At 40.1% G+C, this 118140-nt stretch overlaps 2 protein-coding genes across 10 annotated transcripts in view; both read left to right on the forward strand.

The window, feature by feature from the left end:
• Positions 1-9313, forward strand: part of LOC144526868 (transferrin receptor protein 1-like) — a 17192-nt gene extending 7879 nt beyond the window's left edge. For 2 of the 3 annotated variants that reach the window (XM_078264569.1, XM_078264571.1), the window contains exons 2-18: positions 98-142; positions 1202-1439; positions 1785-1968; positions 2056-2281; positions 2371-2493; positions 2619-2711; positions 3101-3240; positions 3379-3530; positions 3628-3747; positions 3976-4061; positions 4202-4265; positions 4357-4424; positions 4577-4644; positions 4864-4957; positions 5113-5334; positions 5644-5802; positions 6460-7605. In XM_078264569.1, coding sequence (XP_078120695.1) covers positions 110-142; positions 1202-1439; positions 1785-1968; positions 2056-2281; positions 2371-2493; positions 2619-2711; positions 3101-3240; positions 3379-3530; positions 3628-3747; positions 3976-4061; positions 4202-4265; positions 4357-4424; positions 4577-4644; positions 4864-4957; positions 5113-5334; positions 5644-5802; positions 6460-6702 — 2313 coding nt within the window. In that variant the 5' untranslated portion in view covers positions 98-109 and the 3' untranslated portion in view covers positions 6703-7605. Of the gene's footprint in view, positions 1-97; positions 143-1201; positions 1440-1784; positions 1969-2055; positions 2282-2370; positions 2494-2618; positions 2712-3100; positions 3241-3378; positions 3531-3627; positions 3748-3975; positions 4062-4201; positions 4266-4356; positions 4425-4576; positions 4645-4863; positions 4958-5112; positions 5335-5643; positions 5803-6459; positions 7606-8014 lie in introns of those variants that run through there. The other variant, XM_078264570.1, reaches the window with a different exon arrangement.
• A 2542-nt stretch (positions 9314-11855) lies between these two features.
• Positions 11856-73754, forward strand: LOC144526869 (activated CDC42 kinase 1-like). Of its 7 annotated transcripts, none has more exons than XM_078264573.1 (21): positions 11857-12126; positions 12771-12955; positions 13080-13224; positions 24320-24573; positions 36840-37052; positions 49828-50005; positions 51198-51268; positions 57412-57681; positions 57989-58141; positions 58647-58810; positions 59719-59838; positions 60235-60361; positions 60512-60658; positions 60950-61044; positions 61288-61482; positions 62295-62386; positions 63433-63866; positions 64004-65218; positions 65810-65905; positions 69702-69832; positions 71075-73754. In XM_078264573.1, the coding sequence occupies exons 5-21, from the start codon at positions 36972-36974 to the stop codon at positions 71079-71081; spliced, it is 3576 nt and encodes a 1191-aa protein (XP_078120699.1). In that variant the 5' UTR covers positions 11857-12126; positions 12771-12955; positions 13080-13224; positions 24320-24573; positions 36840-36971; the 3' UTR covers positions 71082-73754. The 7 variants fall into 7 exon arrangements, with proteins under 7 accessions (XP_078120703.1, XP_078120699.1, XP_078120701.1 ...); XM_078264575.1 differs by having other exon boundaries at positions 13123-13224; XM_078264572.1 differs by lacking the exons at positions 12771-12955; positions 13080-13224.
• The last annotated feature ends 44386 nt before the right edge of the window (positions 73755-118140 follow it).

The raw sequence follows: 118140 nt of genomic DNA on the forward strand, positions 1-118140 counted from the left end.
TATATATATATATATATATATATATATAAACGGTGAGAGACGACAATCCTCCTTTTGGCCTGATGCTTCACGAATACTTTTTATTTCCCATTTTTAGGTTGAAGCCGCAATGGACCAGGCAAGGTCAACGATATCCAAAATTGTGAGTATTATAACTAGTCTTACAACCTAAATCCTAAAATAAGAAGCTTTGCTCTAAGGAATTATCCTGCCCATTATTACCATTTGAAATGAGTGTTATCATAAATGTCCATGTTGCATAATTGAATGCATTTTCATCTTGGAACAAATAATTTATTACTTGACATTTTATCAACCGCATGCTGAATGATTATTGGGCAGAGTGGCTTGAGACTATTTTCAGTGCAGATAATGTTATATTATTTACGGTTAAGTGCTGTAAATTTATCTTGGCTAAGATGAGTGATGGGATTGTTTTCTATTCATTGCTAGGACCAAAAACTGTACCAGGGTTCATAAGTTATAACTTGTTGTTGTTAAATCAGTTATTGCTTTTTCTAGCTCTCGAGAAACGGCACAAACTCAGTCAAAAATATCCCTGCAATAAGTGAAGTAACATGCATCAATAAAGAATGTGAATGAAGTGGACAACAAAATGAACTTGCAGCCATTGCTTACTGACAGCAATTGCAGAAAGTTTAAGGAGCTTGAAAATGAACACCATGCTGCCAGACTTTAACAGCAAACTCAACATTACTTAACACTTTAAAGTTTTTATATTTTAACCAGCACAACTCCCCTTTTTTCCCCTCCTCTCCAGTTAGTAAGTTGTCGAATGTGCCATTGGAGGGTCCTCCTGATTAATTTAAAGTGCTAGCGGAAAGAACAGAGCAACTCTTGCTGGAGTAGGAAATGGGGTTATTACTGACTGAAGCATTTATAAAGGATTTTACTAGCATTAATAAAGTCATTAGCTACAACCTGAAACAAACTCATTGCTCATTAGAAAGTGGTACCAAAAACTGTATTGTGGCTGTTGGAACATTTAACGATGAATCTTTATACACTCCCATCTATTATATACATCATCAGGTCATAATTGTACAAACCCCTGTTGGTCAAAGATTCCAGCTAATTTCCTGTAATCATAGGTTACTATAAATCTACAAAAAAAAAGGTGTTCTCAGCTAAATAATAAACCATGTTTTCTTCTCATACCTGCATCATTCTTTCATTACAGTTTAATGGAGAGCCACACTCCTACACGCGTTTCAACCTGACCCAGAACATGGAAGGCGATAACAGCCAGGTGGAGATGAAGCTGTCGTCCGACATGGATGAGGAGGTCGGGGAAAACGGTGTGGGAGACAACCACAATCACAACTCCAACCGTAAGCCCTACGTGGCTCAAAAGCTTGGACGCACACCGAAGAACCTCTGCTTCATGGCCGCCGCTACCCTCCTCATCTTTATTATCGGTAAGAGTGGGGCAAGACACTGAACCCCGAATTGCTCCCTCTCTGAGCAACACAGACTAAGGCAACCTTTTATATCTAGAAGTCAGGCTTTGGCATGTAGTAGTTGATACAATGAAATATAATTTACTGGATGTGTCGAAGTTTCTCGGGCAGTGAAAGGTATACGTAATGTACAGTACTGTCATAGTCACTTAGTGGTATAGCATTTCAAAATGCTGACTGTGTGGTTTAGGCTGTAACTTGATGCCTTTAGTTTGTCCTTGGATGTGTACTGCACTTTCCTCTGTCAGTACAGTTGTTTCTCTCTATCCCTTGTTCCTCATTTGAAGCCACTGCTACTTTCAGGGTACTTGATTGGCTACCTGGTTCATCGGAAGAAGGACTTGGCTCCCACCTGTGCAGCCTCCGTGGTTCGTTTTGATGAAGCTGTTGCCCATGAGACGGGTGCTGCATCCCTCATGGACTGGGACGATGTCAAAAAGCTCCTCGCTCAAAAAGTCACTGCTGCAAATTTTGAACCCGTCTTTCGGTAAATATAAAACCCACATTGTAGTGAGGCAAAATTTCTTTTTCTATTACAATTTTAAAAGCGAGTCATTGTTTCCTCCTATCCTAGTGAGTTTTCCAGTGCCAACCACCGGGCTGGTTCTCCAGATGATGATGCTCTGGCGAACAAGGTGATCAATAAGTTTAAAGAGTATGGCATGAAAAGCTGGACCGATGAGCACTTTGTTAAGGTTCAGGACCCCCCAGCTTCTGGCTCCAACAGAGTTGTTTTCAAGAACGGGAGTGCTATGCATCCAGAGGGATTCCTGTCCTACAGTGCCACTGGAGAAGTAACGGTAATCTGAGTTTAATTAAGTAAATCAATTTTTGTTGTTGAATTAAGTAGAAACAAAATGCTGTAAATGTATGTATTTTTTTGTTCCAGGGTGCTGCCTTGTATGCATATTACGGGCAGGAAAGCGACTTGAAGTTGCTGCGGGACAAGAGCATCAACCTGACTGGCAGGGTCTTGCTGGTCAAAGCTGGTAGGATCAGCTTAGCTGAGAAGGTGGGTGGCTTTTAGAAAGAAATTCAATAGGACTAATATTACTGTAAATGTTCTCTTTTTTTTCTTCACACCAAGGAATTTTGCATTTAGGGATTTCCATGACCTTGTTTCCTTTTTGCTTACAGGTAGCAAATGCTGCCAACATGGGGGCCGCTGCTGTGTTGATCTACCCAGAAACTGATTACTTGATTTTAGACACAACTCAGCTCTTTGGACATGTAAGTGTGGACAGTTTTTAGAAGCAGAATATTGGAAGATGAAACCCACTGGATAGACATATGGTACATATTTTGTTTAGTGTATTGATGCTATTAAATGCATCAAGCAACTTGTAAGACACCTATTGGTTCCCTGCTTAGTTTGTATTTTGTGCTCCAAGCCTTTTTATAAGAGCATGTAGGGTGATTCCCCCCTTGATAATCTTGGTTGTTAGAGTTTAGAAATCAATAAGTTTTTTTTTCATATTTTTTTTTTAATTTAGAAGCTGGAGGGTAAGGCTCCAGGCTGCTGAAAAGACTACTCGGGAACACAAAAGCATTCAAAATGTCACTATCAACTCTGTAAAACATCTCTTTCCATCTAACCATCTCCTGGCCGCTTCCCACAGGTCCACATGGGTTCAGGGGATCCCTACACCCCAGGCTTCCCCTCCTTCAACCACACCCAGTTTCCACCTGTCCAGTCTTCAGGCCTCCCAAAAATCTTGGCTCAGACCATCACAGCAAGCATGGCTAACGGCATTCTGAGGTAAGGCTCCCACATGCTGTAAACCACCTGAAACAATGCACTTGTATATTAAATATTTCTCTTGCACAGTGATTGTCTACTACAGTTGACTCAGTGGTAGCTTGCATAGCGTTAATATTTATTGTCTGCATCCGACAGGCAGCTCGGAGGTCAGGATGTGCCGGCAGGGTGGGGAGGCCTCCTCAAACTGGGAGAAGAGAGCGATTTTATTACTGTGGAGGTCAACAACATTCTTACTGAGAAAAAGATAAATAATGTCTTTGGGGTGATCAAAGGCTTTGTGGATGCAGGTACAATGAGACGTTTCTTTAACATCAGAAATGGACTGTGATCTGTGTTCTGAAAAAAGATAATGAGGGATGTCCTTTTTTTTTTTTTAAACTGTAGATCGATATGTGGTTATCGGCGCCCAGAGGGATGCATGGGGTCCAGGTTTTGCTGCGTCTACCGTCGGCACCAGCGTCCTTGTTGAGCTTGCACGTTCCATTTCAGACATGGTGAAGAATGGTAAGTCTCAGTGGCAGCTGATGTTTAGTTTTTAATGTAAAATTGTGACTTAAATAACATTGATGGAATGGATATCAGAATGGACTTAATATTAGATCCTACCTGATGATAGTCATGGAGCAGCTGAAGAAAGTGGTCAAAGGATATGCAAAGTCAAAATCTGAGAATTATCAATTAAGCGAGGGCACTGCTCTTTTTGTAAATGTGCATTTGTTATCTGCTTGACAGATGGATTCAAACCAAGGAGAAGCATTGTGTTTGCTAGCTGGAGTGCCGGAGAATATGGGAGTGTTGGCGCCACCGAGTGGTTGGAGGTGAGAATTGCACAATGAATTTTGTACTAATGGGTTTTCCCTACTGCATTTTTCTTGATCAGCTTTTATGCTGTAACAATACGGATTGGTGTTAGTACTCTTCCTTCATTTTGTTGTATTTTTTATTTTTCTATATCCAGGGTTATGTTTCCTCTCTGAGCATGAAAGCATTCTCCTACATCAACCTGGATGGAGTTGTAACAGGTATTTACTTGGGTGTCTAGGCTATTAAATATTTAACAGCTTCCCATACCTACAATCGCGCATGTGAATGACTATAATTCTTCTTTTCCAGGTCAGAAAGGATTTAAAGTGGCAGCCAGTCCCTTGATGCACAGCCTGATTGCGAGCACTCTGAACGAGGTAAAATCCACAGCTGTAGGGCTTCTCATAGACTCAGAATCAGACTTTTAATACAAGCCTGCAGTGTTGTCATTAGTTAAGTACTTTTTATCAATTTTTTTGTGAATGTTAAGATGTACTGTAACGTACGTATGCAATTGTCCTCTCCTCAGGTGAACTTCCCAAACAATGCTGGGACTCTCTCTTCTCGATTTGTGAAGGGCAACTTTGAATCAAATGTGTAAGTGTGACCAGGCTGTTGGTCCAGTCACATCCAGTGTCTAGTCAGTGTTTATACATCACCATGGCATCCAAGCTGTTCTCGCTAGTATCACATCCGCAGCTGGAATGTATAGGATAGCTGTCATTCTCATGTTTACTACTATTCTTTTTCCAAATATTCACCTACATCAGGATAAAGCACAGCTAAAGCTCCATTTTACATGTGTTTATTATCCAGGTTGGTGCCTATGAAGTTGGATAATGCTGCATATCCTTTCCTTGCCTTTTCTGGCATTCCCTCAGTCTCATTTGGATTCACCTCTGATAACCAAGTAAGTCATCCTGTCGTACTACATTAATCTTTTGGAGCCAGTGGCCATAGCCCAGGGGAACCTTGTACATTGAGCCATTACGTTAAAGTTTGGTTCATCCTGGGATGCATCTTTCCTAACTGTAATTCTCAAAAGATCTTGCTTTTCTCTCTCAGTACTACAAGTTATTTGGCACAAAGCTGGACACCCAGGAGAAACTGAACTTGGCCACAGACAACCAGGTGTCTCAGCTGGCTGAAATGGCGACCCGGTTCGCTGGTCATATGGCGCTGAGGCTGGTGCATGACCATCTGCTGCGGATGGACGTGATGAAGTACGACAAGATTATACGTCTTCGCGTGGCTCAGATCAACATGAAAGTCAATGCTGTTCAGAGAGTGAGTGTCCCGTTGTTTTTTTGCTGACTTGGATTGAACTTTCCAAACCGTTACCTTTTTAAAGAGTCTGCATTTCCATGCCATGTCTGTCTGCATAGTGAAAAATAATCAACCATTGAAATTCAAGCTTTAAGTAGCCAATGTACCTGTTTTCAATGCCTTTTAATCGACTTTTGTTGCTGTTTTTGTCCAATTGCTGCTTTGATTATGTAGCCTAACCCATATGTGCCTAGAAGAAGCACACCCCTTTTTTAGTTTTGTTTATTCAGAACACCAGATTATCCCTGTGGATGCTATGTGTGATTCCAGATGCAGCCCAAGCTGTTGCCCAAGGACCTGACCATGCAGTGGTTGTTTTCGGCCTCTGGCTCCTACAGTCGCGCCTCTCGCAACCTGGTGGCAGACATCCAGAACAGTGACCTGGAGGACATCGAGATGTGCCGTATCATTAATGACCGCATAATGGCGGTAAGACCTAGACTAAAGAAGTGCCCAAAAAAACGATATTATTGCTGCATGTTTGTGGGTATGCACTTCTGTTCAAATCTTAACATGCCTTAACTGTGGGGTGTCTTGAGAAAGGAATAATTAGTTTTATGTGCTTTACTGTTTTAGGCACTGAAACCCTGTTTTCTTAATCAGTGGCAGATGATTTGTTTATGTAGGACGCCCATTGCTAATAGTAAGAAAAGTTGGAACAGTTTTGGGTAATTCACATGATAATGTATTTTTGTCCTCTTTTCTCACTGATTTGAAATGGGCGGGGGAGGTGATGTCACGTACTTTGCACCAATCAGTATTTGGGAACATTTGAATCAAAATGGAATAACATTTGAGGTTGGTTGCTTATTTTGCCATGTCACTGTCAATCAAATCTGCATAAACCAAACCTACACAGTCCTGATGAAGCAGATGAGCAGAGTTTGAGTGTTTAACTGAAACTAAGCTGTTTTTTTTATAAAACTAACTTCTTTTAGTGTTGCATATTTAATGGTACAGAGAAATACTTAATTCTTAATCCTTGAGAGTTTTCAGGGGTATAAAAAACTAAATTCTTTAAAGAAAGCTTAGCAAATTTCCTTCTTTCCATCATCTCATTTTTTCCTTCTTGTTTCTGTACTGTAGGTGGAAAGGAACCTCCTGTCGCCCTTTGTGTCTCCCAGAGAGAATCCTTTCCGCCACATCCTGGTGGGCTCCGGATCTCACTCTCTCAAGGCTCTGTCCGACCACCTGGAAGCCCTCAGGATCGACAACCCCGAGGCAGACACCGACCTGTTCCGCAACCAGTTTGCCCTGGCAACCTGGACCATTCAGGGCTGTGCCAACTCACTAGCAGGGGACGTCTGGTCTTTGGATAATGAAATCTAAAAAGTAATTTCCCCCTCCTCCCTTGTTCATAATTTCGCCCTCTTATCACAACTGGCAGTGTGAAAACCAGTAGGCAGTGATCATTATCAAACGGTCACAGAGGCACAGCTTTTTAAGTTAATTTAAGCGGATTGAAGAAATGGCACTGAAGCTAATATCGCAGTCAATCACATCGCTTCCATAATTTTCAACATTTGAGTGATGAGCTCATCTTCCTTCTTTCTGCAATTCTCCATAAAGCAAAACATTAATGATAAAAATGTACTAAAGCAAAGGGTTGACAAAAAGTTTAGAGGGTCATCTTTTCTTTTCTTTTTGTCCACTTTGGAAAGACAAAACTTCAATAATTTTAACATGTGGTATTTACATACTGCTTTCTGATTACTTTGGTGCTAGTAACAACTACCTTGAAATTGCCATGTTATGTGGCAGTACTACTTAAATTAGTGTTACCCTAGTTGAATGCAGTGAAATTGAGGCCTTTTCAGCACAGTATCAGGTCATAATCGCAGGAAAGGCTGTGTTTGCAACCTCAGAGATGAATAAAATATGAAAGGCCGATAATGTACGATATTATAAGCTGATGACTTTCCATCTGTTTACCATAATTATTACAAATCAAAACTGCTGGTATTTCCACTGCTGCTCTAGCCTCGTGTTCAAACCTGAGCCGGTTTGTACTGGTAGCTATAATTCAAACCGTGCTGAAATCTGCTACTCAATTCATTGTCAGAGATCCAGACGTTGCAAAAAAAAGGACCGAAGATTAACAAAAAACATAGTTGTGTTGCACAGAACGCACCTAGAAATAGATTTTGGACAATCAGCGGTTACCTGGCATCGTTTAACACTTTTGCTGCATTAATCCTTTAAGAATGGTCCTGATTAAATACAACAATAAAATTAAAAAAATAAATTAAAAAAAAAAAAAGAAATCAGAATTTGAATCATCTGCCTCCTGACATGAGGGCGAATCTCTGTAGGCCTTTTCAAAAACCAAGGGAGGTCTCCAACCATGTCGCACTGAAACAGAAACCGTATGTCTATTTATTGTGTTATTTATTTATCAGTGGCAGGGTTCACTATAAATAGTTTTTTTTTTTTTTTTATTGCCTTTTTATAAAAATATTGTATAATTATCGGGAGCAGTGTCTTCCATAATTATGACAGTTATACTGTCTAAATGACAAAAGCAGTATCTGCTAAACAGAAGTGTACATGTTGACCGACGGCCAGTACTGAACAATCACAGAACCCTGCACAACTCAGAGGTTTTTTTTTTTTTTTTAACTGACTGGATTGGTTTTTTCAGGAAAGGCTATCTCACATATCACACCTTGGGAAATATTTACACCTCTGGCTGTCAGTACTGGTCCCTTGGTACATGTGCACCTCTTGTCCTGACAACATTATCGGGAGCAGTGTCTTCCATAATGTGGAAAAAAGAAGGTAGTTTTTGCCTACCACTGTGTGTCCGTATCGGAGGCAGTGCCCTCCATATTTCACTGTAGGAGTGGATGTTTTTATTATCGGGAACAGTGTTTCTCATAATGTGTGTGAATATATATACAGTGAATTGCTACACAGCGCACATGTTGTCTGCATCTTTAGATCCTTCTATGATGTTTCTGTGCTAATGTAATTTCCTCCTAAGGAAAAGTTTTAACATCAGCTCTTCTGAAAACCTTTCCCATCTGTCTCATTAGTAAGGTAAAGAAGCTGTCTTTAAATTGTTCTGGGTTTCTTTAGCAAGCTGTTTGTCTCGTTTTAATCAAACGCTGATAATGTGGTGTCTTTTCTTTGGGCTTCATGATCTGGAACTGATATGAAATGTTACAAACCTGTTTTGGGAGCACTGGTTGCAGTGGTGTGGACCATACTATTTCCAGAAAAGATCAGAACTCACATAATGGGTTTTGTTTTTGATGATTCAGTCAGTGTGAAAGTACATTCTACCTTCTATTTTGATGTGTTCATTCATTGTTGTTGAGAGATTTTCTTTGTGCCTTCTTGTTTCATGACTGCATTGTAGAGCTGAGTTTCTACATACAGTACTTTAGAGGTTTTGGAGGATGTGTATTTGGCTTGTTTAGTTTTGACATTTCTGGGTTTCATTTTTCCCCTGTTTGCTAGAATAAAACGTTACATCTTTTTAGTTGCATGTATGAAAGTCCAAAATCAATGTAAATGGGTCTTTAAGAGTTAAACACTGAATGTTACAGTAATTAATGGGTCCTTCTTTAGCTGATCTAAGTCTGGTCACTAAACATTTTTATTATTTTTTTTATTTTTTTTTATGAAAACCATCCTGCCTCAGCAGAATTTAAGATTTGTTTCAGATCAAAAGCCATTTTAAAATGATCTATTAACCATTCATAGTTTGAATGCTGAAAGTGATCTGCTGGGCTGTAATGAGGCATGGGTTGGAAGTTACATCGCTAATATTGGCATCTTGCTGAGATGCAAAAAATTTTCTTTGGCCTTTTTAAAGATTCTAACAATGTGGATAAATGTTTGGAAATTGTTAAAATAACTGCTTCTCCCCCCCCCTGAACTGTACACATTTGCCTTGCTTCACTTTTTTGTTGCCGCAATAAACAATCACATCACATCTGTTGTCGAGGTATTTTATTTTTGTTTAGTCCAAATCCTCTATCTGCCTAGTTCACTTTTAAACGTATTATAAAGCTATAATAACGTTTAAATGCATCCCTGTGAGGTCTTTGTTTTATATTAAACTATTTAAATTAAATGTTAACTTGGGAATTGATTTCAGAATTTAGTTGTGCATAGAGTCTCTTGGCATGAGCCACGTCCACAGTGAAATTAATGCAGTTCTACTTTTATTTGCATTGAATAGAGATTATCAATGCAAAAAACAATTCTGAACAGTACTTCCACAACATCCATTATTTTTAGGCAAACATCTGCATTACGTGGGAGCCTTACTGCTGCATAAGGTTTTAAATTTATATAAGCAGCTGGAAGTGTACATAATGTCAATTAAAACCCACCCCCATAGGTTTTGCTTACTATTAATACGTGGAGGTTTAAACTTCACTGTGCAGGATTTGACTCTAGAACAGAGGTCTTCAATGTGTTTAAAAAAAATAAAAAAAAAAAGGACCCCTTAACAGAAGAGACGGAGCAGGGACCTCCTACTACATGTATTAAATTAATTTAAGTTAAGCATATTAAACTGGGTGTACAAAAGGCTGCCTAAAGGCTTTATACATACCTTTTTAGTGCATAGCATACTAAGCTATTGAAATAGCCTAATAATTGTTGGCATGATTTTATCAATTGTTTTAATGTTAAACATACACATGGCACAGTGAATCCTTAGGATGAACTGTATCTGTGGGGGACTACTCTCTACCACCACCAATGTGTAGCACCCACCTGGCAGCTTACGGTCACCACACATCAGCTTGGTAGAGGGAGGGGAACATGTTTTAAGTGGTGGGGGAAACCGGAGTACCCAGAGAAAACCCCATGCAGACACGGGGAGAACATATAAACTCCACACAGAGAGGCCCGGGACAACAAGGGTTTGAACCCGGTACCTTACACATTTTTATATATTATATATCCAAGATACTGGTGGATATGTCAATACAGTGTATATGAGGAAACATGAAGCCTCCAGTGCACATACTGTACACTGAGAATGAACTTTTCAGTAAAGTAGGACACATCTGATTGTGTTGGAAATGAATATTTTGATATCTGGATTTTTCAGTGAGGAAGATGGAGTAGATGTCATTAAGAATTCTTAAGTATGTAAACATATCAGCTAGAATTTTTTTTTTTTGTTCAAAGCAGAGCATTTCTTTGCGTTTTAAAACAAGTCTGGAGGGGATCTTTAATATTCCTTACTGTTTTTCATCAGTGATCTCCATCCAACTAGTGAAGACCCAAATATTGAAGGACCTGACATGCACAATCCACACCGTCCAGAAAAAAAATGGCTGTTGTGACAATGTTTGACCAAAAGATGGAGACAAAGTAAACCATATGTTTTTATTCAGTCTGTCGCTAAAGTACAGTTATTCATGATGTGAATGTTTGCGTTTTTAATAGGAATCGGACTCTAGGGCCAAAACCTTTTCCTGTCAAAACTAAAAAGGTTTTTGTGAGGGGATTTTTTTTTAAACGATAGAATCCCATCACTTGTTGTAGTACTAGCTGAAGAGCTTACCATTAATACTAATATTGTCTATTTTAAACTCAAGTTCTTACTGCGTGTGGGTGAAACAGCAACCCTAATTTGAAGTGATGTGTCTGAATCCATCTTACAAACTGAAGCACTAAACTTGTTTGTTGAAGTTGCAACCACAAACTGGAGCAATATTGGAAAAACTGTGGCATGTTCCTTTAAGAGTGGGCTGCCAGCCTGAATATGTACCAGAGATGTGAGAGAAATAAAGAGCTCTCACTTCGCTACTGATACCTGCTGCAGCAAACATCATTATGGGAGAGTGGTGGAGGAAATGCAGACCACAGTCCTAGATCAAATGAAATGAGAAGAAACATACAACCAGGAAATGAAAACAGAACAATGGGATAAGACATAGTCAATAAGATATTATAATATAATAATGATAAACAAAGCCTCTCACTGAGCAGGACCCAGACCAGTGAGGAAATGTAGGCTACATAAACGCAAGAGCAGCTTGCAAAATCCACAAAGAAATCTTCTTGTGTGGCAAGTAGAGATATGACAATGTTCCACAAAGCTGCATTAGCTTTACTTCAAACTAAAGTTGACTTACAGGCTAATAAATGAGTAAATAGACACAATGAAACTTGCCCAGTTTTAACCTTAATTGTGAAAATACATGTAGGTTATATGAGGAAGAATGCAAAAAATAAACAATTGGAAATTTTTACCTGGCAATAACGTTTATTTATTACACTAGATATGTCCCACTGTTTCCATTGGAAAAACAAAACTAATTAAAAAAGTTCATTTTAATAAACAGAACTGCGTTAAAACTAAGGACTCAAGCCATTACTAACTAACTAACTAACTAACTAACTAAAGAACGAACGAACAAACAAACTAACTATGCAGTAAGAAACAAGTGCACACACATGATCCAGTCTGTTCCTTTACTTGAGTGATCCCTCTTTAGATACACAGGCGATCTTTGTTTTTGTACAAAGACCACGAAGAACCGACTCCAGCAGCCAGCCACAGCGCTCAAACCCCGACTGTGTTATCGGTCACGGCTGGTGTATGCAAGTGAAACCATTCAACACGGACTGGTGCAAACTTTATTTAGTCTCCTTCACGCCATGGCCGAGGCCCTTTGAAACGTGACAGATGTCAGGACTTGTGAACGTGTAGCCGGTTTGTTGGAGTGCCAAAACACACCGGAACACGAGGTGACAGCAAGTGACAGGAGCTTTGATTGACAGGTAGGCGCACTCACTGGAAAGCCGTTTGTAGCACACAACAAACACAGTTTAATTAACAATTTCCGTTTTAAAGTGTTAGCTTTGCAATTAAAATCTAGTACAAAAGATGCAGATTTGTGGTAAAGCTACTTGTCCGAGTCGTCTAATGTCATGTCACCCAGCGGGCCGGTTGCTGACTTTGTTTGGCGTGCCTGGTTCACTATCTGCGCCGGGTAAAGTTTGCCTCACGAGCAAAACTCTCCTTTTTTTGACAGAATGTCAAATAAGATTAAATACAAAATGAAAGATTTGATTGAAATATGATGATGATGAAATGACCTGTATGAAACGTAAAGAAAAGGTAGTTTTAGTGGTCCTCTGTCAGGCTGTATTGTGTCTAAACGTAAAACTGCTTAGGTGACTTTTTAGACTTAAAACAAATGTTTTTCTCTAAACGTTTCAGTCACAGCTTCGAGTGCAGTTAGACCCTGCACAGTGCTGTCCTGAACTATTTATAACAGTGAATAACTAAGTTATTCACCCCTACATTGAAACACAGAGGGGAGGGGATAATAATCCTTTCTACCTAGGTGTAAAGAAAAAGTGGAAAATATATTTGTCCTATCACGTTCATTGTGAGTGTCACTATTTAATTGTCCTACCAGGTTCCATGTTTTCTTTGGGTTGCACAAAAAACAAGAAACAGAACAAAAAACTGACTTGACAATTTACAAGTCAGGCGGCGTTTTCAGAAATCCCAGTTGCAACTTGGCTGGGATTTTTGTCTTGATTTCCAAAAGATTCTTAAGTCTCAGCAGCATTCATCAAAGGACACATCTGAAACGTTATGGTAAGTTGCAGATTCTTTTTTCCTTTTAAAAAGGAATCATTTCTCAAAACGTAGCCTTACCATTTTAACTTAATTTACACTTTTTATAGTTGTTTGATAGTCAGATTTCATCTGATGTTTGTAGGTGAATGATTTTGAACGGACTTGGATCTGTGTGATGCTGTTAGATGGATGCAGTGAAGGTTCATGACCAGAAGCTGGTTTTAGAGCTAAAATGAGCTGGGATTGGAAGGGAAGTTGCCTTTGAACGTCCGCAGCTGAAAAACACAGTAAGTACTTATATATTTCAGACAAAAAACACACACCGCATCTCTTTATTTCCGATAGTTGGATAATTATTAATAATAATAATAATGGTTCTTTAATTGTCTTTGAAAGAGCAAAAAAAGGGAAAACTTAAGATTGAATATGATGACTCCTGGAACTTCTTGGGAGGCTGAGATTGTGACTCATCCTTTGGAGTTCTGCTTGTGTTGATGTTAATGTATGTCACCTCACTATTTCACCACAGAACACCTCCATTTTCTTCTGGCTTCAACCTCCCCTCATTCATGCCAGCATGAAGTCATGACAGCATAAGAGAAGCATCACTTTAATTTGATATCATTTTGCTACAAATGGGGTACAGAATTTGTTAAATGTAAGACCACATACATTGCTTTCCATAATCAGATTTGTATTTTCTTACTAAGTGTGTGAACAGAGCCTCTGTACTGTATGGTGTACTAGTGTATTGACTTGCTTGCCTGGATGTAAGCCATATCGATTTTCCAATATTTGTACTGACTTGTATGATGTGCATCTGTATTGTGTAGAGTTACTGTATGGACGAATTCATAGATTTTAAGTTAAAATAAAAAATATCGATCCATGTGCCTGTTTTTTTAAAGCCATGTAACAAACCTGTTAAATTCACACTTCTTCAAAAAATTAGACCATTACAACAATTCTGAGAAATGTGAGTTGCCTAATTATTTATTTCAAACTAATTTATTCAAGTAATGAAGAGCACGGTGTGGGAGGCGTTTTGTGGAGGTGGGTGTGAATCACAGTATTGGCATAACAGAGCAGATGGATCATGGATGTATTTTAAGACATATTATTATATTATAAGCAGGCGGCATGCCTACATGGGACCGGTAACGACCTGACGTACTGTCTAGTCAGGGCCCAATTTGATGTAAAGTCAGCTCGTATTTAAAACTATTGGCAAAGCCGGAGTTGGGCTTCGGCGGGTGTCTAATGCTAACAGGACTGGAGACGGCCTGACATTTTTTGCTAGCTGGTTAGCTAGTTTATGAGGCTGCATGGCGGAAAGGGGCCAACAGGTGAGAGCTGCTGTCACTGCCTGTTGTGATAGATTTTCTCAACTTATAACGTTACAACCTAGTCTCCAGTGGTACTTACATTTACTTAACAAACCTAATGTAGCCCTACATGTATGGTGAAGTAGCTAACGTTAGCTTTAAAGCGGTAGGGTAACGTTAACTGGAAATGGACAGGGAGACACCAAGTTTTTATAGCTGCATCCTCTGGTCAGAACAGTGCAAACATTAATAATACAAACACCTATACTTTTCCTACTATCTATCCTACTTCTACTACTGTCAAAATAGAGAATGAATAAAAGTAGAATTTAAAAGTTAAATCACTTGCTCTACAGAACTTGAGTTATATGTTTTAAGTTATATAACGTATGGGTGTAATTCAAAATAGGCTTACACAGTGATTATAAACCTTGTTATCCAGGCTACGACTTACTTTATTATTTATTTTTTACAAATAGCAAATATATAGCACACCTGACCACTAAAGACTTAATTAAGATACATTTGTCTATAAAAACAAATAAGGAATAAATATGAATGCAAAGACTACAGTAATGTCCTACAGTAATGTCTTATAATTGGTTCCTTATGGTTCTCATCACGAGGAAACTTGTCTGTGGAATTCCTTCAGTAATTGAAATTAGTTAAATAAGATTAGCCAGCATCTTCTTACTCTTGAGTTTGAACCTCGGTGTATGTTACATGATAACACTCTGTAAAGCTGCGGTGTATAAAGGTTCTCAACCATACAAATCTGATCACCCAGGATGAATAAAATACTCAATATGCAAGGACACAATATGCAGTTGAACTCCATGAGGACTTTTCTGTTTTCCACTTGCTGTGTGTTATCTCTCTCTATCTTCCTCTTCTTCCTCTTCTTGTTTTCTCTTGCTCGTCTTCTTCTCCTTTCTCGCTCCCTCACAAACACCTGACACACCTGGTGTCAGATACTTGGCCTGAGGGCAGCGGAACAAAGCTTTCTACCTCCTACTCTTCAGATTAACTGCCTTAGCTGGGCCCCACCTTCTCTGAATCCCACAAAACACACACACACACACACATGCATGTCACGTCATACACACTACCAGCTTGCAGCAATAACTGTCATTATCTGTAGATCTATAAGTAATGCTCATAGTTTTATTCTTAGCATTATCTAAGCCATTTGTACATAGGTGTTTTTTAATGGCACAAGTAATCTTAATGGTTGCCAGTGTTTGACTATAAAATCAGATTGAGCCACTGTTGTCCGAAAGGGTAAAGTCCAGGGCACTTTCATACAGTAGACTGTTGATAAATCAGGTAGTTTTTTTTTTCATCTTTTAATGTTTACATTAATGTGTAAGATGAATGTCTAGCTTGCTTCTCAATTCAGCTTGGGGCAGTCAGTTAATACACATTTGAGTGTCTGTCTTTCAGAACCTTGTCTTGTGATGATAATAATTATTGGCTTTCAGTTTGACACAATCCGTATGTCACTGCAGTTGAGGTTGTAAAATGGAAATTGAAGGCAATGGGAATTTAAATGGAAATGTTATCTACCTAATTTGTTGATTTAATGCAGGATATTCAGGACATATTTACATCTAAACATCCTTCCATTGTTTATATATTTGTATTTTACCATGAAACACTACTCGTCGATAAGTCGATATATTGGAGAATAGACAAAATCAGATTATTTGACAGTAGATGATGCCAGAAAATGTGAAGGATGTGATGTCCCTGCCACTGTGTTGAAGCTTTGATGTTTTGGAAGTGTTACATTTTGTTGTGAATTCAATCAGACTTCCTGTAGTTGAGCCGTCTTCTACAGTAATCCGTATAATGGTTTCATGCAAAGGCTGTTATTATAAAACAAGCTTTGGGTCTGATCTTGTAATAGGCAGTTGTATGATTTTATTAGGTGTGAAAGCTCTTGATTTACATACTTAACTGTTGGTGCACTGATCTTGTTCTCTGTGGAAATACACTCAATACCACTGGAGACTGGAGAGAGTAACTTTTAAAGCTTACAATATTGTTTAGAAATCTACTAACCTGTGTCGAAGGGATACTTTTGGCTAGTTTGTATAAGAGACTTTGTATAATTGTGGAAAGGCATAACAGATTACATATACAGTACATTATGTATATTTAATTGGATTTGGATTGGAAGTGTTATATTTACATAAAGATTCTCCAAATTCTCTACAAGGCACAAAAGTGAAAGGGGTATTCTTTTCTTTTTTTTAAATCTCTCTTTCCTCAAGTGCTTTTGGCATTGTCTCAGCTGATCCAATATGTCCAGGGTGCTTAATCTGCTGGTCTCACAATGATGTCTGGTCTTGGTTTTGAATATGTGTGGTTGCATGCTGTAATTTGAATCAATAGAGTATGATTTCCTTATCTCCTGCCCCTACCTTGCCGCCTTAACATCGTCACAGACTTGAATTTGGCGATAACTAATTCCACTTTTAACATGCTGGAGCTTGTAAATGTCTGAGTAGGATCACACTTAGAGCTGTAACAATTCCAAATTTTTCTATACAATTAATTCCACTACAGCGCCACCATTTACGGTAACATTACTAATTTAACAAAGCACAATAGTAGATTAAACACAACGACAGACTTACAACTAACTAACGTTACATTACTAAAACACACAAAGATGCTTCAGTGGATTTTTATTGTCGAAAGCCGACTTGATTTGCAACTGCGGGTGGCGCGTCCTCTGGTAGGAATCCATATAGGATCATAGGATAGCTACTGTTCTGTGATGCTGCGGTTATTGGAAACGTGTTTCATGGATGCAAACAAAAGTGTGACCCATCTTATTAAAAAAAGAATTGAGGTTATACAATTATGTAATAATTGTTACAGGCCTAATCACCCTGTGTTTGAAGGGTATACGACCCAGTTTTCAACCTCTTGCTTCAACTGAATATGACAGTGTTGGTCTGTGGTGATAGTGGGAGTGTTCACATAAATACACAGAATTGCAGTGATGGATTGTAGAGAGTTTTGTGGAATAAGCCGTTTTTTGAGAAAACCAAATGTTTCTAGTTGAGGTTCTCCCTACTTCCTTATTTTGGACAGAAAGGCTTTATATTGTGCAGCCCACATGTCCCATACTGTTAAAGTGTATTTACGTAAAATGTTGCACTTCCAACTGTAAAATACTTTTTAGAAATTATTCTGGATAAGAGTGTCACCGTAAGCCTTGTATTGTCCTTCGTGTCATGGGGACACCCGTGCCAGTTCACGTGAAATGACATCACATAGTACGCGAGGGACACCGGGGGACCCGAAGCTCAACGCCAGGCCAATGCAAAAACGTCAAATAAACCGAACGGGTCCCAGGGACCTGAAGAATAACAGGGAAATGATCAGCATCAGCTTTTATTACCGTTAGCTGTGGTGTTTTAAGTCAATATTAAAGTATGCCACAATTGTAGAAATGAAGAATGAGTTGAATTCTATATAGCCACCACTCCTGTGTAATTGTAAAGCTTTATGTATCTACTGTATCAAAGTGGATGCCAAGGGGCTTTCTCCTCATGACATCACATGGTGTGTGTATGTGTGTGTGTGTGTGTGTGTGTGGGGGTGTGATGATTAAAAAGGGTCTTTGAAAATGAAAGGAACCAGACTCTTCTGCCCGACATGTTTAAACACAGACCTCTAAAGATGTTAACATTAAAACTGTTGTTACTGCTCTGAGACAGAAGAGAAAACTGTCAAAACTGGCATGACGCCAAGAGAGCAGTTAGAAATACAGGCATACTATCAAATGTGGGCAGCGCCAACTCCCCAACAGGATGTAACAGTTTGCGATCTTGCACCACCTTCCTGCATGAGTAAAATGTAATGACTCAGAGCAATTCAAGCTTTAGTTTATACTGCAAGTCCAAATCAGTAATTAAAAATGACAGCCGGCGATTGGATGTCAGCATGCCAGTTTGCAGGACATTTTCCAGCACTGCTTTATGAGCGGAATGTGAACAATAATATGATGTGAAGACTTGAAGCTGATAGACTCATTTGAGACTATGTACAAAAAACATGGTCTCAAATGATGTACAAAAATCATTAATCTCATTCAAAGAGATGAGATGTATTGTTCCAGATTTAGCTACAAGCTAATTTTATATGATATAATATTGCTTATTCTACTGTGCCAAAAACCATTAAAGAAACACCATGAGCCACACTGTTGACATGTTCCTTCATTATGATAATCACAATAAATGTAGTTTATTTTGAATGTCCTGGGGCTGTAAATACTCACTAGACCGTCAACCCTATATTAATCCACAGCTGAAAATAGTCCCCAACAAATGCACTTATTATTCCTGTTTACGTAACATTATTTAGGAACTTCCAGCTTCCAGCTGTTTAAAAAAATAATCTTTTATTATTTTTTTTTATATATATATAAAATAATAATAAGAAAAAAGAGTCTTGCCACAGAGAGGGGGTGGGATGTAGAGATGATGGTTCTTGAGGAGGGTCTTTTTTGTCTTGCAATGAGGTTTGTTGGTGGTAAGAAAAACACCAGCCTTTAAGCTGTCACTTCTGGAAAAGGTACATTACTAACCGATTAAGTAATTAGGTAATGTCTAAACAAAAATATTATAAATGGAACACTGTAATGGAGACTTGTGTGGCTAAAAGTATATTAATAATGTTACATTGTGATTTATTCTCCTTCTCTGTCCACTATGTTACACTTATGTACTATAGATGTGTTTGTGTGAGACACAGCAATAATGGTTTCCCCCCACTGTCTCCTCTGTTGGTGAGAGAAGATTGTGTTTCACTCCCCTCACCTCTTCATAGTGTCTCGTCTTCCTCGTTGCAGCTTTGCTTTGTCCTCAGGAGAGAATAAAGTTGGCCTAGCCTCTTAGTTCGTCTCTTATTACCATAGTAGCCTGATTATGGGAGTATTATCATTTAGTGTCCATAGAAACCACATCAAAACAAGAGTTCTGTTACTAAACTGATTTAGAGTTAAATATATTACACATATACTGTATATTAAGTTTTAATGCTGTGGTGAAGTTAGTGTTATGAGTACCTGATGTGTTGTTGGTATAAAAATGATTTATGGTATAAATGGTTAGCAGATGAGTTTAAAATACAGCCCAGTCTAAGACAAAGACCATTGTCAGTGTTCAAGAGGTCCTGGTAAACTGAGAATGATGCAATTCAAAACACTTTTTTTGGTGAGTGGTGCCATGTTGACTTCATCAGTGGGGGGAGGCAGCATGAATGAAAGGCTTTTCTGTTGACAGTGGAGTGCATGAATCAGCAGTGACTCTGCAGTGGAAAAGACAGGAGAGGCAGACTTTCTATTCAGTCTGATGAATCCTGCTAATTATAAGCTTATTTAAAAAGACAAAGAGCTGAAACAATCTTGAGGCACACCCAGTCATTAAATGGTTTGTTGATTTTCCTGTGAGAGGATTAGTGTCCAAGATCTATGCTAAACTCATGCAAGTATCCATAGGAGAACTCCCAATAGTAAAGAAATGGGAGCAAGAGCTGAGCAGTGAGGGGAACACAATTAATTGGGAGACATTTTGGGCCAACATTTTCCACTGTTCCAAGAACCCAAATGACCAGCAGATCCACTTCAACATATGTCATAGGACGTATTGGACTCCTCAGAAGAGATACGTCTCTAAAGCCATTCCCACTCCCTATTGCACGTTCTGTCAACCTGAACAAACTGGAACTTTCCATATGGTCTGGGAGTGTGAACTAGAGCTGAAGATCTCTGCCCGAACCCGATGGGTTCGGTTGGGTTCGGTCTTAATTTCTATCATTTTACACAGGCTCCGGCCAGGCTCGGGGTTGCGCGGTAAATGAGTGGTCAGGTGATGCGTTTCGATTAGCGTGTAAATGGATGCTGAGGAGGTGAAACAGAGGCTGGCCTCTGGAGGACTTATTTTATTTCTTTGCTCCAACCTCCAAGTGGCCTATAGCCTACGTTAGTCATGAATAAATTATGTTAAAAAATGTATAAATGACTCATTCTTGACGAAAGACAAAAGAGCTGTGTGCGTGCGGCACAGTCTCTTTTTTTCTTTCTCTCCTCTTTCCGCCGAGTGGTGCGTGTGTCCGCTCGCTGTGTGAAGCGCGTGTCCGCGCTATTCTCTGACATGTACTCTAATCACTGCTGATAGACGGCCTTTTGTACAGTCGGCTACACACCGAGCTCAGGCCGAATTCTGTCGGGCTCGGTCCTATTCAGGCCGAACTTTTATGGCCCGATTACAGCTCTAGTGTGAACAGGTTCTGGAATAAAACAACATCAGTAATATCTGATGTGATAGGAGGTCGAATTCCTACTGACCCGATTGTTTTGTTACTTAATGACGACTCTAAATTACACCTGCTTGGGAGACGGAGGAAAGTTTGGCTAGCCGGCTCAACTGCAACTAAGAAAATGATAGCTCAACGCTGGCTCCCCCCTCACTCGCTTTGTATAAAACAGTGGTTGGCGTACTTTCTAGACCCAGTTATGCTTGAGCTCTCTACAGCAAGGATTAACAAGGCCAAACCATCAACTATCAACCTATGGAAAAGTACAGCAGCACAAATATCAGACTTAATGACCTCAACACCTAGAACTAGAGGAGAGTGATTAGGCAAAGTGTGATTTCTGTTTATTTGTTTTTGTTTTCCTCGAGACTGTGGGGGGTGGGAGAGGGTTTTTTGTTCTTGTTCAATTGTGTTTCTCTGTTCTGTATGTTTAAAATATGAAAGAAAAAAAAAAAGACAAAGAGCTAGGAGAACGGATGAAGAGCTTTATGAACTAATGTTTTCATAATGATGTAATATGTACAGATGATCTTGTACATTTTGCGGTAAACTGGTATCACCAACCTAAGTTTCATACAGTTGGACTGTGGGAATAAATGTTCCATTGTTTCAGACTTCAATTTGCATTATGTAAGCTTGATAAGCAAATGTAGAGTGCAAGGTCACCATTTTAAGTCGAATACTCTCACCATGTCAGTTGCTGACTACTAACAAGGTAGCAACAAGCATGACACTTGAATACCAATCTCCAGTAGAGCTGCTCAGTGACCAACATTAAATAAATGGTGCTTTATTAAAAACGCAACCTAAAAACAATAGCTACCGCAACCAATGTTAAATCTTATGTTCAACCAACCCTTTACTCAGACAGAAATGTCATGAAGTGAAGCCAACACAAAAAAAAGAAATACATGCATCAATCAAACATTATTATGGGCCTGAACTTCATTACAGCAAACTTATCAAGGAGTCAGCGGTCGTTAGTGGCTCAGTTGAGAACAGGAATCCTTCCCCTTGATCTTGAAGTTGGTAGATTTAAAAACATCCAAGAAGATATAAGGTTGTGCGAAACATGAATTAGGAGAAGTTTGAGAGTGAATCCCATTTACTTTTGTATTGTTGTTGTAATGATGAGTTAAGAACATTAATCTTCCAAAAATCCCAAAATGTTTTGGTGTACTGATGACGACAAAATGGAGTGGTTGTTTAAATGTAATGTGTATAAGCTGGCGACCTTTGTCTCTAAAGCATATGTAATTTATTTTGCTACTCTGGTATTTGGTCCTTTGCTGTAAATAATGGTGTTTTGTAAGCCTGTTTGGGCTGGGCTTATTATTTATGCATGACACAATAATAAAAATTATTCATTGATTCATTCATACATATACTGATGTATAAACGAAGTCTACAGCAATGCTAGCGGCTCTGTGAGGCTGTACTTGGGGGCACAGTGGTGCTTTGAGCCAAATGCTAACATCAGCATGCTAACATGCTCACAGTAACAATGCTAATATGCTGATGGTTAGCAGGTAATGTTTACCAACTAAACACAAATTGGAATAGGAATGTCATACATTTTTTCAGCTATATGATCATAAACCAAAGTAATGGCAAATTCAAATGTGAGCCTAGTGATGCTGTAAGATGAGAGGTTAAGGGAACACCAAGGTTGTTCGAATTCATCCTGTCTCTACCGAATTTCATGACAGACATTTCACTTGAAACCACAAATATAAACCTTCTGGTGGTGGAAGAGGAAACGTCAGAGGATCATCAAAGTCATTAGGAATCATCCTCTGTGGACCATGAATGTCCGTACAAAATGTCATGGCAATCCATCCAACAGTTGTTGAGACATAGACTGACTAACTGATTTTTTTGTGTAACTTAAATCCCATTAAATTCAGTCTGAATGCATGCTGCTAAATATATGGTAAACACTACTTTTTGGCTGACGCTGGTAGTCGCTGTAGTTTTGTAGTTTATTTGACCTCAGTTAGAGAGCTGTTTTTCTTGTACATTTGTAGTGTTTTAAGTGGCCTCTGTGCTTGACCGTGTTTTTGCAGTTTATTTTGGGCCTTTCTTAGACTCTCTAGGGACTGGGTGGTGTTTGTGTGTCTGTATGTGCCAGGGTGGGGGCTGCAGCCATAAACTACCTTCTCCTTCCCGCCCTGCCAACTGACAGAGTTGCGTAACAAAAATGTGAAATCCGCTGGTGTCTTGTGATGTCGCACTCTGGCATGTTACAGATTGTTGTCAATAGAAAAAGATGCAGCTTACGGTTTTAGCCTGAGCCACTAATGCACGAATAGTGCATGTGTCGATAAATGAATGACATCCCAGTGGCTACATATCGCCTAAAAGCTGCCAGACTGTCAAGTTTTTGTATTTGTTTATTGTTTATGCCTATGAGCTTGTATGTGGTCAGTGTGTGTTACTGTCCAGCGTGCTCGTGTTTCTCCACACACAGTTACATGTAGTCCTTTTTTCCACAGACAAAGGAGTCATTTGTGGAGCGTACGCAGAGGGGAAGAATAGCTTGGTGTTTCTCCTTGTTGTGAGCTTCTCCTCTGACACTGTAGGCTCCAGTCAGCTACTTCCCTAGGTGGTGGGTGGACCGTGTCCTTGTGTGAATTGCATTGATTCATTCATACTGCTTTCTCCTGCACAGGGCCCCTCAGGCATTCCTACCACAGCCCCCAGACCTGTTTGGAACAGTGTCAACTCAATTCATATCAAGCATTGGAAGTTGCTTCCGGTTGCAGCCTACTGTAGGTTATTGATTCAGCAGGCGACTGTGAAATAGAGTTTGATGTTTTGTAAGATCTTGAGTTGTTCTCCGTGGTGAATATACTGTAGATTAATCAAAAATTATCAAATTCATCTGGTCATAATGGTTTCACTTCTCAGTTTCACAATGATGTTATTGTGAGAAAGTTACTCATCTCTGTGGTTTACTTAGTTCAGGTGATGCCAGCCCTCTGTTTGGTCATGTGTGTAAAGTGTACATGGGTGGATGATTGTTGTTGAAACCTTGGCTTCTGCTCCACCGCAATAGATGTAAAGCTTCATTTACCTTGAAATAGAAAGAAAGAAAAAAGGACGTTAAACTAAAGTATACGATTTACATGTAGGTGGGTTTTATTTATTTATTTTATGTGTTAAGTATATAGCATGTAGGGGGGAAAAAAAGTAATTTTCATCAATAAGTATGTGTACAGTGCCTTAAAACTGGTTATTGACTTACTGTCATTTCATTAGAACCGCTGTCGATAACCTAATTTATTTATCTTGTCTATTCAGTTTTCACTAGTAAGAACTGCTGTCCTGTTTCCTGTGCTTATTATCAGCCCGTGTCTTCGAACTAAGTGTGTCTGTACAGGGAGCCGTCCAGGGCAGTCAAATCTGTTTCTTTTGAAACCCTTTAAACCCTTTGCAGGGTCAAGGCTCTGACTCATTCTCTCATCACAATATTAGGTCTCTCTGTGGGTGCACAGAGACCCATTGGTGTTCACTTTCAGTCACTCAGGACAGGCGAGACACAGTGCTTTCAGAGGTGTTTATCTGCCTCGCGTTGTCGTCTGCGCAGGGAAAACGGCACATCTGCAATTAGAGGTGATGAGGCAAGCTCTCTGTAACGCGTTGTGTAAGGAAATAATATGATACTTAGACCCCATCATACTATAAAACGTGACCATTTTTTGTTTGTTTTGTTTTTTAGGCAAGTCCTGAAACCTACTCCCGGGTTTGTGTAGACCAATGGATGAGGATGAAATCATGTGAGCGTGTGCTAGCGTTGCAGTGCCATGGACCTGTAGCTGGACAAAATCTCACCTCAATAGACTGGGGGCCTTGTCTGCACGTGGTTGACCTTCTGTCATCAACCTGAGAGGAGTATCTGCTGTACGGTGTCAGAGCGTACGCTGGACTCAGACCAGGAAAGAAATCCTGGATTGTACGGCTTAAATATTGCAGGTAAGAAGATTGTGAGACAGACACGCAGCACTGTATCGATGCCATCTATTCTGTTTTTTTTAATTTATTGCAGCTGGGTGTAACTGTGCTGTGCATGTTTTTGCCATAGTGTACACTGTTTAAATGCACAAGTTTGGTTTGCTGTTCTGTCTCAGTGTGCGTGAGCTATGCAGACATGAGATCATGCAAAACAGTGACTGTGCTTTCCTCAATGCGGGGAGGGCCACAGACAAGCTCAGTATAATGAATGGGAACTATTCACCTTTGAAATGCAGACAAGCAAATACCGAGGATGATGTCATCATGGGTCACACTGTTGGTTTTTCGTGTGTGTGAGTTAAAGATATCATGGCAGGGTGATGAAGAAAAGAGCAAATGATTCTTTACATCTCGCAGGATTTAATGGTCTTCTTGCAGATGTACACTTAAAACAGAAGGTGGATGTGGTTGACCATTTCCTGTTTTATCAGGCTTGTGGTTGTGTATCCAAAGAGAATCTGTCATGTCCCCGATTTGTTACTTTTCTATTTTGTGGGACACAGTCACCGAATAACAATCTGTTATGCTATGTTGCTGATGAAGTAGAGTAGGAGGAAGTGAGAGTCACACTGGTGGCTTTGATAGAAACCCCTCTGTTTCTCGGGCACAAACAGAACCACGCACAAGATGTTGGCCAGCCAGACACTCCCAAACAGGTGTCTGCAAGCCTCAGTACACAGAGAAACAATAATCAAGTGTGTGTTTCAGAGCTAAAAATTAGGAATAGTGAGGGGAACCGACTATGTGAGTGTGTACAGTATGTGTGCATGTGAATGTAGGAACTGGGCCAACACGCCTTTGTGTGAGTGGGTGCACTCAGTGACACTATGTATATGCTTTTGTTTTGTGAAACACCGCGCAAATGACCGAATGCTGCTGCCAGGCCGGTTGTTTACTTATCCGAGGTAGACCATCAGTGTTTAGTTCTGTAAATGGCTCTATAATGGGAGCAGGTGGAGTGGCAGCCCTGTTAAAGATGCGTATCTCACTGTTACTGTTAAAGTCAGGCCAGGCCTCCTTCCTCTACCAGAGGGGAAACTCTACTCAAAGTTCTGACTGAAACAATGCATCTGTAGTCTGACCAATACAATATTTGTTAAGTAATGTGAAGGACTAATGTGTGGGCTGGAAGTACAGTACCAGTCAAAGTTTGACTGGTATTGTATATTTACTCAAATTATGTACTTTTGAGGTACATGCATTTATATATGACTATTTTCATTTCATATTCATGATACTTTATACTTACTCTTCATTACATTTCAGAGGAAAATATTTAATGTTTTTTACTCCACTACATTTATTTAACAGCTATAGTTACTTTTCAGTTAGATTTATTTCCACACAAAACATCAACTTATAAAACAATAGGCTACATTGTTCTATATCAAACAACCCAGTAGTATTTGAAGTAGTTTGCTTCACTTTGACCAGCTGCAACGTTAAAATGCTACTTCAAAGTAATGTAGATAGTAATAATAATCTAATATAACACCCAGACCTATTAGGCAGCAGAATGGCACCTTCTGCCTAATGGGAACGTTTAATTTGGATATATTTAGTACGCTTTGATGCTGATATTATTATATTATATTTTTGTACTTTACGCAAGTAAAACTATAAATGCTGGACTTTCACTTGTACATTGAGGTTAAGGATAGGGTTGGGCGGCAATACGGTGGAATTTAAATTCCAGTATATAATGTATATAGTTTATACTCAAACATAAAATTGAATTGAATAGATCGGCTCCAGCTATCTGAGTTAGTATCGGCCCAATATCAGATATAAGTATTGAGTCGGTATTGAGGTATTGATACTTTTACTTAAGTGAATTAACGCACTACTTCTTCCACCACTGACAAAGCTGTTGGTTTACTAAAAGTGCTTCTGGTGTTAACTGAAAGACATGGCCATACTTAACAACAGACTTATTCCACTATGTTAGATTATAGAAAAGGTAATCCAGTAGTTTTAAATATTTTAATTGCAAGTACCATGCAGCACATGCTTGTTTAATTAATGTCATCTCAACTTTGATTGATTTAATGCAAACACAGAGTCCATGAACTAGCTGAGTACCTTGCTGGACCAGAAGAGCAAATGTACCTGTCAATCAGACAGGATTTTTAATGCAAAGAGAAAAATTAAACTCATGATTCCATTCAGGTACACTCAGTCATTTGGCAATAAAGAGAAGAGATAGTAAGTTCCAGTCAGAGAAAAGTCATGCTAATAAATGTGAATTGACCATAGATAAAGATTTGTTTTATATCTATGGGATTGACGTTGTGGACATAATGGAATTTATTTACCCACAATTCAGTTCCTAGAAATCTAGGCGACTGGTAAAACAGTTAAGAGAATTTTAGGCTGTTATATGACCTCAAAATAAAAATGTAGTTTGTCAAGGATAATTAAAAGCAAAGGGGGGAAGAAAATTAGTTCCATTAAAGCCTGTGATGCTCCAAGAATGAATATGCACTTTGAGTTGCTTGTTATTCTCGATTTTAAATAAAAAAGTGCTAGTGGGAAGAAAGGTAGACAGAAGTATGAGGATGGATGGAAAGGGACTAAAAGAGATGCGGAGAGGAAGCTCCCAGAATAGCAGCAGCGACCAGTGAGTGTGCTTTTTGTGGAGTGTCTCTGAATGCTTGGAGGGCGTCGGGGGCCCAGACTGACAGAGGAGAAGTCGGAGGAAAGGGAGCCTCTGGGAGTCAAAGTGTATAAGTGTGTGTGTGTGGGCGTGAGATAGAGAGGACAGTGTTATTTTAACCCTGAACTTACATCCGGCTATCACACCAAATCTCACCCGTTGCTGTACTGACTCCTCATTCACTCTACCTGCAGACCAGTTGTCACACGCCTCGCTGTTGCTTTCGTTCCTTCTTTGGCTTCGCTCTCCTTTCATTTTCAGATGTCTCCCCCCCATTATCCTTTCTCTTTTTTCTGTTCCTCCACACAGATGCACAGGTATTGCATTACCAGCCCCCCTGAGGACTGGCGTGCTGTCTGTTGCTTCCGGGTGTGTTGTATGCTAGCCGTGTTGTTAACGCATCAGATTTCCTGATTAAGTGACCCTGTAATAGATCACCTTGTGACAACTCACAGTCATAGGCTTCGCAAAGTTTAAAATTTAAGCTCTGCTTTTACATCCAAAAGATGTTTACATTAGTCTTGTAGGCACAATCTGATGCAGACAGTGTCGTCTAGCAAGCCTAATAGAGAACAAGCCCCAGCTATAAACTGTTGAAGGGGTGAGCAGTATGATAATCCTCTTTTATACAATGCTATTTATTTTTATATATATATATATATATATATATATATATATATATATATATATATATATATATATACACACACACACACACACACACACACACACACACACACACACACACGTATGTGTGTTTTTGCTAATCCAATGAATTAAATGTCTTAAAAATAAAGGTATTTTATCACTTTGATGCAAAAATCCAATCCAATGCTGCCATAAAAAAGTCCTGCTCATTGATTGTCCACAATTGCCCAATACATTCATAGATATTAAATTAACAGATCCTTCAGTATAAATGGTATGGCAAAATCTTTGATGGTTGGGAAGTTTATATTATCTTATGATTACACCGTCATGTTGCCTAACCCTACACTAATTTAAACAAATAGGCATGCATGAATAAGGCATCCAAGTCAGCTGGCAAGTTGATCTGCTATGCAGCTACTTTCTGTTTACTTTTGGTCTGACTCAAAGACACTTGTTTGACATTTCTATTGAATTTAAGTTTTTTGAAAAGTTTTAGGAGGCTCATGCTCCTTGCCCCAATCAATGTCGTTAGCATGATTAAAAGTCATAATGGACAAAAAATATAAGAGTAACACCCAGATTGAAAGATACCAGGATGTCCCTTTAGTGCATGCATGGTTCATGCTGTAAATGGTGACAGGCCTATCATAGAAGTTCATGGTTCACACACACACACACACACACACACACACACACACACACACACACACACACACACACACACACACACACACACCTGAACACCATGCAGCACAGTCACATTTCTGGGTTACAGGCTGTGTGTTTGCTTGATAATGTTGAAAAACAAATCATGATGGAGACAGATCAGCCTCGCTGAATGCACTTGTGTATCAAGGTTGTCTAACCACCGAGTTCCTGTGTGTGGTCTGAGGGATTCGATTGAATTCAATTTGTTGTTTTCCTTCGTGATCCTTTTATCATTTTTATTGTGTTTTTCTGTAGTAAAATATATTGACAAGCTGTATTTTCGCTCCTTATCTTTTAAGTCTCTCTCTCTCTTTCTCACGCACGCACACACACACACACACACACACACACACACACACACACACACCCACACCCACCACTGTAGACAGTGATGATGCAATTTTGCAGTCTTTCTTCCAGGCCTGTGACAGAGCCACATTCTTGCACACCCACACTTAGTGTGCCCTGTGTTATGAACACATAAAAACATATTTAACTTTTTTCAGTTTGAGGCAGGTGCATAAAAACTTTCAAAGCTGGCATTTCACTTTATTCATTGCCGAGCTGAAGGATAAACAGCAGCCTTCTGCATGCCAGTATCAGTGGTAGGGAGGGATGTCTGCTTTTTGAAAAAATAGAAGAGATTACGTCTGTGGAAGCTGCAGACAGACATTACAGAGAATTTAACATATGTTTTTGTTCTGCCCACAGTGTCTTTATAGAAACAAATTTGAGTTACATATGACAACTGCTTTAAAACCTTTTCTTCTCACTGCCTCAGGCTGCCCCCATGTGGCCAGATGGAGATATGATAACTTTTAATTGCCATTGTATTAAATACAAAGAAATTAAGAGCGCTACTCCTGATCAGTACAATAAAAAGACACCGGAAGAACATCACAAAGTGAAAAACGACTTAAGCAAACAAATATCTACAGCTGACAACACCGTTTTAAACATAACTTGTTATAAATAAATCCAATGTAATTGGCACTAGAATAAGAGTTTGTATTGCCCTATAATAAATGTAATGTATATACAGTATATGTATGTTTTAAATAAATCAGAAACATTATTCAGAGTACAATGACTTATAACATTAATAAGTAGTAATACTGTAATAACCGTATTAAAACTAAAAGTTGTCACATATGTAAAACAGGAACTTCAAAAACTAAATGATATGGTTCATAATTAAAATCTGCTCAGAATCTATTTTGACCAACAGTAACACATATTGTCGTGACAAAAGTCCATAGACGATAATTGAGTCAGTATGGTCAGTGTCACTTCAATGTCACACACACACACACACACACACACACACACACACACACACACACACACACACACACACACATACACACGCACACAAAGAGAACTCACCAGGTAGAGCATGCACCCCATGTAGGCTGATTTCTAGGCAGCGGCCTGGGTTTGAATATTGCCCACCACATCAGCAGTAGACATCAGGGATCACACACACACACACACACACACACACACACACACACACACACACACACACACACACACACACACACAGACCCTGGCTTAATGCATGACCAGGCACCCAGATGGCAGTGAAACACAGAGAGCTTTAGCTTCTGATGGTTTGCATACCTCATCACTTGTGACCTTGGCACCAACGCACACACAGATTAAGTGAGACAGTAGGACCCTCATCCCGGCCTCCCGTCCCCCTAATTCTGTCCTCTGCTTCCCTGCATGGCTCGGTGTTGCCCTGCAGGCTTTAGATCACCCTCTTAAATCCCACCTGTTTAGCCTGGAGGGACAGGGGAAAGCCAACACCACATACGCTTCCGTGCCCCTTCAACACTTCCTAGAAAGACAGCATGAGAGTTAGAGGATTATATAACATGGAGGTCTATCTGTCTCTGTCACATTCACACAACACACACACACACACATGCATTCTCTCTTTCATCCGTCTCACACACACCTCTGTCCACAGTGGATTTGTTCAGCGTGCGTGTCCGCCTCTGATTCAGCCTAAGTGGAAATCTTTCCAAGAAACAGGTGATGAGAAAGGATTTGTTGAGATTAATATTTCTCCTGACAACTCGGTATGAAATATTGTGTTGTACAGTAGATAGTCATTAGGGCGTTTGACACTGTGCCCAACCATGATTGATCCGAACTGAGCCTGCTGGGCTGGGAACAGGCCATAAAAAAGCTGATAATACAAAGTCACAATGTGATAGTTTTTTATTATTAATCCACATAAAGTAGGGCAATTTGTCTTGGTCAACCCCTACCTAAGGCAGTCAGAGTCAATTACAATTAATCAATCAATTCAATTAAATCGATATATGGATAAAAAATAATAGATCTAAAAAGCGAAATGTGATGAGATCTGGTATGTTACTATTTTATGTATATTATATTATATTATTGTATGTATATATTTAGATATAAATATATAGATAAAGGTGAAAAAATAGGCTGAACAGAAATGCTGAAGGAGCTACTGTACTGTTTCTTCACAGTCCACACACTGACCATAGCTACTTCAGCTTCTTCCCCCACCGATGACGTTTTTACTGTCAACATTTTCCCAGGAGCACTGACCTCAGCACAGTAGCAGTCATTGGACAATCTTAGCGTCTTTTTCATATCGTAATAGCATGTGTGGTGTCTTTTCACCCTCAGTGAGGTGAAGTCATCGCCTCAGTCAACATTTCTGAGCAGAAGTTGGGGGTGGGTGTTGCTGCCATGACCTATAAGAAGAAATATTTCATGCACATGGGTGTTTGTAAGTGTCGGAGCCCAAATCGGTTGTCAATGGATTCATATGGAGTCCCACCAGAAACAGGTCTGTTGCACATTTTAAGTTCAGCTACAGCTCAAGAAACAGACTGTCATGAGTGATGTTAGTATTACGTCTACAACTACAACTTTATACTTCCACAATAAATGTATTGATTATTTTGTCAGATATTTAATCATATGAAATCTGTGGAATTGGGAAAAATAGACCTTTTTATTTTTTTTTATTTTTTATTGTTGGACAGGAAAAGAATAAATTTAAAGGCATCAGTTAGGTCTTTGGTAGTCTCGCATTGCCAGACCTTCCTCCCCAGTGCTGCGGAGGAGGGTCTGGCTAGTCCACACAGCATTCCTGGATAGGAGGAAAACTTGCTCTGGTTTATTGGCATTTCTTTAAACCAATCACAATCATCTTGGGCGGTGCTAAGCCCCGGACATAATGATGCCTCTGCAAAATAGCTTCAGGGAGGAACTTGTTTTGGTGGAACATGTTACATGTTACTGTTACTGGATCGGCGATACTACATGTGTACGTTCAAAAGTTGTTTTAGTCGTGCAACAGAAAACTGAGATTTGACAGATAGTCTAGCTAGCTGTCTAGATTTACCCTGCAGAGATTTGAGGAGCAGTTAACCATTAGAATGGCAACACAAAGAAAGTGGAAGGTGTGGGACATCCGGCCTAAAAAGAGGGACATCTGTGTGGCCAGATTGGCTCAGTTGGTAGAGCAGGCGCACATATACTGAGAGGTTTATGCCTCGACGCAGAGGTCCATTGACGATTTCCTGCATGTCTTCTCCCTCTCTCTCCCCCCTAGCTGTCCTGTCAAAATTAAAGGCGGAAAAGCCCAAAAAAAAAACCGAGGGACATCCGGCGGAATTTCCAGCAGCACCTCACACACACACACACACACACACACACACACACACACACACACACACACACACACACACACACACACACACACACACACACACACCATAACCTCTTCTGCTGTACTGTCCAGTTCCTAGCCTGATTATATTTCCACCCTACGAGTCCCACATCCACATCAGCAGTAGACATCAGGGATTTCTTCCAGCTCCTGTTCAAAAGCTTACTGCTGCCCCCAAAGCCTGCGGTCTACCCACCAACAGTCGTAAGGAGGCAGGAGGGACCCAAGAGTCGCAGTCCTTTTAGTCTTTTAGGACTCCAAACGGTCTCTTAAAGGGAGTTTGCGATGTTTGGGCTGGGAACACTATAACGGTACACCCACAGCATGCCTGCTCTGCTTCTCCTCGCTCTCCATCACAGGGACAGAGAAGGCGTTCACATGGTTTAACAGGCTCAGCTTTACCTTCCCCTTGATACAAGATGGCCGGTAAAAGAAGCTTCTGGGTTCAAAGGTTGAAGCCCCAGCATTTGGTCATTAAAGGGGGTTTACAGGTTTCAGGTGGAGGTCAGAGGAGAAGGCTCTGTGGTGCTCTCTGAGTAATCGATCTACTGGGAAAAATGAATGCCATGTTTAAAGACATATGAAAATAACAAAAAAAATAACACATGAATGTGAAATAAGAAAACGTTTGCTTGCATTTTTAAAATGGATCTATTAAAAAATAAATAAAAATAAGCAATAAGAAAAAAGATTAAAAAAGAATTGCACATTCCTATTTATAGCCAGCATGTCTGTAGTTTGCTCACTAATAAAAACGATGTACTTTAAAACTAGATGGTAATAACATACACATGTTTCTGTCCATTAGAAAATGATTCATGACATTTTTTTTTTTTATGTAGTGAATGTGTTTCATATTCCTCTGACACCTTATGTCAAGTCCATGGTAACTAACCTTGGTGTTAAAATGGACAGTGAGTTTCAACTAGAGAAGCAGATCAATTCTGTTGTAAAAGCTAGTTTCTTTCAACTCAGGCTGCTTACCAAACTGAAGCCATTTTTATCCTTCACTGATTTTGAGAGGGTTATACATGCTTTTATTACAACTCGCCTGGATTACTGTAATGCTTTATATGTAGGTATTAACCAGGCCTCCCTCTCAAGATTACAAATGGTTCAAAATGCTGCCGCTCGGCTCCTTACCGGAACTCGTAAACGAGATCACATTACACCTGTTCTTGCCTCCCTTCACTGGTTACCGGTTTACTTTAGAATACATTTTAAGATTTTGTTGTTTGTTTTTAAATCTCTATATGGTCAAGCCCCAGCGTATATCGTTGAACTACTAAAGCCGCACGCTCCTCTGAGGTCATTAAGGTCTGCTGACCAGCTACTCCTTGTTGTCCCTAGAACGCGGCTCAAAAATAGGGGAGATCGAGCGTTCTCAGTCGTGGCCCCGAGGCTGTGGAATGAATTGCCTCTGAAGGCCCCCAGCCTTCACATTTTTAAATCACGACTTTAAAACTCACTTTTATTCATTGGCCTTCAAACCTGCTTGAGAGTTGTATTCTGTATTCTGCATTTTATTTTTCTAGTCTGTTATTTGTTTTAAATGTTTGTTTTGTTACTCGCGTGTTAATAATCATGTCGATGTCCAGCACTTTGGTCAACCTGGTTGTTTTAAATGTGCTTTACACATAAAGTTGGATTGGATATTTCTATAAAGTATATTTCAGTACTTGAACTTAAATATTTTACACTTTGAGTTGAAGGCAGGTTCAATTAGGAAGATTAAAGATGAGATTAATACATTGATAAATAAATCAGAGTTTCTGGGCAAATAATTGTGGAAGATATTTCCACTGAGCAGCAGTAGCAGTAACCCCACATGACACCACAGCTCTGCCCTGCTCCATTTATCATGGCCTCAACTGGCCAGGACGTCCCTTCTGTCTTTCTGTCTCTCCCCTACTTTCTCCTCTTCTCTACTATCTGTCTCTGTCTCACTTTGCTCCTCAGTCTTGTGCATTTCATATTTAACAACGTAGTGTTGGATTGTGTATACTGTGTGTTACTATGTTGAGTATTGAGGTCATATAGTTTGTGATGTTGCGTATTGTATCCCCCTTTGCACATACTGTATTAAGTGTCCAAACCATCTCCCTGTAATGTCATCAAAATTGAACAGCTTTACAAACATGTAGTATCTATAACAGGGCAATGTTGTATTGTCTTATATTGTACAGGTGTGGCTTTTTATTTTGTCCACTCTTGTACATGTGCAGCAAGAGCTGGAGTTGTGTTGGTGATGCTGGCAAAGTGAGGATGTAAGCCTTTGAGGTTTGTACTTGAGGCACGTCAGCCGTCTGACCAATAAGGATAATTTGGGATTCAGTTGTAAAAGAGGGAGGGGAACAACACAACGGCTCACCCCAGAGACCAGAACACAAATCAATAACAATAGAGAGAGAAAAGAAGGGTCAACCTATAATAATTAATTTGTTCATGGCAAAGGGAAATTGATTATAATAGCTGGCAATGCCCTCAAAATGTGTAGATATAATCAGCATTATTTCCAGTGGTAAATACAGGAATTCAGACCTCTGTGTTGCTGTGCATTGTGTCTGCATGCATGCGCAAATATTTGTTGGCTGATGTGTGCATGTGCCTTTGTGTATTTACCGTGCGATATTGCGTGCTCACATGTGACAGCCAGCCTCTAGAGGAGCAGATCCAACAACGGAGCAGAGGAGAGGCGGAGAAATGAGTGCAAAAAGCGAATGTTGCTCAGTGGACTGCGAATAACCCGCTTGAGGACATCGACCGGGCAGAGAGAGAGAGAGAGAGAGAGAGAGAGAGAGAGAGAGAGAGAGAGAGAGAGAGAGATTAAAACAGCTTATTATGTAGGTAGCCAATGGGCCTGTTTCTGAAAAAAAATGAGATTTTAACTGTGTCGGGCTCTGGTCGGGTTCGGTTACTGCTCTGTTGGACTTGGGCCGGGCTCGGACAGAAAAATGCGGCCCGATCTGCACTCTAGCACACACACAACACACACACACACACACACGCACGCACACACAGACACACACACACACACACACACACACACACACACACACACACACATTGTTCTTTTATTCTATTTTCCCCTCCATCCAGATGTCCACTCAGCAAGAATCCAGATGGCCTGGATACCCATATTGGAGAGGTGCTTTTGACGCACACACAGATCCACACAAACACACACAAAACAGCATGGCCATGTTTTTCTCCCTCTCAGAGGGAGGATTAACTCTTTTCAAGAGGGCTCCCCCTCCTCTTGCCATCGTCTCTTCTCCCCCCCCCGACCCCCCCTCCTGTTTGCCTGCCTCGCCTTCATTGGCTGCTTCTATCAGGACTACCCCTGACTGGATCAGCGATACTACAGGACACAGGAGAGCGGGAGGTGGGATGGGTTGATGTTGCCACGGTAATAGAAGAGGCGACCACTCACAAAATCATCGAGCCGGGGCTGAAATGGAAAAAAAATAATCAAGTGGAGGGGTGTGGAAAGTGGGTTAGAGGGTGAGGGACTGAAAGGAGGAGAGGAGGGGGAAAAACAATAACAACAGCCGGGGATTAGGCATCGGCTGAGCAATCAGGAAGTCTATTTAGGACAAAGCATCGTTAAAAATCCTCCCAGACTTTAGCAGTGATCGTCAGAGCTGAGCTGCCAGTCCAATTGGACAGCTGCTCAATATCTATGGGGGGGGAAATAGAAACAGGGAGCGAGAGAGGGACATCGCTGGATATGAAGAGCATGCGTCAGCAATAAGGCAGGGCAAGCAAGAGCAGTTAGAGCGAGAGAGGGAGAGACAGCAAAGATGAGCGAGGTAGAGCGAGAGACCGATTGAGGGTAGAGGTTATTACTGTGGCGCGAGATGGGTCGACAGAAATAGAGTCTGCTGGATTTGTCACCTCCAGTGCCACACCTTGGCTGCATCATCCCAATGCTCCTTCCTGGCTGCAGCAGCTTCTACACATGGGATTTCCTTGTCTAGGAGGACAATTAATGACCAGTAAATTAATTTGGAATGATCAGTTTAACACCTCGGATGCTCTCTGAAGATGTAAGCCCCTGGCATGTGAAAAGGACAAACTGTACTGTCTTTTATTGAATCGGATTGTCTTCTGTTTTTCTTCAGAAGAGGAAGAATCCCTGCCTGCCCACACAACAATGCAAAAATAGCGACTATTTCATTCAGCATCCATAATTGCTGTCTGCAGCTTGCCAGAGCTATTTCCATAAAGATAAGCACCTGTGTTTTTACAGACTGGTCAGTCAGTGAACACAGCCCTGTTATCACACGAGGAACTCATTGTTTGGCCATTTTCAAGGAAAGCTGACTCAACCTAAATGAGGAAAACAATGAAGGTGGGCGTATTGGAGGTATACAGCGGCAGCACAGTTAGTCGATTGATTAGAGATATTGTGTTCAGCTACCTAATATAATGCAGTGCTGTACTGTGCATGACATGCAGAATACTGTACTTGTCTTCTAATGACAGGACAGACCTCAAAGCGGGCCAACTGACCTGACTGACTGTGCGTGGGTTGCTCACTGACTGGAGCTGTGGCTATTTGAGGACTGTAAGGACACGTAGCCCCGGGCAGGTACTGGCCGGTGTTGGAGCCCCACCATGGGGGAGACGGCAGAATACCAGAGGCTGCAGGAGACGTCAGAGTCTGACTACCAACGCCTGCCCAGCGATGACGAAGAGGTAGACCTCTACAATTCCTTGATTATACCCTGCCGCACAGCTTTAGACAAACATGGATGACAGATAAACAATTCAGCAGGTATTATGGAAAATGAAAGGGTGTGAGATGATGTACTACACACCTGTGCTTTTCCTACCATTACAAGAAAGTGCTGTGAAAAAGACCTACAGTAATGTCCAAATATAAATCTGTATCATAGATCCCTATAAGCGCTCATGCATCTGTCACACAGAACCAGCTCTTTCACACTTGCATGTCACCATCACTCTCCTCAACCACCACATACTCACGCTCACCACGCACAGCACTTCTCACCCACACACAAGGCCAGCCTGTGTGTGTGTGTGTGTGTGTGTGTGTGTGTGTGTGTGTGTGTGTGTGTGCGCGTGTGCACGCATGCTTTATTGAACGCAGAACCATGAGGTCATTGATGAGGTGCTGCAGAATGAGCTTGGTGACAGGCAAAACTATGACATTTTATAGCCTCCCACCTCTTCCGCAAACACCCACGTCCTTTCACAAACCCTGTGACTTTTCTTGAAATTTAGTTAAAAAAAAGCAACACAGCGGCTGCTGTAAATAGCGAGAACTGGTGTGGGAGAAAGTTGCTGCTCGAGTCAATGCGTAAGCTCTAATATAGTGTATTAATTTCATATTTAATCACAGGTAACCTATAATATTACTGCTGAAAACTGGAATGGTAGTAGGCTACACCTATAATTTCATTTAGGTGCAATCATGCTGGTGCGAAAAAGGGGTTGCAGCACCATCATTAAGAGAATTATGATTTACAATCATTTATTTCTTTTTAATGTCTCTTACTGGTTTGTGTCCAGGGAACTCTACACAAACGTTTAAAACACGTTTCAGAGCGAGGCACACTCTTCTGACGGCGCTTTACTACAGTGGCTTTACTAAAAAGCTCTGCATCAACAATGTTGAAAACTGCCGTTTGCAAAAAATATAATGCGACACAAAGAATCTGCTGGGATGTAGAGCATTTCCACGACGGGTGACGTTAGTGATGTGAGGACGGATAAGGTTATGTAGGCTACATAACTGATAGACTGGGAAGAAAAACGATACCGCTCAAAGTTATCTGGAAATGAAAATGCATCTATAGTCGGGGCCTCAATATCATCTCCCGACGTATGTTTAAGTCTGCGAAGTAATACAGCTTCTTCATCAACAGGATCATCGACACAAGGAAATGCCATGTTTTGAGAAAAAAAACGTTGCCTAACACGCCTAACACAGTTAATAAACCAACCCTGTTTTGTATTCATGCAGATAACAAACTGCGCTAAAATGTGCCTGATACAGACTGAATGAATGAATGAGGAAATGAAAGAGTGCTGTGTCAGAGGGAGGAGACTGAGAGAAACTCAAGGTTTCTTGAAGAAAACCTGCTCCCAACCAGGTTAGGTTCACAGGCTCAGTTACCATAGTAACTGACTCTGAGGTTAAGTTACCTCTCTTTCTGAAACGGGCTGGAGTTTCAGGTTTGATTAACTTCCCTTTCTGAAACAGAAAACCCAGAGTTTCCCTCATCTCAGGGTTAACGGACTCAGAGTTTTCACTACACCTGCTTTCTGAAACGGACCCCTGGCTGTTATTAGCTTATTGCTGATGTATATTGTGTAAGTATCAAAAGATTTCAAACCATGCCCAGCCCTGCTCTCAGTCTGTCCTGGGATTGAGTCCAGCCCTCCACGACCTTGCACAGGATAAGCAGGTATTACAAATGGACGGGTAGATGAATGTGTAGATCTGTGAAACAGTATAAATATCATGATTGTCGACTGAGTGCGGCGTTTAGGCTCTGTGTGCTAGTTCAGCAGAGTTAAGCTGGTGGCCACGGCAGCTGTCCTGGTTTCTGTGGGCTGAATCAGATCACTCTCTTTTTTTAAAGCTGCTGCTTTGTGCTTAATACAGCGGTTTTCTAGTTCTAATGCACACAACCCTAACACACTGCATGCAGCCGTCTCCGTCAGGAACTCGGAGACAAAGATATGTAAGAACAGATGAACCGAGGCACAAAGAGAAGGAAAAGGAGAGAGTTTAGAGTCCCGTGACTCCCTTCAAATACATACTGATTGTTCTATCAGAGCAATCCTTTTATGCGTAACACAGATCTAGTTCTGATAGACTTTGGAGCATGAGGGAATTAGTGAGCTTCAACCAGCACTACATTGTTGAGCATCTGCTGTATTTTGTAAATGGATATAATAAATACTCTCTCAGTGTAGCACATATTTTACTAAATATTGGGTTCACATGCTGTTGACTGTCGGTAGGAGGTCAATCATCATTGACCGACATTTTTCACGAATGCTCGGATGGGTGTATTTTCAGGGTGGAGGCGACATTAGGATGTATTAGTGGGGGTTCTTTTGGTCGTCTGGCATTATGCTTATTTGGCCAAGCTACCAAAAGGGGACACATATGTTCTGTGTTCACCTAGGAGCAGTCTGTTTGTATCAGTTTTCATTCCCACCGCATGACTCCTCTCCTCTCCTGACTCTGTGAATGATGAGGTGATGTGGACAGTGAAGGGATTTACGGAGAATGTAAAAAGCCAGACTTTGACAGAGGGTTACTATCTGTGAGATCAGGAATGACGCATCTCTGTTTGTCTGTGCATGCAGGCCTCCGTCAGAGGCATTGTCTGTGTGTGTGTGTGTGTGTGTGTGTGTGTGTGTGTGTGTGTTGTTAAGATATTTTGCTTGCACAGTTGTAAGAGGGATTAATGATGTTTATTCTACTACTCCTCACTCTGCTCTGCCGGTTTTTGGCACCCACCACCAAACCGCAGATTGACGTTTTGCCACCAAAAGGTTGCAACTTACTTTAGAAATGCACTGGCAGCACGTCCACCCATATCCAGTAAGCTATCTTAATTCCCAACACTGTACGTCAATGTGAATCCAGCCGTGAGTGCTAGCCTCTGCATGCCTGTGTCTGTGTACAGTGAGCATCATATTACAGAATCAAGCTTAATGTGTGTGTGTGTGTGTGTGTGTGTTTTACTCGGACATAATGCAGACCTCACACAACGCTTTGTTATTCAAAATCTCATTAGCCAGCAAGCCACTAATTTGATGTCAATTCATGATAATACAATCTACATGGTCAGATGTTTAACTTGGACTTGGCATCCCTTCATATTCCAGTTGAACGGCCATTGAGTCATACTACTGTGTGTGTTTGTGTGTAGGCACAAGAAAGAGAGAGGGAGATGGAGGCCAGATAGGAGCAGCTGGAGAGGCCCACAGTAGCTGCTTCATTGTAAGTGAGGGACCAAACAAGTCAGGCACAATTGAAGAGTTTTATTTACTCAAATGACATCTCATGGACATTGATCCATGAGAAATAAAGCATTTATTTACCATATTTAACAATTAACAGGGCAAAGTCATGCAGCTCTTTCTAGCTTCATATGAACTGCGGTCCACATCTGAAGTTAGAGGCATCAACAACATGTGCATTTACATGCACTTTAGTATCCCGTTTTTGAGTATTATACGGGTTTTGATCATTTTCAGGATATGGTTTCTGAAACCAGGATATTGTGTTTATTGTGCAACACAACTGTGAACTTTACCCATATGGCCAGACAATGAACAGAAAAGTGTGTGTGTGTGGGGGGGGCTAATGCTAAATAAAATCAGTATGATATATATGATACAATGTGTCACTATTTAACTTATAAATAACCATGTGAACATCACCTCATGATTTTATAGAGGTAAAATAAAATGGTGTGAGGAGGAGATACAGGTAGTGCTTTGCCGTCGTCACTAATAACTTAGTGAATAATATCTAAATATATTATCAGAATCAACCGAGTGAAAGCTAATTTTAGGTGGTTAATTTGAGTGTGCTACATTGTTCAATTGACTGATTTAATCATCCTGATTCTCTTCATGTTACTATGAATACAGTGCAGACTACATGATAGCAGTGACCTAATGCTGCTATTGCACCCATCCACCCTACTGAATACTCCATCATAGATTGGTGCTACCTAGTGGTATAACAATGGAGCTGCAGGTTGACTTACTGACCATTAATTGTATTGGTCTAATCTGCTTTGTGAGGAGGCGGCTGACGGCCCTGTGACACATTCCTTCCACTGATTTAAATCTACCCAGCATCAGTGTAACCCGGATACCAAGCTCATCTTAATTTTTAGAAGTCCTGTTGCAGTGGTGTCTTAATGTTGGGATCTTATTGTTGGTACTATTGTTGTGGCGTTTTGTTAAACTTGTACTGGTGTTGTGGTTCTTGTTGTCGGAGTGGTGTTTTTGTGTTGTGGTTTTTGTTGTCGTTGTTGGCGAGTTTTAATACCGTGATATTTGACTGTTGTCATTTACTGCTGTGTTAGCGTTTTTATACTCCAGTGTTAGGTTTCCCTTTTGAGAAAGATGCTATTCCTGCCCAGGGACTACAGATGGAAAAACAAAAAAGTAAATTTGCATATAGCTAACTCTGGTAATGCTAAGGAGTTGTGTATTGTCCCTGTCAAATAAATAAATAAATACATTTCAGATGCGCTATATACACTGTTCAGTAAACAACAGCACTGTGTCACACACACACACACACACACACACACACACACACACACACACACACACACACACACACACACACACAGTAAAAACAACTCCCTGGTGTCAGTTTAGAGAATGTGTGTGTGTGTGTGTGTGTGTGTGTGTGTGTGTGTGTGTGTGTGTGTGTGGTTGCAAAGGGGAAGAGATGGCGGGGAAGGGTCTTTGCTTTTTTGTCATCCTGTCACATCCTGTGTGCTTGATGATTTAGAGCCAGATTCATGACATCACCTCTGCGTCTGAATGACTGTGAGAGTGAGACATCTGATGATAATAATAATAATATAATAACTTTTATTTATGTAGCGCCTTTCATAAAACCCAAGGACACTTTACAGAATTACTGTGGCTAAGCTAAAGGAGGTTGTAGGCTGTGGTAAACAGGTGGTGTTTTAGGAGTTTTTTAAATGATGGCTGAACGAATCCAGGAGGAATCCACACCTAAACTAAAAGAAATGACTGTGACTGAGACTGTGGAGCCAGCTTTCCCCCTCAGCTATTCCTCATAAAACATTTGTGAAGCAGATGAAAAATAAAAGGTACTCTAGAGGCTGTTGGCCTTTAGGAGGCTTCCCAACATTGCAAAATACTGCATGTGAGGGAGTGTTAGCGCTCTATAGTAGTATGTGAGAGTGTTTGTGATTTAACCGCAGCCCCCTTTCTTTGGGCGTGGAAAACTTGCAAGCTTGATTTGATTGTTATGCACAATACATTGAAAGATCTGACACACCTGTCAATACAACTTTCTGGTGTGCAAGAACATTGTAGCGATAAGTACAATACAATGAAATAAAATGAGTAATGAGGAATACAAACAAAGACGAAAGCGTCGGCCTTTGACAATCTGCTTCCAACTGTAGGTGCTCTATGTTGAGGGAGGTAGGCAATCACATAGAAGTAAAAAACTGCCCAATTAGTATACATTATGACCAAGAAATAAAAGAAAAGATACTTTATTAATCCCACACTGGGGAAATTCCTTTGTTACAGCAGCTCAAAAGAAAAAATTCACACACATCAAAATAACACAAATACACATTATTAGAAATAGAAAAAAATAGAATTAGTTATAATAATAATAATAATAATAATAATAATAGTAATAATACAAATGTTTTTACACTATGAACACCCTTATATAAACAGATCATATATTTACACAACGCCCTCATATAAACAGAACGTATATATATACATAGACATACCTACTCATATAGGAGCAGGGGGACGAACTAAAGAGACCTCGTCCACGAGGGCTCCCTGGAACCCATTTGATCTAGTCTTTTGTGATATTAGGGGATTTATTTGGTAATATGTTCCATTTCCTTAGTTCCTTAATTCCTTAAATTAGTTTAGACAACTATGAGCTAGGGCAAAAAAGATAAATGAATCTATATCCCTGTCATGTTTATAATTATATTTTGATTAAAGTAAGTCATTTAGACAAATAGATAAAATGTATGCAATGTTCTTAGATCACAAGTATGAAGAGACACAAGCACAAAACTATAGAACACAGCAGCAGCACATGCCCTTCAGATTTGTCTGCTGTCCAGTCTTTAATCAAAGACAGACATTTCATGACAACATCCCTATTTTGTTGTTTTCTCTTTCCTTCCCCTCTGTCTCCACCGTCTGCTCACCTCCCTTCCTTCCTCTAGTAAACACACCACAATTCCTAATCAAAGGGAGGGAGGGAGAGAGAGAGAGAGAGAGAGAGAGAGAGAGAGAGAGAGAGAGAGAGAGAGATATGCTACTGGGGGTATGAAAAGCAGCTGGTAAGGGTTTGTTTATATTCAGAAGAGGGAGAGAGAGATAACATTTTTGGAGGATTAGAGGCAGGAAATAAAAGGCAGCACCAAATAAAGAAGAAAATGCAACGGGTTGACGAGACCCTAGGGAGGGAGGGGAGGCTGAGAGAGGGTAGCAGAGTGGATTAATGAAGGAGTGAAGCATAGGGAAGAGAAGGGTGAGGTTAGGACTTTTATGCAGTGGTAAAAGACAGAATAGACGTCAGTGAGACAGAGAAGGAGTGTGGGAGCTGACTGAAGTTAGGTGGACTGGGCGGGTCTTGTTAAGATAATTGGTTTTTATTTTGACCTGTAACTTAAAATATTAGTCACCCACAGACAGACATCTGCGGCCTCTGTGATTTATAATCACCAGTCAGGCAACAGACTTCTCTGTTTGTACGATGTGTGATTGTTTATCCAGTAAATAAATGAATTCAGTCTACTGTCCCTGTGCCATGATGGAGCCGCTGCTGCCTTTTAAACATGCTCTTCAGGTTTAAAATGACATACCTTTTCAAAGGTCTAGATTGCAGTTGTATCTACGTAAAGCTGCAACTAAAGAAAAACAGTTTTCAGTATCGATTAATCTACCGATGATCTTGTCTATTAACTGATTAATCATGTAAAAAATGTCAGAAAAAGCTGTTACACTTTTCTAAAGGCCAAGTTGATGCTTTCAAATAGTTTGTTTTGTCCGATCATCAGTTCAAATTCCCCAAATAATTGATTCGCAATCACATTATACAAAGGCAAACAGCACATATCATGATGAAACTAAGAAGCTGAAACTAGGTAATGTTTGGGGTTTCTTGCTTGAAAAATGACTTTAAATAGTCGGAAAATATTTTTCTGTTGATCGACTAAATGATAGTCGTGACTAATTGTTTCAGCTGTAGTTGTGTGATTTGTGCTTGTTGAGCAGATACTCTTACATAAATTCTGATGACAAAGCAACACATTTTGTACTGATTCCCAAAAAGTTTAAGAGGAAACAGTAGAAGGAAGAATATCTTATAAATAAATATTCCCATACATATTTTATGTGAATATTAACTGTCCTCATCCCCAGACTGTATACCACAAGAGTGTCACAAGTTCACTCAAAGCCAGTGGTTTTAGTGACCGTCAAACTCAAAACCCCAAAAGTGAAATTTCTCCACTGTGGTGAATTTTATGATAAGCAGGCATGAGAAAAGCTGTGGAGAAGGGGAAGAAGTGTGTGTGTGTGTGTGTGTGTGTGTGTGTGTGTGTGTGTGTGTGTGTGTGTGTGTGTGTGTGTGTGTGGGTGGGTGGGTGTGGGGGGGAGGGAGGGGGAGTTGCATCACAGGAAACAAGCTCTCTCCATCCTGCAGTTGAATGTGACCCTTTGGCCCTGGATCAAATGCTCCTCCGGGCTGAATACCATGAAGCCTCTGTCCTCTGCACCACGCACTGCTCTGCACTGCACGGACCGTCTGACTGACTGCAGGAGGGAAAGGAGGGGGCAGGACAGAAAGATAGGGTGAGAGTGTAGATCAGGGAAAAGTACAGCAGTAGGAGGTAGGAATAGGGGTATGTGGGGGAGAAAGTGGAAGAAGAAGGGAAGAGACGACAACAGAGTGAAGATCAAGTCAGAGGAAAGAGATATAAACACTTAACATACAGCACAAAGCACACATCGCTGTTCTCTGAAACCAACGAGACACGCATCTTGTTACACCCTAAAATGTGAAACCAGAGACAGTCACTCACTTTGGCTCTCACGTCCCTGCTGCCTGCCCGACTGGCAAGCGATTGAATCAGGGAGAAGTCGCTCCTATTTTTAGCCCCATGCTCTATGGAGGGATGGAAAAGCAAACAGACAGTAGCTGCACGAGGAGAGAGAGAGAGAGAGAGAGAGAGAGAGAGAGAGAGAGAGAGAGATGATTTATTTGTGAAGTTCTGCAAGTCTGGATCATTGGCTCACTGCTGTCTGGGGAGGACACATGGCTGGACTGGGCACAGGGCAGAGCTGAGAGGCTTTTCTCTGCTATAGACAGCAGCTCTTAATCCCTCTACAGGCTTTTTTCACATATTTGAAGACTGGTTAAGTTCCGTTTGCACGCTGAAGTGCTGCATGGATGCCTCTTCGCCTTCTTGAGGGAGCTGTAGCTAAAGAAGGGGCTAACAGGACGATTGCCCCGCCATGGAATGTTATAGATTTGCAAACAGGATCTTAGGAAGTTTTTCTTCCCTCTCCCGGGTTTGGAGTTGCGGGTCTGGATCCGAGGAGTGTGTGCGCTTCTTTGAATTCCCCCAAAGACTGGGAACATCAAATTGGAAGGACTGTGACTCCGGTAATGGTTTAAGAGACCAGCAGCCACCTCTGGCCATTTAAATACGCACACCCGCTTTTTGCACCTACTGTACACTCATCCAGACGAAGGAATTCAGGATGCGACGCTTTGACAAGCTGAAAAAGTCATTCCCCTTCCTGGCACACTTTCATATATATCGAGTAAGTCTGGTGTCTGTCTGAGGGATTTTATTATTTGGAAATATGACATGGATATTAGAAACTACAGTCAGGATCATGTGGTCTACCCAGATGTTTGAATGTAGCGTCTATATCATAAATATGGTGGAGGTCAGTCCTGTGTGTTTGTGTGTGTGTGTGTGTGTGTGTGTGTGTGTGTGTGTGTGTGTGTGTATGTGTGTGTGTGTGTGTGTGTGTGTGTGTGTGTGTGCTCTCCAGCTGGACTGTGGCCATCCTCTGGGAGTTGTTGTTATTGCAGCAGGATGTTAGAGCAGAACAGATCTGGTACAGGACATGGCTTTGGCCAGGAGGGGTGTGTGTAAGAGAGAGAGAGAGAGCATGCATTTCTTCACTACCATGAGGATTGAGTTCAGGCCAGAGGCATTTCTCACCAGGGACATCATGTTGTTTCTCTGAATCTGAATTCCTACATCTCTCTCTCCATTCTCTCTCTGTCATACTTGTTGCTTCTGTCTCTTTCTTTTTACTTTTCATTTGAAACGGAAAACCAATTGGCCTATGCTCCTTGTTTTGTCACATTTCATGGAGAAATAACACTATTTAGAGCCTTAATACTGGACTTCTGGCCCTGGTTGGATTCCTCCTGGAGTCCTGTCACAAGTCACACTTAATGAAGTTTGAACGTAGCATTCCTTCTGCTGACCTCACACCCCCACAATGTGCATCTTCCTCATGCCATTATAAGAGAAGTCAAGATAAGCACCTTAAGATGCTTTACGTATGACATCATAACAAAGAAAGAAAGAACAGCTCATCATTTTCCTCCTCCCAAAATGTTACTTGACAGTGTCAGTTGGTGACAATATAGGATTTTTGTCAGATTAGACACAACTAGGGTTCGTTGATATGGCCAAAATCTTCTATCCCAATAAGTCACTTCATATCTTAATAACGATATATATATCACAATATAGCATTGTAGCCTGGTAATTCAATCAATACATACTCAATGGAATAACCACATAATAGAGCCTATTTTTGTATTCTCCATACTCCATGTTATCAAAACAGCGCCTCTGTGGTTCGCTCCAGCTTTGCTACAACGTGCAACGATCAGAACGTAATGTGTCGTCCAAATGGCGTAGATATTGCCACAACGCAGTTGGGAAAAAACGGTTTTTCAACATTGCGATAGAAACCATATAGAAAAATATATACAATAGACATTTTTTATATAGTTTTGGCGATATAACGTCATATCTACCAGTCCTAGACACAACCCATCTTAACCACCTCTTTAAGTGAATGTATGACAACTCATGTCTGGACAGCACCTGTCTCCAAAAAGTGTAAAATGTAATATCCTGTTTCATGGGTTGTGTAAATTGGTTAGCAAGTTGACAGAGAAATCTGATAGAAGCACCTTGATTTTGACCCCTTATGCCTCAGATATGACACTGTCATGGAAAGAGGCCCAAGAGGAAGCTGACTTGCGTCTTTGGCACCGTCCAGTGAAATAACACTTACATGTTGACTGCCAGGGAAGACCAGACTTGGGGCTGCATGATATAGGGTGTAATAGTTCATGGTTTATGCTCTGTAAAGGAATATGTGCTGTATACAAAAATGTTTATATCGTGGATGCAAAATAAATAGTTGGTTTGTTTAAATGTTGTCAGGGGAATGTACTGCAGCCCAAATAAACATGCCACATAAAATGAGAGTATTTGGCACAGCTTAGCGCAGTCGTAAACCAGCCAAGAGTCCGCTGTATCGTCTTTCTCAGGGTAGGGGTCAGGCATGATGCAGCAAAATAAAAAACACAGAGACGGATTCAAATGACTGCAGCTGTAGTTAATCCTGCAGGCATTTGGTGCAGCCTGCATCTCTATAAAGTTCTTACAGCTTATTAAATTATATTGGGTTAAGTTAATAACTGACTCGTTTTACCTGCTTCGCTCAAAACAGAGGATTTCTCTTTAAGAGAACATCAAAGACTATTCTCTGTTGGCCTGTTAAAGTGCCTCCTGCTGTTTTGACATCGCTAAAGAGATATCAGCTGACCCACTTTTATGTGCATTGCAATGAATTTGTATCAGGATACGGACATCTGGCATAACCATTGGGGATTGAGCCCTCCCAGCAGATCGGCCTCAGTCAGACCTTGCATCAACAATTCATGGAAAATACAGGACCACTCACTTTCCATTGAAAAGGCAGGGTAGATGCATATTTTCAGTGTTTTGGGGGATAGTCACATTATTTTTTAAAGTATGGCCCAACATTAGGTGTGCATTTGTGTGAGATAGAAATATGTCACTAAGTGACATACTTCAAAACAAGCCCTTTATGAAGTTTAAATGACAGAAAGGAAGCTGCGACCTCTGACACTTTCTCCCGGACCTTGTAACCTTGGCTCAGACAGCACAGGAAGTTCCTCATTCACAGAGTCTAATTACTACACAGTGGAATGACCCCTATGCCCCAGAGCATCCACCCTAAAGGTCTTCATGTCAATCTCTGCAGATTAGTTTGTCTTTTTTGTGTTTCCCCTCATTGAGACTGGGAATAATACTGTGGACCAGACAGTGTGAGCAGGTGTAATGGAGAAGTAGATAAGCATTTGAGTGGTTCATGTTTAAAGTTCTTTACTGCCTTTACTCTTTCTATTTAACGTCATCATCTTGACTAATAGCCCTATGAAGCCCATCAGGATTTAAGATGAATTTCAGCTACATGTTGTGCAAGATTTAGCTTGTCACATTAAGTAGACAGTGATGGATGATGTTTTAAACTGTTTTGACGTTGAAGATTGATGGTCTGACTCGGCATCTTATGGAGGGACGTAGTACAGTATATATATATAGTGGTCAAATTGTTTAGGAGCCTCCCGTTTGTCTTCACTGACACTTATGGACACCAGATGTGCATCATCCATCATCTCATGTATGTCTTACTGTTGTATGACTGTGATGTTTGCACACTATCTACAGCAGAACTGCCCCAAATGCTACTTCTGCTTCTAGAGTAGTTATTACTCTATTTTGAGGATCTGTGTAATCAATAGGGGTGGGTATCATTAAAAAATTGTCGGTACCATTACCAAGGCCAATGCCAATACCGTGACTTCGATACTGGTTCTGAAACAATACTTTTTTCGATACCAATTTTATAAAACGAAAAGAAATTACATTACGGCACAAATCTTTTTATTTTTCAGCTCCTACTACTACTACTACTACTACTACTACTGTGCGTAACGTAGAGTTTTTCCAGCGTGTTAGACATTCAATCACAAACATTATTAGATTTTGGTAGAAGCATGCTAAATGCTTATTGGCTCACTGACGCTGATGAGATTTACTCAGGTATTGAAATTGGATATTGAATGATCATTTTTTGACACTCGATACTTAAGAGGCATTCGTCGGTGCCTAAAAGGTATTGAATTCAGTACCCGGGCCTAGTAATAAATGCCTATTTGATACTTTCAAAGTAAAATTTGCGTAGTCAGAGTTTGTTCCGCTGACAAGCAGCTAATGCTATTTGGCCCTGTGGTCGCCATGTCCTTGTTTACGTGATGTCAATTTGGGCAACCCAGTCTGCAGTGTGTGTGTGTGTGTGTGTGTGTTTGTGTGTGTGTATTTTGAGTGTGTAAGCGTATTTATGACTAATTAGGTATGTGGACTGTTTAAGCAGGTATTTGAGTGTGCTCTAAACCATTACTGAAGAGCACACAATACATCAGAGCTTAGTTTTCTCTCATTTCTTCGACAGAAAAGAATAGTTTGATTGTTGCTCAGTGACTTTCTATCTGGCAGTATTTTGTTCTCCAGTTCTGAGACCAAGCAATGAGAAAACTGTTGAATGAATATTGAACTCAGTTCCTGTATTCTTTGTGGGTGTTTTGCAGAAACTGGGCGGTAGCATGCAGTGCGAGGAAGGCACAGAATGGCTACTGGAGCTGCTGATGGAGGTGCAGTTGCAGCAGTACTTCCTGCGGATCCAGGATGACCTTAACGTCACACGGCTGTCACACTTTGACTACGTCAAGAACGAAGACCTGGAGAAGATCGGCATGGGTCGACCTGGTGAGAAACTGTGTGTGTGTGTGTGTGTGTGTGTGGGGGGGGGGGTTGTTCTACTAAAGAGAGTTGGTTTGCACAGGATGTGTTTTTGAACATTTGGATTTAGTCTACCCAAAGGCCAAATTCTAGTCCAGTTCTGCTGGGATCCTGAAGGTAGTCTTGGTTAAGACAACATCACATAAGACTGAACACAATGCATGTGAGCAGGTGCAGTGGTAGCTGTTTGATTAATTTGTATTGTATTTTTTTGTAATATTGTCCATGATTCAAGGCCTTAAGAGACCATCACCGTCTCTTTTTCTCTCTACACATTGCTTCCTATATTATTACTACTATTATCCTATAGTATTACCTTTGTCTGCAGTATTGGCAGTGTGTCATTTGGCTCACCCTCAGCATAGCTGGAGCAAATCCACCATCACGAACACCCATAATATCATTTTAAAGTCCCAACTAGTAATTAGGCACAATAGGAAGGGAGACTTAAGTGCCAGGTCTTTTGTGTGTGGTGTGTGTGACAAAGGTGATGGCAGCAGTAATGTTCTAAATCCAGTTACTGAGGCCCTCAGGGTCTCAGCTACCGAGCCGCTTAATACTAATTACACCCACTTCTCCTGCTCATATATTCATCACATCTTTTTACGCCACTCAGCTCACACGCGATTCAAGCTCTACCGATTCAAAATGGATTCATATTTTTAAATATTTTTTTTTAATTGTATGTCTACTGCAATCACATGGGAAAAGTAACTACATTTACATACTGTGAATCGTGTTTTTAATCGAGAATCATTTTTTAATCGAAAATCGATTTTGAATCGAATCTTGAGCCTGAAAATCAATATCGAATCGATTCGTGACATTTTCTGAATCGTGCACCCCTACTGTATAATGTGTCCTATATATGTGTCCTTCATCTTTCGCCCCCCTCTCCCATCCACGTTGTGTTTTTCTTTAACTACTTTCATATCAAAGCTGGATATTTTGTTTTGTCTTTGTGCTGCTCTGCTTTTCTTCCAATTATGAGAGACTACTTGAAATTCAATATAGTATATCTTCTGTAACTCAAATATTAACTGGACATATATGTCTTCCTGATGCAAGAAGACCCATAGGAGAAGAAGCAGCTGCAATCTTCATCCTTTTGTGTTTACCGCTGACCATCACTGCATTTCTCTTTTTTCTTTTGATAAAGGGCAGAGACGACTGTGGGAGGCTGTGAAAAGGAGGAAAGCCATGTGCAAGCGCAAGTCCTGGATGAGCAAGGTGAGACACACACACACACACACACACACACACACACGGCTCATTTATTATCGTACATGGTATGCTTGACATTATGTCCCATGGTGGCGTCTGTCTGTCTGTCTGTCTGTCATAGTGAACAATACATTAAACCTTACACATGAAATTATCACAATTCGCAACACCTTGCCGAATAATCTTTGTATCATCAGATTTTTTATGTTAAGAGAACAAGTTAATTAATTAACAAAGGCAAGTTTATTTGTATAGCACATTTCATACACAAAGGCAATTCAACATGCTTAACTTAACAAATATATGTCTTCTAAAAAGCAGCCTTTAATGTGTATGTTTGTTTGATGCCAGTCTGCTGTTAAGGGGACTCAGTACTTCTGCCGTGTTAAAGTAGGACATACAATTCTTATCATTTTTAGCAACAAAGGACTTTACTAGTAGTGGTACAGTAGTAGAGTGTGAATGGCAAAGCTGTCCAAGTCCAAGTCACTTCAAGTCTTTGAGAACAGGCTTATGTCATGATAGACACAAAAGTTTATTCAAAGCCCTGAAAATAATGTTAAGGTGTTGCACGTGTGTGTGTGTGTGTGTGTGTGTGTGTGTGTGTGTGTGTGTGTGCGTGCGTGACAGACACTTCTGGCTTTACTGAACCCTTAGTCTGTAACAGGGAATACTGTATGTGTGTGAAGATCTATTGGGATTATGGAGGAGGTCTCAGTGATTTCTCGATTGGTTCTATGACTTCTTTTTAAAAGAAGAAACTAGGGCTGTCAAACGATTACATTTTCTTAATCGCGATTAATCGTTGAATTTCTATAGTTAATCGCGATTAATCACGTTTTATCACATGATTAAAATTCTATTATTTTGCATTTAAGAACTGTTTTTAAGTACATATTTACAATGGAAAGCAATCATAACAGTGTATCTTGATTGGGAATCAAATTAATGCAAAGAAAGTGACTTTATGAACTTGAATTTAAGATTTGTATTTGTTTATTATATATTTAATCTAGTCACACATTTGAATCTAGAGTCAATATTAGGGTTGGGTATTGTTTGGTTTGGATACCGGTGCTAAAGCGGTACCTTTAAAACGGTACCAGTGCCTTAACGGTGCCTGAACCGATACTTTTTAAGAAAGTAAAAAAAAAAAAGGGTACTAAACAGTTGGCAACATTAAAGACCATATCGTTAAAATTAAATGTTTAATAATAATGTAATCACTATAACAATAACTTATTTCACTAGTAAATAGCTGTTGAATGACAAAAACAACCACCAGATGGGAAAAGGGCATTTAACAACAACTTTGAATGCACCACGAGGCTGTAAATTACTGTTTCATTGAACGCACTGTCTGTGTTTTTCCGACAACAGCAGCTGCAGATTGTTACATCCCGGTGTTGAATCCTCTACAGTGAAATACAGTCACACTTTACACCGTTTAGCGTTAGCTGTCAGCGTTGTAACCGTGTTTAACCAGCTACTAGCTAGCGGTAGGCTAACGTTAGCTGCTGTTGAGTATAGTGTTAACTAGCGTCACGTGCAGCAGTGTTTCTGTTGCCTGTAAAGTCTGTTTCAGAGCATCAGAGAGAAGTGCAGACATATCAGTGGCACCAGAATGAGGCACCGAAATCCACTGCAGCAGCAGGATGTGTTACAAGGAAGTATGGCAAAATAGTAGCCTGTTAGGCACGACACAAAGCCGAGTGAAGTGAAAATAAATTAATAAATGGCGACATGTGACACGTGAAAAAATGAACGCATTATTCTCGGCCCTTAATCGCATCGCGATTAATGCGTTAATGCTGACAGCCCTAGAAGAAACACATCTGGAATGCATATACATCTGTAGGGACATCCCACAAGAGAACAAGAACTTGATCCTTCACTTGAGGATGAGCACACACACACAGTCAAGTCACAAGAGTTGGTGACACACAGATTCAGAGCGTGCTGCATTCACAGAAATGTTGTCTCAATAAGCATAACATTTCTCCCTTAAAGAGACAGTACCAAGTATAACTTATATACTTACTCACTTTGTTTAAATAAAGGATTAAACGGAAAAATTTAAAAGCTACTTTATACACAAGCTCATACAATATATGATACACCTACAAACGCACACACAAGGCTCGGCGGTATGAAGTGTGTTAAGGATTACTGAGCCTGAGCCTGTGTGTGTGTGCTGTTCTCAGTGGAAGTCGTGGTGCCCAGAGGACGGTGCTTGCCTTCTATAATTACACCTGTCGGTTTCCGCCTCTGGCACCATCCTCCGCTAGAATAATCTGCTTCCTCAGCCCCCTGTGTGCATGTGTTGTGTGTGTGTGTGTGTGTGTGTGTGTGTGCCCCTGTGCTGCCATGCTCAGAATCTTTTGAATGTTGCGCCTCCTATTTGAAACCCACTTACCACACAGTGACCACAGAGATGTGGTGTTTTTAAAAAGGTCTGCAGCATTATGTCATGTCTGGTCCAATGTGAATGTGAAACCGCACACTGCTTGCTACTGTTTATATCTGGCCACTCAAATATGTTTGGCAGCGGGGATTCATTGACACCTCTTTTTCACTGACGATACCGTTTCTGAGTACTGACCTTTAACAGCCAATAATGAGTTTGCATTGGTCCCATTCACTTTATTGGAATAAAAACGTTGACATTCATGTATTGCTCTACCTATGATATATGTCTACTGTATGTGATATGTTAATAATTGGTGTTGATATTACTTAGAGAAATTATTCTTTTACCTGATATGCTATTTTATATGTAGCTTGATATCGTTTCCTCTGGAATCTGACAGCAGCACTTGTTTCTGTGCATTCCTATTTTGGTAAACCGTCTTATTTAGGGCCTCTAAACAAAGCTTTCCCTAATGGCTCCGCACAGCACACACATTGTACAGGTTCAAATTTAGGGGAATGAAAAGCTTGCACAAACACACACAAATGTACACAAAGATGCATTCAGGTCACCTAATCTAAAATTGCTTCTTAATGAGTACTTCCTAACAGCTAAGTCTTTCCTTGTGTGGCTTCAGTGCCTAAGCCAAGAGGCAGGAAATGTCTGTCTCTCTCTCTTATAATGATAAGTGCTTGTGTATGTGTGTGTGTGTGTTTGTTTTTTCGGTACATATGCATAGTTGCTTACTGAAAGTCTATTAGTTTTTGTTGAAAACCACCATGTGTCGTGCTTACATAATATAACAATGTGCACATAAGAGCTTATGCTTGTAGTTGTGTAAATGATGATCCAGCAGCATTCACAGTATTGTTATCCGATTCTTCCGTACGATTTTCGGTCGCCTACTACTTACTACTTGCATACTTTCAGCTACAAAAAACTTTCAAATATCAAAATGTTCAGCTCTTTAAGGACAGTTGTGCTTGTGTTCAACTTTTCTCAACCATTTACACTTTTTAAAATATCAAACTTTTTTCTTTTTACATTGAAAGTCAATAAAGCAATCTTTAAATCCTCTTCAGGCTTCTTTTTTACTACTAAATGCTACTACTCCCACATACTTCCACGTACAGATGCCATTCTTTCATTCATTCAGCTTAAAGGGTAACTACTGTTTTTTTCAACCTAGACCCTATTTTACTATGTTTTTGTGTCTAAGTGACTGATGGGGGGGGGACAATCTTTGACATTGGTCCAGTATTAAGCAAGATCGTTGCAGTCGGCAGCGGCGAAACAAGCTACGGTTATATTTTACGTGAAGGTATCTAGGTAGGTAAGGTATAACAGTGACATGACACTGTCATGAACGTGTCATAAACATTATAAACAAGTCATAAACGTTTATGACATAATGCTTCTTTTAGTAAGTGTCATTTGGTTTTTGTCATGAGAAGTTAGGGTTAGAGTTAGGGTTCATGTGTCGTGACAGTGTCATGTCACTCTTATGTAGCTACCTTCAAGTTAACGGTTACCCACCGACCACCTTAGAAATCTTTTCCATAATGTTGTCAGACACTTAGAATATTAATGACAGACTTTCTTTGACATACTATACTATGACTTCTTTATCACTTTTTTTCGACATGTTATTTTATTACTTTAATAATAATAATAATAACAATAATTTAAATAATATATATACACTAAGATACAACACTTGTGGCTCGGATCGGTCAAATTGTCCATGAGCGAGACAATGAATAATACTATGACTTTTGAATATACTATACTATGACCTTTGTGACAATTTATACAGATTTTTTTTTAAATACTATACCACTTGTGTAATGAAACATATTATATGATGAATGTAAATAATATTACACTTGTGGCTTGGAGGTAGAGCAATAGCCTCATAAATACTAGGGTTGGTGGTTCAATCCCAGGCTCATCCAAACACATGTCAAATTGTCCCTGAGAGAGATACTGGACGATACTATAACTTTTCAACATACTATACCATGACTTTTTTCGACATACGATACTATGACTTTATGACTTTTTTTATATGAATGAAAGAACGAATGAATGAAACCTTTATTGTCCCGAGGGGAATTTGTTTTGCACACAAGGGAGCCACACTGAATATTAACCACAGACAACAGTAAATAACAATAGCAGTAAAAAGCACACCAAACATCCAACAACATTGAAGACGTAGAAGATACAGAAAACAGAGCATAAACAACAACAACGTAGCAATCATTCCAATAGCTAAGATGAATCAATAAATAATTAAATAAATAATAGTGCACATTATAAAATGTCTATGTGCCTGTGTCTGAGCTGTTCAGTAACTGAATGCTCCTCGGCACAAATGATGTAATGGCACGTTTGGTTTTTGTTAAGGGCATTCGAAATCTACATCCAGAGGGGAGGGGGGAAAACTCTGAGCAAAGTGGGTGGGCTCGATATACTATGACTTTTTAATGTTTTTTTATGTATAGTACATAGACATACTATACTATGACTTATACAAATTTTTTTTTACATACAATACTATGACTTTTTTTCACTTTTTTTCAACATGTTATACTATGACTACTTTCAACATACTATGACTATTTTTAACATACTATACAGTACTTTTATCACTTTTTTTTGACATACTATATTGTGATTTCTTTCGATGTACCATACTGACTATTTTATGACTTTCTTTCGAAATACTATACTATGATTTTTTTATGACCTTTTTCAACATACTTATATGACTGTTTTCAACACGCTTTATTCAGTGGCACAGTATCTCAGTGGTTATTATTGCTCCAATTGGCATCAACATAGGCACTGCTGACTCTGACGCTTGGTTTGATTACCAGTCTGGATTAGGCCTTTTTGTGTGGAGTTTGTATGTTCTTCCAGACTTTCTTTTGAAATACAATACTATTACTTTTTTCAACACAATATACTGCAACTTTTTTTGGGGGATTTTCTTATACTATATATAGACTTTTTTTCCGACATACTATACCATGATATTTTTTTGAAATATATGACATTTTTACTATTTACTATTTAATGACTTTTATGTGATTGTTTTTTTTTTTAAACCTTAAAATATTCCTCTTTTGTTTAATACATTGTTGGTATTATTCAACATTTCAATGAAATTCATACTAACTATTCTTACTACTTCACCTTCTTCGTATGCCAGCAATCAAGTTTAGCTTTAGCAATTTAGCTTTTCAACATTCACAAGCATTTTCTGCAAGAAATGTATTTTCTAGTTATACTATAGTTTTGAGTGTGTGTATGTGGTGAGGTTAGTGGGTCAATCCTATGTGTGGGTGAGGAGAGTAAGGGGAGAGCAGATTAGGGTGAAAGTGGAAAAAAAGTTTTCCTCGAGGTAGAGATGGAAAAGAGTGAGAGATAGAGTTCATAATTGAAGAGTGTCTGGTGTCTTCCCTCCAGCTCCACCTACACTCTCCACCCCAGTGTCTCCTGAGTGTTAAGTGACCAGGCAGATAGCTCAATGACTAATAACGGTGGAAGATGAAAAGCAAATGTGGCCCTTCATGAGAGACTTTTGAACCCTTCGGGTAGTTGCAGACACTACATAATAGGGTTCTAACTATTTTTATAAGCAGTTCAATTCCATTTTTATTATTACACTTGTGTACAATGAAGCAGGGTCTTGTCGCAACCAGCTTCATTTGTTCTTTTTGTTCTTCTGTAGGTGTTTAGTGGTAAGCGCCCAGACGGAGGAGACTTCCCCCAGCAGGGCCAGCCGGCCTCCTCTTTTCGTAAGCTGTCTCCCACACCTCCACTGGGCCTGGGGGAGGGAGTCCTGGCCACACAGCCCGATTGTGGTGCTCCTCTTGACGGGCAGCAGCAGGCTCTGACCTGCCTCATCCCAGAGAAGGCTCTGACGCTGTTTGAGAAGCTGGGGGACGGCTCCTTTGGTGTAGTGAAAAGAGGAGAGTGGCTGACACCCGCAGGGAAGGTGGTGAGGGGACCCGTGCCTTCAATGTATTTAGTTCTCTAAATAAGTATAAAAAACTCCTATATGTTGAAGATATTTGTCAAAGAGCTGGAGCATGGTCGCACTACTACAGTTCTTTCGCATAAAAAGTGTGGCTTGTTAGCATTTTGTGCTGATGTAAGAATAAATCAAAGCAGGTGCATGGAGTGTCTATGATGAGTTTATGTGAATTTGATCAGAAATACTTCTGCCATAATAAGAGCAGTGCAAGTGAGGAAAAGGCTAAATAGTAAGAATACATTTTAAACTAAATCTTTCTCCTTGTTTCCAGCTGAACGTAGCTGTGAAGTGTCTGAAGACAGATGTGCTCAGCCAGCCCGACGCTTTGGAGGACTTCATCTGTGAGGTCAACGCCATGCACTCCCTGGACCACCAGAACCTCATTCGCCTCTACGGTGTGGTGCTCACACACCCAATGAAGATGGTAGTGGACACACAGAAACGCACACACACAGGGAGGAACATCCACAGATAGATAAACACAAACACGCATCAGTCAGCCTGTACTCTCACTTACTGTACGCCCACACACAATCCTTTCAGGCACTCTCTCAGCCTGCTCGTGACCTCACAGTCTGTTTAAATTAGGTCAAGCATCTTAACGCCTTTGTCATGACCGGAGAAAGTGATGGAGGCAAAAAAGTCAGAGGACCAAGTGGATAGAGGACTTAAATAAGGGCTGTTAAAACCTTTTTGATTCATATTGGCAAATAGTTTTTGGAAAATGTTGTGATTACCAATTGCCAACTTCTCTTTCTCGGCTTCATTTTCTTCTGTTTTTGTCACATTCTTCTATGTATTTCTTCCTCCTATTCTCACCCCCTCCTCTCATCTCTTTCTCATCAACATCATCTATTCCTCTTTTTCTTCTGCTCCTATGTTCCTCTTTTCACCCACTGTCTTTCTCCTTCTCTCTCTGTGTTCTGAAGGTGACCGAGCTGGCTCCCCTGGGTTCTCTGCTGGAGCGTTTGCGATGTGTTCGTCCACAGGGCCCAGTGTTGATCCACACTCTATGTCAGTATGCCGTACAGGTGGCCTGTGGCATGGCCTATCTGGAGCAGAGGAGGTTCATCCACAGGGACCTGGCAGCCAGGTAGGAGGCAGAGAACTTTTTAAAGGTGGTTAAAGTTAAAGTTTCAGCAGCTATAAAAATGTCATCAAGGTGGTGTATCCTTCACATTCTCTATAAAACCTATTTTTCTTTTAGGGATTTTTTTTTTTTTTTTACTGGTATGTTGGATTATTTATATTGCTTCTCCTTCTCCTCCACCCATAAATTTACAGGCCATTACAGAGAGACTTGGCCCACAAGTAAAAATGAGTCACTGGTTGGCTGACTGTACTGGGTGGTCTAAGTTCTTGGTCTTCTCCAAATTAGTCACTTTCACCTAACCGTTGACACTACGTGCTTAAGAAAAATCTTAATGGCTGGTACAAATGAGTCATTTTCACAGTTAAAGCTGTAATCAAATAGTAATGACTACACAGGGCTGTTGCAGTATGCCAAACAGTAAGAGACTTTCTCAAGCTGTGGTTTTAAATACAGGACCATTTTGAGGTTAAGTAATAATCTACCACACAATTAATTGTATTCGTAATCCATATGGTCCTGTGTTTTAGGACTGCGTTCAGAACAGGACACTACTCACCCTATGCACCACATGCTGAGTACTGAGAACTGTCTGGCACATGGACTATATTTTATATGATTGGATTACATTCTGAACGTTGCTCAGGATTGACCATTAAATAAATCTGTTTTGTTCATCTCCTAATAGGGTTGCATCCATTCACCAAAATCATAATGGGATTTAAAATGTCATGCTTTAGGTTAAGTTCAGTTGATGATTCTTTCTCCTGCTACAGCTGCAGCCCAATTTCCCCAAATACTCCTTTGCGCTGCGATGTTGTAGGGTGTAGGCCATACAGTACTGAATGAGAGGCATGCATGAAAGAAAAACATACATATTATATGTTACATATTTTACCCTCTCTCTTCAGGAACATCCTGCTGGCCTCAGCTCACAGAGTAAAGATCGGTGACTTTGGCCTGATGAGGGCACTGCCCAACAACCATGAGCACTATGTCATGCAGGAGCATAGAAAGGTCCCCTTTGCATGGTGAGTGGACTGAGAGAGCAACACAATAACCAAAGCTGTACTTGGATGCAATCCAGGGATGGGTATGAGTGGTTTTAAGGGTTAAAGTGGGAATCAGTTTCCAAAAGAGAAATCTGATCTGTCACAGTTGCATTCCAGCAATTCTGATACTTATTATAAAATAATGTTTTTTTTGGGTCTTTTTGCCAAATTCTGTGTTGGCCAAGCAGCTAGCTAGCAATCCATCATTCTTTCTACTGTTTTCATTCATATACATGAAGTTTAAGTTTTCAAACACAAAGTTTTTTATGCTTTTAAAGTTAGAGTAGCCACATTGAAAAACACGTTCTCTGCCCAAAGTGAGGATTACCTGTGGACATGTACACTTCATACAAGTTGTTGTCTGTCCTGCTGCAGGTGCGCCCCAGAGAGTCTGAAGACCAGAACGTTCTCCCATGCTACAGACACGTGGATGTTTGGAGTCACTCTCTGGGAAATGTTCACACATGGCCAGGAGCCTTGGCTGGGCCTCAATGGGAGCCAGGTAAACACACACAGAATTAAATAAACATATACAGTATGAATACAGAAACATCTTTAAGCTAAAGTAACACAGGCAGACCCAGAAAACTACTCACATTTATTCACATCCACACTGATATATTCCTCAATTGTCTTCTTTCAACCACCCTAGATCCTGCACAAGATTGATAAAGAAGGTGAACGCCTCCCTAAGCCCGAAGACTGTCCGCAGGATACCTATCATGTTGTGCTGCAGTGTTGGGCTCAGAAACCAGACGACAGACCCACCTTTGTCGCCCTGCGTGAGTTCCTGCTTGAGGTAGGAGAGCTGTCATTTCGGTAGCCAAAGGTGTCTATCCAGGGTGTTAAATAGAGGTTTTTTAGCCACTAAGCAAAAGACACTTGATGGTAATCGTGACACCTTCGATGCAGAGAGACCAGTGTTTCCTAATCCTCGCGTAAATGGACTTTTAGCTCCACCTAGTGGAGTTACTTCAAAGTAGAAACATGCCCTCAGCTGGAAGGATTGTGACAACCAGCTACAATATGGCCAACTCATAAATGTTTGCTGTGTTAAAATGAACTTTGGTGTTTCATGTGTGTTTTTCAGACCATGCCCACAGACATGTGTGCTCTGCAGGACTTTGACGAGCCTGACAAACTCCAGATCCAGCTCAATGATGTCATCACTATCATAGAGGGGAGGTGGGTGTTAATAAGTGTTTGAGACTTTGAACAAGAAGCCTCCATAAAATGCATCTCTTTTCACCAAGTCCTAACAGCTAGAAGTCTTCTCAAGTTGCTGGGCTCATTAATGCTCAATAATAAAAAATATATTAAATGTCTATTAGGCTTAATGCACTACATTGTAAATATTAAAATGTTAAATGTATGTATTTGTTTTTGTAATGCCCTGCAGATGACCCTCAGTATTTCCGTGTCTTCCAGGGCTGAGAACTACTGGTGGCGAGGTCAAAACAAGCGGACCCTTAAGGTCGGACCGTTCCCTAGAAACGTGGTGACATCAGTAGCGGGTTTATCAGCTCATGACATCAGCCGGCCGCTCAAGAACAGCTTCATCCACACAGGACACGGAGACACCAACCCTCATCGCTGCTGGGGCTTCCCTGACAGGATTGACGAGTAAGGACCAGCTTCTGTTTATTGACTTTTAGTGTCATCTGAAATTAGTACCACAATGTACCCAGAGAAGATTTTGCATGGTCTAAATGGCTCTTCCTCACTTCTTAACAGGGTTTCCGCAGGGTTCCTAAAAGGTCTTAAAAAGTCTAACATTTCAAAATCAAAGTTTTAGGCTTTAACTTTTTTTTTTTTTTTTATATATTCGCTGAAGTATTGTGTTCTAGGTCTTAAATAATTTTAAACAGGTCTTAATTTTCCTACGACCATGTAACGCTACCTCATTATGCTCATTTCTTTGAATTCTGTGGTGTTGTAGTTCTTTCTTTTGCTTATCCAAATATGTTACTGTATTATGACTACAAATGAGCCCAACATGCAACTTATATTGCAGCCAATCAGCTTTCGTGTTGTTGGTGCAAGTCTCTTTGGGATTGTAGCACAATTTCTTCAGCTGCCAACTTCTTCTTTATCTATGGGGAAGTCCAAGTTTAGCGATACTTTGCTTGAAAAAACTGAATTTAGGGCTTAATTGATGTTGTGATAAAGGTCTTAAATTTCATTTATAATGCTCTTAAAGTCTTAAATTTGACTTGGTGAAACCTGCAGAAACCCTGTATAAATATCAATCAGAATTATGCCCCATGTTGGAAGTTGGTGGTAAAATTCTAGTTTTTGCTGAGTTGTAATAATAAACTCTCACCAATAGATGGCACTAGCTCAATATTTTAAAAAAGTCATTGTAACACCAAGGTGAGGTAGATTCAGTATATTGACATTTACTGTAATTAAGTCTGTCCCTCTCTTGCCTCCAGTTTGTACCTCGGTAATCCCATGGATCCTCCTGATGTCCTTGCTGTAGACCACAGTGGTGCTCGGCCCACACAGCTTCTAGGACGAGCTAAAAGTGAGTAAAAGAGCTCAAAATAAAAACTTAGACCACAAATACCAAGGATAAACACCCTCGTAAGACCATTCAGCATCCACCATATTTGGGTTCAAACTCTTTAGTTGGCACCACTGGTCCAGACAGACTCATTTAGCATTTAGCTCATGAGCTAAAAGTCAAAGCTGGCAACAGCACCTGTGTCACAACACTGAAGCGGCACTTTTCGGTGTTGTTCGATCAGAAATGTCAATTACATATTCTGCTAGATGAAAAAACAACACTTGCATTTTCACAATTAATCATAATCAATTTGGTAACTATGACCATACCTCATGTAAACAAACCTAAACATTTAAAACTATTAATAATTTATATTTGAATTGTTCCCTAGTGCTAATAACTTTATTAACATGCCTGTGAATCAATAAAATGATCAGATTCCACATTTAGAAGGTGCGGCTCCATTTACATCACAGATTGTGGATTTAAATTTTAAGTCTTGCTTTGGAAAAATGGCCACCAATCAATTTTTTTAACACTTGCGGGCAACACTTTCAGATGCAATCTGACATTTGCTTCCTGCTTTTTTTCTAATCTTTCTATCTTTGCTGCTGTCTATTCTTTTCTGTTTCTCCTTTTGCGGTGGCGGTATTTGCGTTTATTCTTCCAGAGGAGCCTCCTCCCCCCCCTCCTCAGCCAGCACTGTTAATCAAGAGTAAGTCTGGTTTCTCTCAGCAGCTCCTCACCCATTGCTCCTGCCCTCTCTGTTCCCTCCTAGCACCACTCCTCAAAGGTACATCCCATATTTTTTTGTTTCTCTCCTTTGTCTGTCTTTGCAGTGATTCTGTCATCTACTTCTGTTTCCTTAGTTAACATCGTTGTTCACCATCTTTCCACCCCTGTCCTTGCTGTGCACAATAGGACTAACTTTGAACCTGGAACCTTTTTTGGAGTGGAGTGTGTCTTGTATTTTGTGGTGTGACGTGATCTTAAAGAGCATCGGCGTCATCACTCTAAATGTTTTTTAGTAAAGTAATGAACGTGTTTTGTGTTTTTGTCTCCAGAGCCTTGTTATGATTCAGTAAACGATGATGAGGATCTGACTTCGGCAGGACTAAAGAGATTATCACTTCGGAAAACGGGTTCCGTCAAAGGCTTAAAACTAAAACCCGCTGCATGGGTCTCTGCTTGCAAACAGGTGGGTGGCCGTACTTCAGGCTCAGGCCACAACCACAACAGTGAAGTGTCCCTCATTGACTTTGGGGAGGAGTTCCCCCCACCCACACCATCCCCCTCCCCCGTGGTTGAAATCCAGATTCCTTTACTGGCAAAGCTAGCTTTGGAAGCAGAGAACATCCTGGACCGGACTCCACCTCAGAGTCCGTCCAGATCGCTGCCCCGCCCCCTTCACCCTACGCCAGTAGTGGACTGGGATGCCCGGCCATTACCCCCACCCCCCGCCTACGACGATGTGGCCCAAGACGAAGACGATATGGAGGTACGGTAGGAGGGTGACACAGCACATTTGACAGTAAGCCAAAAGGTCTTGGAAATGGGGTGTTTATCTCCTGTTCTGATATCACCTTGATCCACAGCAGAATGTATTAAAGTTGTAAATCTTCTTTCTCCACAAAGGTGAGCTCCATCAACAGCTCAGAGCAGCAGCATGAAGAGGGGCAGAGTGATGTCCATAACCCAGATCAGGCTCTCTTCTCTGGACAGAAGGGGGAGAGTGAGGCTCTTGTCTCCAGGGGTCTAGACAGATTAGGCCTAGAGGACAACCTCTTTCTCCCCAGCAAGCAGAGTCAGGTTCTGTCCACCTCCTTCTCCCAGTCAGCAGAGATCTTCCAAGAACTCCAGCAAGAGTGCATGAGGAGACTAAATGTACCGACTGGAAGTGATACACGGTCAAGCTCCCCGTCCCAGAGCTCAGCCACATGTTCCCAGAATCCACAGACCCACGAGGGGCACCAGCAGAGTGTCTTCTCCTCCAATGAGGACAGACCCCAGATCCCCCCACGTGTCCCCATACCCCCTCGCCCCATAAAGAGGGGCGACTACACATCTTCTCGCTGGTCAAGGGATCTCTCCCTGTCACCTACGCCAACTGACACCACAGAGGACGTTTCAGGCCCAAACCGGCCACCTCAGATCCCTCCCAGGGACCTTTTGTCCCAGCCGGGCTCCAGGACTCCCAGCCCCATGGGCCTGGTTGTGGGCTCCCCCCAGCAGAGAGTCTACTCTGTCAGCCCCACCACCATGCAGGCTCCTCTTACCTCCTGCCCCTCCACATACACCTTTGGCTCCTACCTCTCCACCTCTCCAGGTAAACTCATGCCTCCCACGCACAGCTTTGCCTCAGATCCTAAATATGCTGCACCCAAAGTGATCCAGGCGCAGGGGAAGGACGCCGCCAGCAAGGGCCCCTGTATCCTCCCCATCGTCCGTGATGGACGTAAAGTCAGTAACACACATTATTACCTACTACCGGAGAGGCCCCCATACCTCGACCGCTATGACCGCTTCTTCAGGGAGGCAGAGGGCCTGCCTGCCAGCGGTGTGGAGGAAAGGCATGTACGGCAAGTTAACACCGCCACTGTCAGACCCATGGTGGTCAGCAGCCAAACTCTCCAGGGACAGGCCCAGGGACAGGGGCTTGTCCAGCCAGGCGAGCCGAAGGCTAATTTCTCCTCCAACAATAACAGCAGTCTGGGTGCACCACGGTCAGGGATGAAGACATCAGTTAGTCTCCCTCGCATCTGTTCAGACGGGCTGACAGCAGCGGTGGTCGTCACTGGTTCCGGCATCAGGACAGACGGAGGAGGGAACTCAGCTGACAGGGTCAAAATGGTAAGCTCGGATATATTTGGATTGCCTTTTGCAACTTCTCATTTGAAATTGATAAAAGTACCGTTCTTAAGATAACCATCGGTTCTTAGGCTTAAGGTGGATTTGCATAAACATAATCAGTAGGACATGATTCAGTTTGGAAAGAGATGGACTGTTCAAAAAGTCTCATCAAATCCAGTGATGCTTAAATCTCTGCACTTGGTTTATCATATAAGCTTAAATTAAACAAAAGAGCTTGAATAAGTGCCAAAAAGTTAAAAAAATAAAATAAAAAATAATAATAAATAAATATTATATAAATATTTTTTATATATATATATATATATAGAAGAGGAGGTATATAAAACTATATATAATTATATAAATTAAATATAATTTCCTTGAAGAAAATTTGGAGGTGTCTGTACATGAATTGATAGATGATTTCATCTCTTAGAAAGGACCCCGCTGTGTGTGCAGGTGCTCCTGAGTAAATGTTGAAGGTTGTACTAAGGTCCATGAAGTGATGAGGAAGTGAGGAATCAGAGCCAGGCGAATATGAGTGTTGTTGGACATTGCAGATACTCATACTGTTGATGTTGTGTGATTCAGGTGCAGGAGGCAGTTCACGGTGTCACAATAGAGGAGTGCCAAGCCGCCCTCCAGAACCACAACTGGAATGTCCAGAAATCTGTGCATTATCTAAAGGTGAGAGCATTTATTAGTCCGCTATGAAAAAACTTAATGCACTGCAGCCAGGTACTGAAAACTATATATCGAGACAGCTAGCTTGACTATCTGTATAACAACTTTTGAACCTACAGTTGTGTTCAGAATAATAGCACTGTGTTTAAAAAAAAGTGAATAATGCTCAAAATCCTCTGAATAGCTTTTAATTCTATAATATCAATGTATTTGGAACACTGCACATACAATTCCAAATCAAAACATGACCAAAATTGATCAAGTTTGTGTTATACCTTTACAGAAAGTGAAGAAAAAGGAATATTAGGCAGTATTTGCATTTTTTTCTTTACAATCTCAAACATTTACTGTATAAACTTAAAAATGTCTCAAGGGTTTGGTTTACTTTGAATCACTGCACTAATATTTAGTTGCATAACCATTATTTCTGAGAATTGCTTCACATCTGTGTTGCATGGAGTCGACCAACTTCTGGCACCTGTGAACAGGTATTCCAGCCCAGGACGATTGAACTACATTCCACAATTCCTCTGCATCACTGGGTTTTGCCTCAGAAACAGCATTTTTGATGTCACCCCACAAGTTGAGGTCTGGGGATTGGGCTGGCCACTCCATAACATCAATTTTTGCTCGCTTACTGGTGTGTTTTGGGTCATTGTCTTGTTGAAAGACCCATTTCAAAGGCATTTCCTCTTCAGCATAAGGCAACATGATCTCTTCAAGTATTTTGATGTATTGAAACTGATCCATGATCCCTCGTATGCGATAAATAGGCCCAACACCACAGTATGAGAAACGTCCCCATAACATGATTTTTGCACCACCATGCTTTACTGTCTTCACAGTGTACTGTGGCTTGAATTCAGTGCACGGGGGTCGTCGGACAAACTGTCTGTGGCCCCTAGACCCAAAAAGAACATTTTGCTCTCATCAGTCCACAGAATGTTGCCCCATTTCTCCTTTGGCCAGTCAATGTGTCCTGTGGCAAATTCCAACCTATTCAGTACATGTCTTTTTTTCAGCAATGGGACTTTGCGGGGGCTTCTAGCTGATAGCTTTGCTTCACATAGCCTTCTTCTGATCGTAACAGTACTCACAGGTAACTTTAAGTCTTCTTTGATTTTCCTGGAGCTGATCATTGGTTGAGCCTTTGCCATTTTGGCTATTCTTCGATCCATTCGAATGGTAGTTGACCGTTTTTTCCCACGTCGTTCAGGCTTTGGATGCCATTTCAAGGCATTTGAAATCATGTTGGCTGAGCAGCCTATACTTTTCTGCACTTCTTTATATGTTTTCCCCTCTCCAATCAACTTTTTAATCAAAGTCCGCTGTTCCTCAGAGCAATGTCAATGAAATACACTATAACCAGCATGCACAACATTTGCTTCCTTCATTCCTTAAATATGGGCCATAACTGACACCTGTTTCTTCACAGACTCAATCACCTCACTAATTGAACACAACACTGCTATTATTTTGAACATGCCCCTTTCAATTACAGATTCAATTACACAGAAAGAGCAGCATGCATGTCATGACTGTTGGTTTTCTATGACTCTACAACACCTACTAGTAAATTATTTGCCATGTGGAAATATCACTTCTACCAAAAAAAAAAAAAGATTTATGAGGCTGGTGATGTTGGACTGCTATTATTTTGAACACAATTGTACATGTTCCACCAAAACTTCTGCCCGGGGCGTAGCGCTGCCCAAGATGATTGTGATTGGTTTACAGAAATGCCAATAAACCAGAGCATGTTTTTCTCCCATCCCAGAATGCTGTGTGGACTAGGCAGATCCTCCTACGCAGCACTGTGGAGGAAGGTCTGGCAATTCGAGACTACATAATCTGAGACCTTATTTTTTATATTATACAGCCCTGCTGTCACACAGGAAAGGCACCTGAGTTGGCAAAACAAAACTTTATACAAAGTAAGGGCCACAAACATGTCCTAGTCATAGTTCTAGTCCATCAAACTAAAGACCCTGTGAAGTGGACGTTTATGTTGCAGCAATGCAATTACTAAAAGAAAAGCAGAGTCCTCAGTGCTTCAGAAGAGTCCTCAGAAATCCAGATCACTGCATCTCAGGTCAGGCCTAAAGTCCTTTTTTTTGTAATATTTTTTTTTTTTATACAGAATATAACTGCAAACAGGTCATTCAAGGTTGCTGAATGTCATTTTTTACTTTATTGGTTCACATCAGGATATGATAAGGACAACTTTGTTAAACCTTCAGAGAATATCAGCACATTGCTGCTGTAATAAATACAAATGGACTCACTGATGTGTCTACAGCAGTATTCAGCACCCTCTTAGCTGCCGGTGTTTGGGGCCACTGTGGCCGGATGGAAGATGTGTTTAGATGGCAGTGAGCACAAGGGAACACTTGAGTGCTCCTTATTAGTTTGAAAGATACAGAACTGTGTTTGAACAAGATACTTAGCTTGTTTTAAGAAACATTTTTACGATGCGCTTACTGGTGCTGCAATTCCTGTCTAGAGCTGTAACAATTCCAAATTTTACCGTACAATTAATTGTCTTACAAATAATTGCAATTAACAATAGAATTGTCTCTTTCAGTCAAATTTAAAAAAATATTTATTGATGTATTACTTTTCAAACAAATATTGTTTTGAATGAATCCCAGGATACATCTTTTGGTTATATCATTGTCATGTGACCCAGATAATGTAAAGGTACACAGCCTATGAAGTAAACCACGCCTCTTTATTATCATAAAACACTCATGGAAGACATTACTGTATGCTAGCTGTGAGAGAGAAACATCACAATTAATTGATAACTATGTTCTCAGCAATGTTTTTCTCCTGGTCAAATGTTTAATGTATGTTTCCCCGGGTCAATATGTCGAAATCACCCACCTATAGCTTATAGCCTCCTGATTTGGTACTCCTTTAAAATAGACAGTTTTCTTGACTTTCGACATTGATAACTCCAGAGTGGCAAAATGGATTTTTACAATACGATTGCATTTGAAATGTCCACCTCCCTTCGTTCTTTTGCAATTTCAACTGCAAAGATAGCCCTTACCAATCTCTCACAATATTAGCTTATACAGATAGACACGCATGCTCCAAAGTCAACACAAGGCTAGACCAACAGAAATTTGAGAGGGTGTAGCTGTGGAATGGGACAACGTAATTTCATGAGGCTCAACTTCCCATAATTGTGGGAATCTCCTCCTACAAACCATAATTTGAAACTCTATGTAGATCCTTGTGTACATAGTAGGGACCGATCAATACTGGTTTTTCAAGGCCGATACCGATTATTAGCAGTTAATGAAACCGATAACCGATATTTGGAACCGATATGCATTTACAGTGAAAATGAAAATCTTTAAGTCAAAATTAAGATTTAGGAATGTTACAGACTAACACAAAACGTTGTTTAATGCTTTAAGCAATTATGTAATAAATGAGAAACTTTCAACATAATACACAGTATTCAGATAGTCAGATAGTGTTGTGGGCGGGACATTAAGTCAGACTCAGTGGTGAGTGAAACCCAAGCAGAGGGACATACACAGAGCTCTAGCGGAGCCAAAGTAGCACACTTTTTAATTAATTAACTTTTATCGGTTAACTAAAACGCTGATACAGATAATCTGCAAACTGCCAAAAATCTATCTATTCTAATCTATTCTTAGTACATAGGACCCTAGGACAACAGGGATGAACCTCTTTATTGTCCCATCTCATGCCTTCCATCTCTCCCTACCCCTGGCTTATTTAAACAATTGTTTTCATTTGTTTGTTATCCGTCTCTCTGCAGGTGGAGCAGTTGTTCTGTTTGGGTCTGAGGAGCAGGTCAGAGTGTCTAAAGCTGCTGGAGATGTATGACTGGAACCTGGAGGTGGCCAGCACTCAGATGTTAGATAACTATGGATCCACAACAAGACAGAGGTACTGTATTCAGTAGCTTTGTTTGGGTCATGACTTCCCACATCCCAACCTTTAAGAGGCTGTACTCTTATGTTACTGGCCAGCAATGACCATCCACTAACTTATTTAACACTTTAGCGTTGTCACTTCATATAGCACCCAGAGCCTCTAATCTACAATTAAAACTTGGTCCAGACATTTAATTTTGCATCTGTGGCTGTCATTTTGACAGTAGTCTCGCATTGCCAGATGTTCCTCCACAGCGCTGCGGATGAGGGTCTGGCTAGTCCACACAGCATTCTGGGATGGGAGAATAACATGCTCTGGTTTATTGGCATTTCTTTAAACCAATCACATTTGTCATGGGCGGTGCTAAGCGCCGAGCGGAGCAACTGCAAAATAGCCTCGGGAAGGAACTTGTTTTGGGGGAACGTGTACGATCAAAGGTTGTTTTAGTCGTGCAACAGAAAACTCAAATTGGACAGATAGTCTAGATAGCTGTCTGGATTTACCCTGCAGAGATCTGAGGAGCAGTTAACCATAGTCCTCAGAAATCCACCGGAGTTTAACATTACAACACAAAGAAAGCTGAAGGTAACGGACATCCGGCCGGAAAGAGTGACACCCAGCGGAATTTCCGGCGGCAACGGAGCAATCCCGGAAGTTGAACATCATGGATATAGACTATTGTGACAGACATTTCAGGGAATTGAATTCAGTCAATAATGACCTCGGTCCACATGATGGCATGAGGTCAACTTTGTCAAATCTGTCTTTGGTCTATGACATCAGGGACCATGTTGGAAATAAGTGTTTACACTTTACACGTTATCCCTTGGATTATTTTTTTTCTTTTATATTCATCAATAAAATCAATCAATCATGGAAAACATTAAAATCTGCTTCCTAACTAGGCTTAACTTCAGGAAATTTCCCCTCCAAATATGAATGACTGCAAGTTAACAGCAGAGAGACAGGCAGCAGTATGATGCAATGATGGTGTGCTTGGTAAGGAGGCTAAGAATCATATTTGGCTGCTAGACTAAGAAAGGTTTCTGCTTTGTTTAGCTTTTCAATAGAAAAATATATTGTGAAAACGGTTTAATGCGTGAACAATTTAATGTGTAATGTGTCACATTCAAAGCCTTAAGTGGAAGCCTCTCTTGCAAGACAATGTAAATATCATTCAAGTTAATTTAGGAGGATTTAGCATTTCATCTCATGATTTTTCCAATCTAATCTAAAGCTTCTTTATATTTGCAGACGGTGACAGGAATCTCAAGCTGCTGAGCTCTGATTGTACCTTCATCCTCAGTAAAACATCATCAGAGGAGGTGAATCTGCTCCTGACCCTTCTTATTTATCCAATCAGAAGACTGTTTTCTGACTATAGATGAAGCACATTTTCACTGAACTAGCACAAAATACCAAACTTTATTATGGCTCTTTTCATACTTGACACGGACAAAGGAATTCCACCTGGGTGGTAAAAAAAAAAAAGAAGACTTTGGGTTATTTGGACTTTGGTCTGAAAGAGATGTGATTGTTGCACTTATTAAGAAATGGTAGACTGCCCTCTCCCACCTTTTCCAAGTTGTTGGATACAAAAATGGCACTGTACTTTGTGAGTTCAATTTCATGTGGTGAACCTGAAATGTCACAGATCCTGGGTGCTACCACACTGTGTCAGATCCACTTACTGGTATCCTCACTGCCGCAATTACACTGTTGACCAACTGCTGAGAGATACTTTAGCCATCTTTTCTTTTGTTAATGTCATTAAAAAGCCAGTTTGAAAGTGACACCATACATCGCCATGAGGTAACTGTATTTTGTCAGAATATTGCCAAGAACTATTACTGTTGCTGGTATCTCATTTAGTGAACAGTGTCAGAATTTAACCAAAATACTGTATAGTGTATTCAGATTTGACCTCTACCACGTAAAAGCTCAACAAAAACAAAATTAATACTTATTTGGCTGTCCGGGCCAGGAAATAATATAGCTCGTTTACAGTTGTAAAGAGGGGATATGATTATGAAAAATGTTTGCTGCTGAAAGACTGTGGAGTCAAGGAAAAATGTGCAGAAGACACTGCAGCAAAATAAACATTTAGACCTCTCTACAATAAAAAGAAAGGCTCATATCCTCAATCGTTTGTATAATACATTTAGTATTGACACAGTGCACAAGAGACAAAGGTGAAACCAGCCCAGTGTTGACCTGAATCTGAATAATTCATGGAAAAGATTCACTTCTTTTAAAGACCCACAAAACTGTCTAATATATATTCGAAGGGTATAACAAATATATCCTTTATAAAGAGACATTTATGTGTTTGTTAACAAAATATTGGCGGATTATTTTAATATATTTTGAACACGATGCTCAGAAACAAGAGAAGACTTATGTCTATTACTGGGCAGGCCATTTTATAAATTATTTAAATGTGTCTCTCCTTGAGTTGAAAACTGATCTTAGACTATTGCCACATTTGGCTTAAGATCAAAAGGCCACGCAGTCAGTGGAAACTTCCCACACTCCAGATTTCCTTATTCCTTCCCTCTAAGCACTTTGCCCAAACATAACTCCTGAGCATCAGCTGAAAACTCCTGCCAGCTGGGTATTTTCTGCAGACTATGTTGGCAGCTAATAACAGCACTACAGTGCAATGTACCCCAAGGCACAGATCCTGTCCCATAATCATCACTTAAAACCACAACTGTGATATTTTGGTCAGCAGCTTTGGGGGCAATAATTTAAAACTGGGAGGACATGTCAGCTCTGAACAGTAGAGCCCTCTGCAGTGAATACAGAAGATTTTTGGGCCTGTCTGGCTTCTGTTCTCCCGTTTTATTCCAGATGCACTTAGTATGTGAGGACTCAACTAAAAGTAAGGGAAATAAAAGGCATTCCACATGCTTTGACTTGATTTGGTCAACCAAATGTCGAAAAACAATAGTTTACAGAAAATGTATGGTCAACACACATGATCCTTCGGTGCTATAGAAAAAAAAAAAACATTTTCCATATTTGCTAACTGGTACTCAACTATTTACATATTCTCCATATGTCCACAAAAACGTATGTGACAGGTCTCTGGGCACAATCTGATTGGGCATACATTTCAAATGGCCTCTCAACAAAAACTAATATGGAACCACAACAAGCCTGCTACCTGCCTGTGAAAATGACATACATGACTGATTTTGGATGATAATCTCCAGTAAAAGCTTTCCTCCGTGTGCAATAAGGCTGCTGTAGAACCTGTAACCTCCCAGTCTGTCCATCCATCAGTGCCATTCAGTTGTATAAAAAGAGCTTTTATCTCTGCCGTTATGTATACTAGTAAATGAATGCACAGGAAACACCGTTTTCAGTAACAAGTTTTTAGTGACTCAGTTTTCCTCCCCAGAGAAGAATGAAGTTGTCCTTAAACACTGATTCAGAGTCAGTTTTGCCAGTTCTTCCCTCTGTGTTGTGGTAAAGCTAATTGCTAACCAGTGCATAAGGACAGCTTAATGTGATGGCTGCCTCCAGTCTGTCCATGTGTTGTTTTGTCTTCATACCAAGCTGCTGTAGTTTTATTGAAGGACTGACGTGAACCTCGTGGTGTTATGATCAACCCAAAGCAACATGCTCCTGTTGTGGTGTTGAGACTCTGATGTTAGAAAACTGTTCAGTTTAGTCTTTGTTTGCCAGGTCAGTTTCTTCAGAAACTGTCTGCTATTTTAAGTCATATTGTTTTTGCTGTTTATTCCTTCAATCCAACTTGTCATTTCTTCCTCATTTGTATGTATTTGCTTCCCAGAATGTTTTATTTTAAATGCCTACTGTACAGTTGGATTTCATTGTTTCTCTCCTCCTGGGTTGATGGAAATGCTCAAGAGAATATAATGCTGCCGAATTTAAAAATGTATTTTTTATTAAATAATTAATTATTTTTTACCTCTTTTCTTCTGTTTATTTATCGTTTTTCTGTCACCTTTGTTATGTTCCAAGATGCTCAAATGCATAACAGCTAATTATTAAGAAGAAGATTCATCAGCCTTAAAGCATTTTAAAATGGACATTGAAGTGTTTTGGTCCATCAAGAACCACAGTAAGCCTCTAGAACTTAAATCTGTGTTTTTATTTGTCATCAAATGTATAATGCTTAATGTGCTAAAACAATCAATTAATGGACAACCATCTTGATAAGAGATTAATTTGTTAATTGATTTGATTCATCATCAAGCTAAGAGTATATAGCCATGCTAGTGGAGCTTGTCCTTAAGATTAGCATCACTTTGAGTTACAGTAAAAGCTAATGCAATGACAATATTAACATGCTGATGTGTTAGCATGCTAATCTTTGCTAATTAGAACTAAACGCAACAAACAGCTGAGGCCAATGGGAAAATCAATGCCTGTACCAAAATGACAAGTTAGTGGGATTCGTTGGAAGCAGGAACATCTGGACCATTTTCTTTTTGACAATCCATAAAGTAGATACTGTATACAAAATTTCACTGGATAAGTGAAACATTTGACCCTCTGGTGGAGCTAAATAAAAAGTCAAAAGAATACCAAAGTCAGTAGCAGCAAATTATCCGATATTTGTAATATTTAACTGACAGAACAAAGGTGCCACACCTGGAGCCTTTCCACTACTGTGACTTAAACTGACATTTGTTGATTTCAGCCTCTCTTTTTTGCCGTTCAGACACAACATGCAATTGAAGATGCCACCTTGGTCTCGGGGAACTTATGATTGGTACTTTTCACTAGTTTTATAGACTAAAATAGACAACAAAAATATTAAACGGTAATAAAAATCACTGTTATGGCTTTATGAGTTGTCCTCCTCCCATTCCGGAGGATCGACATTCCAACAATGCAAGGTATTTATCCCTATGAAACAATAGAGCTCAGGTCTTGTGTCAACCGAACTGATCCTTGTAGCCAACATATCAATTGACCACTATATTGTGTATTCATAACACCACAACACCAGGCGCTATATGGTTCATAGCTCATAAATTGTTTCCGATGTGATCTAAATGAGCACATAATCATTCGTTTATCGAAACGGCTGGAATCCTAATAATGAAAAATGTCTTTGGGTCGATGAAACAAAACTTTTTAACAATACATTTGGAACATGGAAACTTGGCCGATTTTTTCCCCCCTCTCCCATCATTCACCATCTTTCCTTTACACACACACACAGCTTTACTGTTGGACCCAAAGAACCTCTACTTACTAATGAGACCCAGTAGGCCCTCCATTCATCTTAGTGGTGCGTTTGTGTGTACAGTATCATTACGCAGTCCCTGGGCAAATTATTAATATCTGTCGGTCCAGTTGTTTGGGGCATTAAAGCAGAGGGCTCACAGGAATCCCCCCAGAAGAATTATTGTGGTTTTCACCAAACAGAAAAGGGTAAATAAATAGGAAAGCGAGATAAAGCAAAAGCAGGAGGAGAGCTGCCAAGGAAGTGGAGAGGAGCAGATAAGAGTGTACCTTGTGCCGTCTGGAAAAGAAATCCTCCAGCATATATATTTATATATGCGTCTATCGTCTTTGCTTTATAGAATATGATTTCTCTCTGTCTCTTTTTTAAGGAAAGTATATGTTTTCCCCTAGACTGTCTGTTTTTCGTGCTCGCCATCTCCTTTGTTGTTACGAGTTGAAACTTAAGCTCGGAGCTGAGCACGTAGCACAGAGAGAGAAAGAGAGTGATGACAGGGTGATGCTTTTAGAAGTCGGAGAGGAGAAAGAAAACACAAAAGAGAGGGATAGATTGGTGACTGGTCCGAGAGGGAAGTGGTGCTGATTTCTATTGGAAATTTAGTTAGTATCAATGGGGCTAAAATTAGTATCACAATTTTTATAAAAACATTTCCCAGATACAGCTAAATATGATATGGCATATCATATGTATGAAGGATTACATATAAAATACTCCAACTGATGTATAATGCAATGAACTGTGTTCACATGAATGTATTACATCAGAGAAAGCCATTTAAAAAAATTACAATTGGCTTGAAATCATTCAATAAGACAACGAAATCTTGTATATCACAACATTGTCATTAAAGGACACATTTTGGAGTATTTAAAGTTGCATTCATATTTTATTTGACCCTTGGGGGCAGCAGAAACAAGCTGTCAACATAAGACTGACATATCACCTTTTTAAGTTGGCTAACATGTTAGCAAACAGTTGCTTATTTACACATCTAGCAGATACCTAGCAACATTAGAATCCATTCGGAGTTAGGTTTCTGGTCCCCTGACCAAAGTAAGTTCAATAACCACTCTCTTTTAGCTCTGGGTTCGTCTCCAACTCCTGAGGGAAACATCTGGCTCTTTAGCTGCTAAATGCTCCACCATGTTCACCAGCTAGATGCTAACTTTGTCTCACTGCTGCTTGATGCTGGGCAGTAGCAGTATTTAGTACTTGTAGTTAATTATAGAATGATCTAACCTTTAGAAACTAATGAAATCCAACTTGATCTCTAAAGTTCACCTTCTTAACTACTCATTGCCTTGTTTTAATACATGGTGTCCAAACCTCCTCCTTGCAAACCATATTATAACTTATACTGAAATGAATTTCCCTTTAAACATTACATGATGTAATTATATATAGTGAGTTGCTGTGGAGCATGTCCTATTATTTAACATAATGTCACATGAACGTGTGAGCATCAGCGGTTAAATGTTTAGAGAGCCGGTTTGTTATTGGGCTTATGAATGACATTATGTACATTTTCCCTTCGCCGACCTCCACTCATGGATGTAATTGGATTTCTGGAAGTGCCGATACACGTGCATACACAGACATACTGAACAGAACAGGTGCACGTGTGAGATGTGCAATAGTGGCTTAGACGAAGGAAGACTACTAGGAGTGTGATGTTATTACTCTACAGCTGCAGGATAAGAAAAGCACATACTTTTCTGCTGCAGAGATCACTGACTGTAAATGCAAATTAAACATGATGATTCAATGTACTTGAAAAGTAATAGTGCATTAATTTAAGGAGGCTGTCATGTTGGCTGTGATGTTGGGTTGAGATGTTGCATATGGGTCCCACCTTTTTCATATTATTTCTTTATTGTCAATCATGTTTCTACTGCAAAAATGCATCCCACTAGGCTCCATTATATACAATTGCATTTCCTGTTACTCATTTTTCACAGACAAATAGTCAGCAGAGAACACTCACTTTAGAGAAAATGTTTTAATGATAGTGGTGGTGTGTTGCTAGTCATTTTTTGGACATTAAAAATCTATTTCTGGATGCTCAAGACCTGATTTACAAAAATTATGAAAAACTACTATGTCCCTAATTGCAAATCCTATGTTGTAATTAGTTAAGACATGTATCACCAATAAGTAAGAGAGACAAAAACAGTAGTAATATGGCACTGCCAACACACTAAGTAGTGGGGCCATATATTCAAGAAATTGAATCTGGAGGAGGCGCGGTAGAGAGACAAGAAGGTGGATTGGACAGAGAGATGACTGGGGAATTGAAGAGGAAGGGGATGAGGGACTGTAGGTATAGGAAGAGCAAGAGGGGAATGGGAAGAGGTTACAGTATAGGGACTACATGCAGGAGAGGTGGTCAACTGGACCTGCAGTAAATCTGAGGCATAATGTTACATTTACACTATTCATTTGGCAGATGCTTTTACCCAAAGAGATGTACAAACAATCCAAGCCACAGGAGAAGTAACACATCGCAAATAATAGCAAGAGACATTGCTTAAAGAGAGAGCAAGAGCGTATCAGATGAGTTTTGGAGGAGAAAAAAAGGTTTAGATTGAGATTTCCTGTCTAGCAGTGACCAGTTGTCGTTCATTTGCAGATCGTAGAGAATGAGAAGGCTCAGAAGCCTGAACTGGGGTGGGTACTGTGCTAGTAGCAACTATGTAGGCAAGCACTAGTAACTAGAATTTAGTCAGAGCAACAGGGAGCCAGTGGAGAGTAAATTAATGTAAATATAGTTCAATAAACAAATAGGTTTAATTTATTTCAGTGGCCTTCATAAGTACACATATGTATATATTTCAGGGGACTTTTATTTCATAATGTCACATTTATTTCCCACTGTATTTATTTCCACTTCTTATCTTCATTTCCACTTCTTATCTTCAAATGAAGGGGCGTGGTTATCTCACCGATTCAGACCAAAGCAAATAGCTCTGACTTTCCATCTCTCCCCACCGCCGAGAGACAACTTTGCCGTAAAGAGAGGATACCAGCTCCGGAGATGGACTTTCAGTTCACGGCTGCCAATTCAGCCAGAGATAGCCACAGCCTTTTAATCTGAATATAAAAAATGGAAATAGAGCGGGAAATAAATAAATCTGAGGATATGAAGAAAAAAAAAGTCCCTTGAAATAAATGGTGTACTTATGAAATAAAAGTATTGAATAAATGTAAAACCTATTTATTTATTGAACTATATTGACTCTGATTTATGTATATGTTATATATTTATTCTGCATTTATTTATTTCAGGATGTATTTTATAGGCATATTTATTTTTTTAATATCAATCAAATCAAAAAAACATATTTTTCCTCTTACCTGTAGTGCTATTCATCAGTCTAGATTGTTCTGGTGTGAGTTTCCCAGAGGTGTTGGCTGTAGAGATGTCTGCCTTCTATTTTCTTTCTTCCAATGTTCCTGTATGAAACCGTTCACAACCAGGTCTGTGGTGGATTATCTTGAGTAACTGGGTCATGATTTCTAAAAGAGACATTGCTGTGGAGTTTTTCAAATGTATTTTGTATCTAGTTCCGTTATATTGTTAGAAAGCAGACATCTCTACGGCAGATATCTACAACACTGGGCAATTCACGTTAAACCAATCTAGATTGATACATAGCACAACAGGTAGGAAGAAAAATATGTATTTGGATTTTGGGATGAATCGTCTCTTTAATGTTGCTGGGCTAGTGGGTGTCTTCAAGAGCGTCTTTTACTGCCACCGAGAAAATAAATCCCTGACGAGTTAAAATTACACAAAAGTTCATAAGTCATTGCAGAAAAACACTGGGGACCGAATAATCTGTCAAGCAGCCAAGAAAGGAGTATATTATATGACTACTCGATCTATAAAAAATAATTCCTTAAAGACCTCTTATTATCCTCATTTTTTAGGTTCATAATTGTATTTAGAGGTTATATCAGAATAGGTTTACATGGTTTAATTTTCAAAAAACACCATTCTTTTCACTTGTTCCATCTTTGTTGGGAGTCGCACATGCGCAGTAGCTAGGTAAGGACTACTAGCCAGTCAGAAGCAGAGGAGGGCGGGCCCTGACAAGCAAGCTAGTGTGATCCAAAACAAACCTGCGCGTCTGATCCAAAAACACAGGAAGAACAACCCGAACCAGCTTTGCTGGAGCAAGATGTTTCAGAGTGGTAAGTTATTATTATTATTATATATAATGTTAAATTAGTCTTTCATACGTAACATTTTAATTCTGCACTGTCTCCTGGACATGGCGATACAACTAGCTGAACTCTTCAGGCCTCCACGCTAACTAGCTTGGTTTGAGGGCGTGCCACACTAGCAGCTAGGCGAGCATTACAACGTGTATTATAACGTGTGTTACAAAGTGCCGCACGTTCGTCACGGAAGTAAAGGCTGGACTCCAATAGAGCTGTTTCGAGCTGTTTGTGAACAGTGTTTTCTGTAGGAGTTGGTAACTCCCTTTGTGGTGGACTTTGGGCTTTTTCACTTTGTGAACCTGTAACGTGCACAAAAAAAGATATATAACACAATAAAGGAAAGGGGGAAGCCCAAAAAGCATAATATGAGCACTTTAATGACCTGTAATAAATTGTTTATTGGCCAGTTCTTGCTGACCTCATGGTTTCTTTCCCTAACAGCACTGCAGTTTCGGTGGAATGGCCGCTCTTGATGGACTGGTTTGAAATAAGATAGGCCCTTTCTACCATACAAATTCTACAGGGGCACAGTCATGTCTGTCTGGTTTGGAACCTGAAACCAGCTGAGAACCTGGTTAATCAGAGGCTGGCTGTCATGGCTTTGGAGCACCAACTTGCATGGTGGAAACTCACTTACATGTTAGAACAATTCTCATTCTTTCCCCCGATATGAACAGTGTAGTAAAACACTAAATCATTATTGCAAATATTACAATTGTTTTGTATTAAAACCCCCCTGTTGATTTTTAGTAGTTCCAAATGGTACACTGTTATAAACACATACTGTGTGTGTGTGTAGAAAAGATTGCCTCCTCTGCACTAAACTTTGACAACCTCTTTAAATCTTCTGAGAAAAAAGGATGACAAAAACTTTAGAGATACTGTACAAGCACAGAAAGGCAATTTTGGGCATGTGCCAGAAAGTTACTGCTCCTATAGGGTAATAAGAAAAAAGAAATCTTAACTCTTTAAGCAGCAAGAAATTACTTCAGACCTCAGGGATTTTAAACCCTGTGGTGAGTTGTGAAGCAATACATATAGGGAGCTGGAGTAAGTTGAAACTTCAGTACAAACACAAACTCCCAAGAAGTTTAAGGTTTGAGGGAGACAGCAGGTCTTACAGTGCACTAGATATACTGTATGACTTCTGCTGTCTTGGTGTGACTATATCCAGGTTTACGACCCAATAGCTTAAATGCTTTTTCTTCCTCATAAAAAGTTTGCATATGGCACATTTCTTGAAAGGTTACTGCCACCAACTCTCAGTGGAATAATGTGAAACCGTTGTGACGAATGCATATTATGTAATCTGTGAACACATGCATGTAGATGTGCATTTAAGCATGAGATACAAACAAAATGGGGCCCTATCAGTAAAACCTTAATCCCAGCACAGGATCAAGTGGTCAAAAACTTTGGCTACCATAGGGTTCTTTTAAGCATTTTAGTTATAATAGAATAAGTTGTAATGGTTTCAAGTTCCTGTCAGAAAGGGCTGTCTGACGAAGTTTAAGTGGTGAAAATATTCTAAACATAGCATACGCTAAAATTGAGGTTTTTTTAGGTGGCTAAAATAGGTTTTGCTGTGTGGCCCTGTCCACAGCAGAACATTGCTTAGCTTCCATGTCAGTACTCATTCCTGATCCTCCAAACGGAGACGTGCCGACCGCCATCTTCTGTAGGTATTGACTATGAATAAGTACCTCATACAACCCCACTTGAAAATATACAAACTATCCTTTTACAGTAATGCACTGTATACAATATGCTAACCATTTATACGCATCTTGTATATTTTTGTAAAGTTTTGACTCCTTTACTAAGGTTGCATGCTCTATTAATAAAATATAATCTAAAAGAATAATGCTCAGACACCTAAATTATGAATCAAACACTCATTGATGTTGAAACATTTCAACATGATTTGTATGCCAGTGTTTGCAGGCTGCATTCAGTGGTGTCTGCCAGCAAAGGCAGGCGAGCAAACTGACTTGTTTGGAGAATAAATCTGTGTGTGTGTGTGTGTGTGTGTGTGTGTTAGTGTGTGTGTGTTTGTTAGAGTGTAGAGAAAGTAACTTCTTTGAAAGAGTTCCTGATCCCGTGTTCCCTCTGCCTATTTCATCTTTACACTTTCATAGAATCCTCTCTTGTCCTGTCTTACCTCCCATTACTCCCCTCTCATTTTTAAACACTGCACACACACGCTAACAGTCTGTCTTCCTTATCCTCATTGTGTTGGCACGCACGCCCAAAAACTAATATTAAAAAAAGATGACAACGGGAAACTTTGCAAATTTTCAACCAGCTTTGTGTCACTGCTGTTTAAAAATATATAAAATTTTTCCCTTTAAGGATTAGTTTTCTTAGAGACAGAGTTAGATGAAGATGATCAATACAACTGATATCTGTACGCTAAATAGCCGGTTTTTAAAACTTAACTTTAACTGGCTCATTTTACGACATTACTTTGTATCAGGGTTTCTACTTTTCTTGTCATTGACTGTATTGACACTATCTATATACATATACTGTATTAGGTTATTATTTGTTAGGAAATCACTAGTCCTTAGCAAACTGGTCTCCTCTCCCAGACAATTTTACTCCTTAATTTCAGCTGGCATCTACATTTCATCCCCCCTGGCAAGAAATTAGGAAATGGGATGCTTATCAGAGGGACACATTGCAGAAGTGGTCACCAGATGTTCCAACTTTGCAATCTTCATTCTCGCTCCTTCGTGCAGGAAGTGGTTACCTTTCCAACCCGTGAGGGTTTTGTGTGTGTGTGTGCATAATTTGCTATATCCATAGGTTCCATCTTGCCTAAAGCAGTTATGACCAGGCAGGTATTCAGATTGTGCTGTCAGAATTCCAATCAAGCCAAATAGATGTGGACCTCAGGGGAAACTGAGCTCAGAGACTGCAAAGTAGCTAGGCATCGCATTCCGGCACAGACTCTCCGGGCTTTTGGTCCTCCCAAGAAAACCTTAATGCGTAATGTAAAATCTTGTGCCGCTAACATTGTATGTAATAGTCTTCCATCGACACCTGCCATTCCTTCACCCTCATCACCGAGGAAGAAGATATCAAGACAGGAACGCTGAAGGCCTCAGAGGCAACACCAACAGCATCTCAAGTCTCTCCTATCCCCAAGATTGTATTTAATTTAACTTGATGGAGGCCAGTCGAGCTGACCTCAGTTAAAATAAAGACATAAGAGCTCGGCACTCTGTATGGGGATATAGGTGACAGAAACCTGCTCCTCAATCTCTACAATTTGCATAAATGGCAACATTGTCACTGAATTTACCTGTCAAAATGGGCCATCACACTGTCCTGGAGTACCAAGGTAACTACTAAGCCAGGCATGCTAATGTTAGCAGCTTTTGTTAGAGCAGACAGAGCTGTTTTATCCATTCTTTACACGTAAAGGCAGGGTTAGTAATGTTGAAAAGCTAGCAAGATATGAAAGTAGCATACCCTCAGGGCTCCGTCTAACCCTCAATTCCCTCTGCCCTCAGGGCTCCGACCCACACACAGACGTGCACAAGCACCTTTGCGTCACTGCTTCAGAGCAAAGCGGAGAAAGGACCACAATTTAATTTAATGTCTCATTCACCAGTAAGCAAACACCTTAAGCAAATTATCATACTGAATGTTTAAAACAAACATGACGACTGTTAGCAATGTGGCTACGACGCGCATTGAGCTCAGGCTCGTATACACAGGAGGGGTAGAGTAGAATACAGCGGAGTAGGGGGCATTTAATTAATTCTTTCTATAAGCCTATGAGTTATTTATTGCTGTCGTGGTGTAAAGACCACTTCAAAAAAAAAATTATAAAAAAGTGTATATTGGAAATAGTTACCAAACCCTGCCTTTAAGCTCTTGGGATTTGGTTTTGAAAAGGCCATAACAATTACCCTTCTAACATTTGAGGTACTGATTATATTACTGCAGTACCACCCCACTGGTACTACCACACACACAGGCATGCTAGTCACAGCTGCTAAGCTATGACTGTACAATCACTGTTCAGGGAAGCGGTTTAACGGTCAGTTATTATTAGCCAGCCCTTGCAAATAATTCATGTGTGTGCATGTGCCTCTTGATGATTGCCTGAACAACTTATCATCACTCTTGATGATTGAGTGGCAAAGTTGTGAAGCTAGCTGTTCAAAGGCCAACTTTCTTGCCACTGAGTCCCACTTTAAGGCTATAAAAAAGGTTTTAAATTATACTGTGCTTCAGGAATCAAAGACATCCTAACCTTGAATCAGTCCTCCTACTCCAAAAACAACTTCTGTGCTTTTGACGTACCACAAATTAAAAGTATTAAAAGGAATTATTATTAATTAAAAGGAGTTCCTCCATATTCAAATTATTCCAATTATCATACGCTGCACAACAGAAAGCTATATTTTTAAAATGCAGTTAAGCCAGTGTATGTGATAACTATGTAACATTCTTTTTTGATTTGCACTGTGGAGCTGTTTGTGTGAAAACCTAATTAGGATGCACTGTGCTGCTGATCTCTCTGCTCTTATCTCTGGGTAAAAGTTGAGCCAGAGTTGTCATTTTTTTGAAGCACAGAAAGTGTCAAAAAGATTTGGAGAAGAAAAGGTTAAAGGTTTTATTGCAATTTCATTTCAAAGCACTTAAATAGACAAAAACAAAATGTGTCCTCGGCATTTAACCCATAGTATACATAGGAGCATATACATGTCTTCATTATTCTTTTTTACACACACACACTTTTGTTTTCTTCAAATTTAATGACTATTACCAAGTAATGGCCAATATAGCTCTCATTAAATGGCTATTTTCTATTGTTAAATGTGATATGGAAATTTTTGATAACCCCAAATGACTCTTTCAGCCATTGTATTGCAGTGAATAAAACCGCCAAAATGAGAACAAAGCTTATAAAGAACTTCTGTGGCGGATCTTCACTGGCCTGGTTTCTGCTCTGCCATGTGTCCATTTATTTCTGTAATGAACAAAGAAGTACAGAACAAAGCAGAACTGTGCAGACTTGCAGACCCAGGTGGACCTGGGCCCAGTTTCTGATGTTTAAGCACTAAGATTATCAAAGTTGCTCCAAAATCACCGGATAAAGCAGATTTCAGCTCTCAGGAACAACTAAGGAGGGCAACAACTAGGGAGGGCAACGAATGACTAAAGAGAAAAAAGTGAATGTAACACAATATAGATTTATCCTATAATGTAATCAGCGCAGCAATAACATTAGCCCCAGACATTCATAGTATGCTACAGAAATTTTCCAGTGAGTTTGGGTACCTCATTATACATCATAATTATGAGCTAACAATAAATGCAGTGTAAAGTGAATAAGGACATGGACAAGATATATAAGGAATAATGTGAAAATGTACCATGGATATTTTATCCACAATGAGAGAAGTAAGTTTGAAGCTGAGTGTGAAGCGGTGGGGGATGAGGGTCAGCACCCCCAAGTCTGAGGCCTTGGCACTCTGCCGGAAAATGGTGGATTGCTCCTTCCAGGTTGGAAGTGAGTCACTCCCCCTAGTGAAGGCGTTTAGGTATGTTAAGGTCTTGTTCAAGACAAGCAGAGCAACAGGCGGATTGGTGCAGCGACTGCTGTATTGCAGATGCTTTACCAGACTGTGGATGCCGAGCCTGAAAACGAATTTCCCAATTTCTAAACTAGTAGGTCTATGTTGCAAACCTCACTTATGGTGATGAGCTTTGGGTAATGAACATAGACTAAAAAAAGTTGGATGACGCGTCTCCACTTCCTGTACAAAAGTGAAGCCAAATTATCCTGGATACGGGTGCTGCCATCTTGTAATTTTGGAGCCAAAGTCTGCGCAGTAGTGATTGGATGGAGGAGCCGCGGTATCGGAGTCCCGCCCATTCACCCGCCTGACCAATCGTGAGTCAATCACAGCTGTCAATCAGGACGTTTAACCCTGTTTTTATAGCATCAAATAACTAATAAAAGCCAAACTTATCAGAACAATTAACACTTGAACAAAGATCTGTGTGATAGGAACTACCTAAAATGACCAAAATTCTCTGTACATTTTTTTATTTGACAGGTACTTTGACTTTTTAGTTTGGCCCATGTCCTATTTGGAGGGGGCAGGATTTATGACCTATACTGCAGCCAATCACCAGGGGGCGATCAATATGTTTTGGCTTCACTTATACTTATGCATTAGAGGATGGATACCCGAATCGAGCCCATCGGGACCTGGCGGTACCCGGCGGTACCCGACGGGCCAGGCCGGGTTCAGACAGATATTTAGATGATGTTTGGGTTCGGGTCGGGCTCGGTCACATCAGCGCGATAAGGCATTGAACATTTTAAATTTAAAAAAGCTTATTATGTAGGTGCGCGCCTGTGTTAACGTGCGCTTGTTGCCCCGTGTGCGCTGATGCGCTCATCTGTTGACATTTCCGAATGCCTTCCTACAAACGTACATGTGTCATTAGTATGAGAACAAAATTATATTAATATCTTAATGCCTGTCGGGCTAGGGCCGGGCTCGGTTACTGCTCTGTCGGACGCGGGCCGAAAATATGGCCCGATCCGCACTCAATTATGCATCAACCCCTGGCAATGACAAAATAACTAGAGTGTGTGTAGAAGCAGCCAGAATGAGTTTCCTTCGCTGGTTCACCCTTAGGCTACACCTACACTACATTTACATTTTTAAGGGGCGTTTTGAGACAAAATTGATCTCTGTCAACATAAGAGTTTTTGCTCCAGCAACAGAATCAATCTCTGTCTATAACAACACATCTGACAAAGCATATCACATATCAGATAACACATTGACAGCTGCTTATATTTATTATTGTTATATTTATTATAATTCTTATTATAATAATTCTTCTTCACAAATGACCTGAAACCTGGGTCAGCCAAGGTGTTATAGTGAATAGTTTAAACCTGCAAACTGTAGGAGTTTTGTTAACATATTTTCTGCTGAATATTGGGGAGTGTACCTGAAAAGTCAGCTGGTAGTTAAGTATATTGCTTCGTCAGATACAGTAGATTGCACAGTAGAGTTTTTTATTAACAACTAATTAAAATCCCATGAATCAATTAACCAACTCCCTATCCAACTCAGTTAAACAGAACAGACTTTGTCACACTGTAAAACTCATATCTGCAATTACTAGTCTCCACACCATCTTTTTCTCGTCTGAAAAGAAAACAATTTAACTTTCTCAAACAATTACACTCTGGTGAACTTCTACAATAGAGAGCGAAGAACAGACCCTGGGGACTTGTGTAGCATGTGTTTATCTATGCTGTGCTTTATCACAGTTTACATCACATTGTTGCAGTGGTATTTCGCTTTAGTTACCAGCAGCACACATACAGTCTGCAAAAAATATTACCTGCTGCAGAGATGCAATCGCTTAAATTTGAAATCGCTCTGTAAAAAGTCACATTGGCAAACTATGTATGTATGGACTTTAACTTAGATTGTTTTCTGTATGTATGGCTGTTTTTTTCTGTAACTGATACTGTAACAATCCTGCCCCCACACACACAGGTGGGCGTTACTGAAGCAGCAGCTAAACTGCTCTTTGACCTCTTTTTGGAAGACTGTTAATGAACACGTACACTGTTGATTAGAACGTAAATTTACACCATGAAACTAAAACAAAAAAGTGTGATCAACACGTGGAATCAATAATAGTTTAAATCCATTCTTAATCAACATTGCCAGGGTCATCAGATACAATTTCAGGAAAAGTAGAACTAACAGATCCTGCTTTGCGCCTAGCATGCTGCCTTGCTCATGGGGTTCTCTCTCTCTCTCTCTCTCTCTCTCTCTCTCTCTCTCTCCCCTGTGGCCAGTGGCCAGGGATGCCAGGAGCTGCTGGGTAAAACACTGAACAGAGCTGACAGCAGGAAAAGAGCAGAGGGCAAGGGAAGAAATGTACCAGAGGGATGAGAGCAGAGAGGGGTCAGGTAAACTGGATGGAGGCATCGTCTTGCCATGAGGACCTTGAAAGCACAAACACACTATACTCTACACTGTAGACTCTACAGCAGTTGTTCCCAACCTGGGGTCCGGTGGGAAAAAAGGTTGGGAACGAACGCTCCACAGTATGTGTTGTATATAGGTTGACATAGAGAGTTTGAGTTCTCTGGGAAATATAGGTTCTGAATGTACTTTCTCTGCAACTTTTTCTGCTAGGATGCCTTCACTTTTTCTTTCCCAGTTTTTTTCAGACAACTCACTTTTTTTTAAATTGGCTTTGCAGGAGCAAAGAGTAGATTGATAGGGCTGGCTGGTAGTATACAATGGACTTGGATTTGTGCCATTAAGTATCAAACAAAACTCAGTGAAGCAAAAAACTTATTAAGGCTGCTACACACTGGGGGCATGACGAATAAACAACACAAAAATGCAAATGCGAATTTGCAACAGTTCAATAAAAGTTTTGAATATTTGCACCGGCTCATCTACCGTGTCGGTGGCACAGTTTGAGGTCCTTCTGGTGACGCTGATGAAGAGAGTGTGAAAGTGATGGGAGATGCGGTGTGAGCAGACGAGAGAGAGCGATCAGAGCAGACGAGAGTTAACGTTTGGCGGTGTAGATATACACTTACCATTCTGATACATCTGTTGGTCGCCAATTTTGGTGCACAACAGGCTCCACATCATTCTGACTGACACCGGGTTCAGACAGGACGCTGAAACTATAGTTGCAGATCGGGAGCTCACAGAGCTCTGCAAGCGGGCTGGCCCTCCACAGAGCCTATTCGACACAGCTGCCAGCGCCCCCCGATGGCTGTCTGCGAGAAGGCCATCCAACTGTCTGATGGCAGGGCTTGAGGATACTTAAGAAACTTAACAAGTTTTGTTTGAATTTAATGGCCTTAATCTAATTCCATAGAATCCAGCTCCCAGCGCTTAAGGGGAATTCCTCTCATCTCCTCAGTCCGAGTTCGTCTCAGCCTAGTCTTATTTATTGCCATTTTGTGTTTCTGTATTCAAGGATGTCGCCGATCCATCTGCAGTCAGCAGAACGGTCTCAGATGCAATGTCAAATGTGCTGCCATATCTTTACATAGTCAACTGAAACTGAAATCTGCATCTAGTTCAACACACTCTCAGCTAGGATTTTAAAGCCCTTGTAGTGTATCCTGTGACTTAAACAAAGAACAACTGATAAAAGGAGAAGAATAGATGCCAGATAAAGATTGCTGAGATGACGTAGGCAACAGAAAAACAAAAGAAAAAAGGGGTTAGACAACCTGCAGATGATCAGGAAGCCTTTAGAATTGCCTGTGTTAGCACTGACTGGAATAAAAGGAAGAGAAATTCTTGTGTCCGTCAGTCCCATGACTCGCTCATGACATTAAACATGGAGTTTAAAAAGGCTTTGAAGGAGGCTTGTATATGTGCTCATTTGCAATATATTGTAGTGACTTCTCACAGAGTCAGATTGTGAACTAATGTAGCTGGTGAGCCAACCAATGACCCGCTAGAATGTTCGCAGCGGGCTAGCCAGTCACAACAGCTTTCCCAGATTCTCTTTACAGTATCTTCTCTGTGCTGGGATGGCTACTCCCCCATGGCATTTTGTTCCTATTGTACTTCATTGCAGTGACTACTCACAGAGCTAGTTTGTAATCCCAATGTAAAGTCTATGGGCCGAGCGGGAACCCGTGGGCGGGGCCGTCACGAAAAGAACTACTGCGCATATTCAGTGAGTCGCATGAGTAGAGAAAAGGATTCCTCAGCACTGATGCAAGACTGTTTATGAATAATACTTGAGTTTGCGTCCACATGCATGCATGCCAATAATACATATTTGATGTGTATTCACCTGATCCACCTTTTACACCTTTGAACGTTAATCTTTTTTCCTGATATCATTTCAAATGTAAATGTCATTTTAGCATTCGCTGACCTTTAAGTAAAAAAAAAAGAAAAAAAGACTTGAAAAGGAAATAATTAAATAAGCATGACAGAAATGTTATGTCTGACAGGTTTCTTCTCACTCTTTGGCCTTTTGCATCCTCCCAACATGAAAGACTTCCATTTTACCCATGAAAGTTCAACAATTTGAAAGAGATAGCGTATTAATTTCCCATTACGTAGTAGGGAAAGAGAAGCGTACAGCCACCTTTGACAGTGTCAGAGACTGAACTCTCAGCAATAAAGAGATGCTGCACTGTCTGACCAATAAGTAAAACATGTTGCTGGTTCTATCCTTAGCACAAACAGGAAGAGATTAATTCATCTACTAGTGATGTGTCCTTAAGAAAAATATTGTTAGGGTAATATTCTGATTCCATGTGTGTGTTGGCAGGGTGAAAAACAAGTTTAATTTGTCAAGTGACAAGTAGAAAATAATGTTTTTAGTAATGTATCAGCAATGTAACAATTCCAAGCATTTGGAACTTCAATTGTGACTGGAATTTCCCATGTGTAAATATTTCAGTGATTCTTGTCCAGGTGCACTCCAGTGTAGTTCAAATACATGCAGTCCCTCCGTTAGACCAATGCACTGGAGCAGGAGATACGTTTAGAGATCTACCACTTACTTCCTTCCTTACTTCCTTCCTCTATTCCTTCCTCCCAGAAGCAATACTATCATTATGATAATTTCGCCATTTCCAGCGAGTACATTTTAGCGGTTTACCTAATAAAACATTATTGCATTTTCCTTGTTACTCTGTTAAAATACATAATGGAATAATGGCCTATTTAACAATAGTCAGAAAATTATGCCATTCATAACATTTCTCCTTCCCTTCAAACACTGTTTCACTATAGAGGAATAACACACTGAGTGACATGCTTTTAGACGGAATCAGCACGTCATATAGTAAAAAAGAAAGTATTGTGTTTTTATTATTGTACAATAAGGGCATTTCCATTTGAGACTATCTGAGCTCTTGGGCTTTACGCAGGGAGTGTGGTAATAAAAGTGATAAATCCACTGCAGTAAAGAATCTGTTGTGAAAATTGTAAAATAAGCTTTGTATTTTCAACAAGAAAAAGTCCTTGAAAATAGACAAAGGATTTAATTGAGACACAAGGCTGCGTGGGTAAAATCTGAATCATGTATGATGGGTTCATAATATTTCTCTTTGTGCATTTTTAATTGTGCCATCACATTTACTCTCCAAGTAATTATTTTCACAAAGGCTCAGTTTGTTAATGGTAATGTTTCCTCGACATCTTCAGAAGATTAGCTCTCTGGACAACTGGAGCACATTTTCTTAGCTAATGGTTAGATAGCTGATGCATGATTTAATAGATTCACACCATAGGAGATGTAATTTAAAATCAAACCATTCTTGAGGGTTAATGATCCCCCTAATGCACCTATAATAGAGATATAATGGCAGAGGATCACGTGACCAGCCACCGCTATGGTTGTAAGAGACTGAGGCTCCCACACTCACCTCCCTATTTAATTAAATAACCAGGTCTATTACTTTTTCTTCGACGCCAAACCGTTGTTTTATCACGGTGACTCAGTGAAATGCCTGCAGGCACGAAACAACGGGTCTCGCTGTCGCCCAAACTATTTACTCGTTCAGAGAAATTTGTTAGCATGGCGGCGGCTAATGGAACGTTAGCTAATGGAGCAACTGATGTGAACGCGTTCTTTAACAAGGATGACTTAATCGCTCTGGTTTTGGAGAGGCAGCTAAGTGTGCTTGAATCAGTGATCTACAACGCAGTGAAAGGAGTGTTGGCGGGAAATTAATGCCTCGCAGCATTCAAGGCAGAACCTGAGATGCAGGAAATTATGGTATGTGAGCCAGAGCAAGCTGACTGCATCACATTCACGGTACAGCGGCTTTGGGTGCCTGAAGGGATTCAACACAAACTACAAACTGAACGCAACTCGGACTCGTTTAGCCGCCTGCCCGCCCTGGGAGCGATCCACGGAGGGAGAGAGTTCGCCTTCGCTGCAGCCGCTAAGCCGGGTGTTTTCTGGCCGGAATTAGAAGTGGAGGAAGATACGCTACATGCACGGGTCGCCCCGCGCCGTGGACCACTACCGACAGAGGAACCGGAGGGCGGCGGTGGGACTTTACGTTCGGTGTCGGGGCCGCAACTGGAGCACTCAGCACCGGTGGACAAATGGTATTTGGGCTACTGTACCGAGTTTGACTGGAGGACGCTGTGTGTAGGTTTTTGGAACCAACCTTTGAAGGGACATCTAACCAGACTGTAAGAAATGATGAATGCTGGCTTCTCAGTCTAGAATCTATGCTTTTGTGGACATTTAATCGGGCTGAAAAAAAAAAACATGATAAATCCTGAGGACATGGTATGTAAGTTTCGGAGCCAGGCTTTAAAGGGACACTTAACCAGACTGAAAATACATGATAAATGCTGGCTGGTTGGTTTACAGTCTATGTTTGTTAACATTTAGCTGGACTGAAAGAACATGAGGGATGCTATCTGCTCAGCTCATAGTCTGCTTATTGCTCCAACTAGATTGGTGTTTCACACACAGCTTATTCCAGAAGTTGTTTCTTACATAGCCTACATCAGAACTTAACAGCTGGTTGAGACCTAGTTCCAAGGTGTTTATAATATTGTTCATGTTTAACATAAGAATTCACTAGACCTGTTTCAATTTAACCTGTGACTTAAGACAGGAGGTGCAGTTTTGAGCTGGAGTTTTGCGCAAACTGCGTTTGATGTGGTCACTCATCTTACAGATAGAGGAGGGGGTCTGCGGTCTCAGAGGGTTAGGGGATTTATTTTACTTTATGTTTTTGTCACACCCTGCTCAGAGCTAACAGTTTACCCTGTGCTACAGATTTGTTGGCAAAATCCTGTAGGGTACTCAAGACACGTATGCGTGTAAATTTTGAAGATGGCTGAGCTCTCAATCCTTTCAGTCAACATCAGGGGGCTAAACGGGCCGATCAAAAGAGCTAAATTCCTGGACTATTTAAGAAGGAAAAACATAGACGTGGTACTTATACAGGAGTCACATTTACGTAAAAGATAAATCGTCTACAAAATAAATACTTTAAGGTTGCTGCCTCATCTAGTGACGACACCAAAACCAAGGGCTCTATCGTGTCGCTGTCACGGAAATGCGCACTCACCGTAGACAAAAGCAGTAAAGACATATATGTTATCTTATATATGTACCATGATAAGGAGTAGGAAAATAGCCTTTGTTTCGGTATATGCACCGGCTACATATGATGAAAGTTTTTTTCCCACGCCTAACCAATGAATTGCTCTCTCTCAACGAATATTCACTAATCATAGGGGGAGACATGAATGCAGTACTTGATTTAAATCAGGATAGATAAGGGGAAAAAAAAAAAAAAATCACACAAAAGCTCAAAAACGCATATCGGACACGTTTAAAGCAGTTGTGGAAACCCACCATCTTACAGATATATGGAGGATGCACAATCCTACTAGCAAGGATTACACCTTCTTTTCCACCTCCAATGAGTTGTTGTGCTCCAATGAGCTTAAGACAATGTTCCACACGATAGCAATAGAACCAGCACTTCTGTCTGATAAAAATGCGCCGATAACCACATTCTGTTGTGATATGTTAGGAGAAAGATCTAGGAGATGGCAATTTAATAATTCCCTTCTCCAGAACACAGCTTTTGATACAGAATTTAGAACCAAATTGGCTGAATTTATATCAATTAATACAGACTCAGTTTCTGACCCTGCATATATATGACAAGCAACTAAAGGATTTATTAGAGATTTTACATCCTCCTTCGTGGTCAACTTGAAGAGGAAAAGAGAGGCAAGGATAGCAGAGTTGGAAGAACGCTGAAAATCGTTAGAGCAATCTCTTAAGACTTCTAAATCTACATAAACTCTGAATGATCTGCTAAGAATGAGAGCTGAGTTCATAATGCACAGAGTTAGGCACAATTACTATGTTACTGGCTGTAAACCAAGCAAATTGCTTGCTCTGAAATTAAAACAAAGCGAATCCAGAGCTACCATCAACAGCATCCGCACAGACCGAGTTATCTCAACAAATCCTAAGGATATCAGCGCCACTTTTCAATCCTTTCACTCATAGTTGTACAAGTTCTCCTGCAACCCAGATCCGACACAGTGCCAGAAGTTCCTAAAAGAAGTAAACCTGCCTCTTCTTGACCCAGAAGAGGCAGAAGAACTGAGTCAACCGATAACCTTAGAGGAACTTAAATCAGCATTAAAAACAGTTAAAAAAGGGAAAACAACAGGGTTGGATGGAATTCCATCAGAACTTCTACAGTATTTTGACATTAGGACCTACCATTTTACAAGCTTTAACTTCAGCCATAGAGAAGGGTACTTTCCACCAACAAACACCGCGCTGATTTCCGTTATGCCAAAGAAGGGTAAAGATCCTACCGATTGCTCAAATTACAGGCCCATCAGCCTCATCGGGACTGATATTAAGCTTTATTCCAAAGTCCTGGCTCTCCGCTTAGAGCGCTTTATCGAGAAGCTATTCCAGAATCAGAATGGGTTTTATTGCCATGTACGTTTAACACATACAAGGAATTTGTTTTGGTGTTGTTGGTGCACGTCACACATTCTCTAGATGGAATATTAAACAATATAAGTATAGGTATAAACAATATAAGTATATGTACACAGTATGTATTAAAAAAATAAATAAATAAAGAGCAAAGAGCATTACAGCAGAGAGAGAACAGTGGCATGAAGAGCCAGGGGTGGAGAGTCAGGGTGGTTTCCGGGCCTTGTTAATAAGGCTAGTGGCGGAGGGGAAAAAGCTGTTCAGGTGACGTGAGATTTTGTTCCTGATGGACCTCAGCCTCCTGCCAGAGGGGAGTGACTCAAAGAGTTTGTGTCCGGGGTGGGAGGGATCGGCCGCAATCTTACCAGCACGCTTCAGAGTCCTGGTGGCGTATAGGTCCTGGAGCGGCGGCAGATTGCAGCCAATCACCTTCTCTGCAGACCGAATGACACGCTGTAGTCTGCCCTTGTCCTTGGCAGTGGCAGCAGCGTACCAGATGGTGATGGAGGATGTGAGGGTGGACTCAATGATGGCCCCGACCGATCAGGTTTTATACCCAAGCGTCATGCTGCAGACAATGTACGCAGACTATTTCATGTAATAGAAGAAGCCAAAAACCTTCCAACAACGGCAGTAGTTTTATCAGTGGACGCAGAAAAGGCTGTTGACCGCCTAGAGTGGAACTACTTATGGCAAGTAATGGAGAGGCTTGGTTTGGGGGCCAAATTCATTAACATGGTGCATACTTTATATGCGAATCCCACGGCCATAGTCTCAGCCGTTTCCCATTAAGGGGGCTCGCGACAAGGATGACCGCTCTCTCCCATGCCATTTGCAATCTCTCTTGAATCGTTAGCCCAAGCGATAAGGCAAAATAAAATCTATAATATCCAGATTAAATCCAGTAGCAGCTCAGTATCACTATTTGCAGACGATATTTTGTTGTACATTGCTGATCTTGAGGACTCTATTCCAAAGAATAATTAAGATTTCTAACGAATTTGGCTCAATCTCTGGCTATAAAATTAACTGGAATAAATCCAACCTTTTATTGAACAACAGGCATGTGGCAGCAACCAGTAGTGTTACAATACCAACCCAAAGCAAAATTACATATTTGGGCATCACCATACACGCATCCCTACAGCGAGCTGTCCAGGACAACTATGAAACTATATTAAGTAGTGTTCAAGGGGATCTGGCCAATTGGTCTGCGCTGCCGGCATCACTACGGTCCAGGATTGCTGTTGTTAAAATGAACATAGTTCCTTGTGTGAATTTCTTAAGTACAATGATCCCCTTACCCCCACCGATAACTTTCTGGAAGAAACTTGCTCCCTTAATTCGGCAATATATTTGGAATAATAAACAACCTAGGCTAAAATACTCTACCCTGCAACATACCTCAAACACGGGAGGCTTGGCCCTCCCCAACCTTAAAGTGTATCAGAGCCTTTCAGCTACGGGCCCTCAGAGTGTGGATGGACCCCTCATCTACAGTCCCATGGAGAGAAATAGAGCACAACCTCACTAGAAGTCTAAGACTGCAAGACCTTGCCATTGCAGGTGTGTGTCCAAAAAAGTGTATGCTAGCCTATGGCCCTATTATCACCAACACATTGACTAACTTTGAACAGGTGGAGGAGCAACTATGCTACACCAACTAGTGGCATCTGGACACCCCAATTTGGCACAATACACACTTAATGTCTGGTAACAAACCCTTTGCTTGTAAGCAGTGGAGTGACAAGGACATTTATATTGTAAACCAGCTATTCAATGAGAAAGGTATGTTGAGTTTTGAAGACCTAAGAGCTAGTTTTGAGGTCCCCAGGACGTCCTTCTTTTATCTGCGCTTAAGAGCAGCCCTAAAATGTTATGGAGGGCTATGGGGAAACAGTCTTGAGCCGCACCCAGTTATTGAATCAGTCCAAGATCAAGGCTAAACTGATGCAAGTATCCATAGGAGAACTCCCAATAGCAAGGAAATGGGAGCGAGAGCTGAGCCCTGAGGGGAACGCAATTAATTGGGAGACATTTAGGGATATTTTCCATTGTTCCAAGAACCCAAATCACCAGCAGATCCACTTCAACATATGTCATAGGACATACTGGACTCCTCAGAAGAGATACGTCTCTAAAGTCATTCCCACTCCCTATTGCACGTTCTGTCAACCTGAACGAACTGGAACTTTCCTGCACATGGTCTGGGAGTGTGAACAGGTGCATGAGTTCTGGAATAAAACAACATTACATGTCATTTAGCTGACACTTTTTTATCCAAAGCAACTTACAATTGTTATTAGGGATGTGAATCTTCACTGATCTCACGATTCGATTACGATTATCATGTCAGCGATTCGATATCTCGATGCATCACGATGTGTCAAATACATTTTTCTATTAAAGCCATATAGGATATTTAATTCATAGCTTTTCAAGCTTCAAAAACAAAACATTCTGCAGTGCTCCAATACTAAATAAATTGGATACATAAAACTACAGCACTGAGCACATGGCACTTCCTGAATGTGCAAAACATAACAGAATATGTAAACAGAAAGGTTGTTAGGCATACATTAAATTATAAACAGAAATAATCGATTATGGCCTGGCCGATTATCGATGCAGCATCGCCCATGTCCACGATTCGATGCATCGATTATTTGATTCAACACCTCCAATTGATATATATGTCAGAGGTAACACACCTCTGACTTATATAGCAACTATGGGTTAAGTGTCTTGCTCAGGGACACACTGGTTGACATATCGCAGTGGGACATATCGCAGTGGGAATTGAACCCAGATCTCCCACACCAAAGGCATGTGTCATATCCACTGCGCCATTACCACCACCAACATCAATAATATCTGATGTGATAGGATGTCAAATTCCTACTGACCCGATTGTTTCGTTACTTAATGATTACTCTAAATTACATCTGCTTGGGAGACAGAAGAAAGTTTGGCTAGCGGGCTCAACCGTAACCAAGAAAATGATAGCTCAACGCTGGCTCCCCCCCCCACTCACTTTGTATAAAACAGTGGTTGGCGTATTTTCTAGACAGTTATGCTTGAGCTCTCTACAGCAAGGATTAACAAAGCCAAATCATCGACTACTGATCTATGGAAAAACGCAGCAGCACAAGTATCAGAGGAGAGTGACTAGGCAAGGTGTGATTTCTGTCTTTGTTTTTGCTTATTTGTTTGATTTTGTTTTCCTCGAGACCGCAGAGGGTGGGGGGTGGGAGATGTTTTTTGTTCTTGTTCAATTGTGTTTTTCTGTTCTGTATGTTCAAAAATATAAAATAAAAAATTGATCTAAAAAAAAATATATATATAAAAAATACACATTTTGTTGTGTCAAGTTGTGAAGAAGACAATGAAGCTTGAAGTTTATTGCAGAGGCAGTGACTTTACACGGGTGTTCAAATTGTATCATAATCATGTTGCTGCCTCTAAGCATGAAGGGCCTCTTCATCTCTCTCTCTCTCTCTCACACACACCCACCTATATTACCAACAGTGGACTATCAGGCTACACCAATCAAGTGTTATATGTGGCATCACACACACACACACACCTCGGCAGGTAAACATGTGAATAGAATTCTAATTTGAGAGGTTTTTAAGCCAGGAGTCCTACCCACATGCTCCCCATTGACACCATGATGAATGACTTTGTGCTTCCTAGACGTGGTTGTCTATGTGTGTGTAATTGTGAGTCTGTAGCAAGGTTCAAGGCACAGAAGTTGTCACCCCTCGGAAAAAGCAGCCCTCTCCTCCCATTAAGCTGCCTTTGAATAGTTAAACCTAGTTTTGAAGAAAGGCTAAGCTATTATTTATTTACTTGTTTGTCTCAGATGATACACGAGAAGAGAGAAAATATGGAGGAGGCTTGGGGTGTATTTTGCCAAACATGGCATATTCAGGGCCATGCTTCCAGTTAATGGAATAACAGATTGAGGAGAAGTCATATGTTGTGTGTGTGCATCGCATCTAGCAGTGTACAAACAATATGTACTGGTGGGACAGGAGTTTTGGACATTGATTAATTATTGTCTGTAAGTAATAATAAACCCTGTGATTCACTGCTAAACAATGACAATGGCCTCGACTCATGCCTGACTCAGAAACAAATCTGGCTCGCAGGCCTGACTGCGGCATTGAAACTATAAGCTTAGCATTGTTAACCTCCACTCTCCTCAGATGGAAAACATTGGCTCAGGTCTTTCTGAGAAATTGTCTTTTTAGGATCACAATCAATCATAGCAAAGAAATTTTAATTATAAAAGGAACGGAGAAAATGAAAAAAAATGACATCAGCCATTTCAGCCCCCAAAAGACATATTTACGTTCAGGTGACAAAGCGCCCTAGTAGCCATAGCAATTGTGCCTCCTCTAAATCAGGCATTGTGGGCGCCAGTGCACAGGGCAGCCGAGGGCTGCCGGATTCCACGTTTCGCAGCATCTGGCGGATCTTAACCGACCTTGGTGAAGGCGTTTCTCATCATCCGGTGGATTTCCTTAGATATAAACACGTGGCCCACACTGCCATGACATTGAGCTGGATATAAATCAGCAAAATCTCTCTTTAACAAAGTACTTATTTTAACCCAAACCACATTGATTCCCTAAACCTAACCATATAATGTTTGTGTCTAAAGTTAACCTAAACAAACCTTAACCATAGTGTTCATAAAATGGTTTTGGAGGAAGGCACAGGGAAATTATATCGTTCTGTCGATAGGGGAATCATATCAGACAATGCTTTTACATGTACAGTATGTGTCGTTCTGACTGGCATGAACAAACAACGTGTCCAATGTGTTGTATATCACTGTTTCTCAACTATGGAGCCATTGTGGTTCATAATGGTATTGCTGCAGATTTTTGAAATAAATAGCTATATATTGATTTTATTTCTTATGAAAAACCTAGCCAAAAAATAATTATTACAAATTAAAATGGTTTTACGGTAATTCGATAATAAAATCATTAGAAGGCACCCAATGTGTTTCTAATTAATTTCATATTAATTTCTTAAGACACAAGCCACTAACAGACAAGCCTCGTGCTGAGCCTACGGTACACCTTGACTGCATTGCGTTTAGGCCGTGCTGTGGCTCTGTAACATCTCAGCCATAGCTCCAATGTGCACTGGGGGTGCTTCTACAAGCAACCTGTACCTAAGCTGTCAGTTTTAGTGTTATTTTGTCCATTTCTGTATGGACTTTAAATATGCCTGTTACTGTACATATGTCTCTCTCTCTCACCTTCACATTATAAGAAAAAAAATATTTTAAAGTAAGAGCCCCCTAAAGTAGTGTATCAATGACCAAGCTTGCAGGGGAAAAGTAACAGTTCCCCTATGAGTGATTTGATTTTCCAAAAGCAAGTTTATAGTCTTATATTCAAAATGTAAAAACGTATTAAAAAAGGCTGAGTCACTTGAATGTGGCTTGGCACTTTGTACATATGTGCAGCAGGGGATGCTATCAGGAGGGCTCCAGTTCTCAGAAAAATGACAAACCACTGTCTTATGTGATATTACAGTGTAACAAAATCATGTACTCAAATATATAGCATCAGATACCACATGTATTATTAACATTTTAAATAGTTTTGCACCCCAAAAGAAGAAGAATTAAGTTATTTAAACTTCCATTTAGAAGGCAATGCTGTTTTTCCCTCCTTTTGAATTTGTTCTGTTTTCCAGTTCAGAAAAGCATAAGTGACCCTTATTGAGCCAAAACGGTACGATTGGGCTTTAAATTAGTTTAGTCATAGTTCTATTATATTTGCTGTTACTATAATTGCCACTGTTCATCACTGCATTCCATTACTGCATAAACCCACTGCTATAATTATGTCATATTTCTAACATTTTATTTTAACATTGAAGTCAATGAGAGCGTGCTTCAAATCCTTCAAATCCTCTTTTGCTTCAAAATGTATCTCCTCCTACATTCTTTCACCTACAGAAGTGATTCAAACTTTAAACCGTTCACAAAATATTCAGGTATTCGGGGTGTGCTCAGTGTTTTGATATCTTTTACAGTTTTTTGTAAAAAAGCTATTTAAGTTTAGTGTACATTTCAGGAAATGTTATCGATTAAACAGAGTGTGTATGTATGTGTATGTTAGAGTGAGTGATGTCACAGATTAGAGTGTGGAGCTTCGAAAAAATTATCTTTGTCCTTACTCTATAAACTGCTCTCACACCCACAATTGTTACTTGTCATACACAATTCAATAATTTTTTGTCTAGTTTCAGCCAATGTGCTCAGTTATGCGATATGACTTATACTTTTGGCTCGGTGAGCTTCCAAATGACAACAGTTCCAAATCTTCTTCCATTCGCTCCCCTGTTAAAGATCCTTCACATTTCAGAGCAAACTACTTTTTTAAAATCACTGATATGCCCACATTTTTAAGTTTATCCATATGAATTTTATATGATTACGTTCAGAAAGGCCTTGTGGTGCTCAAGATGAGGTCATCTGACTGATAGCACTTATCGTTTTAGCAGACTGAGCCTTTATTTGAGAGCTCGATCTCAGTGTCTCTGAATAGCTGCAGTGTGCCATATTAACAGCAGGTGCTGCGGTCGTTAGCTGATTAAAGAGATCTCATCACAGACATCAAAGGGCGTTTAGTCACGGGTCATTAGTAGCCATGACAACACTTTCACAGACAGTTGAATTGAATACTACTGGCAGTAATATGAACATTAGTCTATATCCTCTCTCTCCCTCCCCCTCTCCCCCTCCAGGGTCATTTGTGATTTCATCCATGTATATATCCCACTTCTTTTCAGGCAATATATTCACCACACAGCTCTTTAGGGTCATGCTTGTTTGTTCTACGCAATGGATATGTCTGATAATACAAAGTATTTATACTTTTAGCCTTTTTAGTCAATTTATTGGAACTTCCACTTTTGACAGTATTACAGTTCAGCTTCCAGCTTTTATAGAAATGTTTTTCGACTGTTAGCTTATTAAGGTAATGCAGTTCAGCTTCCAACTGACACTTTTACATTTCAAATTCCAAGTTTTTCAGCAGTGCAGTGCAAACCCTTTGAGATTTTTTTAAACATTTCTTTTGATTTCTGCATTTTAATAGATGTTTCTCATAGCATTTGTAAGTCTTCCATACTTAATAGATAAATTCAGAACTCACAATGTTTTACATCGATGGCATCGTTGAACTTTTAAAGCCAACAATTCAGTTTGGCGTCAGCTTTTAACTTTTTAATGAAATTCAATTATTAAAAACGATTTAAACTTTTTCAACTATTATCACTACTTTAACTTCTTCTTACGGATTAAAGCTATTCATCCAGTTTAGCTTTAGCAATTCAGCATTCCCACGCATTTTCTGCAGGAAATGCATTTTCTAGTTATTATAGTTAGTTATTGTAGCTGCTGTGCATCTCTCTCTCTCCGTCTCTCTCTTTCTCTGAGCTAGGTTCTGTTTGAATGTTCTACCTGTTAAAAGGACATTTTTCCTCGTCTCGCTGTCGCACCAAATGCATGCTCTTGGGGGAATTATTGGGTCTCTGTAAACTTTAGAGTGTGATCTAGACCTACTCTATCTCTAAAGTGTACTGAGATAACTTCTGTAAGGATTTAAATCCATAAATAAAAATTAATTTAAATAAAATAAGAATTTGTTTTGGGACCCTCTCAAGTGTACTCAGTGGTTAGATTGAAAATGTTTAAACTGTCAGTCCATAGCATGTTCGGATGCTATTCCAATAGTGCTAACCCTAGAGACTAACCTTCTATTTCTATTGTGAAGTTTAAATAATAACTTTGCTAAAGCAAAATGCCATTAATTCCAGCCTGGACTGCATTATTGTGAAACTGGCACTCAAAAGGATGGAAAAAAGGAACCTATTCCTATTAAGCTTCCAGTTTGTTTTACCAATGACTGGTGATATCTTGCTCATGCTGTATCCTTGTCTCTTTTTGCACTTTGAACCATTGTACAGCATTTAGTTCTCCATGTACAAAACAAATCCATCAAAAATAAGATCTATTTGTAGAGAGTATTATCTACAACCTAAAAGCATGAAAGACCATTCAGAAATATAAAGTAGTCCTCTCAGCCATCTGCCTGTACACAATCATGCCATTGTGGTAGGAGATTCCAAACTTTTGAACAGTGGTGTATATTACAAAAATTGATCAGAAATAAAGATTCTATCACCAGATAATTACACAAGCCCAATTCTGATTTCCAATCACAATTCTTGCCAGAGCCAAGCCCACCGACCAAAGGTCACAGTGCTGTCACGGACATTTTCTCCTTCTTATTGAGTTTCTTATTAACTTTCTTGAGATTACATAACAGCCAAGAGAACACAGTGTAGACAATAAACCAAGTACAGATCATTATCAAACCCATTACTGTAAGCTCTACAAAAACTATTGACTGACTTTGATCCCTAGAGGCCAACAGAAGACCACCTCATCAATTCACTTGTCTCAATTCCTCCAAGTGTCTCATACAGAAGCTCAGAGAATGATAAAACAAATCTCCAATGCACTGTATTCATCATTGTGACCCCAGACTGTTAATATGGTGTCCATAGGGACAGCTATGCACCTCAGGTACTGTATGTGCTGAAGTGTTCCTTTGTGGCTCTACTGGACTGTATGTTGAATGCACAGCTCCCATGGTAAACCATTACTGTGTCTGCTCTTAGACACGGCTCCTACTGTGGGGAGAGCGGCTGCAACCAATTAAAAGAAACCTTCAACAGGAGTTGCTCTTAGGGAGGAGTACGCGTCAGTCTGTGACGGGTGGACAAGGATGCCATATTGGGTTCCAGTACACGTGTGTGTGTGTGTGTGTGTGTGTGTGTGTGTGTGTGTGTGTGTGTGTGTGTGTTTTATGGTGGAAAAGAGCAATAAAGAGAGGTTACTGTGTCAGAGTTTGCACATGGGATCTTTTCCAGCATCTGTGCCAGCTGTTCAGACAAAAAGAGCATGATCAAAGCCAATGTACCTGTCACTTGCTATTTGACAGTGAGTAATGAGCTCCACTCACCTCTGCATTTAATTTCCTGGACACACACACACACACATGGTGTTATAACCTTTACTAATAAATATTCCAAAAAACAAAAGGAATTGTGGTGTCACACATTGCGTATCCAGGACGAGAGTTCAGAAAGTTGTTCTGTATGTCCTGTGACTGGTCACACAATGCATGCTTTATACATTTACATCTAATTTTAAGGTTGTTTACAAACCCTGAGGGGCACATTTCAGAGGGACCAGAAGAACAGGAAGAAGTTAGTTGTGTGTCTGATTGGGTGAATGGGGGGGAGGGGTGTTCTGGGAGCCAGTATTTTAGTCTTATGTAAAATCCAGCTTTTGATTGGCTTGATGAATCAGGATACAGAGGCCTGTTGGAGACTCACCCTAGTCATTATTTATCACTTTAACAGGCTCCAACTGCTACATACTGCAGGTGTTACAGGTCTCAAAGCGTTGGATTTCTGCATGCCGGTATTTATTTAATGAGTGTCTTTTTTAAACCTAACCAAAAACACAATCAAACACTAAACGCTAGCAATTGCCAACATTTCCTTTGATCATTGTACAAGGATCTTCATCCTAACAGCCATTTCTCTCCTATAACGTTAAAAGTGCAAAAAAAACTATTGTAATATACTAACAAGTATGTAAGCAACAGGGTTATGTTAACGTGACACTTTTACAACAATTATGTGCATTCAAACTACAGCCTGCGGTGTCGCCCGATGAAAATAGCCGGGGAAGGGGACCTCGACAGCGGTGTGCAGAAGTTCGAGGCGAGCTAGGTGGAAAGCTTACGCTAGCCGGCCACCTGTTCCATCAATCCTGCTTGCAAGTGTCCGCTCATTAGACAACAAACTGGACTACATCCAACTTCAACAAAACTCCCAACGCGAGTTCAGAGACTGCTGTGTTTTTTTGTTTTAAGTGACAAAAAGTGACCCAATTTAAAGATCTATTTGTCTTTCCAATGGTGAAATATCCCCTTAACAAAAACAAAAACATTGTAGTTGTTTTTTAAAGCAAAGTATATTATTTCCTCGTAAACAAACGCTTAACTATGAAGATTAGTATATATACACACTATACTATATAGTGTTACAATGTGCAGTTCTAAAAGTCCGAGCATGCTCATGGTCACGTTATGTTCATGTTAAAATTAAGCGGGGGACTACATCAGTTGTGGAGGAAGCTATCAGCGTAACATACATCTAAAGTACATTATCTCACTTCCCATTCCCTTCAGCACACATGCATCATGTAGCCTATCAAATCCCCTCATGACTACCTGCAACTGCCCCTTTAACTGAAATATTTGATTTTTTTGAAAAAACATTGGTCCTTCATCTCATGTTGTAAATGTCTTGTAGGCTGGGGAGTGCTCCCTCTGGAATGTTTGGCCAAATCATTACTACGATTTACTGGCTTATGTTGCCTAATGAAGGCATCCTGATAGTCGGATGCTTATTATTCATCAGAATTCTTCAAAGATCCGTAATGACACTCAAAAAAAAAAAAAAAGATTAATTTTGTTCTAGGCGCCTAATATCTAAATGTTTTCCAATGTGGCAATGTGTGAGACAAAAAGCAGCACCCCTCTGCTGCATCTCTGCACAAGAGACTTGAGAGATCAGAAACACAAAGACTGTGGGTGTACTATTTGGCATACTGTGACCGAAAAACAGAATAATACTTGTGGTCTTCTCTCCTAGTCTGTGTCCCTGTGTCATACCATCACTGGAATTGCTACAGTTTTTATTTATTTTTTATTTTTGTTACAGTACAATTTTTTCCCAGACAACAAATTAGCACACTTATCTACTGGGATTAAAATTCATGAGTGCTTATGCTAAACGTCAATATATGGTGTGGTAATTATCATAATGACTTTACGGTTTGACTGTAATGTACTGTTGCACTGATGCAAGTGACTTTAGACTATAGTAAGAAAGAATGACAGTTGGACAGAGGCCCCAATACCATTTCCAGGTTCTGGATTCTGTTCACCTCTGACCTCTGCCTAGAGGAAGATAGCTGAGATGGACGCCAAGATGGCGGGATAAACACGTTCATAACCATGTTAGGAGGAGGTTATTTAAAATATGTAACCAGAATACTGTACGTAATGGAAAGTAAGACAGATAAATACAATAGAAAGTCACCATGTGGTTTGAGATGGTTGTGAATGCTGAACTGTCTTCTGTATGCATCTCACGGTACCGTGTTCAATAAAGCTGCCTTAATCTGAAGAGATCTGAGTTATCTGTGAGTGAAGCCTCAACACTACAACCCTATTTTCATTATACATTGTTGAAAGATTTGCCTTAATGCCAAAGGTCAATCCATTGTTTAATACTGACCATAGCTTCTTTTTTTGTAACAAATGACAACAATGTGTTACATAAACACCTCTTCATAGAAAGATTTAAATAAAAACCACAAAAACGGTGTTGAACAAGTGAAACTTTTTGCTGCCTCTCACAAATGCACATGGTACCAATTTGATAACAAGTTAACACATACACAGACTGTATACCAACATACATATAGCCTGGCTCCGCCCTCCTACATACTTCCGCTCAATTTTAGTTTTCCTTCAGTACTACGTGTGGGTTTGCGGTATAGTCTTGGGTTTTCTCTTGTCAAATCTTTGGCAGTCCAATCAGCGAACAGAGGGAGTGGCTGAGAACGATGACATTGAGGCCGTGCGCTAGAGTTGTAGTTCCATAATGGCAGCGGAGAAAGATGCGAGCGAAGCCATTTGGTCTGTTGTGGAAACGCTGCCGAATATCCAGAAGTTAAAGCCCGAGCAAGAACAATCTTTGCTGAGTTTTGTTGATAGCCATGATGTTGTGGCCCTCCTCCCCACGGGGTTAGGGAAAAGTTTGATTTTCCAGCTCGCTCCGTTGGTGAAGGAGTGGCTAAGGCGAACGCTAGTGATGCTAAGCCGACGTCTCAACCAAACATTAGCGATTGGTTATGGCAGATCCAGAGTAGCTCTGGGCAGATCCAATAGTTTTAAACTTCAGAGTACCCGCCTTCAAGGAAGTTAACACAGTCAATGGAGAGTGGCCAGACTCTCTGTACAAATGAAATGTACGAGAGTCTGGTAGGACCAGGCTAACACACACATACTGTAGATACCAAAATAGCTACGTTGCTAACACAGTATAACACCACCGTTGTGCTGTGCACACAATATTCCTCCCTCACACATCACTTTTTTCCAACCTGAACTGAGTCTATACGAATTAGTTGCCACCAAGTTCCATATACCAAATGGTTTATTTTTTCGGTATCAAATTAGAGATGGTTAAACTTCTTCAATGTAGCAATTGGTCAAGTGGATTAGTTTGTTGTGAGCATTACATACCCAAAAACTGTAATACAATTTGTAGGGAAAGAAAGTTCTAAGGACAACTGCAGTGATTGGTTAATCTGGCAAGCAATATTCCTCTCGGACGATATTTTTGTGGAAAAGGGGCATTTAACTAAAGCTCTCACATAGCCTATATTGCAAGGAATATTTAATGAATGTGTATACTTCTAATCAAGACAAGTCACAAAGTGAAGCTGCAACATTCAATCAAGACACATTATTATTACACTATTATTGTTTTGGTGTTTTTTCAAAAACAATTTAATGAAGAACACATGAAAAAAAGAAATTCTAAAAGGATGGCAAATGAGCGCCGTTTTCAGATAAATAAATATTGGCTGAACCTCCAAGGAAAAGAGAACTGCACATTTGTAAGTCTGATACCTTTTAATTTTACATGTATGAATCAATCAAATCAGTCATCAGCATATTAGCTTGCTTAACAGTATTTCCCAGAGTCAGTCTCTCTGTCTGTCTCACTCACACAGTCACACACACACATTCATGCACTTGAAAAATTCAATGCCATTAAGGAGGTGACTGTAGGCAGATTTTAATTTCCATGAAAATGTGCGGAAAAAGTGTTGAGAAGACAGCTGCATCTGCTCATTCAAAACGTCAGCAAGTGTGCATAATAAGTGTTTTCACGCTGAATGTATCCATCACCCAACCTCTAGAATATGTCACCTCTTCACACATAATGATGCCACTGTAAATCTGGAGGAATGTCAAGTATTCATATTTCAGCAATCTATGTTTTTACAAGGTATACTATCTCTACTCAGCCTCCCAAACATCTCAAAGCATTTTTGTCTCCCCTTTCTCAGAAGAATATATAGGTGGAAAATGACATTATCCCTCCTGCTTTCCTTCTCCCTGTTTTTCCCCACATTTTCTATCAACATTCCCTTCCCTCACCATGATGCTGCCCATCAAATGTTTTTTTCTTGATTAATGGCGCACTTAACTGGAGCAATCTGACCTTGCCTAGCATGGACAGGCTTTGTTGTTTTTGCATAAATCACAATGAGAAATGTTCCTGAAAAGAAAGAGGGAATTATCTCACAATTGATGTTTGTGCACAGATATCTACGAAAAAAAGCTAAAACATAAAAATAAAAGCTTTTTTTTCCTTCCTAAGATGTTTATAAACGAATGTTTACTCAAACTTGGAGGTAATGGTGTGGAAAGTGGTCCCAAAGCTTTTAAGCATGCAAGCCTAATTACTGTGCAAATACTTGATTTACATAAGAGGGAAAAAATCCCTGTGGTTTTCTTTCCAACCATGCAGTAGTCTCCCTTTGCCAGACCATCCACACGCTGCGTAGCGGAGAAGGGTCTGGCTAGTCCACATAGCATTTCGGGACGGGAGAAAAACGTGCTCTGGTTTATTGGCATTTCATTTAACCAATCACAATAGTCAAGCTCCGAATGGAGCCGCTATAAAAATAGTCGTGCGGGAGAAAACTCAGATTTGACAGATAGTCTAGCTAGCTGTCGCAATTTACCATGCAGAGATCTGAGGAGCAGTCAACCTTAGACCTCATAAATCCACCGGAGTTTAAAATTCCAACACAAAGATAACAGAAGGAAAAAAACATGCAATCCCAAAAGTGGAATGTCAAGTATAAAGACTAACCATGTAGTAACCATTATCTGACCTTATGTAATAGACCAACTATGCCGCATTTACATGAAATACCTGGAGTGTGGTTTGTATCAAATTACACCCTATTCTTCTTCCTTTTTTCCTGTATTAAAAGGTGTGCCCCATGGCTATACTGGAACCATTAATATTTCTAAATAATATTTGTGATAACTAATCAAATGCAGTGTGCCATTTTTATGCCAATGATATGGTTATATATTGCTCATCCCAATCAGAGGTACAAACCTTTGGATTACTGCAGTCTAGATGTTGTTTAACTCTTCTAATCTTTTGTTAAAAGTGGAGAAAATACAAAGTCATGCATTTTTCAGAAGAAGTATTTTGGTATTATTATTGATACAGAACTTACTTGACATTCAAATTACACACTGAAAATATTGTTCCCTAGCTGGAGTTGAAATTAAAGTTTCTTCTTTTCTAAAGTTTCTAAACCATGTTTCTCCTTCCAGGGAATGAAACAACTGATATTGGCAACCTTTTTACCTTTACTGGATTACAGTGATCTGCTCTTTATGAATGCACCTTCCCTGTTGGACAGTATACCACTGTGCTTTGGGTGTTATTACTGGCTGTGTCTACACCACAGTACTCTGTACGCTATTGCTGTGCTGCTATCACTATGAGCCCAGAAGTTCCCATTGATTGACTTTTACATATTAATCTCTCCTCGGGCTGATTCTTTCTTACCTGTGTACATACATGTGTAGAAATTAAAACTAATCTGGCCTGCATTCTTCCAATGTTCTATAGATGTTTGCACCTTTAAGTCACATCTAAAGAATCTGGAAAATAGTACTCCCGGTTCATTGCTTTTAAATGCATCACTCTTTATTTTGGGTAGTTTTGCAAAAATCCTACCGGGTTATGCTTATATTATATTAGGTTAGGGAAAAGATTAACGTATTAACGACTTTCCCAGTTGGAATTTTGACTTGGAAGTTGTCCCAATTTACAAGCTGGAATCTCATAGTAATAATAATAATTATAATTATAACTGAGATGTGAGATGAAAGTGGCATGGATGGAAGTCCCTGACAGTCTTATCATTGCAAAATAACACATGCAAAGTATTCACACAAAAAGAGCCAGCCTTTTAACACTGTAAATCCACTCTATACATCTCAAGACTTGCTACTTAGTGTGTCTCAGGTTAGACCAAACATGCACTGCATTTGTATTTGTATTGTGTACATGTGTGTGGTAGTCTCTGTGTGTAGGCGGTCTTGGTGGAAAGGTAATCCATAAAGTCTATCTCATTCCAGGTGACACTTTTTTCCCCACCCTTCCTCCTCATCTTCTGTGATTACTGGTGAAATGGTCTTTTGCCGCAATCATATTTAAGAGTACATCATTGCCCAGTGGACCATACATTCACTCCAATCACATGGAGGAACAGAGTGAAATAAGGCTTGAATCATGTTTCCAGTCTAGTACAAGTCCTTATACAGTAGATCCATTAACTCTGGACTCACACCCACACTGAGATATGCTGTACAGCCTGTGTGCTAGATACTTCTTTCACATAAAAGCATTGGCCACACTTTTCAGCCAGACACAAATCTAATAAAGTATATTTTGAATCACTTTTGAAAAAAGTTATTATTTGGCAGCCCACTGAAAGATTATGTCAAATAGAAGACAGGAAAATAAAGTGCAATTACCCTTTCTGGTTTTCCTGTTCAGCATCATCGCTCAGGTGTCCGCATATCTTTGAGAGAAGATCTCTGAAGTCCTACTGTAGCTCTCGGTTGATTACGCTATTCAACCTGTTCGCCAGTTTCACACCTTTTTTCCTCCCTGCTTTCGCATGTTAGAATTGATTCCTTTAGTCCTGCCTGCATAGCTTCGCCATTAGCAAAGTCATTTTAGCTTCTACTTTGACAAGCATGCTAAAAACAAGTCATGGCTAATGTTAGCTGACCAGATGAATGACTGTTAAAGAATAAATCACCCACACACCACCCCATCATAACCAAAGCCCAGTCAATGATGGTGACGCAAACAGGAACAGGTTATTGATTTCATAGCTAGAAGAATGGGAAGATAAGGAGAGGTATGAATAAGGGTTAGTAGATTACACCTCACCTCTTTGCCCTTTTGGCCAACAAGTTGGTATTTGCGGTTTTATATTAGGTGTGACGATAGATGGTTTTTAACAACCTTTATACCATCCTTATTCTCTTTTGTCACCGAACCACATCAAAAAACCTGAACATCCTGTGAAACCATTATATGAAAACAGCAACTCCCACAGTGCAACTCCCCCTTCTTCCTCTAATTTTCCTTCTGTCACTCCCACATCGCTTCTCTCCAGGTGAATTTCCGTGATATGTTCAGAGAGAGGGAGTTTGATGAATGCTTCTTTGATGAACTAGGGAATTGCCTACACCACCTACATTGTCCCTATTATATTCAGAACAGAGCAATTAGCTGACATGTTTGGCCTTTCCCTCTCTGTGGGAGTACAGCTGGAGTGTCCTCTTACTGCTTGAGAAAAAGAGGAACAGACGCATTTGCCTGAGTTGCCTGGCTTTATCATTTGTAACCATTTGTACTATTATATCCAAGCTATTTGTGAATGAGAGTCACATTAACTGTTAAAAAATCTTTTGACATGATTCACTTATATGACTGCAGAGCTGTTACTGATGCTGATGTTGCAAAACCTCTCCCACTCACGTATACCATTTAAAAATCACACCACAGGAAAAACCCATCCCTCTAAAAGACTGATTTATTCTGGAAAAACAATGCAGCAAAACAAGTGCATTGCAACGTGAACTACTTCATTACTTAGTAAAATGGTAAAAAGGAACTGGTCAACTACCGGTTGATAAGAATCCATGTTATAGACTACCACATAATGTAAGTCAAGCTATAAGCTTATTAACAGACAAAGTTGAACCAAGCTCAAGTTTAGCTGCGGCTTGCTAATTAAATGTGCCCCCTTCAAAGGGTCAAAAGATAAATCTGAGTGGTTGTGATGATTAATGGGAGCAGAAAGAAGAATAAACAGCAGCTCTCTGCTGCTACTGCTACCGGGCAGTGAGAGTGCTTAGGGACGTCTATAAATTACAACACCGAAAGAGATACAACAAAAATATTTATTAATTTAACTTATTTTTTTTTAAAGTAAGTGCTGTAGTACAACTAGCAGGAGACAAGTTATATTTGAGGTAAGTTTGAAGACACTACCTTATTTAATCATTAAATTAATAAATATTTTTGTTGTATCTCTTTTCGGTGTTTGTAGACGTCCCTAAGAACTCTTACTGCCCGGTAGCAGCAGAGAGCAGAAGCCAGCAGGCAAGTGTTATTTAAATAAATTCCTGGTGTACTTACAAACTTTCAAATCCATCGTTTTATGAGTACATAACCTATTTGTACTACTGTAGAAGTTTGGCATCATTTCGGGCATTATTAGTGGGGTAATTTACGAGATACAAACCTGGATCATCCGTTAGCGCCTGCACTAAGCTAACCAGATGATAACGCTAACTCGCCCAATGTTCGATCCAGGTGAAAAAAGATTCTTGGGGGTTGTTTGGCTCGAGGTCATGGTGCAAAGGACCCTAGGGTTGAAGACCTTTCTTTTCAATACGGCTTTTGTTTAATTTCACTATTTCACAATTTCATTCTTTTATTCCTGTATTTAATCTGTTTTTGACTGTTTTAATTTGGTATGAAATGCTTTTAATGTTGTATTAACTATTTTTAATTTTGTATTAATTTGTATTGATTTTTAACTGTGTTTACTGTTTTATTGTTTTATGTAAAGCACACACAGATGGATCCTAAACATGGGCTTGTCAAGCCGCTCCTGAACAACAAACAACGTCAGAAGCTTCTTACCTGGGCTAAAGAAAAAAAAGAACTGTTCTGAGAGACATGAGACCGAACAATGCAAAAGAGCTGAAGGCCACTACTGAAGCATCCTGGTCTTCAATAACACCTCAGCAGTGCCACAGGCTGATAGCATCCATGCCACGCCGCATTGAGGCAGTAATTCATGCAAAAGTGGCCCAAACCAAGTACTGAGTACATAAGCATGATTCTTTTTTTAATTGATTTCATGTAATATTCTAATTTTCTGAGATTTTGAATTTGGGGTTTTCATAAGCTGCAAGCCATAATCATCAAAAGTATAACAAATAAAGGCTTGAAATATCTCGCTTTGCATGTAATGAGTCTATAATAATATATTAGTTTCACCTTTTAAGTTGAATTACTGAAATACATGAACTTTTACACGATATTCTAATTTTCCGAGTTTCACCTGTACATCCCTAAAGCCAATAAACAATATTACCCTTGATCTGACTTTGTACTGAGCCAGCAGAACCCCCAAAAGCAACTGCAATTACTATTTATGTATCACCCCGACGTAAATCAACAACCACCACAAGAAAATAAGCTCAGCCACTACAACAACAACTTAAATCACAATTATTACCAATAATGCAACTACTACACATAGCTATAGGCAGATAGCAGCAGCACAAGAGCAGATTCTAGCCTTCAGCAAACAGAATGAAATGGCCTACTGTACAAGCACATCTGGAGGACAACAATTCAACGGTGAGCAGTGTTGGCAGCCTCATAGCTTACTGACTAAACGGAGCCACAACATCATATGTATGTTAATAGCACAAGCAGCTTGTTCTTACCTTGCTGTAGTGAAGTAGTGCACCGAGGAGTATCAATGGGGAATACATCCTTGAGTTGGCCCTGAGCCACCTCCTAGGGTCACACCCAACTGGAGCAGGGTTGAGAAACCAAGGAACCAGGATTTCCACCATAAAGCAGTAGTTTTTAGGTAAGCAGTGCAGCACCTGGCATGGTAAAGTGAGCAGAAGATTGAAGGTTAAAGTTCAACTATACTGCCCAGAAAATGTTCCAGTGGTTGACTGGAAGGTGGGAAATCATCCAACACATTTATTGTATGCTTTGGAAAATGGTCCACAGTAATGTAGAATATATGCAATCTGTAGTTAATTGGCTAAAACATGCAAAATAGCAGAGATGGTGCTTTTCAGTACAATTTTATTCATTTCTATAGCCATTTTTATCGCCATCTATTGTTTGTGGTGATTGTGATTCATCCAACATTTTCAACTGAATTACAATGTTTTAGAATTACACCCAACTGGCATGATGATTTGTTTGATTCTAAGTGCTTTTATCAGTTCACTTCAGTTCTGACAGCTTAACAATTATTTCCATCTTCTGAATGAGCACAATATTTACACAGTGTGAAAAAGGCCCTGCAGTCAGAGTTTACACAGTTCCTCACCTCTCCACCTGTCTCCTCCCATCAGTCATCAGAGCTGTCAGCGCCACATTCACACACATTATGAACAAGGGGTCCGTTCTGTCACCTCTCCGTCCATCTCTCCATCCGCCATCTCTTAATAAAGTAGGAACCTGAGGGGGCGTAATGAGGACATATGTATTTTTCTAAACGTGGCACCCATGTTGACAGTGGAGGTCGCTTTTGCCTTCAACCAAAGCGCAACGTACATACTCACATGTGAACGCACACTTTCGCCACCACCAGCCTCCCTCCAGAGAAGCTTCCATTTATGTAATGTGCATAAATACACAAACCCAAATTTAACAACCATGAGTAATTCTAAGTAATGACAACAACACTGTCGGCACGTCCACATGATACAAGCCTTGGCTCTATTTATTTATATACCTTAATAAAATAAGACATTGCACAGTTGGAGCTTTCCACTCTTCTGCCCAACAACCTATCGGATAGAGAAACTACAACTTAAGGTCCCAGTGGGAAATTCGTCAAGGCTTCCTCTTATTCATTCAGTTCAAGTATATCCAACAACACTGTGCTCCTTAGTGTATTGTATATTGTGGTGTGATGGAGTAGTCACACAGACAGACAATTTTCAACCACGTTTGAATACATTTGTTAACCCCACATGCAGGCACTATATATGTTGAGCGTGTGACAGTGCTTAAATTAGCAAAGAGGAATAGCTGAAGAAACCCTTTAGACCAATCATATCAAACACTTCTGATGACCCACTTGTGAGTGTATCACAATTCCTGCTTGGCAGACTGAAGCCCCTAATTAATTCACTGGGATGATATCTAACTCCATCAGGGGTTGTGTTTGAACCACCTATTTACCTAATAGGCTTCTTCTACTTCACCACCTGTCTGTTATTCTTCCCCCTATCCCTATGTCTCCTTGTGTCCCTGAGGATGTGATTACATTAGAAGTGTCTGCGGTCCCGTGGGAAATCACTCATGTTGCAGCTGGTATGTCTCTAGTAACTGATTTGGCCAATGACTCACTGGCTGCTAAATTACTGTGCAGAGCTGACCGGGTCATATGGAAAAGACGAGAAGAACAAGGAGGAAGAAAGGGAGATGGATGAGAAGTGAGAGCAAAGGGAGAAGGAACATGAAGCTGATGTGTTGAAAGAGGTGTACGGTCAGCAGGGAGGGAGGACTAGAGGAATGTGGAAATGGAAAAGCAAAAGGAGATGGTAGAGGAGAGGGAAGGAAGGGGGTGACAAAAGATGCGGGAGAGTGATATAGTAAATAGGTGTGGAGCCATGGATGGGGAAAGAAGAAGCAGCATGAAGAATATAAAAGGAAAAAGAGAAGAAGAGGGAATTAGATGATAAATGAAAGAAAAAGAAGAACAAATTATAGAAAGCTGTCAGAACCTGCACAACAATATAACGTTGTAGAGCAATTCTTTAAAACTTTTGTTTTAAACGACACCTGTCAAGCCTTCTGTTCATGGCACATATGCAGTTTACAATGATAACAGGGGCCGATTAACCTTTAAAATACTGAGTAACTTTGGAAACAACGGTCCTTGATATCAGGCAGATAGGTAGACAAAACCAAACTTCATGTTACAAAAGGAAAAGGCTTTCAAGATAAACGGAATTCATTTTCCTTGATAATCTCATGATGCCATTATAATCGCAGTCACAGTATTGTAAATCGCAATATGACTTTTTCTCCAAATAGTGCAGCCCTAGAATGTATGACTATTTTGGTCATGGATTTTCTAAATTTTCTGTAATAAAACATTTAAAAAGCAAAAATCGATGGGGGACCCTGGGAAGAAATATTATCAAATGGGGGTCCGTAGTCTAATTTGTGTCAGTTTAGAGGTCCTTGACATGAAAAAGTTGGGAACTGGTCTAAGACACAGGCCATGTACTGTAACTGTAGCATCCTGGTTCCACTCTGGCTGTTGGCCTTTGTTACGTCAGCCTTCTGTCTGTCTTCCCATGTTTCCTGTTACTCTACTTTTAATTTAAAAAGGCAAAAAGTTTGAAAATTAAATAGCTGTTCTCAAAGCAGTAACAAAGTGATTCTCGTGGTATCAAAACCTGGAGAAAAAAAAACTAATGAATCCTTCCAAATGATTGCAACACCGCAGTGGCACTCACTGCACTTTAGTTTATTACAAAAGGTCCTTTTGACAGACTTCATTTAACAACAAAGCTGTACGTACCACTCCGTTATCTTATATCACTATTAATATTAGCACCCAGTTGGATTCACACCTCCCCCGACAAATCACTTCATTCCTGTACTGTCAAATAACAGAGCAGCACTCTGTAATTTCACACTCCCCAATAACCCTCATGTTTATTAAATGGCAAAGCAGCTCCCTCAGGGAAAATGATAAATAATTGCATCAGATTGATGCATCACAGATTTGTGCTTCCTAAGCTTGTCGCCTTGATGACTTCTGTTGATCTGTGATGTTTGCAGGCACAAACAGAGAGCCATCATTGCGCATTTCTTTTATCACTTGCTTGGCTTTTCATATTGCCAGTGACAAAGAGTAATGACGGTCAAATGAAAAGATGACGCTTCAGGAGGGACATCACTCCTGTGAGGATGTAACGGAAACGTGCTCCTGCATGCCAGAAGGCTCACTTACAAACACACACTCACACATCCCTAAGGAGAAATTGAGAGCTGTGCAAGATTTACATCGATTCACTGGTTCCATAATAGCAGCATTTCATTTAAATGGAAAGTAGGATTGTATCATGCAATTGTGGTGTGTGTACTGCTGACATAGCACAGACATGCAGGACCCTTGCTGCCAGGTTATTAATGGAGACAAAAAGCACATTCTGTGATATTACTCAAGTTTGAACTAGGCTGTATCAGCTACCGGTTAATTCTAAATCTGACCGGAAGGCGACGATTTCGAAGCCACCAGGGAGCAACCAGAATCAAAAGGCCTCTTGTTCTCGAGAGATAAAAGCAAAAGCAGTATTATTGCACAGCGCTTAGTAAGATGATAAATCACCTCCAATATCTTTATTTTTTTTTTTTAGATCTGCTGTAATTAGCGAGCAAACTCGACTATATTGTGAAAAAAGTGAAGCGTTATGTTCGTCACATCTGTCTGCTTTTCATTTAACCATCTTCCCATCTAGTTTGCTAGTTTTTCCTGATTTGTTATTCTTTTGTTTGGGTGGGGGATATTTTGAAGTTGTAAAGCATATTTCATATTAAAAAAATGCCAGATAAGAGAAATATTTGTCCATTTGTATTATTTGTCCACTGTCATCTATTTTCCACACACAGCTAATTTTTTGTGATTTGTTATTCTATTTTTTGGGGCGGGGGACATTTTTAAGTTGTAAAGCATTTTTCATATTGAAAATGCCAGATAAGAGACATATTTGTCCACTGTCATCTATTCTCCACACACACGAAAATTGGAAAAATTGAAGGGAGGGTCCCCGATTCAAGTCCTCATTCAGATCAAGTACAGAGTGTCAACTGGTAGCTGGAGAGGTGCCAATTTACCTCCTGGGCACTACCGAGCTGCCCTTGAGCAACTCACCGAACACTGCTTCTTCTTCTGGAAATATAAAACCTGAATAGCTGCATTACATGAACAGAAACTCTCACTTCATATAATTATTATATTTATACAATAATTAAGTAATCCTTAATGAATTAGGATAAATCAGATGGACTGATGAAAACAGATGTAATAAATCAAGTTCTTCCATAATTGGTCAGCTGTAAAAAAGGAGGTAGGGTGATTGGGAAACACATATTCAGCCTTTTCAGATTGGCTCACGGTGTTACAGACAGGACATCACTATGATGTGTCCGATGGTCATCATAGTAATGTTTCACAAGTCAAATCTGTAATTCACATCACAAAAAAAGTGCCTAAACAATTGATTCATACGATTATTTAACATACACAATATAATTCTGAGTAAGATTTTTAAAAAGTCTGAATGATATTGAGTCAACATGAATTGGCTTTGTGTCAACTTTCTATGAAAAACTTGAACTATATAGATGAAAAACTTGACAATTAATTAATTAAGATCATGTATGCCTTGTTTTAATGTGGCAAAAGAACCCAATGGAGTTTCTACTCTAATGGAGGGATCAATCACCAGACTCCTTCCTAATAAGTTAGTTAACGGTTTAAAAGGTGGAGTAAAAAATGGTTACAGGATTCACATATAGTTAAAAAAAATGGCAGAGGGACAAAATAGGAGGCATTTGAGTTAGACTGAATCTTGTTTAATTTTTCATTCAAACATTTGAGTTTGTGGAATTACTGACACCATCACTGCTGACTGCTACTTTTTTTTTTTTCAATCCAGAGAAAGACTTGACTCTTCTTAAAAGACAAAAGCAGTGTTATGTCTAAGATGGACCTATGAGGCTGTACAAAGAATGCAAGGATGCCCTGAAAACACTGATTGTTGACTGCTAGACCCTCTTCATTTGCATATAGACATAGCAGAGGATGCTTCTCTTAACACTACTCAGTTTAATAAATATTTAACTGGGTGATCTGGGAGCGCTCCTTTTATATTTGAGGAATTTTTGCTACCATTTTGTCTCATGTTTTAGCAAAAAACAGTTGGGTTGGTCTATGATGCAGCAAAGACAAGTGCATTTGACTGACAAAATGAGATTCGACTCTGATGATCCAAATCATCAACTTATACCCCAAAAGCATTTAGGAATTAGCTACCCTACAGTAATTTAGCATATAGCTTTATCCCATAATAGTCACAGCTGCAGTGGACGCTGTTCAGCTAAAGGGAAATTGTTCCGCTTTAATGTAAGGTAAAGTACTGACAAGCTGATTAAGAAATAGGTCGCTACAGATTATATTTTTGCTTTTAAGAAGCTTCATGAAATAAAATTAGAAGTAGTATGCTTATTTTCAGGTGCATACTTGTATTTTGGGTTTCTACTAGAATATGTT

Source organism: Sander vitreus, chromosome 12 (genome assembly GCF_031162955.1).
Source record: "Sander vitreus isolate 19-12246 chromosome 12, sanVit1, whole genome shotgun sequence".
In the NCBI taxonomy this organism is placed as follows: Eukaryota; Metazoa; Chordata; class Actinopteri; order Perciformes; family Percidae; genus Sander; species Sander vitreus.

Bases quoted from the DNA above. Each gene is read 5' to 3' on its own strand.
- LOC144526869 (XM_078264573.1), top strand. From the start codon at position 36,972: ATGGGGGAGACGGCAGAATACCAGAGGCTGCAGGAGACGTCAGAGTCT. The intron at 58,142-58,646 runs GTAGTGGACACA...TGTGTTCTGAAG, and splicing joins TCACACACCCAATGAAGATG to GTGACCGAGCTGGCTCCCCT. The intron at 62,387-63,432 runs GTGAGTAAAAGA...TTTTGTCTCCAG, and splicing joins GCTTCTAGGACGAGCTAAAA to AGCCTTGTTATGATTCAGTA.